Consider the following 142,397-nt stretch of genomic DNA (forward strand, 5'->3'; position numbering starts at 1 on the left):
GTGACGTCGGCGACAGGGGGTGGGGCTGCGGTGACGTCGGCGACAGGGGGTGGGGCTGCGGTGACGTCGGCGACAGGGGGTGGGGCTGCGGTGACGTCGGCGACAGGGGGTGGGGCTGCGGTGACGTCGACGACAGGGGGTGGGGCTGCGGTGACGTCGACGACAGGGGGTGGGGCTGCGGTGACGTCGACGACAGGGGGTGGGGCTGCGGTGACGTCGACGACAGGGGGTGGGGCTGCGGTGACGTCGGCGACAGGGGGTGGGGCTGCGGTGACGTCGGCAACAGGGGGTGGGGCTGCGGTGACGTCGGCGACAGGGGGTGGGGCTGCGGTGACGTCGGCGACAGGGGGTGGGGCTGCGGTGACGTCGGCGACAGGGGGTGGGGCTGCGGTGACGTCGGCGACAGGGGGTGGGGCTGCGGTGACGTCGGCGACAGGGGGTGGGGCTGCGGTGACGTCGGCGACAGGGGGTGGGGCTGCGGTGACGTCGGCGACAGGGGGTGGGGCTGCGGTGACGTCGGCGACAGGGGGTGGGGCTGCGGTGACGTCGGCGACAGGGGGTGGGGCTGCGGTGACGTCGGCGACAGGGGGTGGGGCTGCGGTGACGTCGGCGACAGGGGGTGGGGCTGCGGTGACGTCGGCGACAGGGGGTGGGGCTGCGGTGACGTCGGCGACAGGGGGTGGGGCTGCGGTGACGTCGGCGACAGGGGGTGGGGCTGCGGTGACGTCGACGACAGGGGGTGGGGCTGCGGTGACGTCGACGACAGGGGGTGGGGCTGCGGTGACGTCGACGACAGGGGGTGGGGCTGCGGTGACGTCGACGACAGGGGGTGGGGCTGCGGTGACGTCGGCGACAGGGGGTGGGGCTGCGGTGACGTCGGCGACAGGGGGTGGGGCTGCGGTGACGTCGGCGACAGGGGGTGGGGCTGCGGTGACGTCGGCGACAGGGGGTGGGGCTGCGGTGACGTCGGCGACAGGGGGTGGGGCTGCGGTGACGTCGACGACAGGGGGTGGGGCTGCGGTGACGTCGACGACAGGGGGTGGGGCTGCGGTGACGTCGACGACAGGGGGTGGGGCTGCGGTGACGTCGACGACAGGGGGTGGGGCTGCGGTGACGTCGGCGACAGGGGGTGGGGCTGCGGTGACGTCGGCGACAGGGGGTGGGGCTGCGGTGACGTCGGCGACAGGGGGTGGGGCTGCGGTGACGTCGGCGACAGGGGGTGGGGCTGCGGTGACGTCGGCGACAGGGGGTGGGGCTGCGGTGACGTCGACGACAGGGGGTGGGGCTGCGGTGACGTCGACGACAGGGGGTGGGGCTGCGGTGACGTCGACGACAGGGGGTGGGGCTGCGGTGACGTCGGCGACAGGGGGTGGGGCTGCGGTGACGTCGGCGACAGGGGGTGGGGCTGCGGTGACGTCGGCGACAGGGGGTGGGGCTGCGGTGACGTCGGCGACAGGGGGTGGGGCTGCGGTGACGTCGGCGACAGGGGGTGGGGCTGCGGTGACGTCGACGACAGGGGGTGGGGCTGCGGTGACGTCGACGACAGGGGGTGGGGCTGCGGTGACGTCGACGACAGGGGGTGGGGCTGCGGTGACGTCGACGACAGGGGGTGGGGCTGCGGTGACGTCGACGACAGGGGGTGGGGCTGCGGTGACGTCGACGACAGGGGGTGGGGCTGGTGGGCTAGCTGTCAATCAACCCTGGGGGGTGTGTCGCTGTCAATCAAAATCAGGGGATGTCTGTGTGCGCGCGCGCCGAAAAAATTTTGCTAATTAGCTCATTTGCATAATTAGTGACGTCATGTGCATAATTAGGGGTTAATTGGGGGGTAATTAGTACTCCAGATGGGAGTAGACTGTGGTGATGATTAATAATTATTGGTTGCTACTCCCATCTGGAGTACTAATTGGGGGGGCTATATAGTATATGGGATGTATATACACCCTATATACTATATATAGTATATAAATAAAAAGAATAAAAATAATAAGTCTGGTGCAGCAGTAGGGGTTTTCAGGCGGCCAGGGAGTAAATATTTTTATATTTAAAGTTTTTTTTAATATTTATTCCCTGGCCGCCTGAAAAGCCCTACTGCTGCACCAGAGAGAAAGGAAAAGAGAGAAAAAGACAGAGAGAGAAAAAGACAAAGACAGAGAAACAGAAATAGAGACAGAGAGAAACAGAGACAGAGAGAAACAGAGACAGAGAGAAACAGAGACAGAGAGAAACAGAGACAGAGAGAAACAGAGACAGAGAGAAACAGAGACAGAGAGAAACAGAGACAGAGAGAAACAGAGACAGAGAGAAATAGACAAAGACAGAGAAATAGACAAAGACAGAGAAATAGAGACAGAGAGAAAATGACAGAGACAGAGAGAAATAGAGACAGAGAAAAATAGACAAAGACAGAGAAATAGACAAAGACAGAGAAATAGAGACAGAGAGAAAATGACAGAGACAGAGAGAAATAGAGACAGAGAGAAATAGACAAAGACAGAGAAATAGAGACAGAGAAATAGAGACAGAGAAATAGAGACAGAGAAAAATAGACAAAGACAGAGAAATAGAGACAGAGAGAAAATGACAGAGACAGAGAGAAATAGAGACAGAGAGAAATAGAGACAGAGAGAAATAGAGACAGAGAGAAATAGACAAAGACAGAGAAATAGAGACAGAGAAATAGAGACAGAGAAAAATAGACAAAGACAGAGAAATAGAGACAGAGAAAATGACAGAGACAGAGAGAAATAGACAAAGAGAAATAGACAAAGACAGAGAAATAGACAAAGACAGAGAAATAGAGACAGAGAGAAAATGACAGAGAGAGAGAAATAGAGACAGAGAAAATGACAGAGACAGAGAGAAATAGAGACAGAGAGAAATAGACAAAGACAGAGAAATAGAGACAGAGAGAAAATGACAGAGACAGAGAGAAATAGACAAAGAGAGAAATACACACAGACAAAAAGACAAAGACAGAGAGAAATAGAGATGGAGAGAAAATGACAGAAACAGAGAGAAATAGAGAAAGAGAAAAACACAAAGAGAGAAATTGTCTATTTCTCTCTGTCTTTGTCTAAGACAGAAAAAGACAAAGACAGAGAGAAATAGAGAAATAGACAAAGACAGAGAAATAGAAAGAAACAGAGAAAAACACAGAGAAACAGACAAAGAGAGAGAAATAGACAGAGCCAGAGAGAAATAGACAGAGAGAAATAGAAAGGAAGTGAAATAGAGAGTGAAATAGACACAAAGACATACAAAGAAACAGGGTTAGAGAAAAATAGAAATCAAAAGAGAAAAACAGAGAAACAGCATGAGAGAGAAAGAGTGAAACAGTTAGAGTGAAAGCAAAAGACACACTGAAACAGACTGAAAGCAAAACAGACAGAAAAAGAGAGTTAAAGAGAAAGAGAAACAGAAAAACATCTAGAAATAGAATAACAGAGAAAAATTAACAGTTAAGAGAGAAAGAAGCAGAATTAGACAGAAAAGGAAATAGCATGAAGGTGTAGAGAGGAAAATAGACTTACCTTGAGGTAGGAAATAGAATAAATGACTCTGACACCAAATAAACACAGGAGCCAAATGGGGGAGAGGGGGGCACGGGGTATCTTTATTGGGGGGGCAGGGGGGCATCTTTATTAGGGTATATTCAGCTTTTATTGCATGAATGGGTTTCTTTACACTTTAGTAAACATACAGAAACAACAGATACAAATGCAAATACAGATACAGTCCATAGGCACACCTATAAAATTACAATTTACATACAGAGCAATACATTGAAATACAGCAGCAAATGCCAATACAGAACAATACAAGGCAATACAAGCCAAATGACTATTAACACAATAGAACCATTTTTCAAAATCTGAAACACTCATTATATCTTGTTTTATTGTTACAGGAAACCCAAAACAAAAGCAGCACACATAAAACATAACAATCGTCCACCGCACACACCTCCTTCAGCATGCGCACCGTGCACCCTCTCTCGCCTCTCAATCCCCTACAGTCAGCACACACTCGCAACGCTCCTCGGGAACGTGGTTCCCGGGAGCCCTGAAAAAATCAGCCTGCCTGACGAAAACCCCGGTCCCTAGGCCGTCGGCGCCCAAACTTTGGCGATGAACGTCGCCTCGCAGACCGGCCGGGACCGAGGAAAAAAAAACCCAGCCGGGGGGAAAAAAAAAAAAACCCCCCCGGCTGGGGATTTTTTATTCTAAGTTTAAAATGTGTTGAAAAACCTGGAAGGCAAAAGTCACACACACAAGGTTAGAACCAGTCAACATGCACACAAACCCACCCTCCCTCACCTCTCAATCCCCTACCATCAGCACACACTCGCACCGCTCCTCGGGAACGTGGTTCCCGGGAGCCCTGAAAAAATCAGCCTGCCTGACGAAAACCCCGGTCCCTAGGCCGTCGGCGCCCAAACTTTGGCGATGAACGTCGCCTCGCAGACCGGCCGGGACCGAGGAAAAAAAAACCCAGCCGGGGGGAAAAAAAAAAAAACCCCCCCGGCTGGGGATTTTTTATTCTAAGTTTAAAATGTGTTGAAAAACCTGGAAGGCAAAAGTCACACACACAAGGTTAGAACCAGTCAGCACACACACTCGCACAGGCAAACCCAAGCAGACAGACAACTCTCAGACATACACAGTCACTCTTCAGCTTACCCAGTAGATTCCAGGAGACTCCGTAGCATCAGCAACCACAGAGAGACTAATCCTGCCCAGAGACCTGCAAGACAATGACAGGTGGTCAACAAGTGGTTACCTGACAGCTAGGCATCATCCCCCCTCAGGGACCATACCTTCTCTACCCAAAACTCCACAGAAAAAAGATGAACTGCAAAGCCCTACAACTCTTCTACCTAACTGTGACTGTGCCAGGGCAGGGCAGCTCAAGCATAAGTCATACAGTAGGATACAGCAACATCATGACTTAGAGTGCAATACAAACACAGTCACTTTCAATACAATACAAGCACAGTGACTTTGAGTGCAATACAAGCACAGTGACTTTGAGTGCAATACAAGCACAGTGACTTTGAGTGCAATACAAGCACAGTGACTTTGAGTGCAATACAAGCACAGTGACTTAGAGTGCAATACAAACAGTCACTTGCAACGCAAACAGAGTCACTGGCAGTGCAATGCAAACAGAGTCACTGGCAATACAATACAATACAGAGTCACTTGCAATACAATACAATACAGAGTCACTTGCAATACAATACAGAGTCACTGGCAATGCAATACAATACAGAGTCACTGGCAATGCAATACAATACAGAGTCACTTGCAATACAATACAAACAGAGTCACTTGCAATACAAACAGAGTCACAGGCAATACAATACAGAGTCACAGGCAATACAATACAAACAGAGTAAAATGCAATACAATACAAACAGAGTCACATGCAATACAATACAAACAGAGTCACATGCAATACAATACAAACACAGTCACTGGCAATGCAATACAATACAGAGTCACTGGCAATGCAATACAATACAGAGTCACTGGCAATGCAATACAATACAGAGTCACTGGCAATGCAATACAATACAGAGTCACTGGCAATGCAATACAATACAGAGTCACTGGCAATGCAATACAATACAGAGTCACTGGCAATGCAATACAATACAGAGTCACAGGCAATACAATACAAACAGAGTCACAGGCAATACAATACAAACAGAGTCACAGGCAATACAATACAAACAGAGTCACAGGCAATGCAATACAATAGAGAGTCACTGGCAATGCAATACAATAGAGAGTCACTGGCAATGCAATACAATACAGAGTCACTGGCAATGCAATACAATACAGAGTCACTGGCAATGCAATACAATACAGAGTCACTGGCAATGCAATACAATACAGAGTCACTGGCAATGCAATACAATACAGAGTCACTGGCAATGCAATACAAACAGAGTCACTGGCAATGCAATACAAACAGAGTCACTGGCAATACAAAACAAACATAGTCACTGGCAATACAAAACAAACATAGTCACTTGCAATACAAAACAAACATAGTCACTTGCAAGACAAACATAGTCAGTTCCAAGTCAATACAAACAAAACTGCTCACTAGACTAAGTGCCTAAGCTGTTAAGAGGACGCTCCAGAAGCTCGGGAAGCCAAGTGAAGAAAGCGATGACTGCCGGGTGACCGTGGCGATGCCTCCGGACGAAAGGCAACCTCGTCGGGTGAAAACGTCCGCTAGGCCGCCGAGACTCAAAGACTGCTGACGACGCAAAACACGCTAGAATGCTGAACTGCCCTGCCCGGCAAATGCTCCGGCGAGACCGAGGGGAAACCCTCTCCCATTACTTCAGAGGGACCCATCCCACTAGGGCCCTCTCTTCTAAGCTAATGTGAAATTGCCTCCCACTTCCAAAGTTCTTTCCCCTGCACCCAAACACAAGCCCCAACACTTATCTTTTGGAAGACGAGCGGACAAAATCCATCCTCCAAGGACTTCGGCACTGCCGTATCCAAACTTAGGCTCCGCACCTCCTCTCAATACCTAAGACAACAAAGTACAAACTGTGAAAATTGTGTGACAGGAAACTAATCCCCAGGCTTTCCAAGCACCTCTGCCCCAACTCACCTCAGATACTGATTTGGCTCCACAGTCTACCCAGAGGGTACCTGCAAAAGGAAAAGGTACACATTTAGCATGCTGCTACACACCCCATGCCTATGGATCACCCCTAATGCCTAAAAGCCAACTTACCCGCTTGCCCCTAATCCTTGGCATGTGTAGGACAGTAGCAGCACCTACAAAGACACAAAGAAAACAGCAGGCTGAGTCACTGAGAAAACACAATCACCACAATCTAACAGAACTCAGTAATACATAAAGCTCAAGCTGATACCCACCAAGCCACTGGCATCCAGGACCAGGAAATCTTGCAAGTGAACCACCTAAAATGAAAGTAAATTAAACAGTGGATGTTAGAGTTACACCAGAAATTGAGACCTGAGCAATGACAGCAGCTTCCATCCACCAGTCAATGCTCACCTAGGCAGCTGGTCCTGGACTGCCAAGATCCCGCTTTACCTCCTAAAAATAAAAACAAAAAAACAAGGCTGTAGCAGAGTCACAATGTACATCCCCCTGGCAAAACCAAACTGGGACTGACTTAAACTCACACCCACCTGGCCGCTGCCAGCCTGAGCCACGACAACCTCACAAGCAGACCACCTGAAATAAAACAAAAATCAACAGTGGATGGTTAGTCTTGAGCCAGAAATTCAGACGGGAGCAATAACAACTGCTTCTGTCCACCGGTCGATGCTCACCTGGCGCACTTCTCCTGGACTGCCAATATCCTGCATAAGCTCCTAAAAACAAAGACAAAGGTCAGGGCTGTATCAGAGCCACCATTTACACCTCCCCTGCAAAGACCGACTCAGACTGACCTTCTCGGGGGAACCGATGACACCCATAGGGGCTGCTCTGCCACAGGGTTAATCCATCTGCATCTGAAAGAAAGTTAGGACAAGAGTCAAAGGGCTGCAGGATAACTTGACAGCTCCACACATCTTGGGTCAATCTACAGATCCCACCTAGAAGCCAATGCACCCTGCATTTCAAATTTGTCCTATTACCCCTACACCCAGCTGTGCTGCAGGGCAGAGCAGCTCCGGGCCAAATACACACCCACACCCGTGACACAAGACGCAACAAACAAAGGGACACGACAGGGAAAGAAAACTCTCGATGAGAGGAATGACCCTGAGGACCGAGAGAACTCGGGAGCAGATGACCGAGGTAAGCTGAAAGGAGAGCTGACCGGGCTCAGAGAAACCTGCAGGAAAAAAGATGCTAAGGGGATGAATTATCCCAAGAACCGCAAAGATGGACACTCGAGAATGCTCCGGTCACACTCTGCTACCTAGCTTTGCATTCTTACAAGTCCTAATCCACCGGAATGGATGCTGGTGGTGCTCGGCTGTCAGTACAGCTCAGAACAAGACCTGGAAAGACATTGGACTGGATGCTTCTGAAGAGAGATACGATGCCCATGCCTGCCCGAGCTCCCGAGTCGATGGTCCGAGGGCATCGGCACCTGGCCGAGGAACTGAGAGTCCTAAGAGGCTAAGAGGGATGCCAGGGTTTTTGGTAGGCCCCTTGAAGGGCTAAGGCAAAATACATGAAACAAAGAGTGCGCAACAAACGAGGGACACGACAAGAACCGGGATTGCTCTGCCCTGCACACCTCGCCATGGAGATCAAAAGGGAGACTTTCCCTGTAGGAAGCCTAAGGGGCCGCTTCCTGGACAACCCCAGCTCCAAACCCAACTGAAAAACCACTCCCAGTCGAAAGCCGACCTGGCCCCCCACTTTCGTCCCCTCCGTGGCTCGGAGCCCTCCACTTATCTCTCAGACATCTGGAGATGCAGAGTCCAGGCAGGTGAAAAGGAAGGCTGGCTCTCCCTCAGGGAAATTCCTGCTAACACCAGGCTGCTCTCTCTTAGTCAGCTGCAATAAAGAAAAGCAAACATCACTGTGTGATCTTAGCAGCACAGCGCCCAAACCCCAACAATTCTGCTACTCACCATCTCTTGAGAACGCCCAGGCCCTCAAGCCCGCTGCCTCGGCCGTGCTTGGAGAGGCATGCCATCGTCCTGGGGTAGGCCTGGATTAAGAACACACAAGGGATTTGACAGTGCTGAAACTTGACAGGACCCTCTCTCCTCCCTGCCTCCCCAACTCCTCAGCTGTTATCAAAGCCTACCTGGAAAGCAGCTTCAAACAGAGAAATTGAGGCTTGATCACACAGCCCTGTAATGCTTCTGAACGGCTCACAAAAAAAGGTGCCCAAGTTCATGATCTCATGGCAGAGGGTACTTCAGCAGAAGAAGAGTGGACCACCTAAAACACAATAATAGAAGCTTAGAGGTGCACCAGAAATTGAGATCTGAGCGATTACAGCCACTTCCATCCACCAGTCAATGCTCACCTAGGCAGCTGGTCCTGGACTGCCAAGATCCCGCTTTACCTCCTAAAAATAAAAACAAAAAACAAGGCTGTAACATACTCATAATGTACACCCCCCCGGCAAAACCAAACTGGGACTGACTTAAACTCACACCCACCTGGCCGCTGCCAGCCTGAGCCACAACAACCTCACAAGCAGACCACCTGAAATAAAACAAAAATCAACAGTGGATGGTTAGTCTTGAGCCAGAAATTCAGACGGGAGCAATAACAACTGCTTCTGTCCACCGGTCGATGCTCACCTGGCGCACTTCTCCTGGACTGCCAATATCCTGCATAAGCTCCTAAAAACAAAGACAAAGGTCAGGGCTGTATCAGAGCCACCATTTACACCTCCCCTGCAAAGACCGACTCAGACTGACCTTCTCGGGGGAACCGATGACACCCACAGGGGCTGCTCTGCCACAGGGTTAATCCATCTGCATCTGAAAGAAAGTTAGGACAAGAGTCAAAGGGCTGCAGGATAACTTGACAGCTCCACACATCTTGGGTCAATCTACAGATCCCACCTAGAAGCCAATGCACCCTGCATTTCAAATTTGTCCTATTACCCCTACACCCAGCTGTGCTGCAGGGCAGAGCAGCTCCGGGCCAAATACACACCCACACCCGTGACACAAGACGCAACAAACAAAGGGACACGACAGGGAAAGAAAACTCTCGATGAGAGGAATGACCCTGAGGACCGAGAGAACTCGGGAGCAGATGACCGAGGTAAGCTGAAAGGAGAGCTGACCGGGCTCAGAGAAACCTGCAGGAAAAAAGATGCTAAGGGGATGAATTATCCCAAGAACCGCAAAGATGGACACTCGAGAATGCTCCGGTCACACTCTGCTACCTAGCTTTGCATTCTTACAAGTCCTAATCCACCGGAATGGATGCTGGTGGTGCTCGGCTGTCAGTACAGCTCAGAACAAGACCTGGAAAGACATTGGACTGGATGCTTCTGAAGAGAGATACGATGCCCATGCCTGCCCGAGCTCCCGAGTCGATGGTCCGAGGGCATCGGCACCTGGCCGAGGAACTGAGAGTCCTAAGAGGCTAAGAGGGATGCCAGGGTTTTTGGTAGGCCCCTTGAAGGGCTAAGGCAAAAGACATGAAACAAAGAGTGCGCAACAAACGGGGGACATGACAAGCACCGGGACTGCTCTGCCCTGCACACCTCAGTGGTGAGATCAAAAGGGAGACTTTCCCTGTAGGAAGCCTAAGGGGCCGCTTCTTGGATGGCCCCGTCTCCAAACCCCCGCCCGGTGGAAAGCCAACCCGGCCCCCCGCTTTCATCCCCTCCGTGGCTCGGAGCCCTCCACTTATCTCTCAGACATCTGGAGATGCAGAATCCTGGCAGGTGAAAAGGAAGGCCGCCTCTCCCTCAGGGAAATTCCTGCTAACACCAGGTTGCTCTCTCTTAGTCAGCTGCAATAAAGAAAAGCAAACATCACTGTGTGGTCTTAGCACCGCATCGCCCAAAACCCAACAATTCTGCTACCCACCGCCTCTTGAGAACGCCCGGGTGCTCGGGCCCGCTGCCTCGGCCATGCTTGGAGGGTGATGGCATCGTCAGGGCGTAGGTCTGGATTAAGAGCAGACAAGGGATTTGACATTGCTGATACTTGAGAGGACCCTCGCTCCTCCTCTCCTCCCTGCCTCCCCGACTCCTCGGCCGTTATCAAAGACTACCTGGAAAGCAGCTTCAAACGGAGAAATCGAGGCTTGATCACACAGTCCTGTAATGCTTCTGAAGGGCTCCAAAGAGAGGGACCCGGTCCATCACCACATTGCAGAAGGGACTTCAGCATAATGACAGCAGACTGCCTAAAACAGACAAAAATACAACCTTGGAGTTGCACCAGATATTGAGACCTGAGTGATAACAGCTGCTTCCATCCACCGGACAATGCTCACCTGGGCCACTTCACCTGGACTGCCAATATCCCTCTTTACCTCCTAAAAAAAAAGACAAAAAACAACGCTGTAACACAGTCATCATTTACACTGCCCCGGCAAAGGCAAACTGGGACTGACTTAAGCACACACCCTCTTGGCTGCTGGTATCCACGACCGGGACATTTCACAAGCGGGCCACCTAAAAATAAGAAAACAAACAGCAGATATTAGATTTTCACCAGAAACTGAGACCTGAGCAACAGCAACCGGTTCTGTCCGCAGATCAATGCTCACCTTGCACGCTTCACCTTCACCGCCAACATCCTGCTTTACCTCCTAAAAATAGAGACAAAGAAACAGGCAGTAACAAGGGCACCAATTACATTGCCCCTGCAAAGACAAACTGCAACTGACGTAAGCTGACACCTACCTGGCCGCTGGAATCCACAAACAGGACATCTCAAAACCAGACCACCCGAAAAAAAAAAAAAAAACCCAACAGTGGATGGTTAGAGTTGCACCAGAAATTGACACCGGAGAAATAACAACTGCTTCTGTTCACCGGTCCATGCTCACCTTGCCCGCTTCTTCTGGACTGCCAATATCCTGCATTAGCTCCTAAAAACAAAGACAAAGGTCAGGGCTGTAACAGAGCCACCATTTACACCTCCCCTGCAAAGACCGACTCAGACTGACCTTCTCGGGAGAACCGACTCCACCGATAGGGGCTGGTCTGCCACAGGTTTAATCAGTCTGCATCTGAAAGAAAGTTAGGACAAAACTCAAACGGCGGAAGGATAACTTGACAGCACCAGGCATCTTGTGTCAATCTACAGATAGAACCTAGAAGCCAATAGACCCTGCACTTCAAATTTGTCCTATTACCCCTACACCCAGCTGTGCTACAGGGCAGGGCAGAGCAGCGCTGGGCCAAATACACACCCACACCCGTGACACAAGACGCAACAAACGAGGAGACGGGACAGGGAAAGAAAAAATCTCGAAGAGAGGAATGACCCTGAGGACCGAGAGAACTCGGGAGGAGATGATCGAGGTAAGACGGATGGAGAGCTGACCGGGCTCAGAGAAACCTGCAGGAAAAAAGATGCTAAGGGGATGAATTATCCCAAGAACCTCAAAGATGGACGCTTGAGAATGCTCCGGTCAGAATCCTCTCCCTAGCTTTGCATCCTTACAAGTCCTAATCCACCGGAATGGATCGTGGTGGTGCTTGGCTGTCAGTACAGCTCAGAACAAGACCTGAAAAGACAGTAAACTGGATGCTTCTGAAAATAAATACGATTCCCATGCTGGCCTGAGCTCCCGAGTCGATGGTTTGATGGTATCGGCGCCTGGCCGAGGAACTGAGGGACCGGAGATGCTAAAAATGATGCCGGGATTTTGATGGCCCCTTGAAAAGCCAGAGAAAATGACATGAAATACAAGACACTCAAAAGACACAGAGTGCACAACAGACAACTGACAGGACATGCACCGGGACTGGACTGCCCTGCACCACAGCATTGGGATCAAAATTAATGCTTCCCCTTGACAGCTAACGGGATCGCTGAGTGGGGCTGGACGACGCTGCGCGCCGGACCGCACGATGCGGACGGGGACCGTTCTGCCTTGCGTGCCCCGTAGTTGCTATTGAAGTATAGCCGTTCCCTTCGGCTGTCCTAAGTGGCCCCTTAAGGGACACCCCTGTCCCCACTGGTAGCTGTTAAACCGGACCCATAAATTTCTGACACCCCTGTCGTCCTATCTCGAGGCCGTGGCCCCTGACTTATCTTTGAGATGACCGGTAAGGTGAATCCACGTTGGACTGGAAATAAGTCTGTCTCAGAAGGCCCTCCAATCGCCGATTAGCCTCTTAGCTATGAAAAAGAAAAATGAAAATCGATGCACGAATTTAGCGGCATGTGCGCCGAATCCCGAGGGGGCGGCCGCTCGCCCTCGCCTAAGCGTGCCCGGGTCCTCGAGTCTGTGGCTTTGTCCCGCATCTAAGCCTAGGGCTGTTACAATGTCCGGTACCTGAGTTAGCAGGGGGCAAAACTGTAGGGCAGGTCTGTGAGCAAAACTTAGGTGCTCACATTTACGTATCTTAGGTGCTCTTCTGTGCTATAAGACAGATAAATGCAGCTGCTATTACTTGCAAAAAAGCCTTGGGGGAGGCCCTCAAATGCAGTTCATTCCTCATTTTGCTGCCTTCAAAACCTGCTAACTCTCAACCGGGTACCCTGAACGTAGTCCTCGCCTTACCGATCGGAAGCCTGGATCTCGGTCGTTGCCTCTGACGTGTACAGTGGCCCTTTTGAGGTGACAAATCTTCTGAAAGAATCTGGAAGATCGTGCTGGATGTGACCTATAACTTCAGGAGTACTGCTCCTCCTAAAAGAAAATGAGAACAAACCCAGAAATTACAAAAGCGCCTTTCCTCCCCTGAAGGTGCAAACAAAACCCCTGAACTTAAATACTCCCTGTATTTGATAGCATCTTCTTTGTAGTGTCCTCAAAGCTCCTGTTATTTGTAGGTGCCCAAAAACACCTAACAAAAATAAGCTGATAGAGCCTCTTCGCTGAAATGAGAGGAGAGCTCTTACCCTGGCTGATTCCCAGGAGGGAATGAAGCCCCTTGGCAAAAGCTGGGGTTAATATACCCCTGATTGGGCCCGCCCCTCGTTCCCAGAATGCCCGGGAAAAGGGAGGAGGCAACTCCCACGGGGTATAAAAGCTCTCGAAGGAGCTGCAGCTGTTTGGCTCCTCTGACTCAAATGCAAGGTAAGTACAGGGCTCGACAGAGAAAAAAACTCCTCGGGGTAATAATGCTATTTTTCTGTTTTGGCTGTAATGACTTCAGGCTACAGGGCAAAAATAAAACTTAGTGTTTTAGTAACATGGCAAGATAGTAATTTGGGTAATTTGCTGTTGACGGGGGTAATTATTCCTGGGTGACTGCAATTAGTATTCCACGAGTGACTAAGTAGGATGACAAAGAACAGTAAGATTATGAATGCTGTAAGGCTCATTAGCACCTCTAAGTAAGGATATTCATGTATTAATTACAAAGGAAAACAAAATAAACTCCCAGGTGGTGTTAAGCTTATATATACGCCTGGATAGCTCCCATCTGAGATAGGTGTTACCGGGGTACCCGTTCGAGTGCAACTGAAGTCCAATTTTAAATCCTTAAAATGCTGAAAAAGGCACGGGTTCCTTCAACTTAAAATTAGCATATGGGCAGTTACCTCTGCTTAAACTGTGACGTGGAAAATAAATGGCTTGTGCCCCTTAACTTAATCTCCTAAAATTTTTGGAAAAGAGCAGTTTCCTTCAGTTTAAGTCTCTCCAGGGAGGAGAAAAAAGGGGAGTTTTCCCTAAAATTCAAGCCCTTAAAAAGCAGAGACAGCTAGGCCCCTCTGAACTAGCACCTCCCCGCCGGGGTGTGCCCAGGAAACCCTCTGAAGACAGGGGGCATTGTGGGATGAGGTCGAGAAAGATCCCGCAGATTGTTCGTTCCCCTGCGTGACCCTTCGTCTGCTCTGAAACGCTGGGGTGCTAGGCTTCCGTTCTGTGGAAGAGAACTGTTCTTCTTGTGGCCGGTGGCCGAGATGGAAGTTCTATCCCCAGAATTCCCTATGTCCTAAGTTTGTAAGTATTTAGGAAATTCTTCCCAGACTATAAGCAATTACAAGAAATATTTACTTAGGAATCCTTACTGAATTGTGTTTCTGTTGAGGTCTTCTATGTATCCCTTAAGGAGCCAAGGGGGTTGCCAGGTGACTGATGTCTAATCCTGACCGGCCCGGAGCAAACCGGAGTCCTGCTGCCGGTGGCTGGTCCGCCCTAAATTACAGTAACATATTAATGTAATTTATAAGAACTCCCTTTGCCTATTAAACAAATTTTCCAGGATGATCCAGGGAAGAGATCTGCTCCATCCTTAGTTTGGGAAATGCCAGTTCTCAGATCCATCTAGGCAGAAAACTACTAAAAGTATTTGCTTGTTTTTTACTACATCTAGCTGTATGATGAAAATAGATGAATGGTCATTAGGTAAAAACTTTTCAGAGGGCAAAATATTTCACACAGATCCCATTTTGACAGTATGGCAGTTTTGGGGATTAGGAATCCCATCCATAGAAGACATCAAAGAAATGATACTTTGCAACTTGATATTTAGAAATTGTCTTAGAGATGTTATAACTTAATATTCTAACATTATGAAATAGAATGGTTTTGGCATGTTGAAACTGGGTGATTCTGGTATTCCGGAACCCATCCCGTATTTTGCAATGGAGACTTTGAAACGTACATGTTTAATACTTTGAAACCTGGTGAACACCTATATGAAATCCAGGCAGAGTAATGTTTCTGAATCTAGATGGAGAGAGATGAGGGTTGTAGCAATGTTGCAAGCAGATTGACGGACATCTTATAAAAACAACATGTAACTGCTTTCAAATTAGGGGAGTTACTTTTTTCAATCTAGGGCAGGCAGGATTTTTAGGGTCAGAGGAGAAGTCTCCCTGCAAAAATTACCGATAGAAGAATATTTCACCCAAACCCAATAAACCAAAACTAGGATTCAGGGAGGGTACATACTACCAGTGGACTATAAAAACAGACATCAGGACCCTAAGGGGGTGACTTAACTTTCCCACAAAAGGAACGTCCAGTCAGGTCTAAGGCCTTCTACATGGAACTAGACTTCTAGAAAATAGAATTCTGAATGCATCAGCATTGCACCAAGACCCATGCTACTAGAAGCAGAATGCCAGACTGGCCGTGGAGTGCCAAACACCTCCTAAAAACTGAAATCAGGAATGTGATAGGGTGAGTCCAGCTTGCCACACAAAAGGGCCACTGATGTTGAACAGAGCGCTATGCCCAGGAGTGGACTTATGCCATCTACAAATCTAAACATAGCTACACTTCTCCCAGAGCCAAGGTGCCAGAAGCTGGAACCCTAACTGTCCTTCGAGTGCCAAATGTCTCCTACAACCGAACATTACGAACTTCTAGGAGTGAGTTTCTGTTCCATCAGAAGAGAACCACCGTTCCTGCACAGAACTCTCTGCCACGGAGTGGGCTGCCAAATGATAAAATTAACTTCAGCACAGGACATCTGCCAGATCCAAACTGCCAGAAGCTGGAACCCTTACTGTCCTTGGAGTGCCAAATCTATCCTATGAACTGACATCAGGAACCTGATGGGGAGAGTTTAGGTTCCCACAAAAGACCCACCTTTCCTTCAGAGACCTCTGTGCCCCAGACTGGGCTTCTGCCTCTTAGAATTCTGAACAACACACTTACTCCCAGATCCACGCTGTCAGTACCTGGAAGCCTGGCTCCCCTGAGACGGCCAAATGGCTCCTTAAAACGAACAATCTGAACCAGGGGGTTTGTTTAGTTTCCCCAGAAAAAGGGACACCATTCCTGCACAGAGCTCTGAGCCCAGGAGTGAGCTTCTGCCACTTACAATTCTGAACACTGCTGCACTTCTCCCATGGCCAAGCTGCCAGAATCTGGAGCCCTAACTGTCCTTCGAGTGGCAAATGTCTCCTACCACCTGATATGAGGAACCTGGTGCGGGCAGTTTAGCTTCCCACCGAACAGAGGCACCACGGCTGCACAGACCTCCCTGCCCCGGAGGGGGCTTCTGCCTCCTAAAACTAAGTTAAGCACAGGATATCTGCCAGACCCAAGCTGCCAGATGCTGGAACCCTAACTGTCCTTGGAGGACAAAATGTCTCCTACAACCTGAAATGAAGGACTTGGAGGAGTGAGTTTAGCTTCCCACAGAAGAGAGCCACCGTTGCTGCACAGAACTCTCTGGAGCCAAATTGGGGTTCTGCCTGCTAAACATAAAGTCACCACAGGATACCTGCCAGATCAAAGCTTTCAAAAGTTGGAAATCTAACTGTCCTTGGAGTGCCAAATGTCTCCTACAACCTGACATTACGAACGTGGAGAGGTGAGTTTAGCTTCCCACAGAAAAGAGCCACCATTCCTGCACAGAACTCTCTGCCCCAGACTGGGCTGCTAACTCATAAAATTAAGTTCAGCACAGGACTGCTACCAGATCCAAGCTCCCAGACGCTGGAACCCTTACTGTCCTTGGAGTGCCAAATCTATCCTATAAATTGAAATCAGGAACCTGATGGGGTGAGTCCAGATTCCCACAGAAAAGGGGCGACACTTCCTGCACAGAGCCCTCTGACCCAGAGAGGACTACTGCCTGCTAAAAATAAATCCACACAGGATATCAGCCAAATCCAAGCTCCCAGAGGCTGGAACTCTAACTGTCCTTGGAGTGCCCAATATCTACCACAACCTGACATCAGGAACTTGGAGGGGTGAGTTTAGCTTCCCAGAGAAGAGAGCCACTCTTCCTGCACAGAACTCTCTGCAACAGAGTGGGCTGCTAACTGATACAAATAAGTGCAGTACAAAACTTCTGCCAGATCCAACCTTAGAGAAGCTGGAACCCTTACAGTCCTTGGAGTGTCCAATGTCTCCTACAACCTGACATTAGAAACTTAGGGGGTGAGTATAGCGTCCCACAGAAGAGAGCCACTGTTCCTGCACAGAGCTCTGTGCCCGGGAGTGGGCTTCTGCCACTTAGAATTCTGAACAGTGCACATTACTCCCAGAACTAAGCTGTCAGAACCTGGAACCCTAACTGTCCTTGGAGTGCCCAATGTCTCCTACAGCCTGACATTAGGAACTTAGTCGGTGAGTATAGCTTCCCACAGAAGAGAGCCACTATTCCTACACAGAGCTCTGTGCCCAGGAGTGGGCTTCTGCCACTTAGAATTCTGAACAGTGTACTTACTCCCGCAACCAAGCTGCCATGAAGCTGAAACCCTAGCTGCCCTTAGACTGCCAAACACCCCCTGCAAACTTACATCAGGAACTTGGAGGGGTGAGTTTAGCTTTCCACAGAAAAGACCCACCGTTCCTGCAAAGAACTCTCGGCCACGGAGTGGGCTGCTAACTGAAAAAAAGAAGTTCTGCACAGGACTTCTGCCAGATCCAAGCATCCAAAAGCTGGAACCCTAACTGTCCTGCGAGTGCCCAATGTCTCCTACAACCTGACATTAGGAACTTAGTCGGTGAGTATAGCTTCCCACAGAAGAGAGCCACTGTTCCTGCACAGAGCTCTGTGCCCGGGAGGGGGCTTCTGCCACTTAGAATTCTGAACAGTGTACTCACTCCCACAACCAAGCTGCCAAGAAGCTGAAACCCTAGCTGCCCTTAGACTGCCAAACACCCCCTGCAAACTGACATCAGGAACTTGGAGGGGTGAGTTTAGCTTCCCACAGAAAAGACCCCCCGTTCCTGCACAGAACTATCGGCCACGGAGTGGGCTGCTAACTGATAAAAATAAGTTCAGCACAGGACTTCTGCCAGATCCAAGCATCCAGAAGCTGGAACCCTTACTGGCCTAGGAGTGCCAAATGTCTCCTACAGCCTGACATCAGGAACCTGCTGGGGTGAGTTTAGTTTCCCACAGAAAAGACCCACAGTTCCTGCACAGAGATCTGTGTCCCGGAGTGGGCTTCTGCGACGTAGAATTCTGAACACTGCACATTACTCCCAGAACCAAGCTGTCAGAAGCTGGAACCCTAACTGTCCTTGGAGTGCCCAATGTCTCCTACAGCCTGACATCACGAACCTGCTGGGGTGAGTTTAGCTTCCCACAGAAAAGACCCACCGTTCCTGCACAGAACTCTCCGCCACGGAGTGGGCTGCGAACTGAAAAAAATAAGGTCTGCACAGGACTTCTACCAGATCCAAGCATCCAAAAGCTGGAACCCTAACTGTCCTGCGAGTGCCCAATGTCTCCTACAACCTGACATCAGGAACTTAGTCGGTGAGTTTACCTTTCCACAGAAAAGACCCACCGTTCCTGCACAGAACTCTCGGCCACGGAGTGGGCTGCTATCGGATAAAAATAAGTTCAGCACAGGACATCTCCCAGATCCAAGCATCCAAAAGCTGGAACCCTAACTGTCCTTGGAGTGCCCAATGTCTCCTACAGCCTGACATTAGGAACTTAGTCAGTGAGTATAGCTTCCCACAGAAGAGAGCCTCTGTTCCTGCACAGAGCTCTGTGCCCGGGACTGGGCTTCTGCCACTTAGAATTCTGAACAGTGTACTTACTGCCACAACCAAGCTGCCATGAAGCTGAAACCCTAGCTGCCCTTAGACTGCCAAACACCTCCTGCAAACCGACATCAGGAACTTGGAGGAGTGACTTTAACTTCCCACAGAAGAGATCCACCGTTCCTGCACAGAGCTCTGTGCCCGGGAGTGGGCTTCTGCCACTTAGAATTCTGAACAGTGCACATTACTCCCAGAACCAAGCTCTAAGAAGTTGGAACCCTAACTGTCCTTGGAGTGCCCAATGTCTCCTAAAACCTGCCATTAGGAACTTAGGGGGTGAGTATAGCTTCCCACAGAAGAGAGCCACTGTTCCTGCACAGAGTTCTGTGCCCGGAAGTGGGCTTCTGCCACTTAGAATTCTGAACACTGCTGCACTTCTCCCATAGCCAAGCTCCCAGAAGCTGGAACCCTAACTGTCCTGCGAGTGCCCAATGTCTCCTACAACCTGACATTAGGAACTTCAGGGGGTGAGTTTAGCTTCCCACAGAAGAGACCCACAGTTCCTGCACAGAGCTCTGTGTCCCAGAGTGGGTTTCTGCCACTTAGAATTCTGAACAGTGTATTTACTTCCACAACCAAGCTGCCGTGAAGCTGAAACCCTAGCTGCCCTTAGACTGCCAAACACCCCCTGCAAACTGACATCATGAACTTGGAGGGGTGAATTTAGCTTTCCACAGAAAAGACCCACCGTTCCTGCACAGAACTATCGGCCACGGAGTGGGCTGCGAACTGAAAAAAATAAGTTCTGCACAGGACTTCTACCAGATCCAAGCATCCAAAAGCTGGAACCCTAACTGTCCTGCGAGTGCCCAATGTCTCCTACAACCTGACATTAGGAACTTAGTCGGTGAGTATAGCTTCCCACAGAAGAGAGCCACCGTTCCTGCACAGAGCTCTGTACCCAAGAGTGGGCTTCTGCCACTTATAATTCTGAACAGTGTACTCACTCCCACAACCAAGCTGCCATGAAGCTGAAACCCTAGCTGCCCTTAGACTGCCAAACACCCCCTGCAAACTGACATCAGGAACTTGGAGGGGTGAGTTTAGCTTTCCACAGAAAAGACCCCCCGTTCCTGCACAGAACTCTCGGCCACGGAGTGCGCTGCTAACTGATAAAAATAAGTTCAGCACAGGACTTCTGCCAGATCCAAGCATCCAGAAGCTGGAACCCTAACTGGCCTTGGAGCGCCAAATGTCTCCTACAGCCTGACATCACGAACTTAGTCGGTGAGTATAGCTTCCCACAGAAGAGAGCCACTGTTCCTGCACAGAGCTCTGTGCCCGGGAGTGGGCTTCTGCCACTTAGAATTCTGAACAGTGTACTTACTCCCACAACCAAGCTGCCATGAAGCTGAAACCCTAGCTGCCCTTAGACTGCCAAACACCCCCTGCAAACTGACATCATGAACTTGGAGGGGTGAGTTTTGCTTCCCACAGAAAAGACCCACAGTTCCTGCACAGAACTCTCGGCCACGGAGTGGGCTGCTAACTGATAAAAATAAGTTCAGCACAGGACTTCTGCCAGATCCAATCATCCAGAAGCGGGAACCCTTACTGGCTTTGGAGTGCCAAATGTCTCCTACAGCCTGACATCAGGAACCTGCTGGGGGGAGTTTAGTTTCCCACAGAAGAGACCCACAGTTCCTGCACAGAGTTCTGTGCCCGGGAGTGGGCTTCTGCCACTTAGAATTCTGAACAGTGCACATTACTCCCAGAACCAAGCTGTCAGAAGCTGGAACCCTAACTGTCCTTGGAGTGCCCAATGTCTCCTACAACCTGACATTAGGAACTTAGTCGGTGAGTATACCTTCCCACAGAAGAGAGCCACTGTTCCTGCACAGAGCTCTGTGCCCGGGAGTGGGCTTCTGCCACTTAGAATTCTGAACAGTGTACTTACTCCCACAACCAAGCTGCCATGAAGCTGAAACCCTAGCTGCCCTTAGACTGCCAAACACCCCCTGCAAACTGACATCATGAACTTGGAGGGGTGAATTTAGCTTTCCACAGAAAAGACCCACCGTTCCTGCACAGAACTATCGGCCACGGAGTGGGCTGCGAACTGAAAAAAATAAGTTCTGCACAGGACTTCTACCAGATCCAAGCATCCAAAAGCTGGAACCCTAACTGTCCTGCGAGTGCCCAATGTCTCCTACAACCTGACATTAGGAACTTAGTCGGTGAGTATAGCTTCCCACAGAAGAGAGCCACTGTTCCTGCACAGAGCTCTGTACCCGAGAGTGGGCTTCTGCCACTTATAATTCTGAACAGTGTACTCACTCCCACAACCAAGCTGCCATGAAGCTGAAACCCTAGCTGCCCTTAGACTGCCAAACACCCCCTGCAAACTGACATCAGGAACTTGGAGGGGTGAGTTTAGCTTTCCACAGAAAAGACCCCCCGTTCCTGCACAGAACTCTCGGCCACGGAGTGCGCTGCTAACTGATAAAAATAAGTTCAGCACAGGACTTCTGCCAGATCCAAGCATCCAGAAGCTGGAACCCTAACTGGCCTTGGAGCGCCAAATGTCTCCTACAGCCTGACATCACGAACTTAGTCAGTGAGTATAGCTTCCCACAGAAGAGAGCCACTGTTCCTGCACAGAGCTCTGTGCCCGGGAGTGGGCTTCTGCCACTTAGAATTCTGAACAGTGTACTTACTCCCACAACCAAGCTGCCATGAAGCTGAAACCCTAGCTGCCCTTAGACTGCCAAACACCCCCTGCAAACTGACATCAGGAATTTAGAGGGGTGAGTTTAGCTTTCCACAGAAAAGACCCACCGTTCCTGCACAGAACTCTCGGCCACGGAGTGGGCTGTGAACTGAAAAAAATAAGTTCTGCACAGGACTTCTGCCAGATCCAAGCATCCAAAAGCTGGAACCCTAACTGTCCTGCGACTGCCCAATGTCTCCTACAACCTGACATTAGGAACTTAGTCGGTGAGTATAGCTTCCCACAGAAGAGAGCCACTGTTCCTGCACAGAGATCTGTGCCCCGGAGTGGGCTTCTGCCACTTAGAATTCTGAACAGTGTACTTACTCCCACAACCAAGCTGCCATGAAGCTGAAACCCTAGCTGCCCTTAGACTGCCAAACACCCCCTGCAAACTGACATCAGGAACTTGGAGGGGTGAGTTTAGCTTTCCACAGAAAAGACCCACCGTTCCTGCACAGAACTCTCGGCCACGGAGTGCGCTGCTAACTGATAAAAATAAGTTCAGCACAGGACTTCTGCCAGATCCAAGCACCAGAAGCTGGAACCCTTACTGGCCTTGGAGTGCCAAATGTCCCCTACAGCCTGACATCAGGAACCTGCTGGGGTGAGTTTAGTTTCCCACAGAAAAGACCCACAGTTCCTGCACAGAGCTCGGTGTCCCGGAGTGGGCTTCTGCGACTTAGAATTCTGAACAGTGCACATTACTCCCAGAACCAAGCTGTCAGAAGCTGAAACCCTAACTGTCCTTGGAGTGCCCAATGTCTCCTACAACCTGACATTAGGAACGTAGTCGGTGAGTATAGCTTCCCACAGAAAAGACCCACCGTTCCTTCACAGAACTCTCGGCCACGGAGTGGGCTGCTACCTGATAAAAATAAGTTCAGCACAGGACTTCTGCCAGATCCAAGCATCCAGAAGCTGGAACCCTAACTGGCCTTGGAGCGCCAAATGTCTCCTACAGCCTGACATCACGAACTTAGTCGGTGAGTATAACTTCCCACAGAAGAGAGCCGCTGTTCCTGCACAGAGCTCTGTGCCCGGGAGTGGGCTTCTGCCACTTAGAATTCTGAACAGAGTACTTACTCCCACAACCAAGCTGCCATGAAGCTGAAACCCTAGCTGCCCTTAGACTGCCAAACACCCCCTGCAAACTGACATCAGGAACTTGGAGGGGTGAGTTTTGCTTCCCACAGAAAAGACGCACAGTTCCTGCACAGAACTCTCGGCCACGGAGTGCGCTGCTAACTGATAAAAATAAGTTCAGCACAGGACTTCTGCCAGATCCAAGCATCCAGAAGCTGAAACCCTAGCTGCCCTTAGACTGCCAAACACCCCCTGCAAACTGACATCAGGAACTTGGAGGGGTGAGTTTAGCTTTCCACAGAAAAGACCCACCGTTCCTACACAGAGCTCTGTGCCCCGGAGTGGGCTTCTGCCACTTAGAATTCTTAACAGTGCACATTACTCCCACAACAAAGCATCCAGAAGCTGGAACCCTAACTGTCCTTGGAGTGCCCAATGTCTCCTACAACCTGACATTAGGAACTTAGTCGGTGAGTATAGCTTCCCACAGAAAAGACCCACCGTTCCTGCACAGAACTCTCGGCCACGGAGTGCGCTGCTAACTGATAAAAATAAGTTCAGCACAGGACTTCTGCCAGATCCAAGCATCCAGAAGCTGAAACCCTAACTGGCCTTGGAGCGCCAAATGTCTCCTACAGCCTGACATCAGGAACCTGCTGGGGTGAGTTTTGTTTCCCACAGAAAAGACCCACAGTTCCTGCACAGAGCTCTGTGCCCGGGAGTGGGCTTCTGCCACTTAGAATTCTGAACAGTGCACATTACTCCCAGAACCAAGCTCTAAGAAGTTGGAACGCTAACTGTCCTTGGAGTGCCCAATGTCTCCTAAAACCTGCCATTAGGAACTTAGGGGGTGAGTATAGCTTCCCACAGAAGAGAGCCACTGTTCCTGCACAGAGCTCTGTGCCCGGGAGTGGGCTTCTGCCACTTAGAATTCTGAACACTGCTGCACTTCTCCCATAGCCAAGCTCCCAGAAGCTGGAACCCTAACTGTCCTGCGAGTGCCCAATGTCTCCTACAACCTGACATTAGGAACTTCAGGGGGTGAGTATAGCTTCCCACAGAAGACAGCCACTGTTCCTGCACAGAGCTCTGTGTCCCGGAGTGGATTTCTGCCACTTAGAATTCTGAACAGTGTACTTACTCCCACAACCAAGCTGCCATGAAGCTGAAACCCTAGCTGCCCTTAGACTGCCAAACACCCCCTGCAAACTGACATCATGAACTTGGAGGGGTGAATTTAGCTTTCCACAGAAAAGACCCACCGTTCCTGCACAGAACTCTCGGCCACGGAGTGGGCTGCGAACTGAAAAAAATAAGTTCTGCACAGGACTTCTACCAGATCCAAGCATCCAAAAGCTGGAACCCTAACTGTCCTGCGAGTGCCCAATGTCTCCTACAACCTGACATTAGGAACTTAGTCGGTGAGTATAGCTTCCCACAGAAGAGAGCCACTGTTCCTGCACAGAGCTCTGTACCCGGGAGTGGGCTTCTGCCACTTAGAATTCTGAACAGTGTACTCACTCCCACAACCAAGCTGCCATGAAGCTGAAACCCTAGCTGCCCTTAGACTGCCAAACACCCCCTGCAAACTGACATCAGGAACTTGGAGGGGTGAGTTTAGCTTTCCACAGAAAAGACCCCCCCGTTCCTGCACAGAACTCTCGGCCACGGAGTGCGCTGCTAACTGATAAAAATAAGTTCAGCACAGGACTTCTGCCAGATCCAAGCATCCAGAAGCTGGAACCCTTACTGGCCTTGGAGTGCCAAATGTCTCCTACAGCCTGACATCAGGAACCTGCTGGGGTGAGTTTAGTTTCCCACAGAAAAGACCCACAGTTCCTGCACAGAGCTCGGTGTCCCGGAGTGGGCTTCTGCCACTTAGAATTCTGAACAGTGCACATTACTCCCAGAACCAAGCTGTCAGAAGCTGGAACCCTAACTGTCCTTGGAGTGCCCAATGTCTCCTACAACCTGACATTAGGAACGTAGTCGGTGAGTATAGCTTCCCACAGAAAAGACCCACCGTTCCTTCACAGAACTCTCGGCCACGGAGTGGGCTGCTACCTGATAAAAATAAGTTCAGCACAGGACTTCTGCCAGATCCAAGCATCCAGAAGCTGGAACCCTAACTGGCCTTGGAGCGCCAAATGTCTCCTACAGCCTGACATCAGGAACCTGCTGGGGGGAGTTTAGTTTCCCACAGAAGAGACCCACAGTTCCTGCACAGAGCTCTGTGCCCGGGAGTGGGCTTCTGCCACTTAGAATTCTGAACAGTGCACATTACTCCCAGAACCAAGCTGTCAGAAGCTGGAACCCTAACTGTCCTTGGAGTGCCCAATGTCTCCTACAACCTGACATTAGGAACTTAGGGGGTGAGTATAGCTTCCCACAGAAGAGAGCCACTGTTCCTGCACAGAGCTCTGTGCCCGGGAGTGGGCTTCTGCCACTTAGAATTCTGAACAGTGTACTTACTCCCACAACCAAGCTGCCATGAAGCTGAAACCCTAGCTGCCCTTAGACTGCCAAACACCCCCTGCAAACTGACATCAGGAACTTGGAGGGGTGAGTTTAGCTTTCCACAGAAAAGACCCACCGTTCCTGCACAGAACTCTCGGCCACGGAGTGGGCTGCTAACTGATAAAAATAAGTTCAGCACAGGACTTCTGCCAGATCCAAGCATCCAGAAGCTGGAACCCTAACTGTCCTTGGAGTGCCCAATGTCTCCTACAGCCTGACATTAGGAACTTAGTCGGTGAGTATAGCTTCCCACAGAAGAGAGCCACTGTTCCTGCACAGAGCTCTGTGCCCGGGACTGGGCTTCTGCCACTTAGAATTCTGAACAGTGTACTTACTGCCACAACCAAGCTGCCATGAAGCTGAAACCCTAGCTGCCCTTAGACTGCCAAACACCTCCTGCAAACCGACATCAGGAACTTGGAGGAGTGACTTTAACTTCCCACAGAAGAGATCCACCGTTCCTGCACAGAGCTCTGTGCCCCGAAGTGGACTTCTGCCACTTAGAATTCTGAACAGTGTACTTACTCCCAGAACCAAGCTGCCATGAAGCTGAAACCCTAGCTGCCCTTAGACTGCCAAACACCCCCTGCAAACTGACATCAGGAACTTGGAGGGGTGAGTTTAGCTTTCCACAGAAAAGACCCCCCGTTCCTGCACAGAACTCTCGGCCACGGAGTGCGCTGCTAACTGATAAAAATAAGTTCAGCACAGGACTTCTGCCAGATCCAAGCATCCAGAAGCTGGAACCCTAACTGGCCTTGGAGCGCCAAATGTCTCCTACAGCCTGACATCACGAACTTAGTCGGTGAGTATAGCTTCCCACAGAAGAGAGCCACTGTTCCTGCACAGAGCTCTGTGCCCGGGAGTGGGCTTCTGCCACTTAGAATTCTGAACAGTGTACTTACTCCCACAACCAAGCTGCCATGAAGCTGAAACCCTAGCTGCCCTTAGACTGCCAAACACCCCCTGCAAACTGACATCATGAACTTGGAGGGGTGAGTTTTGCTTCCCACAGAAAAGACCCACAGTTCCTGCACAGAACTCTCGGCCACGGAGTGGGCTGCTAACTGATAAAAATAAGTTCAGCACAGGACTTCTGCCAGATCCAATCATCCAGAAGCTGGAACCCTTACTGGCTTTGGAGTGCCAAATGTCTCCTACAGCCTGACATCAGGAACCTGCTGGGGGGAGTTTAGTTTCCCACAGAAGAGACCCACAGTTCCTGCACAGAGTTCTGTGCCCGGGAGTGGGCTTCTGCCACTTAGAATTCTGAACAGTGCACATTACTCCCAGATCCAAGCATCCAGAAGCTGGAACCCTAACTGGCCTTGGAGTGCCCAATGTCTCCTACAACCTGACATTAGGAACGTAGTCGGTGAGTATAGCTTCCCACAGAAAAGACCCACCGTTCCTTCACAGAACTCTCGGCCACGGAGTGCGCTGCTAACTGATAAAAATAAGTTCAGCACAGGACTTCTGCCAGATCCAAGCATCCAGAAGCTGGAACCCTAACTGGCCTTGGAGCGCCAAATGTCTCCTACAGCCTGACATCACGAACTTAGTCGGTGAGTATAACTTCCCACAGAAGAGAGCCGCTGTTCCTGCACAGAGCTCTGTGCCCGGGAGTGGGCTTCTGCCACTTAGAATTCTGAACAGTGTACTTACTCCCACAACCAAGCTGCCATGAAGCTGAAACCCTAGCTGCCCTTAGACTGCCAAACACCCCCTGCAAACTGACATCAGGAACTTGGAGGGGTGAGTTTAGCTTTCCACAGAAAAGACCCACAGTTCCTACACAGAGCTCTGTGCCCCGGAGTGGGCTTCTGCCACTTAGAATTCTTAACAGTGCACATTACTCCCACAACAAAGCTGTCAGAAGCTGGAACCCTAACTGTCCTTGGAGTGCCCAATGTCTCCTACAACCTGACATTAGGAACTTAGTCGGTGAGTATAGCTTCCCACAGAAAAGACCCACCGTTCCTGCACAGAACTCTCGGCCACGGAGTGCGCTGCTAACTGATAAAAAGAAGTTCAGCACAGGACTTCTGCCAGATCCAAGCATCCAGAAGCTGGAACCCTAACTGGCCTTGGAGCGCCAAATGTCTCCTACAGCCTGACATCAGGAACCTGCTGGGGTGAGTTTTGTTTCCCACAGAAAAGACCCACAGTTCCTGCACAGAGCTCTGTGCCCGGGAGTGGGCTTCTGCCACTTAGAATTCTGAACAGTGCACATTACTCCCAGAACCAAGCTCTAAGAAGTTGGAACGCTAACTGTCCTTGGAGTGCCCAATGTCTCCTAAAACCTGCCATTAGGAACTTAGGGGGTGAGTATAGCTTCCCACAGAAGAGAGCCACTGTTCCTGCACAGAGCTCTGTGCCCGGGAGTGGGCTTCTGCCACTTAGAATTCTGAACACTGCTGCACTTCTCCCATAGCCAAGCTCCCAGAAGCTGGAACCCTAACTGTCCTGCGAGTGCCCAATGTCTCCTACAACCTGACATTAGGAACTTCAGGGGGTGAGTATAGCTTCCCACAGAAGACAGCCACTGTTCCTGCACAGAGCTCTGTGTCCCGGAGTGGATTTCTGCCACTTAGAATTCTGAACAGTGTACTTACTCCCACAACCAAGCTGCCATGAAGCTGAAACCCTAGCTGCCCTTAGACTGCCAAACACCCCCTGCAAACTGACATCATGAACTTGGAGGGGTGAATTTAGCTTTCCACAGAAAAGACCCACCGTTCCTGCACAGAACTCTCGGCCACGGAGTGGGCTGCGAACTGAAAAAAATAAGTTCTGCACAGGACTTCTACCAGATCCAAGCATCCAAAAGCTGGAACCCTAACTGTCCTGCGAGTGCCCAATGTCTCCTACAACCTGACATTAGGAACTTAGTCGGTGAGTATAGCTTCCCACAGAAGAGAGCCACTGTTCCTGCACAGAGCTCTGTACCCGGGAGTGGGCTTCTGCCACTTAGAATTCTGAACAGTGTACTCACTCCCACAACCAAGCTGCCATGAAGCTGAAACCCTAGCTGCCCTTAGACTGCCAAACACCCCCTGCAAACTGACATCAGGAACTTGGAGGGGTGAGTTTAGCTTTCCACAGAAAAGACCCCCCGTTCCTGCACAGAACTCTCGGCCACGGAGTGCGCTGCTAACTGATAAAAATAAGTTCAGCACAGGACTTCTGCCAGATCCAAGCATCCAGAAGCTGGAACCCTTACTGGCCTTGGAGTGCCAAATGTCTCCTACAGCCTGACATCAGGAACCTGCTGGGGTGAGTTTAGTTTCCCACAGAAAAGACCCACAGTTCCTGCACAGAGCTCGGTGTCCCGGAGTGGGCTTCTGCGACTTAGAATTCTGAACAGTGCACATTACTCCCAGAACCAAGCTGTCAGAAGCTGAAACCCTAACTGTCCTTGGAGTGCCCAATGTCTCCTACAACCTGACATTAGGAACGTAGTCGGTGAGTATAGCTTCCCACAGAAAAGACCCACTGTTCCTTCACAGAACTCTCGGCCACGGAGTGGGCTGCTACCTGATAAAAATAAGTTCAGCACAGGACTTCTGCCAGATCCAAGCATCCAGAAGCTGGAACCCTAACTGGCCTTGGAGCGCCAAATGTCTCCTACAGCCTGACATCACGAACTTAGTCGGTGAGTATAGCTTCCCACAGAAGAGAGCCACAGTTCCTGCACAGAGCTCTGTGTCCCGGAGTCGATTTCTGCCACTTAGAATTCTGAACAGTGTACTTACTCCCACAACCAAGCTGCCATGAAGCTGAAACCCTAGCTGCCCTTAGACTGCCAAACACCCCCTGCAAACTGACATCAGGAATTTGGAGGGGTGAGTTTAGCTTTCCACAGAAAAGACCCACCGTTCCTGCACAGAACTCTCGGCCACGGAGTGGGCTGTGAACTGAAAAAAATAAGTTCTGCACAGGACTTCTGCCAGATCCAAGCATCCAAAAGCTGGAACCCTAACTGTCCTGCGAGTGCCCAATGTCTCCTACAACCTGACATTAGGAACTTAGTCGGTGAGTATAGCTTCCCACAGAAGACAGCCACTGTTCCTGCACAGGGCTCTGTGCCCGGGAGTGGGCTTCTGCCACTTAGAATTCTGAACAGTGTACTTACTCCCACAACCAAGCTGCCATGAAGCTGAAACCCTAGCTGCCCTTAGACTGCCAAACACCCCCTGCAAACTGACATCAGGAACTTGGAGGGGTGAGTTTAGCTTTCCACAGAAAAGACCCACCGTTCCTGCACAGAACTCTCGGCCACGGAGTGGGCTGCGAACTGAAAAAAATAAGTTCTGCACAGGACTTCTGCCAGATCCAAGCATCCAGAAGCTGGAACCCTAACTGGCCTTGGAGCGCCAAATGTCTCCTACAGCCTGACATCACGAACTTAGTCGGTGAGTATAGCTTCCCACAGAAGAGAGCCACTGTTCCTGCACAGAGCTCTGTGCCCGGGAGTGGGCTTCTGCCACTTAGAATTCTGAACAGTGTACTTACTGCCACAACCAAGCTGCCATGAAGCTGAAACCCTAGCTGCCCTTAGACTGCCAAACACCCCCTGCAAACTGACATCATGAACTTGGAGGGGTGAGTTTTGCTTCCCACAGAAAAGACCCACAGTTCCTGCACAGAACTCTCGGCCACGGAGTGGGCTGCTAACTGATAAAAATAAGTTCAGCACAGGACTTCTGCCAGATCCAAGCATCCAGAAGCTGGAACCCTAACTGGCCTTGGAGCGCCAAATGTCTCCTACAGCCTGACATCAGGAACCTGCTGGGGGGAGTTTAGTTTCCCACAGAAGAGACCCACAGTTCCTGCACAGAGCTCTGTGCCCGGGAGTGGGCTTCTGCCACTTAGAATTCTGAACAGTGCACATTACTCCCAGAACCAAGCTGTCAGAAGCTGGAACCCTAACTGTCCTTGGAGTGCCCAATGTCTCCTACAACCTGACATTAGGAACTTAGGGGGTGAGTATAGCTTCCCACAGAAGAGAGCCACTGTTCCTGCACAGAGCTCTGTGCCCGGGAGTGGGCTTCTGCCACTTAGAATTCTGAACAGTGTACTTACTGCCACAACCAAGCTGCCATGAAGCTGAAACCCTAGCTGCCCTTAGACTGCCAAACACCTCCTGCAAACCGACATCAGGAACTTGGAGGAGTGACTTTAACTTCCCACAGAAGAGATCCACCGTTCCTGCACAGAGCTCTGTGCCCCGAAGTGGACTTCTGCCACTTAGAATTCTGAACAGTGTACTTACTCCCAGAACCAAGCTGCCATGAAGCTGAAACCCTAGCTGCCCTTAGACTGCCAAACACCCCCTGCAAACTGACATCAGGAACTTGGAGGGGTGAGTTTAGCTTTCCACAGAAAAGACCCCCCGTTCCTGCACAGAACTCTCGGCCACGGAGTGCGCTGCTAACTGATAAAAATAAGTTCAGCACAGGACTTCTGCCAGATCCAAGCATCCAGAAGCTGGAACCCTAACTGGCCTTGGAGCGCCAAATGTCTCCTACAGCCTGACATCACGAACTTAGTCGGTGAGTATAGCTTCCCACAGAAGAGAGCCACTGTTCCTGCACAGAGCTCTGTGCCCGGGAGTGGGCTTCTGCCACTTAGAATTCTGAACAGTGTACTTACTCCCACAACCAAGCTGCCATGAAGCTGAAACCCTAGCTGCCCTTAGACTGCCAAACACCCCCTGCAAACTGACATCAGGAATTTAGAGGGGTGAGTTTAGCTTTCCACAGAGAAGACCCACCGTTCCTGCACAGAACTCTCGGCCACGGAGTGGGCTGTGAACTGAAAAAAATAAGTTCTGCACAGGACTTCTGCCAGATCCAAGCATCCAAAAGCTGGAATCCTAACTGTCCTGCGACTGCCCAATGTCTCCTACAACCTGACATTAGGAACTTAGTCGGTGAGTATAGCTTCCCACAGAAGACAGCCACTGTTCCTGCACAGAGATCTGTGCCCCGGAGTGGGCTTCTGCCACTTAGAATTCTGAACAGTGTACTTACTCCCACAACCAAGCTGCCATGAAGCTGAAACCCTAGCTGCCCTTAGACTGCCAAACACCCCCTGCAAACTGACATCAGGAACTTGGAGGGGTGAGTTTAGCTTTCCACAGAAAAGACCCACCGTTCCTGCACAGAACTCTCGGCCACGGAGTGCGCTGCTAACTGATAAAAATAAGTTCAGCACAGGACTTCTGCCAGATCCAAGCACCAGAAGCTGGAACCCTTACTGGCCTTGGAGTGCCAAATGTCCCCTACAGCCTGACATCAGGAACCTGCTGGGGTGAGTTTAGTTTCCCACAGAAAAGACCCACAGTTCCTGCACAGAGCTCGGTGTCCCGGAGTGGGCTTCTGCGACTTAGAATTCTGAACAGTGCACATTACTCCCAGAACCAAGCTGTCAGAAGCTGAAACCCTAACTGTCCTTGGAGTGCCCAATGTCTCCTACAACCTGACATTAGGAACGTAGTCGGTGAGTATAGCTTCCCACAGAAAAGACCCACCGTTCCTTCACAGAACTCTCGGCCACGGAGTGGGCTGCTACCTGATAAAAATAAGTTCAGCACAGGACTTCTGCCAGATCCAAGCATCCAGAAGCTGGAACCCTAACTGGCCTTGGAGCGCCAAATGTCTCCTACAGCCTGACATCACGAACTTAGTCGGTGAGTATAACTTCCCACAGAAGAGAGCCGCTGTTCCTGCACAGAGCTCTGTGCCCGGGAGTGGGCTTCTGCCACTTAGAATTCTGAACAGAGTACTTACTCCCACAACCAAGCTGCCATGAAGCTGAAACCCTAGCTGCCCTTAGACTGCCAAACACCCCCTGCAAACTGACATCAGGAACTTGGAGGGGTGAGTTTTGCTTCCCACAGAAAAGACGCACAGTTCCTGCACAGAACTCTCGGCCACGGAGTGCGCTGCTAACTGATAAAAATAAGTTCAGCACAGGACTTCTGCCAGATCCAAGCATCCAGAAGCTGAAACCCTAGCTGCCCTTAGACTGCCAAACACCCCCTGCAAACTGACATCAGGAACTTGGAGGGGTGAGTTTAGCTTTCCACAGAAAAGACCCACCGTTCCTACACAGAGCTCTGTGCCCCGGAGTGGGCTTCTGCCACTTAGAATTCTTAACAGTGCACATTACTCCCACAACAAAGCTGTCAGAAGCTGGAACCCTAACTGTCCTTGGAGTGCCCAATGTCTCCTACAACCTGACATTAGGAACTTAGTCGGTGAGTATAGCTTCCCACAGAAAAGACCCACCGTTCCTGCACAGAACTCTCGGCCACGGAGTGCGCTGCTAACTGATAAAAATAAGTTCAGCACAGGACTTCTGCCAGATCCAAGCATCCAGAAGCTGAAACCCTAACTGGCCTTGGAGCGCCAAATGTCTCCTACAGCCTGACATCACGAACTTAGTCGGTGAGTATAGCTTCCCACAGAAGAGAGCCACAGTTCCTGCACAGAGCTCTGTGTCCCGGAGTCGATTTCTGCCACTTAGAATTCTGAACAGTGTACTTACTCCCACAACCAAGCTGCCATGAAGCTGAAACCCTAGCTGCCCTTAGACTGCCAAACACCCCCTGCAAACTGACATCAGGAATTTGGAGGGGTGAGTTTAGCTTTCCACAGAAAAGACCCACCGTTCCTGCACAGAACTCTCGGCCACGGAGTGGGCTGTGAACTGAAAAAAATAAGTTCTGCACAGGACTTCTGCCAGATCCAAGCATCCAAAAGCTGGAACCCTAACTGTCCTGCGAGTGCCCAATGTCTCCTACAACCTGACATTAGGAACTTAGTCGGTGAGTATAGCTTCCCACAGAAGACAGCCACTGTTCCTGCACAGGGCTCTGTGCCCGGGAGTGGGCTTCTGCCACTTAGAATTCTGAACAGTGTACTTACTCCCACAACCAAGCTGCCATGAAGCTGAAACCCTAGCTGCCCTTAGACTGCCAAACACCCCCTGCAAACTGACATCAGGAACTTGGAGGGGTGAGTTTAGCTTTCCACAGAAAAGACCCACCGTTCCTGCACAGAACTCTCGGCCACGGAGTGGGCTGCGAACTGAAAAAAATAAGTTCTGCACAGGACTTCTGCCAGATCCAAGCATCCAGAAGCTGGAACCCTAACTGGCCTTGGAGCGCCAAATGTCTCCTACAGCCTGACATCACGAACTTAGTCGGTGAGTATAGCTTCCCACAGAAGAGAGCCACTGTTCCTGCACAGAGCTCTGTGCCCGGGAGTGGGCTTCTGCCACTTAGAATTCTGAACAGTGCACATTACTCCCAGAACCAAGCTGCCATGAAGCTGAAACCCTAGCTGCCCTTAGACTGCCAAACACCCCCTGCAAACTGACATCATGAACTTGGAGGGGTGAGTTTTGCTTCCCACAGAAAAGACCCACAGTTCCTGCACAGAACTCTCGGCCACGGAGTGGGCTGCTAACTGATAAAAATAAGTTCAGCACAGGACTTCTGCCAGATCCAAGCATCCAGAAGCTGGAACCCTAACTGGCCTTGGAGCGCCAAATGTCTCCTACAGCCTGACATCAGGAACCTGCTGGGGGGAGTTTAGTTTCCCACAGAAGAGACCCACAGTTCCTGCACAGAGCTCTGTGCCCGGGAGTGGGCTTCTGCCACTTAGAATTCTGAACAGTGCACATTACTCCCAGAACCAAGCTGTCAGAAGCTGGAACCCTAACTGTCCTTGGAGTGCCCAATGTCTCCTACAACCTGACATTAGGAACTTAGGGGGTGAGTATAGCTTCCCACAGAAGAGAGCCACTGTTCCTGCACAGAGCTCTGTGCCCGGGAGTGGGCTTCTGCCACTTAGAATTCTGAACAGTGTACTTACTGCCACAACCAAGCTGCCATGAAGCTGAAACCCTAGCTGCCCTTAGACTGCCAAACACCTCCTGCAAACCGACATCAGGAACTTGGAGGAGTGACTTTAACTTCCCACAGAAGAGATCCACCGTTCCTGCACAGAGCTCTGTGCCCCGAAGTGGACTTCTGCCACTTAGAATTCTGAACAGTGTACTTACTCCCAGAACCAAGCTGCCATGAAGCTGAAACCCTAGCTGCCCTTAGACTGCCAAACACCCCCTGCAAACTGACATCAGGAACTTGGAGGGGTGAGTTTAGCTTTCCACAGAAAAGACCCCCCGTTCCTGCACAGAACTCTCGGCCACGGAGTGCGCTGCTAACTGATAAAAATAAGTTCAGCACAGGACTTCTGCCAGATCCAAGCATCCAGAAGCTGGAACCCTAACTGGCCTTGGAGCGCCAAATGTCTCCTACAGCCTGACATCACGAACTTAGTCGGTGAGTATAGCTTCCCACAGAAGAGAGCCACTGTTCCTGCACAGAGCTCTGTGCCCGGGAGTGGGCTTCTGCCACTTAGAATTCTGAACAGTGTACTTACTCCCACAACCAAGCTGCCATGAAGCTGAAACCCTAGCTGCCCTTAGACTGCCAAACACCCCCTGCAAACTGACATCAGGAATTTAGAGGGGTGAGTTTAGCTTTCCACAGAAAAGACCCACCGTTCCTGCACAGAACTCTCGGCCACGGAGTGGGCTGTGAACTGAAAAAAATAAGTTCTGCACAGGACTTCTGCCAGATCCAAGCATCCAAAAGCTGGAACCCTAACTGTCCTGCGACTGCCCAATGTCTCCTACAACCTGACATTAGGAACTTAGTCGGTGAGTATAGCTTCCCACAGAAGAGAGCCACTGTTCCTGCACAGAGATCTGTGCCCCGGAGTGGGCTTCTGCCACTTAGAATTCTGAACAGTGTACTTACTCCCACAACCAAGCTGCCATGAAGCTGAAACCCTAGCTGCCCTTAGACTGCCAAACACCCCCTGCAAACTGACATCAGGAACTTGGAGGGGTGAGTTTAGCTTTCCACAGAAAAGACCCACCGTTCCTGCACAGAACTCTCGGCCACGGAGTGCGCTGCTAACTGATAAAAATAAGTTCAGCACAGGACTTCTGCCAGATCCAAGCACCAGAAGCTGGAACCCTTACTGGCCTTGGAGTGCCAAATGTCCCCTACAGCCTGACATCAGGAACCTGCTGGGGTGAGTTTAGTTTCCCACAGAAAAGACCCACAGTTCCTGCACAGAGCTCGGTGTCCCGGAGTGGGCTTCTGCGACTTAGAATTCTGAACAGTGCACATTACTCCCAGAACCAAGCTGTCAGAAGCTGAAACCCTAACTGTCCTTGGAGTGCCCAATGTCTCCTACAACCTGACATTAGGAACGTAGTCGGTGAGTATAGCTTCCCACAGAAAAGACCCACCGTTCCTTCACAGAACTCTCGGCCACGGAGTGGGCTGCTACCTGATAAAAATAAGTTCAGCACAGGACTTCTGCCAGATCCAAGCATCCAGAAGCTGGAACCCTAACTGGCCTTGGAGCGCCAAATGTCTCCTACAGCCTGACATCACGAACTTAGTCGGTGAGTATAACTTCCCACAGAAGAGAGCCGCTGTTCCTGCACAGAGCTCTGTGCCCGGGAGTGGGCTTCTGCCACTTAGAATTCTGAACAGAGTACTTACTCCCACAACCAAGCTGCCATGAAGCTGAAACCCTAGCTGCCCTTAGACTGCCAAACACCCCCTGCAAACTGACATCAGGAACTTGGAGGGGTGAGTTTTGCTTCCCACAGAAAAGACGCACAGTTCCTGCACAGAACTCTCGGCCACGGAGTGCGCTGCTAACTGATAAAAATAAGTTCAGCACAGGACTTCTGCCAGATCCAAGCATCCAGAAGCTGAAACCCTAGCTGCCCTTAGACTGCCAAACACCCCCTGCAAACTGACATCAGGAACTTGGAGGGGTGAGTTTAGCTTTCCACAGAAAAGACCCACCGTTCCTACACAGAGCTCTGTGCCCCGGAGTGGGCTTCTGCCACTTAGAATTCTTAACAGTGCACATTACTCCCACAACAAAGCTGTCAGAAGCTGGAACCCTAACTGTCCTTGGAGTGCCCAATGTCTCCTACAACCTGACATTAGGAACTTAGTCGGTGAGTATAGCTTCCCACAGAAAAGACCCACCGTTCCTGCACAGAACTCTCGGCCACGGAGTGCGCTGCTAACTGATAAAAATAAGTTCAGCACAGGACTTCTGCCAGATCCAAGCATCCAGAAGCTGAAACCCTAACTGGCCTTGGAGCGCCAAATGTCTCCTACAGCCTGACATCAGGAACCTGCTGGGGTGAGTTTTGTTTCCCACAGAAAAGACCCACAGTTCCTGCACAGAGCTCTGTGCCCGGGAGTGGGCTTCTGCCACTTAGAATTCTGAACAGTGCACATTACTCCCAGAACCAAGCTCTAAGAAGTTGGAACGCTAACTGTCCTTGGAGTGCCCAATGTCTCCTAAAACCTGCCATTAGGAACTTAGGGGGTGAGTATAGCTTCCCACAGAAGAGAGCCACTGTTCCTGCACAGAGCTCTGTGCCCGGGAGTGGGCTTCTGCCACTTAGAATTCTGAACACTGCTGCACTTCTCCCATAGCCAAGCTCCCAGAAGCTGGAACCCTAACTGTCCTGCGAGTGCCCAATGTCTCCTACAACCTGACATTAGGAACTTCAGGGGGTGAGTATAGCTTCCCACAGAAGACAGCCACTGTTCCTGCACAGAGCTCTGTGTCCCGGAGTGGATTTCTGCCACTTAGAATTCTGAACAGTGTACTTACTCCCACAACCAAGCTGCCATGAAGCTGAAACCCTAGCTGCCCTTAGACTGCCAAACACCCCCTGCAAACTGACATCATGAACTTGGAGGGGTGAATTTAGCTTTCCACAGAAAAGACCCACCGTTCCTGCACAGAACTCTCGGCCACGGAGTGGGCTGCGAACTGAAAAAAGTAAGTTCTGCACAGGACTTCTACCAGATCCAAGCATCCAAAAGCTGGAACCCTAACTGTCCTGCGAGTGCCCAATGTCTCCTACAACCTGACATTAGGAACTTAGTCGGTGAGTATAGCTTCCCACAGAAGAGAGCCACTGTTCCTGCACAGAGCTCTGTACCCGGGAGTGGGCTTCTGCCACTTAGAATTCTGAACAGTGTACTCACTCCCACAACCAAGCTGCCATGAAGCTGAAACCCTAGCTGCCCTTAGACTGCCAAACACCCCCTGCAAACTGACATCAGGAACTTGGAGGGGTGAGTTTAGCTTTCCACAGAAAAGACCCCCCGTTCCTGCACAGAACTCTCGGCCACGGAGTGCGCTGCTAACTGATAAAAATAAGTTCAGCACAGGACTTCTGCCAGATCCAAGCATCCAGAAGCTGGAACCCTTACTGGCCTTGGAGTGCCAAATGTCTCCTACAGCCTGACATCAGGAACCTGCTGGGGTGAGTTTAGTTTCCCACAGAAAAGACCCACAGTTCCTGCACAGAGCTCGGTGTCCCGGAGTGGGCTTCTGCGACTTAGAATTCTGAACAGTGCACATTACTCCCAGAACCAAGCTGTCAGAAGCTGAAACCCTAACTGTCCTTGGAGTGCCCAATGTCTCCTACAACCTGACATTAGGAACGTAGTCGGTGAGTATAGCTTCCCACAGAAAAGACCCACCGTTCCTTCACAGAACTCTCGGCCACGGAGTGGGCTGCTACCTGATAAAAATAAGTTCAGCACAGGACTTCTGCCAGATCCAAGCATCCAGAAGCTGGAACCCTAACTGGCCTTGGAGCGCCAAATGTCTCCTACAGCCTGACATCACGAACTTAGTCGGTGAGTATAGCTTCCCACAGAAGAGAGCCACAGTTCCTGCACAGAGCTCTGTGCCCGGGAGTGGGCTTCTGCCACTTAGAATTCTGAACAGTGTACTTACTCCCACAACCAAGCTGCCATGAAGCTGAAACCCTAGCTGCCCTTAGACTGCCAAACACCCCCTGCAAACTGACATCAGGAATTTGGAGGGGTGAGTTTAGCTTTCCACAGAAAAGACCCACCGTTCCTGCACAGAACTCTCGGCCACGGAGTGGGCTGTGAACTGAAAAAAATAAGTTCTGCACAGGACTTCTGCCAGATCCAAGCATCCAAAAGCTGGAACCCTAACTGTCCTGCGAGTGCCCAATGTCTCCTACAACCTGACATTAGGAACTTAGTCGGTGAGTATAGCTTCCCACAGAAGACAGCCACTGTTCCTGCACAGGGCTCTGTGCCCGGGAGTGGGCTTCTGCCACTTAGAATTCTGAACAGTGTACTTACTCCCACAACCAAGCTGCCATGAAGCTGAAACCCTAGCTGCCCTTAGACTGCCAAACACCCCCTGCAAACTGACATCAGGAACTTGGAGGGGTGAGTTTAGCTTTCCACAGAAAAGACCCACCGTTCCTGCACAGAACTCTCGGCCACGGAGTGGGCTGCGAACTGAAAAAAATAAGTTCTGCACAGGACTTCTGCCAGATCCAAGCATCCAGAAGCTGGAACCCTAACTGGCCTTGGAGCGCCAAATGTCTCCTACAGCCTGACATCACGAACTTAGTCGGTGAGTATAGCTTCCCACAGAAGAGAGCCACTGTTCCTGCACAGAGCTCTGTGCCCGGGAGTGGGCTTCTGCCACTTAGAATTCTGAACAGTGTACTTACTGCCACAACCAAGCTGCCATGAAGCTGAAACCCTAGCTGCCCTTAGACTGCCAAACACCCCCTGCAAACTGACATCATGAACTTGGAGGGGTGAGTTTTGCTTCCCACAGAAAAGACCCACAGTTCCTGCACAGAACTCTCGGCCACGGAGTGGGCTGCTAACTGATAAAAATAAGTTCAGCACAGGACTTCTGCCAGATCCAAGCATCCAGAAGCTGGAACCCTAACTGGCCTTGGAGCGCCAAATGTCTCCTACAGCCTGACATCAGGAACCTGCTGGGGGGAGTTTAGTTTCCCACAGAAGAGACCCACAGTTCCTGCACAGAGCTCTGTGCCCGGGAGTGGGCTTCTGCCACTTAGAATTCTGAACAGTGCACATTACTCCCAGAACCAAGCTGTCAGAAGCTGGAACCCTAACTGTCCTTGGAGTGCCCAATGTCTCCTACAACCTGACATTAGGAACTTAGGGGGTGAGTATAGCTTCCCACAGAAGAGAGCCACTGTTCCTGCACAGAGCTCTGTGCCCGGGAGTGGGCTTCTGCCACTTAGAATTCTGAACAGTGTACTTACTGCCACAACCAAGCTGCCATGAAGCTGAAACCCTAGCTGCCCTTAGACTGCCAAACACCTCCTGCAAACCGACATCAGGAACTTGGAGGAGTGACTTTAACTTCCCACAGAAGAGATCCACCGTTCCTGCACAGAGCTCTGTGCCCCGAAGTGGACTTCTGCCACTTAGAATTCTGAACAGTGTACTTACTCCCAGAACCAAGCTGCCATGAAGCTGAAACCCTAGCTGCCCTTAGACTGCCAAACACCCCCTGCAAACTGACATCAGGAACTTGGAGGGGTGAGTTTAGCTTTCCACAGAAAAGACCCCCCGTTCCTGCACAGAACTCTCGGCCACGGAGTGCGCTGCTAACTGATAAAAATAAGTTCAGCACAGGACTTCTGCCAGATCCAAGCATCCAGAAGCTGGAACCCTAACTGGCCTTGGAGCGCCAAATGTCTCCTACAGCCTGACATCACGAACTTAGTCGGTGAGTATAGCTTCCCACAGAAGAGAGCCACTGTTCCTGCACAGAGCTCTGTGCCCGGGAGTGGGCTTCTGCCACTTAGAATTCTGAACAGTGTACTTACTCCCACAACCAAGCTGCCATGAAGCTGAAACCCTAGCTGCCCTTAGACTGCCAAACACCCCCTGCAAACTGACATCAGGAATTTAGAGGGGTGAGTTTAGCTTTCCACAGAAAAGACCCACCGTTCCTGCACAGAACTCTCGGCCACGGAGTGGGCTGTGAACTGAAAAAAATAAGTTCTGCACAGGACTTCTGCCAGATCCAAGCATCCAAAAGCTGGAACCCTAACTGTCCTGCGACTGCCCAATGTCTCCTACAACCTGACATTAGGAACTTAGTCGGTGAGTATAGCTTCCCACAGAAGAGAGCCACTGTTCCTGCACAGAGATCTGTGCCCCGGAGTGGGCTTCTGCCACTTAGAATTCTGAACAGTGTACTTACTCCCACAACCAAGCTGCCATGAAGCTGAAACCCTAGCTGCCCTTAGACTGCCAAACACCCCCTGCAAACTGACATCAGGAACTTGGAGGGGTGAGTTTAGCTTTCCACAGAAAAGACCCACCGTTCCTGCACAGAACTCTCGGCCACGGAGTGCGCTGCTAACTGATAAAAATAAGTTCAGCACAGGACTTCTGCCAGATCCAAGCACCAGAAGCTGGAACCCTTACTGGCCTTGGAGTGCCAAATGTCCCCTACAGCCTGACATCAGGAACCTGCTGGGGTGAGTTTAGTTTCCCACAGAAAAGACCCACAGTTCCTGCACAGAGCTCGGTGTCCCGGAGTGGGCTTCTGCGACTTAGAATTCTGAACAGTGCACATTACTCCCAGAACCAAGCTGTCAGAAGCTGAAACCCTAACTGTCCTTGGAGTGCCCAATGTCTCCTACAACCTGACATTAGGAACGTAGTCGGTGAGTATAGCTTCCCACAGAAAAGACCCACCGTTCCTTCACAGAACTCTCGGCCACGGAGTGGGCTGCTACCTGATAAAAAAAAGTTCAGCACAGGACTTCTGCCAGATCCAAGCATCCAGAAGCTGGAACCCTAACTGGCCTTGGAGCGCCAAATGTCTCCTACAGCCTGACATCACGAACTTAGTCGGTGAGTATAACTTCCCACAGAAGAGAGCCGCTGTTCCTGCACAGAGCTCTGTGCCCGGGAGTGGGCTTCTGCCACTTAGAATTCTGAACAGAGTACTTACTCCCACAACCAAGCTGCCATGAAGCTGAAACCCTAGCTGCCCTTAGACTGCCAAACACCCCCTGCAAACTGACATCAGGAACTTGGAGGGGTGAGTTTTGCTTCCCACAGAAAAGACGCACAGTTCCTGCACAGAACTCTCGGCCACGGAGTGCGCTGCTAACTGATAAAAATAAGTTCAGCACAGGACTTCTGCCAGATCCAAGCATCCAGAAGCTGAAACCCTAGCTGCTTTTAGACTGCCAAACACCCCCTGCAAACTGACATCAGGAACTTGGAGGGGTGAGTTTAGCTTTCCACAGAAAAGACCCACCGTTCCTACACAGAGCTCTGTGCCCCGGAGTGGGCTTCTGCCACTTAGAATTCTTAACAGTGCACATTACTCCCACAACAAAGCTGTCAGAAGCTGGAACCCTAACTGTCCTTGGAGTGCCCAATGTCTCCTACAACCTGACATTAGGAACTTAGTCGGTGAGTATAGCTTCCCACAGAAAAGACCCACCGTTCCTGCACAGAACTCTCGGCCACGGAGTGCGCTGCTAACTGATAAAAATAAGTTCAGCACAGGACTTCTGCCAGATCCAAGCATCCAGAAGCTGAAACCCTAACTGGCCTTGGAGCGCCAAATGTCTCCTACAGCCTGACATCAGGAACCTGCTGGGGTGAGTTTTGTTTCCCACAGAAAAGACCCACAGTTCCTGCACAGAGCTCTGTGCCCGGGAGTGGGCTTCTGCCACTTAGAATTCTGAACAGTGCACATTACTCCCAGAACCAAGCTCTAAGAAGTTGGAACGCTAACTGTCCTTGGAGTGCCCAATGTCTCCTAAAACCTGCCATTAGGAACTTAGGGGGTGAGTATAGCTTCCCACAGAAGAGAGCCACTGTTCCTGCACAGAGCTCTGTGCCCGGGAGTGGGCTTCTGCCACTTAGAATTCTGAACACTGCTGCACTTCTCCCATAGCCAAGCTCCCAGAAGCTGGAACCCTAACTGTCCTGCGAGTGCCCAATGTCTCCTACAACCTGACATTAGGAACTTCAGGGGGTGAGTATAGCTTCCCACAGAAGACAGCCACTGTTCCTGCACAGAGCTCTGTGTCCCGGAGTGGATTTCTGCCACTTAGAATTCTGAACAGTGTACTTACTCCCACAACCAAGCTGCCATGAAGCTGAAACCCTAGCTGCCCTTAGACTGCCAAACACCCCCTGCAAACTGACATCATGAACTTGGAGGGGTGAATTTAGCTTTCCACAGAAAAGACCCACCGTTCCTGCACAGAACTCTCGGCCACGGAGTGGGCTGCGAACTGAAAAAAATAAGTTCTGCACAGGACTTCTACCAGATCCAAGCATCCAAAAGCTGGAACCCTAACTGTCCTGCGAGTGCCCAATGTCTCCTACAACCTGACATTAGGAACTTAGTCGGTGAGTATAGCTTCCCACAGAAGAGAGCCACTGTTCCTGCACAGAGCTCTGTACCCGGGAGTGGGCTTCTGCCACTTAGAATTCTGAACAGTGTACTCACTCCCACAACCAAGCTGCCATGAAGCTGAAACCCTAGCTGCCCTTAGACTGCCAAACACCCCCTGCAAACTGACATCAGGAACTTGGAGGGGTGAGTTTAGCTTTCCACAGAAAAGACCCCCCGTTCCTGCACAGAACTCTCGGCCACGGAGTGCGCTGCTAACTGATAAAAATAAGTTCAGCACAGGACTTCTGCCAGATCCAAGCATCCAGAAGCTGGAACCCTTACTGGCCTTGGAGTGCCAAATGTCTCCTACAGCCTGACATCAGGAACCTGCTGGGGTGAGTTTAGTTTCCCACAGAAAAGACCCACAGTTCCTGCACAGAGCTCGGTGTCCCGGAGTGGGCTTCTGCGACTTAGAATTCTGAACAGTGCACATTACTCCCAGAACCAAGCTGTCAGAAGCTGGAACCCTAACTGTCCTTGGAGTGCCCAATGTCTCCTACAACCTGACATTAGGAACGTAGTCGGTGAGTATAGCTTCCCACAGAAAAGACCCACCGTTCCTTCACAGAACTCTCGGCCACGGAGTGGGCTGCTACCTGATAAAAATAAGTTCAGCACAGGACTTCTGCCAGATCCAAGCATCCAGAAGCTGGAACCCTAACTGGCCTTGGAGCGCCAAATGTCTCCTACAGCCTGACATCACGAACTTAGTCGGTGAGTATAGCTTCCCACAGAAGAGAGCCACAGTTCCTGCACAGAGCTCTGTGCCCGGGAGTGGGCTTCTGCCACTTAGAATTCTGAACAGTGTACTTACTCCCACAACCAAGCTGCCATGAAGCTGAAACCCTAGCTGCCCTTAGACTGCCAAACACCCCCTGCAAACTGACATCAGGAATTTGGAGGGGTGAGTTTAGCTTTCCACAGAAAAGACCCACCGTTCCTGCACAGAACTCTCGGCCACGGAGTGGGCTGTGAACTGAAAAAAATAAGTTCTGCACAGGACTTCTGCCAGATCCAAGCATCCAAAAGCTGGAACCCTAACTGTCCTGCGAGTGCCCAATGTCTCCTACAACCTGACATTAGGAACTTAGTCGGTGAGTATAGCTTCCCACAGAAGACAGCCACTGTTCCTGCACAGGGCTCTGTGCCCGGGAGTGGGCTTCTGCCACTTAGAATTCTGAACAGTGTACTTACTCCCACAACCAAGCTGCCATGAAGCTGAAACCCTAGCTGCCCTTAGACTGCCAAACACCCCCTGCAAACTGACATCAGGAACTTGGAGGGGTGAGTTTAGCTTTCCACAGAAAAGACCCACCGTTCCTGAACAGAACTCTCGGCCACGGAGTGGGCTGCGAACTGAAAAAAATAAGTTCTGCACAGGACTTCTGCCAGATCCAAGCATCCAGAAGCTGGAACCCTAACTGGCCTTGGAGCGCCAAATGTCTCCTACAGCCTGACATCACGAACTTAGTCGGTGAGTATAGCTTCCCACAGAAGAGAGCCACTGTTCCTGCACAGAGCTCTGTGCCCGGGAGTGGGCTTCTGCCACTTAGAATTCTGAACAGTGTACTTACTGCCACAACCAAGCTGCCATGAAGCTGAAACCCTAGCTGCCCTTAGACTGCCAAACACCCCCTGCAAACTGACATCATGAACTTGGAGGGGTGAGTTTTGCTTCCCACAGAAAAGACCCACAGTTCCTGCACAGAACTCTCGGCCACGGAGTGGGCTGCTAACTGATAAAAATAAGTTCAGCACAGGACTTCTGCCAGATCCAAGCATCCAGAAGCTGGAACCCTAACTGGCCTTGGAGCGCCAAATGTCTCCTACAGCCTGACATCAGGAACCTGCTGGGGGGAGTTTAGTTTCCCACAGAAGAGACCCACAGTTCCTGCACAGAGCTCTGTGCCCGGCAGTGGGCTTCTGCCACTTAGAATTCTGAACAGTGCACATTACTCCCAGAACCAAGCTGTCAGAAGCTGGAACCCTAACTGTCCTTGGAGTGCCCAATGTCTCCTACAACCTGACATTAGGAACTTAGGGGGTGAGTATAGCTTCCCACAGAAGAGAGCCACTGTTCCTGCACAGAGCTCTGTGCCCGGGAGTGGGCTTCTGCCACTTAGAATTCTGAACAGTGTACTTACTCCCACAACCAAGCTGCCATGAAGCTGAAACCCTAGCTGCCCTTAGACTGCCAAACACCCCCTGCAAACTGACATCAGGAACTTGGAGGGGTGAGTTTAGCTTTCCACAGAAAAGACCCACCGTTCCTGCACAGAACTCTCGGCCAAGGAGTGGGCTGCTAACTGATAAAAATAAGTTCAGCACAGGACTTCTGCCAGATCCAAGCATCCAGAAGCTGGAACCCTAACTGTCCTTGGAGTGCCCAATGTCTCCTACAGCCTGACATTAGGAACTTAGTCGGTGAGTATAGCTTCCCACAGAAGAGAGCCACTGTTCCTGCACAGAGCTCTGTGCCCGGGACTGGGCTTCTGCCACTTAGAATTCTGAACAGTGCACATTACTCCCAGAACCAAGCTCTAAGAAGTTGGAACGCTAACTGTCCTTGGAGTGCCCAATGTCTCCTAAAACCTGCCATTAGGAACTTAGGGGGTGAGTATAGCTTCCCACAGAAGAGAGCCACTGTTCCTGCACAGAGCTCTGTGCCCGGGAGTGGGCTTCTGCCACTTAGAATTCTGAACACTGCTGCACTTCTCCCATAGCCAAGCTCCCAGAAGCTGGAACCCTAACTGTCCTGCGAGTGCCCAATGTCTCCTACAACCTGACATTAGGAACTTCAGGGGGTGAGTATAGCTTCCCACAGAAGACAGCCACTGTTCCTGCACAGAGCTCTGTGTCCCGGAGTGGATTTCTGCCACTTAGAATTCTGAACAGTGTACTTACTCCCACAACCAAGCTGCCATGAAGCTGAAACCCTAGCTGCCCTTAGACTGCCAAACACCCCCTGCAAACTGACATCATGAACTTGGAGGGGTGAATTTAGCTTTCCACAGAAAAGACCCACCGTTCCTGCACAGAACTCTCGGCCACGGAGTGGGCTGCGAACTGAAAAAAATAAGTTCTGCACAGGACTTCTACCAGATCCAAGCATCCAAAAGCTGGAACCCTAACTGTCCTGCGAGTGCCCAATGTCTCCTACAACCTGACATTAGGAACTTAGTCGGTGAGTATAGCTTCCCACAGAAGAGAGCCACTGTTCCTGCACAGAGCTCTGTACCCGGGAGTGGGCTTCTGCCACTTAGAATTCTGAACAGTGTACTCACTCCCACAACCAAGCTGCCATGAAGCTGAAACCCTAGCTGCCTTTAGACTGCCAAACACCCCCTGCAAACTGACATCAGGAACTTGGAGGGGTGAGTTTAGCTTTCCACAGAAAAGACCCCCCGTTCCTGCACAGAACTCTCGGCCACGGAGTGCGCTGCTAACTGATAAAAATAAGTTCAGCACAGGACTTCTGCCAGATCCAAGCATCCAGAAGCTGGAACCCTTACTGGCCTTGGAGTGCCAAATGTCTCCTACAGCCTGACATCAGGAACCTGCTGGGGTGAGTTTAGTTTCCCACAGAAAAGACCCACAGTTCCTGCACAGAGCTCGGTGTCCCGGAGTGGGCTTCTGCGACTTAGAATTCTGAACAGTGCACATTACTCCCAGAACCAAGCTGTCAGAAGCTGGAACCCTAACTGTCCTTGGAGTGCCCAATGTCTCCTACAACCTGACATTAGGAACGTAGTCGGTGAGTATAGCTTCCCACAGAAAAGACCCACCGTTCCTTCACAGAACTCTCGGCCACGGAGTGGGCTGCTACCTGATAAAAATAAGTTCAGCACAGGACTTCTGCCAGATCCAAGCATCCAGAAGCTGGAACCCTAACTGGCCTTGGAGCGCCAAATGTCTCCTACAGCCTGACATCACGAACTTAGTCGGTGAGTATAGCTTCCCACAGAAGAGAGCCACAGTTCCTGCACAGAGCTCTGTGCCCGGGAGTGGGCTTCTGCCACTTAGAATTCTGAACAGTGTACTTACTCCCACAACCAAGCTGCCATGAAGCTGAAACCCTAGCTGCCCTTAGACTGCCAAACACCCCCTGCAAACTGACATCAGGAATTTGGAGGGGTGAGTTTAGCTTTCCACAGAAAAGACCCACCGTTCCTGCACAGAACTCTCGGCCACGGAGTGGGCTGTGAACTGAAAAAAATAAGTTCTGCACAGGACTTCTGCCAGATCCAAGCATCCAAAAGCTGGAACCCTAACTGTCCTGCGAGTGCCCAATGTCTCCTACAACCTGACATTAGGAACTTAGTCGGTGAGTATAGCTTCCCACAGAAGACAGCCACTGTTCCTGCACAGGGCTCTGTGCCCGGGAGTGGGCTTCTGCCACTTAGAATTCTGAACAGTGTACTTACTCCCACAACCAAGCTGCCATGAAGCTGAAACCCTAGCTGCCCTTAGACTGCCAAACACCCCCTGCAAACTGACATCAGGAACTTGGAGGGGTGAGTTTAGCTTTCCACAGAAAAGACCCACCGTTCCTGAACAGAACTCTCGGCCACGGAGTGGGCTGCGAACTGAAAAAAATAAGTTCTGCACAGGACTTCTGCCAGATCCAAGCATCCAGAAGCTGGAACCCTAACTGGCCTTGGAGCGCCAAATGTCTCCTACAGCCTGACATCACGAACTTAGTCGGTGAGTATAGCTTCCCACAGAAGAGAGCCACTGTTCCTGCACAGAGCTCTGTGCCCGGGAGTGGGCTTCTGCCACTTAGAATTCTGAACAGTGTACTTACTGCCACAACCAAGCTGCCATGAAGCTGAAACCCTAGCTGCCCTTAGACTGCCAAACACCCCCTGCAAACTGACATCATGAACTTGGAGGGGTGAGTTTTGCTTCCCACAGAAAAGACCCACAGTTCCTGCACAGAACTCTCGGCCACGGAGTGGGCTGCTAACTGATAAAAATAAGTTCAGCACAGGACTTCTGCCAGATCCAAGCATCCAGAAGCTGGAACCCTAACTGGCCTTGGAGCGCCAAATGTCTCCTACAGCCTGACATCAGGAACCTGCTGGGGGGAGTTTAGTTTCCCACAGAAGAGACCCACAGTTCCTGCACAGAGCTCTGTGCCCGGCAGTGGGCTTCTGCCACTTAGAATTCTGAACAGTGCACATTACTCCCAGAACCAAGCTGTCAGAAGCTGGAACCCTAACTGTCCTTGGAGTGCCCAATGTCTCCTACAACCTGACATTAGGAACTTAGGGGGTGAGTATAGCTTCCCACAGAAGAGAGCCACTGTTCCTGCACAGAGCTCTGTGCCCGGGAGTGGGCTTCTGCCACTTAGAATTCTGAACAGTGTACTTACTCCCACAACCAAGCTGCCATGAAGCTGAAACCCTAGCTGCCCTTAGACTGCCAAGCACCCCCTGCAAACTGACATCAGGAACTTGGAGGGGTGAGTTTAGCTTTCCACAGAAAAGACCCACCGTTCCTGCACAGAACTCTCGGCCAAGGAGTGGGCTGCTAACTGATAAAAATAAGTTCAGCACAGGACTTCTGCCAGATCCAAGCATCCAGAAGCTGGAACCCTAACTGTCCTTGGAGTGCCCAATGTCTCCTACAGCCTGACATTAGGAACTTAGTCGGTGAGTATAGCTTCCCACAGAAGAGAGCCACTGTTCCTGCACAGAGCTCTGTGCCCGGGACTGGGCTTCTGCCACTTAGAATTCTGAACAGTGCACATTACTCCCAGAACCAAGCTCTAAGAAGTTGGAACGCTAACTGTCCTTGGAGTGCCCAATGTCTCCTAAAACCTGCCATTAGGAACTTAGGGGGTGAGTATAGCTTCCCACAGAAGAGAGCCACTGTTCCTGCACAGAGCTCTGTGCCCGGGAGTGGGCTTCTGCCACTTAGAATTCTGAACACTGCTGCACTTCTCCCATAGCCAAGCTCCCAGAAGCTGGAACCCTAACTGTCCTGCGAGTGCCCAATGTCTCCTACAACCTGACATTAGGAACTTCAGGGGGTGAGTATAGCTTCCCACAGAAGACAGCCACTGTTCCTGCACAGAGCTCTGTGTCCCGGAGTGGATTTCTGCCACTTAGAATTCTGAACAGTGTACTTACTCCCACAACCAAGCTGCCATGAAGCTGAAACCCTAGCTGCCCTTAGACTGCCAAACACCCCCTGCAAACTGACATCATGAACTTGGAGGGGTGAATTTAGCTTTCCACAGAAAAGACCCACCGTTCCTGCACAGAACTCTCGGCCACGGAGTGGGCTGCGAACTGAAAAAAATAAGTTCTGCACAGGACTTCTACCAGATCCAAGCATCCAAAAGCTGGAACCCTAACTGTCCTGCGAGTGCCCAATGTCTCCTACAACCTGACATTAGGAACTTAGTCGGTGAGTATAGCTTCCCACAGAAGAGAGCCACTGTTCCTGCACAGAGCTCTGTACCCGGGAGTGGGCTTCTGCCACTTAGAATTCTGAACAGTGTACTCACTCCCACAACCAAGCTGCCATGAAGCTGAAACCCTAGCTGCCTTTAGACTGCCAAACACCCCCTGCAAACTGACATCAGGAACTTGGAGGGGTGAGTTTAGCTTTCCACAGAAAAGACCCCCCGTTCCTGCACAGAACTCTCGGCCACGGAGTGCGCTGCTAACTGATAAAAATAAGTTCAGCACAGGACTTCTGCCAGATCCAAGCATCCAGAAGCTGGAACCCTTACTGGCCTTGGAGTGCCAAATGTCTCCTACAGCCTGACATCAGGAACCTGCTGGGGTGAGTTTAGTTTCCCACAGAAAAGACCCACAGTTCCTGCACAGAGCTCGGTGTCCCGGAGTGGGCTTCTGCGACTTAGAATTCTGAACAGTGCACATTACTCCCAGAACCAAGCTGTCAGAAGCTGGAACCCTAACTGTCCTTGGAGTGCCCAATGTCTCCTACAACCTGACATTAGGAACGTAGTCGGTGAGTATAGCTTCCCACAGAAAAGACCCACCGTTCCTTCACAGAACTCTCGGCCACGGAGTGGGCTGCTACCTGATAAAAATAAGTTCAGCACAGGACTTCTGCCAGATCCAAGCATCCAGAAGCTGGAACCCTAACTGGCCTTGGAGCGCCAAATGTCTCCTACAGCCTGACATCACGAACTTAGTCGGTGAGTATAGCTTCCCACAGAAGAGAGCCACAGTTCCTGCACAGAGCTCTGTGCCCGGGAGTGGGCTTCTGCCACTTAGAATTCTGAACAGTGTACTTACTCCCACAACCAAGCTGCCATGAAGCTGAAACCCTAGCTGCCCTTAGACTGCCAAACACCCCCTGCAAACTGACATCAGGAATTTGGAGGGGTGAGTTTAGCTTTCCACAGAAAAGACCCACCGTTCCTGCACAGAACTCTCGGCCACGGAGTGGGCTGTGAACTGAAAAAAATAAGTTCTGCACAGGACTTCTGCCAGATCCAAGCATCCAAAAGCTGGAACCCTAACTGTCCTGCGAGTGCCCAATGTCTCCTACAACCTGACATTAGGAACTTAGTCGGTGAGTATAGCTTCCCACAGAAGACAGCCACTGTTCCTGCACAGGGCTCTGTGCCCGGGAGTGGGCTTCTGCCACTTAGAATTCTGAACAGTGTACTTACTCCCACAACCAAGCTGCCATGAAGCTGAAACCCTAGCTGCCCTTAGACTGCCAAACACCCCCTGCAAACTGACATCAGGAACTTGGAGGGGTGAGTTTAGCTTTCCACAGAAAAGACCCACCGTTCCTGAACAGAACTCTCGGCCACGGAGTGGGCTGCGAACTGAAAAAAATAAGTTCTGCACAGGACTTCTGCCAGATCCAAGCATCCAGAAGCTGGAACCCTAACTGGCCTTGGAGCGCCAAATGTCTCCTACAGCCTGACATCACGAACTTAGTCGGTGAGTATAGCTTCCCACAGAAGAGAGCCACTGTTCCTGCACAGAGCTCTGTGCCCGGGAGTGGGCTTCTGCCACTTAGAATTCTGAACAGTGTACTTACTGCCACAACCAAGCTGCCATGAAGCTGAAACCCTAGCTGCCCTTAGACTGCCAAACACCCCCTGCAAACTGACATCATGAACTTGGAGGGGTGAGTTTTGCTTCCCACAGAAAAGACCCACAGTTCCTGCACAGAACTCTCGGCCACGGAGTGGGCTGCTAACTGATAAAAATAAGTTCAGCACAGGACTTCTGCCAGATCCAAGCATCCAGAAGCTGGAACCCTAACTGGCCTTGGAGCGCCAAATGTCTCCTACAGCCTGACATCAGGAACCTGCTGGGGGGAGTTTAGTTTCCCACAGAAGAGACCCACAGTTCCTGCACAGAGCTCTGTGCCCGGCAGTGGGCTTCTGCCACTTAGAATTCTGAACAGTGCACATTACTCCCAGAACCAAGCTGTCAGAAGCTGGAACCCTAACTGTCCTTGGAGTGCCCAATGTCTCCTACAACCTGACATTAGGAACTTAGGGGGTGAGTATAGCTTCCCACAGAAGAGAGCCACTGTTCCTGCACAGAGCTCTGTGCCCGGGAGTGGGCTTCTGCCACTTAGAATTCTGAACAGTGTACTTACTCCCACAACCAAGCTGCCATGAAGCTGAAACCCTAGCTGCCCTTAGACTGCCAAACACCCCCTGCAAACTGACATCAGGAACTTGGAGGGGTGAGTTTAGCTTTCCACAGAAAAGACCCACCGTTCCTGCACAGAACTCTCGGCCACGGAGTGGGCTGCTAACTGATAAAAATAAGTTCAGCACAGGACTTCTGCCAGATCCAAGCATCCAGAAGCTGGAACCCTAACTGTCCTTGGAGTGCCCAATGTCTCCTACAGCCTGACATTAGGAACTTAGTCGGTGAGTATAGCTTCCCACAGAAGAGAGCCACTGTTCCTGCACAGAGCTCTGTGCCCGGGACTGGGCTTCTGCCACTTAGAATTCTGAACAGTGTACTTACTGCCACAACCAAGCTGCCATGAAGCTGAAACCCTAGCTGCCCTTAGACTGCCAAACACCTCCTGCAAACCGACATCAGGAACTTGGAGGAGTGACTTTAACTTCCCACAGAAGAGATCCACCGTTCCTGCACAGAGCTCTGTGCCCCGAAGTGGACTTCTGCCACTTAGAATTCTGAACAGTGTACTTACTCCCAGAACCAAGCTGCCATGAAGCTGAAACCCTAGCTGCCCTTAGACTGCCAAACACCCCCTGCAAACTGACATCAGGAACTTGGAGGGGTGAGTTTAGCTTTCCACAGAAAAGACCCCCCGTTCCTGCACAGAACTCTCGGCCACGGAGTGCGCTGCTAACTGATAAAAATAAGTTCAGCACAGGACTTCTGCCAGATCCAAGCATCCAGAAGCTGGAACCCTAACTGGCCTTGGAGCGCCAAATGTCTCCTACAGCCTGACATCACGAACTTAGTCGGTGAGTATAGCTTCCCACAGAAGAGAGCCACTGTTCCTGCACAGAGCTCTGTGCCCGGGAGTGGGCTTCTGCCACTTAGAATTCTGAACAGTGTACTTACTCCCAGAACCAAGCTGCCATGAAGCTGAAACCCTAGCTGCCCTTAGACTGCCAAACACCCCCTGCAAACTGACATCATGAACTTGGAGGGGTGAGTTTTGCTTCCCACAGAAAAGACCCACAGTTCCTGCACAGAACTCTCGGCCACGGAGTGGGCTGCTAACTGATAAAAATAAGTTCAGCACAGGACTTCTGCCAGATCCAATCATCCAGAAGCTGGAACCCTTACTGGCTTTGGAGTGCCAAATGTCTCCTACAGCCTGACATCAGGAACCTGCTGGGGGGAGTTTAGTTTCCCACAGAAGAGACCCACAGTTCCTGCACAGAGTTCTGTGCCCGGGAGTGGGCTTCTGCCACTTAGAATTCTGAACAGTGCACATTACTCCCAGAACCAAGCTGTCAGAAGCTGGAACCCTAACTGTCCTTGGAGTGCCCAATGTCTCCTACAACCTGCCATTAGGAACTTAGGGGGTGAGTATAGCTTCCCACAGAAGAGAGCCACTGTTCCTGCACAGAGCTCTGTGCCCGGCAGTGGGCTTCTGCCACTTAGAATTCTGAACACTGCTGCACTTCTCCCATAGCCAAGCTCCCAGAAGCTGGAACCCTAACTGTCCTGCGAGTGCCCAATGTCTCCTACAACCTGACATTAGGAACTTCAGGGGGTGAGTATAGCTTCCCACAGAAGACAGCCACTGTTCCTGCACAGAGCTCTGTGTCCCGGAGTGGATTTCTGCCACTTAGAATTCTGAACAGTGTACTTACTCCCACAACCAAGCTGCCATGAAGCTGAAACCCTAGCTGCCCTTAGACTGCCAAACACCCCCTGCAAACTGACATCATGAACTTGGAGGGGTGAATTTAGCTTTCCACAGAAAAGACCCACCGTTCCTGCACAGAACTCTCGGCCACGGAGTGGGCTGCGAACTGAAAAAAATAAGTTCTGCACAGGACTTCTACCAGATCCAAGCATCCAAAAGCTGGAACCCTAACTGTCCTGCGAGTGCCCAATGTCTCCTACAACCTGACATTAGGAACTTAGTCGGTGAGTATAGCTTCCCACAGAAGAGAGCCACTGTTCCTGCACAGAGCTCTGTACCCGGGAGTGGGCTTCTGCCACTTAGAATTCTGAACAGTGTACTCACTCCCACAACCAAGCTGCCATGAAGCTGAAACCCTAGCTGCCCTTAGACTGCCAAACACCCCCTGCAAACTGACATCAGGAACTTGGAGGGGTGAGTTTAGCTTTCCACAGAAAAGACCCCCCGTTCCTGCACAGAACTCTCGGCCACGGAGTGCGCTGCTAACTGATAAAAATAAGTTCAGCACAGGACTTCTGCCAGATCCAAGCATCCAGAAGCTGGAACCCTTACTGGCCTTGGAGTGCCAAATGTCTCCTACAGCCTGACATCAGGAACCTGCTGGGGTGAGTTTAGTTTCCCACAGAAAAGACCCACAGTTCCTGCACAGAGCTCGGTGTCCCGGAGTGGGCTTCTGCGACTTAGAATTCTGAACAGTGCACATTACTCCCAGAACCAAGCTGTCAGAAGCTGAAACCCTAACTGTCCTTGGAGTGCCCAATGTCTCCTACAACCTGACATTAGGAACGTAGTCGGTGAGTATAGCTTCCCACAGAAAAGACCCACCGTTCCTTCACAGAACTCTCGGCCACGGAGTGGGCTGCTACCTGATAAAAATAAGTTCAGCACAGGACTTCTGCCAGATCCAAGCATCCAGAAGCTGGAACCCTAACTGGCCTTGGAGCGCCAAATGTCTCCTACAGCCTGACATCACGAACTTAGTCGGTGAGTATAGCTTCCCACAGAAGAGAGCCACAGTTCCTGCACAGAGCTCTGTGCCCGGGAGTGGGCTTCTGCCACTTAGAATTCTGAACAGTGTACTTACTCCCACAACCAAGCTGCCATGAAGCTGAAACCCTAGCTGCCCTTAGACTGCCAAACACCCCCTGCAAACTGACATCAGGAATTTGGAGGGGTGAGTTTAGCTTTCCACAGAAAAGACCCACCGTTCCTGCACAGAACTCTCGGCCACGGAGTGGGCTGTGAACTGAAAAAAATAAGTTCTGCACAGGACTTCTGCCAGATCCAAGCATCCAAAAGCTGGAACCCTAACTGTCCTGCGAGTGCCCAATGTCTCCTACAACCTGACATTAGGAACTTAGTCGGTGAGTATAGCTTCCCACAGAAGACAGCCACTGTTCCTGCACAGGGCTCTGTGCCCGGGAGTGGGCTTCTGCCACTTAGAATTCTGAACAGTGTACTTACTCCCACAACCAAGCTGCCATGAAGCTGAAACCCTAGCTGCCCTTAGACTGCCAAACACCCCCTGCAAACTGACATCAGGAACTTGGAGGGGTGAGTTTAGCTTTCCACAGAAAAGACCCACCGTTCCTGCACAGAACTCTCGGCCACGGAGTGGGCTGCGAACTGAAAAAAATAAGTTCTGCACAGGACTTCTGCCAGATCCAAGCATCCAGAAGCTGGAACCCTAACTGTCCTGCGAGTGCCCAATGTCTCCTACAACCTGACATTAGGAACTTAGTCGGTGAGTATAGCTTCCCACAGAAGACAGCCACTGTTCCTGCACAGAGCTCTGTGCCCGGGAGTGGGCTTCTGCCACTTAGAATTCTGAACAGTGTACTTACTCCCACAACCAAGCTGCCATGAAGCTGAAACCCTAGCTGCCCTTAGACTGCCAAACACCCCCTGCAAACTGACATCAGGAACTTGGAGGGGTGAGTTTAGCTTTCCACAGAAAAGACCCACCGTTCCTGCACAGAACTCTCGGCCACGGAGTGGGCTGCGAACTGAAAAAAATAAGTTCTGCACAGGACTTCTGCCAGATCCAAGCATCCAGAAGCTGGAACCCTAACTGGCCTTGGAGCGCCAAATGTCTCCTACAGCCTGACATCACGAACTTAGTCGGTGAGTATAGCTTCCCACAGAAGAGAGCCACTGTTCCTGCACAGAGCTCTGTGCCCGGGAGTGGGCTTCTGCCACTTAGAATTCTGAACAGTGTACTTACTGCCACAACCAAGCTGCCATGAAGCTGAAACCCTAGCTGCCCTTAGACTGCCAAACACCCCCTGCAAACTGACATCATGAACTTGGAGGGGTGAGTTTTGCTTCCCACAGAAAAGACCCACAGTTCCTGCACAGAACTCTCGGCCACGGAGTGGGCTGCTAACTGATAAAAATAAGTTCAGCACAGGACTTCTGCCAGATCCAAGCATCCAGAAGCTGGAACCCTAACTGGCCTTGGAGCGCCAAATGTCTCCTACAGCCTGACATCAGGAACCTGCTGGGGGGAGTTTAGTTTCCCACAGAAGAGACCCACAGTTCCTGCACAGAGCTCTGTGCCCGGGAGTGGGCTTCTGCCACTTAGAATTCTGAACAGTGCACATTACTCCCAGAACCAAGCTGTCAGAAGCTGGAACCCTAACTGTCCTTGGAGTGCCCAATGTCTCCTACAACCTGACATTAGGAACTTAGGGGGTGAGTATAGCTTCCCACAGAAGAGAGCCACTGTTCCTGCACAGAGCTCTGTGCCCGGGAGTGGGCTTCTGCCACTTAGAATTCTGAACAGTGTACTTACTGCCACAACCAAGCTGCCATGAAGCTGAAACCCTAGCTGCCCTTAGACTGCCAAACACCTCCTGCAAACCGACATCAGGAACTTGGAGGAGTGACTTTAACTTCCCACAGAAGAGATCCACCGTTCCTGCACAGAGCTCTGTGCCCCGAAGTGGACTTCTGCCACTTAGAATTCTGAACAGTGTACTTACTCCCAGAACCAAGCTGCCATGAAGCTGAAACCCTAGCTGCCCTTAGACTGCCAAACACCCCCTGCAAACTGACATCAGGAACTTGGAGGGGTGAGTTTAGCTTTCCACAGAAAAGACCCCCCGTTCCTGCACAGAACTCTCGGCCACGGAGTGCGCTGCTAACTGATAAAAATAAGTTCAGCACAGGACTTCTGCCAGATCCAAGCATCCAGAAGCTGGAACCCTAACTGTCCTTGGAGCGCCAAATGTCTCCTACAGCCTGACATCACGAACTTAGTCGGTGAGTATAGCTTCCCACAGAAGAGAGCCACTGTTCCTGCACAGAGCTCTGTGCCCGGGAGTGGGCTTCTGCCACTTAGAATTCTGAACAGTGTACTTACTCCCACAACCAAGCTGCCATGAAGCTGAAACCCTAGCTGCCCTTAGACTGCCAAACACCCCCTGCAAACTGACATCAGGAATTTAGAGGGGTGAGTTTAGCTTTCCACAGAAAAGACCCACCGTTCCTGCACAGAACTCTCGGCCACGGAGTGGGCTGTGAACTGAAAAAAATAAGTTCTGCACAGGACTTCTGCCAGATCCAAGCATCCAAAAGCTGGAACCCTAACTGTCCTGCGACTGCCCAATGTCTCCTACAACCTGACATTAGGAACGTAGTCGGTGAGTATAGCTTCCCACAGAAAAGACCCACCGTTCCTTCACAGAACTCTCGGCCACGGAGTGGGCTGCTACCTGATAAAAATAAGTTCAGCACAGGACTTCTGCCAGATCCAACCATCCAGAAGCTGGAATCCTAACTGGCCTTGGAGCGCCAAATGTCTCCTACAGCCTGACATCACGAACTTAGTCGGTGAGTATAACTTCCCACAGAAGAGAGCCGCTGTTCCTGCACAGAGCTCTGTGCCCGGGAGTGGGCTTCTGCCACTTAGAATTCTGAACAGAGTACTTACTCCCACAACCAAGCTGCCATGAAGCTGAAACCCTAGCTGCCCTTAGACTGCCAAACACCCCCTGCAAACTGACATCAGGAACTTGGAGGGGTGAGTTTTGCTTCCCACAGAAAAGACGCACAGTTCCTGCACAGAACTCTCGGCCACGGAGTGCGCTGCTAACTGATAAAAATAAGTTCAGCACAGGACTTCTGCCAGATCCAAGCATCCAGAAGCTGAAACCCTAGCTGCCCTTAGACTGCCAAACACCCCCTGCAAACTGACATCAGGAACTTGGAGGGGTGAGTTTAGCTTTCCACAGAAAAGACCCACCGTTCCTACACAGAGCTCTGTGCCCCGGAGTGGGCTTCTGCCACTTAGAATTCTTAACAGTGCACATTACTCCCACAACAAAGCTGTCAGAAGCTGGAACCCTAACTGTCCTTGGAGTGCCCAATGTCTCCTACAACCTGACATTAGGAACTTAGTCGGTGAGTATAGCTTCCCACAGAAAAGACCCACCGTTCCTGCACAGAACTCTCGGCCACGGAGTGCGCTGCTAACTGATAAAAATAAGTTCAGCACAGGACTTCTGCCAGATCCAAGCATCCAGAAGCTGAAACCCTAACTGGCCTTGGAGCGCCAAATGTCTCCTACAGCCTGACATCAGGAACCTGCTGGGGTGAGTTTTGTTTCCCACAGAAAAGACCCACAGTTCCTGCACAGAGCTCTGTGCCCGGGAGTGGGCTTCTGCCACTTAGAATTCTGAACAGTGCACATTACTCCCAGAACCAAGCTCTAAGAAGTTGGAACGCTAACTGTCCTTGGAGTGCCCAATGTCTCCTAAAACCTGCCATTAGGAACTTAGGGGGTGAGTATAGCTTCCCACAGAAGAGAGCCACTGTTCCTGCACAGAGCTCTGTGCCCGGGAGTGGGCTTCTGCCACTTAGAATTCTGAACACTGCTGCACTTCTCCCATAGCCAAGCTCCCAGAAGCTGGAACCCTAACTGTCCTGCGAGTGCCCAATGTCTCCTACAACCTGACATTAGGAACTTAGTCGGTGAGTATAGCTTCCCACAGAAGAGAGCCACTGTTCCTGTACAGAGCTCTGTACCCGGGAGTGGGCTTCTGCCACTTAGAATTCTGAACAGTGTACTCACTCCCACAACCAAGCTGCCATGAAGCTGAAACCCTAGCTGCCCTTAGACTGCCAAACACCCCCTGCAAACTGACATCAGGAACTTGGAGGGGTGAGTTTAGCTTTCCACAGAAAAGACCCCCCGTTCCTGCACAGAACTCTCGGCCACGGAGTGCGCTGCTAACTGATAAAAATAAGTTCAGCACAGGACTTCTGCCAGATCCAAGCATCCAGAAGCTGGAACCCTTACTGGCCTTGGAGTGCCAAATGTCTCCTACAGCCTGACATCAGGAACCTGCTGGGGTGAGTTTAGTTTCCCACAGAAAAGACCCACAGTTCCTGCACAGAGCTCGGTGTCCCGGAGTGGGCTTCTGCGACTTAGAATTCTGAACAGTGCACATTACTCCCAGAACCAAGCTGTCAGAAGCTGAAACCCTAACTGTCCTTGGAGTGCCCAATGTCTCCTACAACCTGACATTAGGAACGTAGTCGGTGAGTATAGCTTCCCACAGAAAAGACCCACCGTTCCTTCACAGAACTCTCGGCCACGGAGTGGGCTGCTACCTGATAAAAATAAGTTCAGCACAGGACTTCTGCCAGATCCAAGCATCCAGAAGCTGGAACCCTAACTGGCCTTGGAGCGCCAAATGTCTCCTACAGCCTGACATCACGAACTTAGTCGGTGAGTATAGCTTCCCACAGAAGAGAGCCACAGTTCCTGCACAGAGCTCTGTGCCCGGGAGTGGGCTTCTGCCACTTAGAATTCTGAACAGTGTACTCACTCCCACAACCAAGCTGCCATGAAGCTGAAACCCTAGCTGCCCTTAGACTGCCAAACACCCCCTGCAAACTGACATCAGGAATTTGGAGGGGTGAGTTTAGCTTTCCACAGAAAAGACCCACCGTTCCTGCACAGAACTCTCGGCCACGGAGTGGGCTGTGAACTGAAAAAAATAAGTTCTGCACAGGACTTCTGCCAGATCCAAGCATCCAAAAGCTGGAACCCTAACTGTCCTGCGAGTGCCCAATGTCTCCTACAACCTGACATTAGGAACTTAGTCGGTGAGTATAGCTTCCCACAGAAGACAGCCACTGTTCCTGCACAGGGCTCTGTGCCCGGGAGTGGGCTTCTGCCACTTAGAATTCTGAACAGTGTACTTACTCCCACAACCAAGCTGCCATGAAGCTGAAACCCTAGCTGCCCTTAGACTGCCAAACACCCCCTGCAAACTGACATCAGGAACTTGGAGGGGTGAGTTTAGCTTTCCACAGAAAAGACCCACCGTTCCTGCACAGAACTCTCGGCCACGGAGTGGGCTGCGAACTGAAAAAAATAAGTTCTGCACAGGACTTCTGCCAGATCCAAGCATCCAGAAGCTGGAACCCTAACTGGCCTTGGAGCGCCAAATGTCTCCTACAGCCTGACATCACGAACTTAGTCGGTGAGTATAGCTTCCCACAGAAGAGAGCCACTGTTCCTGCACAGAGCTCTGTGCCCGGGACTGGGCTTCTGCCACTTAGAATTCTGAACAGTGTACTTACTGCCACAACCAAGCTGCCATGAAGCTGAAACCCTAGCTGCCCTTAGACTGCCAAACACCCCCTGCAAACTGACATCATGAACTTGGAGGGGTGAGTTTTGCTTCCCACAGAAAAGACCCACAGTTCCTGCACAGAACTCTCGGCCACGGAGTGGGCTGCTAACTGATAAAAATAAGTTCAGCACAGGACTTCTGCCAGATCCAAGCATCCAGAAGCTGGAACCCTAACTGGCCTTGGAGCGCCAAATGTCTCCTACAGCCTGACATCAGGAACCTGCTGGGGGGAGTTTAGTTTCCCACAGAAGAGACCCACAGTTCCTGCACAGAGCTCTGTGCCCGGGAGTGGGCTTCTGCCACTTAGAATTCTGAACAGTGCACATTACTCCCAGAACCAAGCTGTCAGAAGCTGGAACCCTAACTGTCCTTGGAGTGCCCAATGTCTCCTACAACCTGACATTAGGAACTTAGGGGGTGAGTATAGCTTCCCACAGAAGAGAGCCACTGTTCCTGCACAGAGCTCTGTGCCCGGGAGTGGGCTTCTGCCACTTAGAATTCTGAACAGTGTACTTACTGCCACAACCAAGCTGCCATGAAGCTGAAACCCTAGCTGCCCTTAGACTGCCAAACACCTCCTGCAAACCGACATCAGGAACTTGGAGGAGTGACTTTAACTTCCCACAGAAGAGATCCACCGTTCCTGCACAGAGCTCTGTGCCCCGAAGTGGACTTCTGCCACTTAGAATTCTGAACAGTGTACTTACTCCCAGAACCAAGCTGCCATGAAGCTGAAACCCTAGCTGCCCTTAGACTGCCAAACACCCCCTGCAAACTGACATCAGGAACTTGGAGGGGTGAGTTTAGCTTTCCACATAAAAGACCCCCCGTTCCTGCACAGAACTCTCGGCCACGGAGTGCGCTGCTAACTGATAAAAATAAGTTCAGCACAGGACTTCTGCCAGATCCAAGCATCCAGAAGCTGGAACCCTAACTGGCCTTGGAGCGCCCAATGTCTCCTACAGCCTGACATCACGAACTTAGTCGGTGAGTATAGCTTCCCACAGAAGAGAGCCACTGTTCCTGCACAGAGCTCTGTGCCCGGGAGTGGGCTTCTGCCACTTAGAATTCTGAACAGTGTACTTACTCCCACAACCAAGCTGCCATGAAGCTGAAACCCTAGCTGCCCTTAGACTGCCAAACACCCCCTGCAAACTGACATCAGGAATTTAGAGGGGTGAGTTTAGCTTTCCACAGAAAAGACCCACCGTTCCTGCACAGAACTCTCGGCCACGGAGTGGGCTGTGAACTGAAAAAAATAAGTTCTGCACAGGACTTCTGCCAGATCCAAGCATCCAAAAGCTGGAACCCTAACTGTCCTGCGACTGCCCAATGTCTCCTACAACCTGACATTAGGAACTTAGTCGGTGAGTATAGCTTCCCACAGAAGAGAGCCACTGTTCCTGCACAGAGATCTGTGCCCCGGAGTGGGCTTCTGCCACTTAGAATTCTGAACAGTGTACTTACTCCCACAACCAAGCTGCCATGAAGCTGAAACCCTAGCTGCCCTTAGACTGCCAAACACCCCCTGCAAACTGACATCAGGAACTTGGAGGGGTGAGTTTAGCTTTCCACAGAAAAGACCCACCGTTCCTGCACAGAACTCTCGGCCACGGAGTGCGCTGCTAACTGATAAAAATAAGTTCAGCACAGGATTTCTGCCAGATCCAAGCACCAGAAGCTGGAACCCTTACTGGCCTTGAAGTGCCAAATGTCCCCTACAGCCTGACATCAGGAACCTGCTGGGGTGAGTTTAGTTTCCCACAGAAAAGACCCACAGTTCCTGCACAGAGCTCGGTGTCCCGGAGTGGGCTTCTGCGACTTAGAATTCTGAACAGTGCACATTACTCCCAGAACCAAGCTGTCAGAAGCTGAAACCCTAACTGTCCTTGGAGTGCCCAATGTCTCCTACAACCTGACATTAGGAACGTAGTCGGTGAGTATAGCTTCCCACAGAAAAGACCCACCGTTCCTTCACAGAACTCTCGGCCACGGAGTGGGCTGCTACCTGATAAAAATAAGTTCAGCACAGGACTTCTGCCAGATCCAAGCATCCAGAAGCTGGAACCCTAACTGGCCTTGGAGCGCCAAATGTCTCCTACAGCCTGACATCACGAACTTAGTCGGTGAGTATAACTTCCCACAGAAGAGAGCCGCTGTTCCTGCACAGAGCTCTGTGCCCGGGAGTGGGCTTCTGCCACTTAGAATTCTGAACAGAGTACTTACTCCCACAACCAAGCTGCCATGAAGCTGAAACCCTAGCTGCCCTTAGACTGCCAAACACCCCCTGCAAACTGACATCAGGAACTTGGAGGGGTGAGTTTTGCTTCCCACAGAAAAGACGCACAGTTCCTGCACAGAACTCTCGGCCACGGAGTGCGCTGCTAACTGATAAAAATAAGTTCAGCACAGGACTTCTGCCAGATCCAAGCATCCAGAAGCTGAAACCCTAGCTGCCCTTAGACTGCCAAACACCCCCTGCAAACTGACATCAGGAACTTGGAGGGGTGAGTTTAGCTTTCCACAGAAAAGACCCACCGTTCCTACACAGAGCTCTGTGCCCCGGAGTGGGCTTCTGCCACTTAGAATTCTTAACAGTGCACATTACTCCCACAACAAAGCTGTCAGAAGCTGGAACCCTAACTGTCCTTGGAGTGCCCAATGTCTCCTACAACCTGACATTAGGAACTTAGTCGGTGAGTATAGCTTCCCACAGAAAAGACCCACCGTTCCTGCACAGAACTCTCGGCCACGGAGTGCGCTGCTAACTGATAAAAATAAGTTCAGCACAGGACTTCTGCCAGATCCAAGCATCCAGAAGCTGAAACCCTAACTGGCCTTGGAGCGCCAAATGTCTCCTACAGCCTGACATCAGGAACCTGCTGGGGTGAGTTTTGTTTCCCACAGAAAAGACCCACAGTTCCTGCACAGAGCTCTGTGCCCGGGAGTGGGCTTCTGCCACTTAGAATTCTGAACAGTGCACATTACTCCCAGAACCAAGCTCTAAGAAGTTGGAACGCTAACTGTCCTTGGAGTGCCCAATGTCTCCTAAAACCTGACATTAGGAACTTAGGGGGTGAGTATAGCTTCCCACAGAAGAGAGCCACTGTTCCTGCACAGAGCTCTGTGCCCGGGAGTGGGCTTCTGCCACTTAGAATTCTGAACACTGCTGCACTTCTCCCATAGCCAAGCTCCCAGAAGCTGGAACCCTAACTGTCCTGCGAGTGCCCAATGTCTCCTACAACCTGACATTAGGAACTTCAGGGGGTGAGTATAGCTTCCCACAGAAGACAGCCACTGTTCCTGCACAGAGCTCTGTGTCCCGGAGTGGATTTCTGCCACTTAGAATTCTGAACAGTGTACTTACTCCCACAACCAAGCTGCCATGAAGCTGAAACCCTAGCTGCCCTTAGACTGCCAAACACCCCCTGCAAACTGACATCATGAATTTGGAGGGGTGAATTTAGCTTTCCACAGAAAAGACCCACCGTTCCTGCACAGAACTCTCGGCCACGGAGTGGGCTGCGAACTGAAAAAAATAAGTTCTGCACAGGACTTCTACCAGATCCAAGCATCCAAAAGCTGGAACCCTAACTGTCCTGCGAGTGCCCAATGTCTCCTACAACCTGACATTAGGAACTTAGTCGGTGAGTATAGCTTCCCACAGAAGAGAGCCACTGTTCCTGCACAGAGCTCTGTACCCGGGAGTGGGCTTCTGCCACTTAGAATTCTGAACAGTGTACTCACTCCCACAACCAAGCTGCCATGAAGCTGAAACCCTAGCTGCCCTTAGACTGCCAAACACCCCCTGCAAACTGACATCAGGAACTTGGAGGGGTGAGTTTAGCTTTCCACAGAAAAGACCCCCCGTTCCTGCACAGAACTCTCGGCCACGGAGTGCGCTGCTAACTGATAAAAATAAGTTCAGCACAGGACTTCTGCCAGATCCAAGCATCCAGAAGCTGGAACCCTTACTGGCCTTGGAGTGCCAAATGTCTCCTACAGCCTGACATCAGGAACCTGCTGGGGTGAGTTTAGTTTCCCACAGAAAAGACCCACAGTTCCTGCACAGAGCTCGGTGTCCCGGAGTGGGCTTCTGCGACTTAGAATTCTGAACAGTGCACATTACTCCCAGAACCAAGCTGTCAGAAGCTGGAACCCTAACTGTCCTTGGAGTGCCCAATGTCTCCTACAACCTGACATTAGGAACGTAGTCGGTGAGTATAGCTTCCCACAGAAAAGACCCACCGTTCCTTCACAGAACTCTCGGCCACGGAGTGGGCTGCTACCTGATAAAAATAAGTTCAGCACAGGACTTCTGCCAGATCCAAGCATCCAGAAGCTGGAACCCTAACTGGCCTTGGAGCGCCAAATGTCTCCTACAGCCTGACATCACGAACTTAGTCGGTGAGTATAGCTTCCCACAGAAGAGAGCCACAGTTCCTGCACAGAGCTCTGTGCCCGGGAGTGGGCTTCTGCCACTTAGAATTCTGAACAGTGTACTTACTCCCACAACCAAGCTGCCATGAAGCTGAAACCCTAGCTGCCCTTAGACTGCCAAACACCCCCTGCAAACTGACATCAGGAATTTGGAGGGGTGAGTTTAGCTTTCCACAGAAAAGACCCACCGTTCCTGCACAGAACTCTCGGCCACGGAGTGGGCTGTGAACTGAAAAAAATAAGTTCTGCACAGGACTTCTGCCAGATCCAAGCATCCAAAAGCTGGAACCCTAACTGTCCTGCGAGTGCCCAATGTCTCCTACAACCTGACATTAGGAACTTAGTCGGTGAGTATAGCTTCCCACAGAAGACAGCCACTGTTCCTGCACAGGGCTCTGTGCCCGGGAGTGGGCTTCTGCCACTTAGAATTCTGAACAGTGTACTTACTCCCACAACCAAGCTGCCATGAAGCTGAAACCCTAGCTGCCCTTAGACTGCCAAACACCCCCTGCAAACTGACATCAGGAACTTGGAGGGGTGAGTTTAGCTTTCCACAGAAAAGACCCACCGTTCCTGCACAGAACTCTCGGCCACGGAGTGGGCTGCGAACTGAAAAAAATAAGTTCTGCACAGGACTTCTGCCAGATCCAAGCATCCAGAAGCTGGAACCCTAACTGGCCTTGGAGCGCCAAATGTCTCCTACAGCCTGACATCAGGAACCTGCTGGGGGGAGTTTAGTTTCCCACAGAAGAGACCCACAGTTCCTGCACAGAGCTCTGTGCCCGGGAGTGGGCTTCTGCCACTTAGAATTCTGAACAGTGCACATTACTCCCAGAACCAAGCTGTCAGAAGCTGGAACCCTAACTGTCCTTGGAGTGCCCAATGTCTCCTACAACCTGACATTAGGAACTTAGGGGGTGAGTATAGCTTCCCACAGAAGAGAGCCACTGTTCCTGCACAGAGCTCTGTGCCCGGGAGTGGGCTTCTGCCACTTAGAATTCTGAACAGTGTACTTACTGCCACAACCAAGCTGCCATGAAGCTGAAACCCTAGCTGCCCTTAGACTGCCAAACACCTCCTGCAAACCGACATCAGGAACTTGGAGGAGTGACTTTAACTTCCCACAGAAGAGATCCACCGTTCCTGCACAGAGCTCTGTGCCCCGAAGTGGACTTCTGCCACTTAGAATTCTGAACAGTGTACTTACTCCCAGAACCAAGCTGCCATGAAGCTGAAACCCTAGCTGCCCTTAGACTGCCAAACACCCCCTGCAAACTGACATCAGGAACTTGGAGGGGTGAGTTTAGCTTTCCACAGAAAAGACCCCCCGTTCCTGCACAGAACTCTCGGCCACGGAGTGCGCTGCTAACTGATAAAAATAAGTTCAGCACAGGACTTCTGCCAGATCCAAGCATCCAGAAGCTGGAACCCTAACTGGCCTTGGAGCGCCAAATGTCTCCTACAGCCTGACATCACGAACTTAGTCGGTGAGTATAGCTTCCCACAGAAGAGAGCCACTGTTCCTGCACAGAGCTCTGTGCCCGGGAGTGGGCTTCTGCCACTTAGAATTCTGAACAGTGTACTTACTCCCACAACCAAGCTGCCATGAAGCTGAAACCCTAGCTGCCCTTAGACTGCCAAACACCCCCTGCAAACTGACATCATGAACTTGGAGGGGTGAGTTTTGCTTCCCACAGAAAAGACCCACAGTTCCTGCACAGAACTCTCGGCCACGGAGTGGGCTGCTAACTGATAAAAATAAGTTCAGCACAGGACTTCTGCCAGATCCAATCATCCAGAAGCTGGAACCCTTACTGGCTTTGGAGTGCCAAATGTCTCCTACAGCCTGACATCAGGAACCTGCTGGGGGGAGTTTAGTTTCCCACAGAAGAGACCCACAGTTCCTGCACAGAGTTCTGTGCCCGGGAGTGGGCTTCTGCCACTTAGAATTCTGAACAGTGCACATTACTCCCAGAACCAAGCTGTCAGAAGCTGGAACCCTAACTGTCCTTGGAGTGCCCAATGTCTCCTACAACCTGACATTAGGAACTTAGTCGGTGAGTATACCTTCCCACAGAAGAGAGCCACTGTTCCTGCACAGAGCTCTGTGCCCGGGAGTGGGCTTCTGCCACTTAGAATTCTGAACAGTGTACTTACTCCCACAACCAAGCTGCCATGAAGCTGAAACCCTAGCTGCCCTTAGACTGCCAAACACCCCCTGCAAACTGACATCAGGAACTTGGAGGGGTGAGTTTAGCTTTCCACAGAAAAGACCCACCGTTCCTGCACAGAACTCTCGGCCACGGAGTGCGCTGCTAACTGATAAAAATAAGTTCAGCACAGGACTTCTGCCAGATCCAAGCACCAGAAGCTGGAACCCTTACTGGCCTTGGAGTGCCAAATGTCTCCTACAGCCTGACATCAGGAACCTGCTGGGGTGAGTTTAGTTTCCCTCAGAAAAGACCCACAGTTCCTGCACAGAGCTCGGTGTCCCGGAGTGGGCTTCTGCGACTTAGAATTCTGAACAGTGCACATTACTCCCAGAACCAAGCTGTCAGAAGCTGAAACCCTAACTGTCCTTGGAGTGCCCAATGTCTCCTACAACCTGACATTAGGAACGTAGTCGGTGAGTATAGCTTCCCACAGAAAAGACCCACCGTTCCTTCACAGAACTCTCGGCCACGGAGTGGGCTGCTACCTGATAAAAATAAGTTCAGCACAGGACTTCTGCCAGATCCAAGCATCCAGAAGCTGGAACCCTAACTGGCCTTGGAGCGCCAAATGTCTCCTACAGCCTGACATCACGAACTTAGTCGGTGAGTATAACTTCCCACAGAAGAGAGCCGCTGTTCCTGCACAGAGCTCTGTGCCCGGGAGTGGGCTTCTGCCACTTAGAATTCTGAACAGTGTACTTACTCCCACAACCAAGCTGCCATGAAGCTGAAACCCTAGCTGCCCTTAGACTGCCAAACACCCCCTGCAAACTGACATCAGGAACTTGGAGGGGTGAGTTTAGCTTTCCACAGAAAAGACCCACAGTTCCTACACAGAGCTCTGTGCCCCGGAGTGGGCTTCTGCCACTTAGAATTCTTAACAGTGCACATTACTCCCACAACAAAGCTGTCAGAAGCTGGAACCCTAACTGTCCTTGGAGTGCCCAATGTCTCCTACAACCTGACATTAGGAACTTAGTCGGTGAGTATAGCTTCCCACAGAAAAGACCCACCGTTCCTGCACAGAACTCTCGGCCACGGAGTGCGCTGCTAACTGATAAAAATAAGTTCAGCACAGGACTTCTGCCAGATCCAAGCATCCAGAAGCTGGAACCCTAACTGGCCTTGGAGCGCCAAATGTCTCCTACAGCCTGACATCAGGAACCTGCTGGGGTGAGTTTTGTTTCCCACAGAAAAGACCCACAGTTCCTGCACAGAGCTCTGTGCCCGGGAGTGGGCTTCTGCCACTTAGAATTCTGAACAGTGCACATTACTCCCAGAACCAAGCTCTAAGAAGTTGGAATGCTAACTGTCCTTGGAGTGCCCAATGTCTCCTAAAACCTGCCATTAGGAACTTAGGGGGTGAGTATAGCTTCCCACAGAAGAGAGCCACTGTTCCTGCACAGAGCTCTGTGCCCGGGAGTGGGCTTCTGCCACTTAGAATTCTGAACACTGCTGCACTTCTCCCATAGCCAAGCTCCCAGAAGCTGGAACCCTAACTGTCCTGCGAGTGCCCAATGTCTCCTACAACCTGACATTAGGAACTTCAGGGGGTGAGTATAGCTTCCCACAGAAGACAGCCACTGTTCCTGCACAGAGCTCTGTGTCCCGGAGTGGATTTCTGCCACTTAGAATTCTGAACAGTGTACTTACTCCCACAACCAAGCTGCCATGAAGCTGAAACCCTAGCTGCCCTTAGACTGCCAAACACCCCCTGCAAACTGACATCATGAACTTGGAGGGGTGAATTTAGCTTTCCACAGAAAAGACCCACCGTTCCTGCACAGAACTCTTGGCCACGGAGTGGGCTGCGAACTGAAAAAAATAAGTTCTGCACAGGACTTCTACCAGATCCAAGCATCCAAAAGCTGGAACCCTAACTGTCCTGCGAGTGCCCAATGTCTCCTACAACCTGACATTAGGAACTTAGTCGGTGAGTATAGCTTCCCACAGAAGAGAGCCACTGTTCCTGCACAGAGCTCTGTACCCGGGAGTGGGCTTCTGCCACTTAGAATTCTGAACAGTGTACTCACTCCCACAACCAAGCTGCCATGAAGCTGAAACCCTAGCTGCCCTTAGACTGCCAAACACCCCCTGCAAACTGACATCAGGAACTTGGAGGGGTGAGTTTAGCTTTCCACAGAAAAGACCCCCCGTTCCTGCACAGAACTCTCGGCCACGGAGTGCGCTGCTAACTGATAAAAATAAGTTCAGCACAGGACTTCTGCCAGATCCAAGCATCCAGAAGCTGGAACCCTAACTGGCCTTGGAGCGCCAAATGTCTCCTACAGCCTGACATCACGAACTTAGTCGGTGAGTATAGCTTCCCACAGAAGAGAGCCACTGTTCCTGCACAGAGCTCTGTGCCCGGGAGTGGGCTTCTGCCACTTAGAATTCTGAACAGTGTACTTACTCCCACAACCAAGCTGCCATGAAGCTGAAACCCTAGCTGCCCTTAGACTGCCAAACACCCCCTGCAAACTGACATCATGAACTTGGAGGGGTGAGTTTTGCTTCCCACAGAAAAGACCCACAGTTCCTGCACAGAACTCTCGGCCACGGAGTGGGCTGCTAACTGATAAAAATAAGTTCAGCACAGGACTTCTGCCAGATCCAATCATCCAGAAGCTGGAACCCTTACTGGCTTTGGAGTGCCAAATGTCTCCTACAGCCTGACATCAGGAACCTGCTGGGGGGAGTTTAGTTTCCCACAGAAGAGACCCACAGTTCCTGCACAGAGTTCTGTGCCCAGGAGTGGGCTTCTGCCACTTAGAATTCTGAACAGTGCACATTACTCCCAGAACCAAGCTGTCAGAAGCTGGAACCCTAACTGTCCTTGGAGTGCCCAATGTCTCCTACAACCTGACATTAGGAACTTAGTCGGTGAGTATACCTTCCCACAGAAGAGAGCCACTGTTCCTGCACAGAGCTCTGTGCCCGGGAGTGGGCTTCTGCCACTTAGAATTCTGAACAGTGTACTTACTCCCACAACCAAGCTGCCATGAAGCTGAAACCCTAGCTGCCCTTAGACTGCCAAACACCCCCTGCAAACTGACATCAGGAATTTAGAGGGGTGAGTTTAGCTTTCCACAGAAAAGACCCACCGTTCCTGCACAGAACTCTCGGCCACGGAGTGGGCTGTGAACTGAAAAAAATAAGTTCTGCACAGGACTTCTGCCAGATCCAAGCATCCAAAAGCTGGAACCCTAACTGTCCTGCGACTGCCCAATGTCTCCTACAACCTGACATTAGGAACTTAGTCGGTGAGTATAGCTTCCCACAGAAGAGAGCCACTGTTCCTGCACAGAGCTCTGTGTCCCGGAGTGGGCTTCTGCCACTTAGAATTCTGAACAGTGTACTTACTCCCACAACCAAGCTGCCATGAAGCTGAAACCCTAGCTGCCCTTAGACTGCCAAACACCCCCTGCAAACTGACATCAGGAACTTGGAGGGGTGAGTTTAGCTTTCCACAGAAAAGACCCACCGTTCCTGCACAGAACTCTCGGCCACGGAGTGCGCTGCTAACTGATAAAAATAAGTTCAGCACAGGACTTCTGCCAGATCCAAGCACCAGAAGCTGGAACCCTTACTGGCCTTGGAGTGCCAAATGTCCCCTACAGCCTGACATCAGGAACCTGCTGGGGTGAGTTTAGTTTCCCACAGAAAAGACCCACAGTTCCTGCACAGAGCTCGGTGTCCCGGAGTGGGCTTCTGCGACTTAGAATTCTGAACAGTGCACATTACTCCCAGAACCAAGCTGTCAGAAGCTGAAACCCTAACTGTCCTTGGAGTGCCCAATGTCTCCTACAACCTGACATTAGGAACGTAGTCGGTGAGTATAGCTTCCCACAGAAAAGACCCACCGTTCCTTCACAGAACTCTCGGCCACGGAGTGGGCTGCTACCTGATAAAAATAAGTTCAGCACAGGACTTCTGCCAGATCCAAGCATCCAGAAGCTGGAACCCTAACTGGCCTTGGAGCGCCAAATGTCTCCTACAGCCTGACATCACGAACTTAGTCGGTGAGTATAGCTTCCCACAGAAGAGAGCCACTGTTCCTGCACAGAGCTCTGTGCCCGGGAGTGGGCTTCTGCCACTTAGAATTCTGAACAGAGTACTTACTCCCACAACCAACCTGCCATGAAGCTGAAACCCTAGCTGCCCTTAGACTGCCAAACACCCCCTGCAAACTGACATCAGGAACTTGGAGGGGTGAGTTTTGCTTCCCACAGAAAAGACGCACAGTTCCTGCACAGAACTCTCGGCCACGGAGTGCGCTGCTAACTGATAAAAATAAGTTCAGCACAGGACTTCTGCCAGATCCAAGCATCCAGAAGCTGAAACCCTAGCTGCCCTTAGACTGCCAAACACCCCCTGCAAACTGACATCAGGAACTTGGAGGGGTGAGTTTAGCTTTCCACAGAAAAGACCCACCGTTCCTACACAGAGCTCTGTGCCCCGGAGTGGGCTTCTGCCACTTAGAATTCTTAACAGTGCACATTACTCCCACAACAAAGCTGTCAGAAGCTGGAACCCTAACTGTCCTTGGAGTGCCCAATGTCTCCTACAACCTGACATTAGGAACTTAGTCGGTGAGTATAGCTTCCCACAGAAAAGACCCACCGTTCCTGCACAGAACTCTCGGCCACGGAGTGCGCTGCTAACTGATAAAAATAAGTTCAGCACAGGACTTCTGCCAGATCCAAGCATCCAGAAGCTGAAACCCTAACTGGCCTTGGAGCGCCAAATGTCTCCTACAGCCTGACATCAGGAACCTGCTGGGGTGAGTTTTGTTTCCCACAGAAAAGACCCACAGTTCCTGCACAGAGCTCTGTGCCCGGGAGTGGGCTTCTGCCACTTAGAATTCTGAACAGTGCACATTACTCCCAGAACCAAGCTCTAAGAAGTTGGAACGCTAACTGTCCTTGGAGTGCCCAATGTCTCCTAAAACCTGCCATTAGGAACTTCGGGGGTGAGTATAGCTTCCCACAGAAGAGAGCCACTGTTCCTGCACAGAGTTCTGTGCCCGGAAGTGGGCTTCTGCCACTTAGAATTCTGAACACTGCTGCACTTCTCCCATAGCCAAGCTCCCAGAAGCTGAAACCCTAACTGTCCTGCGAGTGCCCAATGTCTCCTACAACCTGACATTAGGAACTTCAGGGGGTGACTTTAGCTTCCCACAGAAGAGACCCACAGCTCCTGCACAGAGCTCTGTGTCCCGGAGTGGGCTTCTGCCACTTAGAATTCTGAACAGTGTACTTACTCCCACAACCAAGCTGCCATGAAGCTGAAACCCTAGCTGCCCTTAGACTGCCAAACACCCCCTGCAAACTGACATCAGGAACTTGGAGGGGTGAGTTTTGCTTCCCACAGAAAAGACGCACAGTTCCTGCACAGAACTCTCGGCCACGGAGTGGGCTGCTACCTGATAAAAATAAGTTCAGCACAGGACTTCTGCCAGATCCAAGCATCCAGAAGCTGGAACCCTAACTGGCCTTGGAGTGCCAAATGTCTCCTACAGCCTGACATCACGAACTTAGTCGGTGAGTATAGCTTCCCACAGAAGAGAGCCGCTGTTCCTGCACAGAGCTCTGTGCCCCGGAGTGGGCTTCTGCCACTTAGAATTCTGAACAGTGCACATTACTCCCACAACAAAGCTGTCATAAGCTGGAACCCTAACTGTCCTTGGAGTGCCCAATGTCTCCTACAACCTGACATTAGGAACTTAGTCGGTGAGTATAGCTTCCCACAGAAAAGACCCACCGTTCCTGCACAGAACTCTCGGCCACGGAGTGCGCTGCTAACTGATAAAAATAAGTTCAGCACAGGACTTCTGCCAGATCCAAGCATCCAGAAGCTGGAACCCTTACTGGCCTTGGAGCGCCAAATGTCTCCTACAGCCTGACATCAGGAACCTGCTGGGGTGAGTTTTGTTTCCCACAGAAAAGACCCACAGTTCCTGCACAGAGCTCTGTGCCCGGGAGTGGGCTTCTGCCACTTAGAATTCTGAACAGTGCACATTACTCCCAGAACCAAGCTGTCAGAAGCTGGAACCCTAACTGTCCTTGGAGTGCCCAATGTCTCCTAAAACCTGCCATTAGGAACTTCGGGGGTGAGTATAGCTTCCCACAGAAGAGAGCCACTGTTCCTGCACAGAGTTCTGTGCCCGGAAGTGGGCTTCTGCCACTTAGAATTCTGAACACTGCTGCACTTCTCCCATAGCCAAGCTCCCAGAAGCTGGAACCCTAACTGTCCTGCGAGTGCCCAATGTCTCCTACGACCTGACATTAGGAACTTAGGGGGGTGAGTTTAGCTTCCCACAGAAGAGACCCACAGTTCCTCCACAGAGCTCTGTGCCCCGGAGTGGGCTTCTGCCACTTAGAATTCTGAACAGTGTACTTACTCCCACAACCAAGCTGCCATGAAGCTGAAACCCTAGCTGCCCTTAGACTGCCAAACACCCCCTGCAAACTGACATCAGGAACTTGGAGGGGTGAGTTTAGCTTTCCACAGAAAAGACCCACCGTTCCTGCACAGAACTCTCGGCCACGGAGTGCGCTGCTAACTGATAAAAATAAGTTCAGCACAGGACTTCTCCTAGATCCAAGCATCCAGAAGCTGGAACCCTTACTGGCCTTGGAGCGCCAAATGTCTCCTACAGCCTGACATCAAGAACCTGCTGGGGGGAGTTTAGTTTCCCACAGAAGAGACCCACAGTTCCTGCACAGAGCTCTGTGCCCGGGAATGGGCTTCTGCCACTTAGAATTCTGAACAGTGCACATTACTCCCACAACAAAGCTGTAAGAAGTTGGAACGCTAACTGTCCTTGGAGTGCCCAATGTCTCCTACAACCTGACATTAGGAACTTAGTCGGTAAGTATAGCTTCCCACAGAAAAGACCCACCGTTCCTGCACAGAACTCTCGGCCACGGAGTGGGCTGTGAACTGAAAAAAATAAGTTCTGCACAGGACTTCTGCCAGATCCAAGCATCCAAAAGCTGGAACCCTAACTGTCCTGCGAGTGCCCAATGTCTCCTACAACCTGACATTAGGAACTTAGTCGGTGAGTATAGCTTCCCACAGAAGACAGCCACTGTTCCTGCACAGGGCTCTGTGCCCGGGAGTGGGCTTCTGCCACTTAGAATTCTGAACAGTGTACTTACTCCCACAACCAAGCTGCCATGAAGCTGAAACCCTAGCTGCCCTTAGACTGCCAAACACCCCCTGCAAACTGACATCAGGAACTTGGAGGGGTGAGTTTTGCTTCCCACAGAAAAGACCCACAGTTCCTGCACAGAACTCTCGGCCACGGAGTGCGCTGCTAACTGATAAAAATAAGTTCAGCACAGGACTTCTGCCAGATCCAAGCATCCAGAAGCTGGAACCCTTACTGGCCTTGGAGTGCCAAATGTCTCCTACAGCCTGACATCAGGAACCTGCTGGGGTGAGTTTTGTTTCCCACAGAAAAGACCCACAGTTCCTGCACAGAGCTCGGTGTCCCGGAGTGGGCTTCTGCGACTTAGAATTCTGAACAGTGCACATTACTCCCAGAACCAAGCTGTCAGAAGCTGGAACCCTAACTGTCCTTGGAGTGCCCAATGTCTCCTACAACCTGACATTAGGAACTTAGTCGGTGAGTATAGCTTCCCACAGAAAAGACCCACCGTTCCTTCACAGAACTCTCGGCCACGGAGTGGGCTGCTACCTGATAAAAATAAGTTCAGCACAGGACTTCTGCCAGATCCAAGCATCCAGAAGCTGGAACCCTAACTGGCCTTGGAGCGCCAAATGTCTCCTACAGCCTGACATCACGAACTTAGTCGGTGAGTATAGCTTCCCACAGAAGAGAGCCACTGTTCCTGCACAGAGTTCTGTGCCCGGAAGTGGGCTTCTGCCACTTAGAATTCTGAACACTGCTGCACTTCTCCCATAGCCAAGCTCCCAGAAGCTGGAACCCTAACTGTCCTGCGAGTGCCCAATGTCTCCTACAACCTGACATTAGGAACTTCAGGGGGTGAGTTTAGCTTCCCACAGAAGAGAGCCACTGTTCCTGCACAGAGCTCTGTACCCGGGAGTGGGCTTCTGCCACTTAGAATTGTGAACAGTGTACTTACTCCCACAACCAAGCTGCCATGAAGCTGAAACCCTAGCTGCCCTTAGACTGCCAAACACCCCCTGCAAACTGACATCATGAACTTGGAGGGGTGAGTTTTGCTTCCCACAGAAAAGACGCACAGTTCCTGCACAGAACTCTCGGCCACGGAGTGGGCTGCTAACTGATAAAAATAAGTTCAGCACAGGACTTCTGCCAGATCCAAGCATCCAGAAGCTAGAACCCTTACTGGCTTTGGAGTGCCAAATGTCTCCTACAGCCTGACATCAGGAACCTGCTGGGGGGAGTTTAGTTTCCCACAGAAGAGACCCACAGTTCCTGCACAGAGCTCTGTGCCCGGGAGTGGGCTTCTGCCACTTAGAATTCTGAACAGTGCACATTACTCCCAGAACCAAGCTGACAGAAGCTGGAACCCTAACTGTCCTTGGAGTGCCCAATGTCTCCGACAACCTGACATTAGGAACTTAGTCGGTGAGTATAGCTTCCCACAGAAGAGAGCCACTGTTCCTGCACAGAGCTCTGTGCCCGGGAGTGGGCTTCTGCCACTTAGAATTCTGAACAGTGTACTTACTCCCACAACCAAGCTGCCGTGAAGCTGAAACCCTAGCTGCCCTTAGACTGCCAAACACCCCCTGCAAACTGACATCAGGAATTTGGAGGGGTGAGTTTAGCTTTCCACAGAAAAGACCCACCGTTCCTGCACAGAACTCTCGGCCACGGAGTGGGCTGTGAACTGAAAAAAATAAGTTCTGCACAGGACTTCTGCCAGATGCAAGCATCCAAAAGCTGGAACCCTAACTGTCCGGCGAGTGCCCAGTGTCTCCTAAAACCTGACATTAGGAACTTAGTCGGTGAGTATAGCTTCCCACAGAAGAGAGCCACTGTTCCTGCACAGAGATCTGTGCCCCGGAGTGGGCTTCTGCCACTTAGAATTCTGAACAGTGTACTTACTCCCACAACCAAGCTGCCATGAAGCTGAAACCCTAGCTGCCCTTAGACTGCCAAACACCCCCTGCAAACTGACATCAGGAATTTGGAGGGGTGAGTTTAGCTTTCCACAGAAAAGACCCACCGTTCCTGCACAGAACTCTCGGCCACGGAGTGGGCTGTGAACTGAAAAAAATAAGTTCTGCACAGGACTTCTGTCAGATCCAAGCATCCAAAAGCTGGAACCCTAACTGTCCTGCGAGTGCCCAATGTCTCCTACAACCTGACATTAGGAACTTAGTCGGTGAGTATAGCTTCCCACAGAAGACAGCCACTGTTCCTGCACAGGGCTCTGTGCCCGGGAGTGGGCTTCTGCCACTTAGAATTCTGAACAGTGTACTTACTCCCACAACCAAGCTGCCATGAAGCTGAAACCCTAGCTGCCCTTAGACTGCCAAACACCCCCTGCAAACTGACATCAGGAACTTGGAGGGGTGAGTTTAGCTTTCCACAGAAAAGACCCACCGTTCCTGCACAGAACTCTCGGCCACGGAGTGCGCTGCTAACTGATAAAAATAAGTTCAGCACAGGACTTCTGCCAGATCCAAGCATCCAGAAGCTGGAACCCTAACTGGCCTTGGAGCGCCAAATGTCTCCTACAGCCTGACATCACGAACTTAGTCGGTGAGTATAGCTTCCCACAGAAGAGAGCCACTGTTCCTGCACAGAGCTCTGTGCCCGGGAGTGGGCTTCTGCCACTTAGAATTCTGAACAGTGTACTTACTCCCACAACCAAGCTGCCATGAAGCTGAAACCCTAGCTGCCCTTAGACTGCCAAACACCCCCTGCAAACTGACATCATGAACTTGGAGGGGTGAGTTTTGCTTCCCACAGAAAAGACCCACCGTTCCTGCACAGAACTCTCGGCCACGGAGTGGGCTGCTAACTGATAAAAATAAGTTCAGCACAGGACTTCTGCCAGATCCAAGCATCCAGGAGCTGGAACCCTAACTGTCCTTGGAGTGCCCAATGTCTCCTAAAACCTGACATTAGGAACTTAGTCGGTGAGTATAGCTTCCCACAGAAGAGAGCCACTGTTCCTGCACAGAGTTCTGTGCCCGGAAGTGGGCTTCTGCCACTTAGAATTCTGAACACTGCTGCACTTCCCCCATAGCCAAGCTCCCAGAAGCTGGAACCCTAACTGTCCTGCGAGTGCCCAATGTCTCCTACAACCTGACATTAGGAACTTCAGGGGGTGAGTTTAGCTTCCCACAGAAGAGACCCACGGCTCCTGCACAGAGCTCTGTGCCCGGGAGTGGGCTTCTGCCACTTAGAATTCTGAACAGTGTACTTACTCCCACAACCAAGCTGCCATGAAGCTGAAACCCTAGCTGCCCTTAGACTGCCAAACACCCCCTGCAAACTGACATCATGAACTTGGAGGGGTGAGTTTAGCTTTCCACAGAAAAGACCCACCGTTCCTGCACAGAACTCTCGGCCACGGAGTGGGCTGCGAACTGAAAAAAATAAGTTCTGCACAGGACTTCTGCCAGATCCAAGCATCCAAAAGCTGGAACCCTAACTGTCCTGCGAGTGCCCAATGTCTCCTACAACCTGACATTAGGAACTTAGTCGGTGAGCATAGCTTCCCACAGAAGAGACCCACAGTTCCTGCACAGAGCTCTGTGTCCCGGAGTGGGCTTCTGCCACTTAGAATTCTGAACAGTGTACTCACCCCCACAACCAAGCTGCCATGAAGCTGAAACCCTAGCTGCCCTTAGACTGCCAAACACCCCCTGCAAACTGACATCAGGAACTTGGAGGGGTGAGTTTAGCTTTCCACAGAAAAGACCCACCGTTCCTGCACAGAACTCTCGGCCACGGAGTGCGCTGCTATCTGATAAAAATAAGTTCAGCACAGGACTTCTGCCAGATCCAAGCATCCAGAAGCTGGAACCCTTACTGGCCTTGGAGCGCCAAATGTCTCCTACAGCCTGACATCAGGAACCTGCTGGGGTGAGTTTAGTTTCCCACAGAAAAGACCCACAGTTCCTGCACAGAGCCCTGTGCCCCAGAGTGGGCTTCTGCCACTTAGAATTCTGAACACTGCACATTACTCCCAGAACCAAGCTGTCAGAAGCTGGAACCCTAACTGTCCTTGCAGTGCCCAATGTCTCCTACAGCCTGACATCAGGAACCTGCTGGGGTGAGTATAGCTTCCCACAGAAGAGAGCCACTGTTCCTGCACAGAGCTCTGTGCCCGGGAGTGGGCTTCTGCCACTTAGAATTCTGAACACTGCTGCACTTCTCCCATAGCCAAGCTCCCAGAAGCTGGAACCCTAACTGTCCTGCGAGTGCCCAATGTCTCCTATAACCTGACATCAGGAACTTCGGGGGGTGAGTTTAGCTTCCCACAGAAGAGAGCCAATGTTCCTGCACAGAACTCTCGGCCACGGAGTGCGCTGCTAACTGATAAAAATAAGTTCAGCACAGGACTTCTGCCAGATCCAAGCATCCAGAAGCTGGAACCCTAACTGGCCTTGGAGCGCCAAATGTCTCCTACAGCCTGACATCACGAACTTAGTCGGTGAGTTTAGCTTCCCACAGAAGAGAGCCACTGTTCCTGCACAGAGCTCTGTGCCCGGGAGTGGGCTTCTGCCACTTAGAATTCTGAACAGTGTACTTACTCCCACAACCAAGCTGCCATGAAGCTGAAACCCTAGCTGCCCTTAGACTGCCAAACACCCCCTGCAAACTGACATCATGAACTTGGAGGGGTGAGTTTGGCTTTCCACAGAAAACACCCACAGTTCCTGCACAGAACTCTCGGCCATGGAGTGGGCTGCTAACTGATAAAAATAAGTTCAGCACAGGACTTCTGCCAGATCCAAGCATCCAGAAGCTGGAACCCTTACTGGCTTTGGAGTGCCAAATGTCTCCTACAGCCTGACATCAGGAACCTGCTGGGGGGAGTTTAGTTTCCCACAGAAGAGACCCACAGTTCCTGCACAGAGCTCTGTGCCCGGGAGTGGGCTTCTGCGACTTAGAATTCTGAACAGTGCACATTACTCCCAGAACCAAGCTGTCAGAAGCTGGAACCCTAACTGTCCTTGGAGTGCCCAGTGTCTCCTACAACCTGACATTAGGAACTTAGTCGGTGAGTATAGCTTCCCACAGAAGAGAGCCACTGTTCCTGCACAGAGATCTGTGCCCCGGAGTGGGCTTCTGCCACTTAGAATTCTGAACAGTGCACATTACTCCCACAACAAAGCTGTCAGAAGCTGGAACCCTAACTGTCCTTGGAGTGCCCAATGTCTCCTAAAACCTGCCATTAGGAACTTAGGGGGTGAGTATAGCTTCCCACAGAAGAGAGCCACTGTTCCTGCACAGAGTTCTCTGCCCGGAAGTGGGCTTCTGCCACTTAGAATTCTGAACACTGCTGCACTTCTCCCATAGCCAAGCTCCCAGAAGCTGGAACCCTAACTGTCCTGCGAGTGCCCAATGTCTCCTACAACCTGACATTAGGAACTTCAGGGGGTGAGTTTAGCTTCCCACAGAAGAGACCCACAGTTCCTGCACAGAGCTCTGTGTCCCGGAGTGGATTTCTGCCACTTAGAATTCTGAACAGTGTACTTACTCCCACAACCAAGCTGCCATGAAGCTGAAACCCTAGCTGCCCTTAGACTGCCAAACACCCCCTGCAAACTGACATCATGAACTTGGAGGGGTGAATTTAGCTTTCCACAGAAAAGACCCACCGTTCCTGCACAGAACTCTCGGCCACGGAGTGGGCTGCGAACTGAAAAAAATAAGTTCTGCACAGGACTTCTACCAGATCCAAGCATCCAAAAGCTGGAACCCTAACTGTCCTGCGAGTGCCCAATGTCTCCTACAACCTGACATTAGGAACTTAGTCGGTGAGTATAGCTTCCCACAGAAGAGAGCCACTGTTCCTGCACAGAGCTCTGTACCCGGGAGTGGGCTTCTGCCACTTAGAATTCTGAACAGTGTACTCACTCCCACAACCAAGCTGCCATGAAGCTGAAACCCTAGCTGCCCTTAGACTGCCAAACACCCCCTGCAAACTGACATCAGGAACTTGGAGGGGTGAGTTTAGCTTTCCACAGAAAAGACCCACCGTACCTGCACAGAACTCTCGGCCACGGAGTGCGCTGCTAACTGATAAAAATAAGTTCAGCACAGGACTTCTGCCAGATCCAAGCATCCAGAAGGTGGAACCCTTACTGGCCTTGGAGTGCCAAATGTCTCCTACAGCCTGACATCAGGAACCTGCTGGGGTGAGTTTAGTTTCCCAGAGAAAAGACCCACAGTTCCTGCACAGAGCTCGGTGTCCCGGAGTGGGCTTCTGCGACTTAGAATTCTGAACAGTGCACATTACTCCCAGAACCAAGCTGTCAGAAGCTGAAACCCTAACTGTCCTTGGAGTGCCCAATGTCTCCTACAACCTGACATTAGGAACGTAGTCGGTGAGTATAGCTTCCCACAGAAAAGACCCACCGTTCCTTCACAGAACTCTCGGCCACGGAGTGGGCTGCTACCTGATAAAAATAAGTTCAGCACAGGACTTCTGCCAGATCCAAGCATCCAGAAGCTGGAACCCTAACTGGCCTTGGAGCGCCAAATGTCTCCTACAGCCTGACATCACGAACTTAGTCGGTGAGTATAGCTTCCCACAGAAGAGAGCCACTGTTCCTGCACAGAGCTCTGTGCCCGGGAGTGGGCTTCTGCCACTTAGAATTCTGAACAGTGTACTTACTCCCACAACCAAGCTGCCATGAAGCTGAAACCCTAGCTGCCCTTAGACTGCCAAACACCCCCTGCAAACTGACATCAGGAACTTGGAGGGGTGAGTTTAGCTTTCCACAGAAAAGACCCACCGTTCCTGCACAGAACTCTCGGCCACGGAGTGGGCTGCTAACTGATAAAAATAAGTTCAGCACAGGACTTCTGCCAGATCCAAGCATCAAGAAGCTGGAACCCTAACTGTCCTTGGAGTGCCCAATGTCTCCTACAGCCTGACATTAGGAACTTAGTCGGTGAGTATAGCTTCCCACAGAAGAGAGCCACTGTTCCTGCACAGAGCTCTGTGCCCGGGACTGGGCTTCTGCCACTTAGAATTCTGAACAGTGTACTTACTGCCACAACCAAGCTGCCATGAAGCTGAAACCCTAGCTGCCCTTAGACTGCCAAACACCTCCTGCAAACTGACATCAGGAACTTGGAGGAGTGACTTTAACTTCCCACAGAAGAGATCCACCGTTCCTGCACAGAGCTCTGTGCCCCGAAGTGGGCTTCTGCCACTTAGAATTCTGAACAGTGTACTTACTCCCACAACCAAGCTGCCATGAAGCTGAAACCCTAGCTGCCCTTAGACTGCCAAACACCCCCTGCAAACTGACATCAGGAACTTGGAGGGGTGAGTTTAGCTTCCCACAGAAGAGAGCCAATGTTCCTGCACAGAACTCTCGGCCACGGAGTGCGCTGCTAACTGATAAAAATAAGTTCAGCACAGGACTTCTGCCAGATCCAAGCATCCAGAAGCTGGAACCCTAACTGGCCTTGGAACGCCAAATGTCTCCTACAGCCTGACATCACGAACTTAGTCGGTGAGTATAACTTCCCACAGAAGAGAGCCACTGTTCCTGCACAGAGCTCTGTGCCCGGGAGTGGGCTTCTGCCACTTAGAATTCTGAACAGTGTACTTACTCCCACAACCAAGCTGCCATGAAGCTGAAACCCTAGCTGCCCTTAGACTGCCAAACACCCCCTGCAAACTGACATCATGAACTTGGAGGGGTGAGTTTTGCTTCCCACAGAAAAGACCCACAGTTCCTGCACAGAACTCTCGGCCACGGAGTGGGCTGCTAACTGATAAAAATAAGTTCTGCACAGGACTTCTGCCAGATCCAAGCATCCAGAAGCTGGAACCCTTACTGGCCTTTGAGCGCCAAATGTCTCCTACAGCCTGACATCAGGAACCTGCTGGGGGGAGTTTAGTTTCCCACAGAAAAGACCCACAGTTCCTGCACAGAGCTCTGTGTCCCGGAGTGGGCTTCTGCCACTTAGAATTCTGAACAGTGCACATTACTCCCAGAACCAAGCTGTCAGAAGCTGGAACCCTAACTGTCCTTGGAGTGCCCAATGTCTCCTACAGCCTGACATTAGGAACTTAGTCGGTAAGTATAGCTTCCCACAGAAGAGAGCCACTGTTCCTGCACAGAGCTCTGTGCCCGGGACTGGGCTTCTGCCACTTAGAATTGTGAACAGTGTACTTACTCCCACAACCAAGCTGCCATGAAGCTGAAACCCTAGCTGCCCTTAGACTGCCAAACACCTCCTGCAAACCGACATCAGGAACTTGGAGGAGTGACTTTAACTTCCGACAGAAGTGATCCACCGTTCCTGCACAGAGCTCTGTGCCCGGGAGTGGGCTTCTGCCACTTAGAATTCTGAACAGTGCACATTACTCCCAGAACCAAGCTGTAAGAAGTTGGAACGCTAACTGTCCTTGGAGTGCCCAATGTCTCCTACAACCTGACATTAGGAACTTAGTCGGTAAGTATAGCTTCCCACAGAAAAGACCCACCGTTCCTGCACAGAACTCTCGGCCACGGAGTGGGCTGCTAACTGATAAAAATAAGTTCAGCACAGGACTTCTGCCAGATCCAAGCATCCAGGAGCTGGAACCCTAACTGTCCTTGGAGTGCCCAATGTCTCCTAAAACCTGACATTAGGAACTTAGTCGGTGAGTATAGCTTCCCACAGAAGAGAGCCACTGTTCCTGCACAGAGTTCTGTGCCCGGAAGTGGGCTTCTGCCACTTAGAATTCTGAACACTGCTGCACTTCCCCCATAGCCAAGCTCCCAGAAGCTGGAACCCTAACTGTCCTGCGAGTGCCCAATGTCTCCTACAACCTGACATTAGGAACTTCAGGGGGTGAGTTTAGCTTCCCACAGAAGAGACCCAGAGCTCCTGCACAGAGCTCTGTGTCCCGGAGTGGGCTTCTGCCACTTAGAATTCTGAACAGTGTACTTACTCCCACAACCAAGCTGCCATGAAGCTGAAACCCTAGCTGCCCTTAGACTGCCAAACACCCCCTGCAAACTGACATCATGAACTTGGAGGGGTGAGTTTAGCTTTCCACAGAAAAGACCCACCGTTCCTGCACAGAACTCTCGGCCACGGAGTGGGCTGCTAACTGATAATAATAAGTTCAGCACAGGACTTCTGCCAGATCCAATCATCCAGAAGCTGGAACTTTTACTAGCCTTGGAGCGCCAAATGTCTCCTACAGCCTGACATCAGGAACCTGCTGGGGGGAGTTTAGTTTCCCACACAAAAGACCCACAGTTCCTGCACAGAGCTCTGTGTCCCAAAGTGGGCTTCTGCCACTTAGAATTCTGAACAGTGCACATTACTCCCAGAACCAAGCTGTCAGAAGCTGGAACCCTAACTGTCATTGGAGTGCCCAATGTCTCCTACAACCTGACATCAGGAACTTAGTCGGTGAGTATAGCTTCCCACAGAAGAGAGCCGCTGTTCCTGCACAGAGCTCTGTGCCCCGGAGTGGGCTTCTGCCACTTAGAATTCTGAACACTGCTGCACTTCTCCCATAGCCAAGCTCCCAGAAGCTGGAGCCCTAACTGTCCTGCGAGTGCCCAATGTCTCCTACGACCTGACATTAGGAACTTAGGCGGGTGAGTTTAGCTTCCCACAGAAGAGAGCCACTGTTCCTGCACAGAGCTCTGTACCCGGGAGTGGACTTCTGCCACTTAGAATTCTGAACAGTGTACTTACTCCCACAACCAAGCTGCCATGAAGCTGAAACCCTAGCTGCCCTTAGACTGCCAAACACCCCCTGCAAACTGACATCAGGAACGTGGAGGGGTGAGTTTAGCTTTCCACAGAAAAGACCCACCGTTCCTGCATAGAACTCTCGGCCACGGAGTGGGCTGCGAACTGATAAAAATAAGTTCAGCACAGGACTTCTGCCAGATCCAAGCATCCAAAAGCTGGAACCCTTACTGTCCTTGGAGCGCCAAATGTCTCCTACAGCCTGACATCAGGAACCTGCTGGGGTGAGTTTAGTTTCCCACAGAAAAGACCCACAGTTCCTGCACAGAGCTCTGTGTCCCGGAGTGGGCTTCTGCCACTTAGAATTCTGAACAGTGCACATTACTCCCAGAACCAAGCTGCCATGAAGCTGGAACCCTAACTGTCCTGCGAGTGCCCAATGTCTCCTACAGCCTGACATTAGGAACTTAGTCGGTGAGTATAGCTTCCCACAGAAGAGAGCCAATGTTCCTGCACAGACCTCTGTGCCCAGGAGTGGGCTTCTGCCACTTAGAATTCTGAACAGTGTACTTACTGCCACAACCAAGCTGCCATGAAGCTGAAACCCTAGCTGCCCTTAGACTGCCAAGCACCCCATGCAAACTGACATCAGGAACTTGGAGGGGTGAGTTTAGTTTCCCACAGAAAAGACCCACAGTTCCTGCACAGAGCTCTGTGCCCGGGAGTGGGCTTCTGCCACTTAGAATTCTGAACAGTGCACATAACTCCCAGAACCAAGCTGTCAGAAGCTGGAACCCTAACTGTCCCTGGAGTGCCCAATGTCTCCTACAACCTGACATTAGGAACTTAGGGGGTGAGTATAGCTTCCCACAGAAGAGAGCCACTGTTCCTGCACAGAGCTCTGTGCCAGGGAGTGGGCTTCTGCCACTTACAATTCTGAACACTGCTGCACTTCTCCCATATCCAAGCTCCCAGAAGCTGGAACGCTAAGTGTCCTGCGAGTGCCCAATGTCTCCTACAACCTGACATTAGGAACTTAGTCGGTGAGAATAGCTTCCCACAGAAGAGAGCCACAGTTCCTGCACAGAGCTCTGTGTCCAGGAGTGGGCTTCTGCCACTTAGAATTCTGAACAGTGTACTTACTCCCACAACCAAGCTGCCATGAAGCTGAAACCCTAGCTGCCCTTAGACTGCCAAACACCCCCTGCAAACTGACATCAGGAACGTGGAGGGGTGAGTTTAGCTTTCCACAGAAAAGACCCACCGTTCCTGCACAGAACTCTCGGCCACAGAGTGGGCTGCGAACTGATAAAAATAAGTTCAGCACAGGACTTCTGCCAGATCCAAGCATCCAGAAGCTGGAACCCTAACTGTCCCTGGAGTGCCCAATGTCTCCTACAACCTGACATTAGGAACTTAGGGGGTGAGTATAGCTTCCCACAGAAGAGAGCCACTGTTCCTGCACAGAGCTCTGTGCCCGGGAGTGGGCTTCTGCCACTTAGAATTCTGAACACTGCTGCACTTCTCCCATAGCCAAGCTCCCAGAAGCTGGAGCCCTAACTGTCCTGCGAGTGCCCAATGTCTCCTACAACCTGACATTAGGAACTTAGTCGGTGAGTATAGCTTCCCACAGAAGAGAGCCGCTGTTCCTGCACAGAGCTCTGTGCCCGGGAGTGGGCTTCTGCCACTTAGAATTCTGAACAGTGTACTTACTCCCACAACCAAGCTGCCATGAAGCTGAAACCCTAGCTGCCCTTAGACTGCCAAACATCCCCTGCAAACTGACATCAGGAACTTGGAGGGGTGAGTTTAGCTTTCCACAGAAAAGACCCACCGTTCCTGCACAGAACTCTCAGCCACGGAGTGCGCTGCTAACTGATAAAAATAAGTTCAGCACAGGACTTCTGCCAGATCCAAGCATCCAGAAGCTGGAACCCTTACTGGCCTTGGAGTGCCAAATGTCTCCTACAGCCTGACATCAGGAACCTGCTGGGGTGAGTTTAGTTTCCCACAGAAAAGACCCACAGTTCCTGCACAGAGCTCTGTGTCCCGGAGTGGGCTTCTGCCACTTAGAATTCTGAACAGTGCACATTACTCCCAGAACCAAGCTCCCAGAAGCTGGAACCCTAACTGTCCTGCGAGTGCCCAATGTCTCCTACAACCTGACATTAGGAACTTCAGGGGGTGAGTTTAGCTACCCACAGAAGAGACCCACAGTTCCTGCACAGAACTCTCGGCAACGGAGTGGGCTGCTAACTGATAATAATAAGTTCAGCACAGGACTTCTGCCAGATCCAATCATCCAGAAGCTGGAACCCTAACTGGCCTTGGAGCGCCAAATGTCTCCTACAACCTGACATTAGGAACTTAGTCGGTGAGTATAGCTTCCCACAGAAAAGACCCACCGTTCCTGCATAGAACTCTCGGCCACGGAGTGGGCTGCTAACTGATAAAAATAAGTTCAGCACAGGACTTCTGCCAGATCCAAGCATCCAGAAGCTGGAACCCTTACTAGCCTTGGAGCGCCAAATGTCTCCTACAGCCTGACATCAGGAACCTGCTGGGGGGAGTTTAGTTTCCCACACAAAAGACCCACAGTTCCTGCACAGAGCTCTGTGTCCCAAAGTGGGCTTCTGCCACTTAGAATTCTGAACAGTGCACATTACTCCCAGAACCAAGCTGTCAGAAGCTGGAACCCTAACTGTCCTTGGAGTGCCCAATGTCTCCTACAACCTGACATCAGGAACTTAGTCGGTGAGTATAGCTTCCCACAGAAGAGAGCCACTGTTCCTGCACAGAGCTCTGTGCCCCGGAGTGGGCTTCTGCCACTTAGAATTCTGAACACTGCTGCACTTCTCCCATAGCCAAGCTCCCAGAAGCTGGAACCCTAACTGTCCTGCGAGTGCCCAATGTCTCCTACGACCTGACATTAGGAACTTAGGGGGGTGAGTTTAGCTTCCCACAGAAGAGAGCCACTGTTCCTGCACAGAGCTCTGTACCCGGGAGTGGGCTTCTGCCACTTAGAATTCTGAACAGTGTACTTACTCCCACAACCAAGCTGCCATGAAGCTGAAACCCTAGCTGCCCTTAGACTGCCAAACACCCCCTGCAAACTGACATCAGGAACGTGGAGGGGTGAGTTTAGCTTTCCACAGAAAAGACCCACCGTTCCTGCATAGAACTCTCGGCCACGGAGTGGGCTGCGAACTGATAAAAATAAGTTCAGCACAGGACTTCTGCCAGATCCAAGCATCCAAAAGCTGGAACCCTTACTGTCCTTGGAGCGCCAAATGTCTCCTACAGCCTGACATCAGGAACCTGCTGGGGTGAGTTTAGTTTCCCACAGAAAAGACCCACAGTTCCTGCACAGAGCTCTGTGTCCCGGAGTGGGCTTCTGCCACTTAGAATTCTGAACAGTGCACATTACTCCCAGAACCAAGCTGCCATGAAGCTGGAACCCTAACTGTCCTGCGAGTGCCCAATGTCTCCTACAGCCTGACATTAGGAACTTAGTCGGTGAGTATAGCTTCCCACAGAAGAGAGCCAATGTTCCTGCACAGACCTCTGTGCCCAGGAGTGGGCTTCTGCCACTTAGAATTCTGAACAGTGTACTTACACCCACAACCAAGCTGCCATGAAGCTGAAACCCTAGCTGCCCTTAGACTGCCAAGCACCCCATGCAAACTGACATCAGGAACTTGGAGGGGTGAGTTTAGTTTCCCACAGAAAAGACCCACCGTTCCTGCACAGAGCTCTGTGCCCGGGAGTGGGCTTCTGCCACTTAGAATTCTGAACAGTGCACATAACTCCCACAACCAAGCTGTCAGAAGCTGGAACCCTAACTGTCCCTGGAGTGCCCAATGTCTCCTACAACCTGACATTAGGAACTTAGGGGGTGAGTATAGCTTCCCACAGAAGAGAGCCACTGTTCCTGCACAGAGCTCTGTGCCCGGGAGTGGGCTTCTGCCACTTACAATTCTGAACACTGCTGCACATCTCCCATATCCAAGCTCCCAGAAGCTGGAACGCTAAGTGTCCTGCGAGTGCCCAATGTCTCCTACAACCTGACATTAGGAACTTAGTCGGTGAGAATAGCTTCCCACAGAAGAGAGCCACAGTTCCTGCACAGAGCTCTGTGTCCAGGAGTGGGCTTCTGCCACTTAGAATTCTGAACAGTGTACTTACTCCCACAACCAAGCTGCCATGAAGCTGAAACCCTAGCTGCCCTTAGACTGCCAAACACCCCCTGCAAACTGACATCAGGAACGTGGAGGGGTGAGTTTAGCTTTCCACAGAAAAGACCCACCGTTCCTGCACAGAACTCTCGGCCACAGAGTGGGCTGCGAACTGATAAAAATAAGTTCAGCACAGGACTTCTGCCAGATCCAAGCATCCAGAAGCTGGAACCCTAACTGTCCCTGGAGTGCCCAATGTCTCCTACAACCTGACATCAGGAACTTAGGGGGTGAGTTTAGCTTCCCACAGAAGAGAGGCACTGTTCCTGCACAGAGCTCTGTGCCCGGGAGTGGGCTTCTGCCACTTAGAATTCTGAACACTGCTGCACTTCTCCCATATCCAAGCTCCCAGAAGCGGGAACCCTTACTGTCCTTGGCGTGCCCAATGTCTCCTACAACCTGACATTAGGAACTTAGTCGGTGAGTATAGCTTCCCACAGAAGAGAGCCGCTGTTCCTGCACAGAGCTCTGTGCCCGGGAGTGGGCTTCTGCCACTTAGAATTCTGAACAGTGTACTTACTCCCACAACCAAGCTGCCATGAAGCTGAAACCCTAGCTGCCCTTAGACTGCCAAACATCCCCTGCAAACTGACATCAGGAACTTGGAGGGGTGAGTTTAGCTTTCCACAGAAAAGACCCACCGTTCCTGCACAGAGCACTCTGCCCCGGAGTGGGCTTCTGCCACTTAGAATTCTGAACACTGCTGCACTTCTCCCATAGCCAAGCTCCAAGAAGCTGGAAACCTAACTGTCCTTGGAGTGCCCAATGTCTCCTACAACCTGACATTAGGAACTTCGGGGGGTGAGTATAGCTTCCCACAGAAGAGAGCCACTGTTCCTGCACAGAGCTCTGTGCCCCGGAGTGGGCTTCTGCCACTTAGAATTCTGAACAGTGCACATTACTCCCAGAACCAAGCTGTCAGAAGTTGGAACGCTAACTGTCCTTGGAGTGCCCAATGTCTCCTACAACCTGACATTAGGAACTTAGTCGGTAAGTATAGCTTCCCACAGAAAAGACCCACCGTTCCTGCACAGAACTCTCGGCCACGGAGTGCGCTGCTAACTGATAAAAATAAGTTCAGCACAGGACTTCTGCCAGATCCAAGCATCCAGAAGCTGGAACCCTTACTGGCCTTGGAGTGCCAAATGTCTCCTACAGCCTGACATCAGGAACCTGCTGGGGTGAGTTTTCTTTCCCACAGAAAAGACCCACAGTTCCTGCACAGAGCTCTGTGCCCGGGAGTAGGCTTCTGCCACTTAGAATTCTGAACAGTGCACATTACTCCCAGAACCAAGCTGTCAGAAGTTGGAACGCTAACTGTCCTTGGAGTGCCCAATGTCTCCTACAACCTGACATTAGGAACTTAGTCGGTAAGTATAGCTTCCCACAGAAAAGACCCACCGTTCCTGCACAGAACTCTCGGCCACGGAGTGGGCTGCTAACTGATAAAAATAAGTTCAGCACAGGACTTCTGCCAAATCCAAGCATCCAGGAGCTGGAACCCTAACTGTCCTTGGAGTGCCCAATGTCTCCTAAAACCTGACATTAGGAACTTAGTCGGTGAGTATAGCTTCCCACAGAAGAGAGCCACTGTTCCTGCACAGAGTTCTGTGCCCGGAAGTGGGCTTCTGCCACTTAGAATTCTGAACACTGCTGCACTTCCCCCATAGCCAAGCTCCCAGAAGCTGGAACCCTAACTGTCCTGCGAGTGCCCAATGTCTCCTACAACCTGACATTAGGAACTTCAGGGGGTGAGTTTAGCTTCCCACAGAAGAGACCCAGAGCTCCTGCACAGAGCTCTGTGTCCCGGAGTGGGCTTCTGCCACTTAGAATTCTGAACAGTGTACTTACTCCCACAACCAAGCTGCCATGAAGCTGAAACCCTAGCTGCCCTTAGACTGCCAAACACCCCCTGCAAACTGACATCAGGAACTTGGAGGGGTGAGTTTAGCTTTCCACAGAAAAGACCCACCGTTCCTGCACAGAACTCTCAGCCACGGAGTGGGCTGCGAACTGAAAAAAATAAGTTCTGCACAGGACTTCTGCCAGATCCAAGCATCCAAAAGCTGGAACCCTAACTGTCCTGCGAGTGCCCAATGTCTCCTACAACCTGACATTAGGAACTTAGTCGGTGAGCATAGCTTCCTACAGAAGAGAGCCACAGTTCCTGCACAGAGCTCTGTACCCGGGAGTGGGCTTCTGCCACTTAGAATTCTGAACAGTGTACTCACTCCCACAACCAAGCTGCCATGAAGCTGAAACCCTAGCTGCCCTTAGACTGCCAAACACCCCCTGCAAACTGACATCAGGAACTTGGAGGGGTGAGTTTAGCTTTCCACAGAAAAGACCCACCGTTCCTGCACAGAACTCTCAGCCACGGAGTGCGCTGCTAACTGATAAAAATAAGTTCAGCACAGGACTTCTGCCAGATCCAAGCATCCAGAAGCTGGAACCCTTACTGGCCTTGGAGTGCCAAATGTCTCCTACAGCCTGACATCAGGAACCTGCTGGGGTGAGTTTAGTTTCCCACAGAAAAGACCCACAGTTCCTGCACAGAGCTCTGTGCCCGGGAGTGGGCTTCTGCCACTTAGAATTCTGAACAGTGCACATTACTCCCAGAACCAAGCTGTCAGAAGCTGGAACCCTAACTGTCCTGCGAGTGCCCAATGTCTCCTACAACCTGACATTAGGAATGTAGTCGGTGAGTATAGCTTTCCACAGAAAAGACCCACCGTTCCTGCACAGAACTCTCGGCCACGGAGTGGGCTGCTAACTGATAAAAATAAGTTCAGCACAGGACTTCTGCCAGATCCAAGCATCCAGAAGCTGGAACCCTAACTGTCCTTGGAGTGCCCAATGTCTCCTACAGCCTGACATTAGGAACTTAGTCGGTGAGTATAGCTTCCCACAGAGGAGAGTCACCGTTCCTGCACAGAGCTCTGTACCCGGGAGTGGGCTTCTGCCACTTAGAATTCTGAACAGTGTACTTACTGCCACAACCAAGCTGCCATGAAGCTGAAACCCTAGCTGCCCTTAGACTGCCAAACACCCCCTGCAAACTGACATCAGGAACTTGGAGGGGTGAGTTTAGCTTTCCACAGAAAAGACCCACCGTTCCTGCACAGAACTCTCGGCCACAGAGTGCGCTGCTAACTGATAAAAATAAGTTCAGCACAGGACTTCTCCTAGATCCAAGCATCCAGAAGCTGGAACCCTTACTGGCCTTGGAGCGCCAAATGTCTCCTACAACCTGACATCAAGAACCTGCTGGGGGGAGTTTAGTTTCCCACAGAAGAGACCCACAGTTCCTGCACAGAGCTCTGTGCCCGGGAGTGGGCTTCTGCCACTTAGAATTCTGAACAGTGCACATTACTCCCAGAACCAAGCTGTAAGAAGTTGGAACGCTAACTGTCCTTGGAGTGCCCAATGTCTCCTACAACCTGACATTAGGAACTTAGTCGGTAAGTATAGCTTCCCACAGAAAAGACCCACCGTTCCTGCACAGAACTCTCGGCCACGGAGTGGGCTGCTAACTGATAAAAATAAGTTCAGCACAGGACTTCTGCCAAATCCAAGCTCCCAGAAGCTGGAACCCTAACTGTCCTTGGAGTGCCCAATGTCTCCTACAACCTGACATTAGGAACTTAGTCGGTGAGCATAGCTTCCCACAGAAGAGAGCCACTGTTCCTGCACAGAGCTCTGTACCCGGGAGTGGGCTTCTGCCACTTAGAATTCTGAACAGTGTACTCACTCCCACAACCAAGCTGCCATGAAGCTGAAACCCTAGCTGCCCTTAGACTGCCAAACACCCCCTGCAAACTGACATCAGGAACTTGGAGGGGTGAGTTTAGCTTTCCACAGAAAAGACCCACAGTTCCTACACAGAGCTCTGTGTCCCGGAGTGGGCTTCTGCCACTTAGAATTCTGAACAGTGCACATTACTCCCAGAACCAAGCTGTCAGAAGCTGGAACCCTAACTGTCCTTGGAGTGCCCAATGTCTCCTAAAACCTGCCATTAGGAACTTAGGGGGTGAGTATACCTTCCCACAGAAGAGAACCACTGTTCCTGCACAGAGTTCTTTGCCCGGAAGTGGGCTTCTGCCACTTAGAATTCTGAACACTGCTGCACTTCCCCCATAGCCAAGCTCCCAGAAGCTGGAACCCTAACTGTCCTGCGAGTGCCCAATGTCTCCTACAACCTGACATTAGGAACTTCGGGGGGTGAGTTTAGCTTCCCACAGAAGAGACCCACAGTTCCTGCACAGAACTCTCGGCAACGGAGTGGGCTGCTAACTGATAATAATAAGTTCAGCACAGGACTTCTGCCAGATCCAATCATCCAGAAGCTGGAACCCTAACTGGCCTTGGAGCGCCAAATGTCTCCTACAACCTGACATTAGGAACTTAGTCGGTGAGTATAGCTTCCCACAGAAAAGACCCACCGTTCCTGCATAGAACTCTCGGCCACGGAGTGGGCTGCTAACTGATAAAAATAAGTTCAGCACAGGACTTCTGCCAGATCCAAGCATCCAGAAGCTGGAACCCTTACTAGCCTTGGAGCGCCAAATGTCTCCTACAGCCTGACATCAGGAACCTGCTGGGGGGAGTTTAGTTTCCCACAGAAAAGACCCACAGTTCCTGCACAGAGCTCTGTGTCCCAAAGTGGGCTTCTGCCACTTAGAATTCTGAACAGTGCACATTACTCCCAGAACCAAGCTGTCAGAAGCTGGAACCCTAACTGTCCTTGGAGTGCCCAATGTCTCCTACAACCTGACATCAGGAACTTAGTCGGTGAGTATAGCTTCCCACAGAAGAGAGCCGCTGTTCCTGCACAGAGCTCTGTGCCCCGGAGTGGGCTTCTGCCACTTAGAATTCTGAACACTGCTGCACTTCTCCCATAGCCAAGCTCCCAGAAGCTGGAACCCTAACTGTCCTGCGAGTGCCCAATGTCTCCTACGACCTGACATTAGGAACTTAGGGGGGTGAGTTTAGCTTCCCACAGAAGAGAGCCACTGTTCCTGCACAGAGCTCTGTACCCGGGAGTGGGCTTCTGCCACTTAGAATTCTGAACAGTGTACTTACACCCACAACCAAGCTGCCATGAAGCTGAAACCCTAGCTGCCCTTAGACTGCCAAGCACCCCATGCAAACTGACATCAGGAACTTGGAGGGGTGAGTTTAGTTTCCCACAGAAAAGACCCACCGTTCCTGCACAGAGCTCTGTGCCCGGGAGTGGGCTTCTGCCACTTAGAATTCTGAACAGTGCACATTACTCCCAGAACCAAGCTGTCAGAAGCTGGAACCCTAACTGTCCCTGGAGTGCCCAATGTCTCCTACAACCTGCCATTAGGAACTTAGGGGGTGAGTATAGCTTCCCACAGAAGAGAGCCACTGTTCCTGCACAGAGCTCTGTGCCCGGGAGTGGGCTTCTGCCACTTACAATTCTGAACACTGCTGCACTTCTCCCATATCCAAGCTCCCAGAAGCTGGAACGCTAAGTGTCCTGCGAGTGCCCAATGTCTCCTACAACCTGACATTAGGAACTTAGTCGGTGAGAATAGCTTCCCACAGAAGAGAGCCACAGTTCCTGCACAGAGCTCTGTGTCCAGGAGTGGGCTTCTGCCACTTAGAATTCTGAACAGTGTACTTACTCCCACAACCAAGCTGCCATGAAGCTGAAACCCTAGCTGCCCTTAGACTGCCAAACACCCCCTGCAAACTGACATCAGGAACGTGGAGGGGTGAGTTTAGCTTTTCACAGAAAAGACCCACCGTTCCTGCACAGAACTCTCGGCCACAGAGTGGGCTGCGAACTGATAAAAATAAGTTCAGCACAGGACTTCTGCCAGATCCAAGCATCCAGAAGCTGGAACCCTAACTGTCCCTGGAGTGCCCAATGTCTCCTACAACCTGACATCAGGAACTTAGGGGGTGAGTTTAGCTTCCCACAGAAGAGAGGCACTGTTCCTGCACAGAGCTCTGTGCCCGGGAGTGGGCTTCTGCCACTTAGAATTCTGAACAGTGCACATTACTCCCACAACAAAGCTGTCAGAAGCTGGAACCCTAACTGTCCTTGGAGTGCCCAATGTCTCCTACAACCTGACATTAGGAACTTAGTCGGTGAGTATAGCTTCCCACAGAAGAGAGCCGCTGTTCCTGCACAGAGCTCTGTGCCCGGGAGTGGGCTTCTGCCACTTAGAATTCTGAACAGTGTACTTACTCCCACAACCAAGCTGCCATGAAGCTGAAACCCTAGCTGCCCTTAGACTGCCAAACATCCCCTGCAAACTGACATCAGGAACTTGGAGGGGTGAGTTTAGCTTTCCACAGAAAAGACCCACCGTTCCTGCATAGAACTCTCGGCCACGGAGTGGGCTGCGAACTGCTAAAAATAAGTTCAGCACAGGACTTCTGCCAGATCCAAGCATCCAAAAGCTGGAACCCTTACTGTCCTTGGAGTGCCAAATGTCTCCTACAGCCTGACATCAGGAACCTGCTGGGGTGAGTTTAGTTTCCCACAGAAAAGACACACAGTTCCTGCACAGAGCTCTGTGTCCCGGAGTGGGCTTCTGCCACTTAGAATTCTGAACAGTGCACATTACTCCCACAACCAAGCGGTCAGAAGCTGGAACCCTAACTGTCCTTGGAGTGCCCAATGTCTCCTACAACCTGACATTAGGAACTTAGTCGGTGAGTATAGCTTCCCACAGAAGAGAGCCACTGTTCCTGCACAGAGCTCTGTGTCCAGGAGTGGGCTTCTGCCACTTAGAATTCTGAACAGTGTACTTACTCCCACAACCAAGCTGCCATGAAGCTGAAACCCTAGCTGCCCTTAGACTGCCAAACACCCCCTGCAAACTGACATCAGGAACGTGGAGGGGTGAGTTTAGCTTTCCACAGAAAAGACCCACCGTTCCTGCACAGAGCACTCTGCCCCGGAGTGGGCTTCTGCCACTTAGAATTCTGAACACTGCTGCACTTCTCCCATATCCAAGCTGTCAGAAGCTGGAACCCTAACTGTCCTGCGAGTGCCAAACGTCTCCTACAACCTGACATTAGGAACTTCGGGGGGTGAGTTTAGCTTCCCACAGAAGAGACCCACAGCTCCTGCACAGAGCTCTGTGCCCGGGAGTGGGTTTCTGCCACTTAGAATTCTGAACAGTGCACATTACTCCCAGAACCAAGCTGTCAGAAGCTGGAACCCTAACTGTCCTTGGAGTGCCCAATGTCTCCTACAACCTGACATTAGGAACTTCGGGGGGTGAGTTTAGCTTCCCACAGAAGAGAGCCACTGTTCCTGCACAGAGCTCTCTGCCCCAGAGTGGGCTGCTACCTGATAAAATTAGGTTCAGCACAGGACATCTGCCAGATCCAAGCTCCCAGAAGCTGGAACCCTAACTGTCCTTGGAGTGCCAAATCCATCCCATAAACTGACATCAGGAGACTTATGGGGGGAGTTAAGTTTCCCACAGAAAAGACCCACTGTTCCTGCACAGAGCTCTGTGTTCGGGAGTGGGCTTCTGCCACTTAGAATTCTGAACAGTGCACATTACTCCCAGAACCAAGCTCCCAGAAGCTGGAAGCCTGGCTCCCCTTGGACTGCCAAATGGCTCCTTAAAACTGACAATCTGAACCAGAGAGGTATATTTACTTTCCCCAGAAAAGCGGCCACCGTTCCTGCACAGAGCTCTGTGCCCCGGAGTGGGCTTCTGCCACTTTCAATTCGGAACACTGCTGCACTTCTCCCATATCCAAGCTCCCAGAGGCTGGAACCCTAACTGTCCTTGGAGTGCCAAATGTCTCCTACGACCTGACATTAGGAACTTAGGGGGTGAGTTTAGCTTCCCACAGAAGAGACCCATTGTTCCTACACAGAGCTCTCTGCCCTGGAGTGGGCTGCTACCTGATAAAATTAAGTTCAGCACAGGACATCTGCCAGATCCAAGCTCCCAGATCCTGGAACCCTAACTGTCCTTGGAGTGCCAAATCCATCCCATAAACTGACATCAGGAGCCTGCTGGGGTTAGTTTAGGTTCCCACAGAAAAGACCCACCGTTCCTGCACAGAGCTCTGTGTTCGGGAGTGGGCTTCTGCCACTTAGAATTCTGAACAGTGCACATTACTCCCAGAACCAAGCTGCCAGAAGCTGAAACCCTAGCTGCCCTTAGACTGCCAAACACCTTCTGCAAACTGACATCAGGAACTTAGTCGGTGAGTATAGCTTCCCACAGAAGACACCCACCGTTCCTGCACAGAGCTCTGTGCCCGGGAGTGGGCTTCTGCCACTTGCAATTCTGAACACTGCTGCACTTTACTCCCAGGTCCAAGCTGTCAGTAGCTGCAACCTTGGCTCCCCTTAGACTGCCAAATGACTGCAACCGAGTTGCACATAGTGAACAGCACAGAAAAAAGAAACAACACGGATGTGAACGTCCAGAAAATCTAACTGTTAAGTAAGAACCATCTGTAAGCATCACTGTTTATTAACTATCGCTACCATTGTCTGTATACAGCTGTATGTTGCTTCTATAAAGACATAAGTGTGTGGAATATATGTGTTCCTAGAGTTAGAATTCAATTTGTTTTGATAAGTTTATGATATGGGGATAAGACATAGAATGCCCTAGAGTGACTTTATGCCGCTTGTATCCCCAGTCGCTTGTTCTGGACCTTTAAGACTGATTTTGAGAGCTAAGCAAGGAAAGAAAATGGTTGCAGTTTGTTTTAAGAAAACGACTTTCACTCCTCTGAATACCCTCTCTCGTATATTCAGCTCAAGCACAGACAGACTGCAGCACAAAGATGTGCTTTGCTCTTGGTTTCAGCTAGTTAGGGCAGAGAAGTTCCCTCGCTATTTGTTTTCCTTTTTCTTAGGACTGTTTAAACCTGCTGCAGACTGAAAAACCCAGAGCAGCGCCGAGAGCTGGCACCTGCAGCCCACGGGGCCTGCACCTGAGCATTTTATCAACACCAGAACAGCTGATAAGAGACCAAAAGAGCTCAGCTACAGCCCACAGCAAAGACTTTCTGAAGTTACCATCTCGCTTCAAAACAACAAAAAGTTTTATTATTTCATATTATTCATTCTTTATGCTTGTGACCACTTTGTTTGTTAAATAAATAGGTTTTCCCACTTTTCTCCAAAGAAGTTCTTTGCAAAAGCAGTTTAAAAGAATGAGACTGTTTAGGTTTACTTTCCAGAAGAAGCCCATTCAAAGGTTTCCTCCCAAATTTACCCTAAACCTCGACAGCAACAAACAAATCAAACTACACAACAAAGAAGTCACAAATAAACTTCAATTAAAAACACCAAAACAAATAATTCCTAACTCAAGAAACCCATAAACCTCAAACCATCAAAACAAAAATACCACTTATAAATACACACAAAACCAAAAAAATCAATGTAACTATAAACAATACCTTTCAAATGATCCATAAGTATAAAACATATACTGCAATCAAACAAGCCAAATAAATTAACCCCTATACTATAATAAACAATAGTCCAATTACAAATATTAGGAAACACAAAAAAATTACCTACATTCCACTACCTCAACCCACCAAAACAAACACTACATACTCACCATGATAAAAGCCACCGCTAAATAAATAACCTCCCCTATACCTCACCCTACAGCCACTTCCACCATTGTAAACCTTAGAAAACATTTCCTTTAAAAATACAATATCTCACCAAAAAAAAATATTTCAACAATAAAACTCAGTTCTAAAACAATCTGATCGACATGTAAACTAAGAAACCTACCATGAAATAAATAGACCGTATCCCTTAGCATACACCATCTACAAACAAAATAAAACTACACAAAAAATTATTGAAAACCACCTTAAAACAACTAAACAGAAAAAAACTTTTAAAAATATTAAAATTGCATCTAACAAAACCTCCACCGGCCAGGCTGGCCCTAGGTAATCTGAATCCCTACATACAATAAACAAAAACAAAACCCCAATCGCACGTATCAGAAGCCTATTTAAAAAAAAAAAAAAAAAAAAAAAAGCTACTTAAATTAATTCTACCTCAAATACAAACAAACCCATCCATACAGTTACCTTCCCTCAAAAACCAAATTACAGGCAATAAATAATACCAAAAAATAACATGAAACACTATGTACCACCAAAGAATGCAATATTGAATAAAAGCACCATATAAGTAATAAAGTAATAAAAGCACCGCATAGAAGTACCACTATTTATTAAAATCCCAGGTGAAGGGGGATTCCCCCAGTTTGAACACAGACAATAAAAGGAGTTTCTTTCCTCAATTTAAACTCTTTTGTCCTCAAAACCCCCTTTTTTTTTTTTCTAGGGACGCCAGGGAAGGATTGGGAAGACAAAATTGAAAGGGAAAAGGAGAAAAGTCCCCCCTACAAATCCACACCGGCTCACCTGCTCCTGCTGCCCGGCACAAAGGTTTGTCCCTCGGCATCTCCTGAAGCAATACTCCATATCCGAGGGTTCCCCCAAACTCTGTAAGACGAGCTCGCCATCATCCCGTAAGACACTCCAGAGAGCCTCGCAGAAGCTGCTCCCTCCGGCAGCTCCACGCTAGACTGAGCTGAGGCTCCCCGCGTAAGCAGCTCGGGCAGGAGCCACCTGCCCCTCATTATCCTTTACAGCTCACGCCTGCGGCTGCTCTGTCCCCTCGTTATCCTAACAGCTCACACGTGCAGCTGCTGCCAGCCCGAGGGTGAGGGCGGGGCAGAGGGAACTTGCTGCAGACATTTCACTGTTTGCACCGACACACTGGGGCACCGGGCTTTGCTTGCTAGGGATAAGCAAAAATTAAAGAGTTGACTTTTCTTGTTGTCATCATCCTTGAAGAAAGGAAAAATATATCAGGACTCGTGTGACTTCTCTGTGAACACAAAGTGCAAGGAACTTGGGAGGGGGAGGTCTTAAAACAACACCGGTTTCCTATAGCAGCAGCTGCTTTTGGTGCACACTGAAGCTTCTCTAGGCTTGTTTCAACGCTCTGCAGCAGTTAAGAGAGTACCACCTATTTAGGGGATACTGTAAAAGCTTTAGCTTTTCTAGAGATTTTCTCACCCCTTAAAACTGTATTTTATATTTCTATTTTTGTTACTTATATTTTTCTATTTTTGTATTTATTTAATTTGTGTTGACTTGTTTATTTTTTAAACTATATGAATTCATTTACCTAACACATCAGAACCACAATGAATTAAAATTAAATTAGCCTCGTTTTCTAAGGGGTAAAGATTTAATTTTTATTTAATAATGTTGGTATGTTTTCTCTGTCATTGTTTTTTCTTGGGGGGCAGTGTTTGTAGGGGCTTTTGTTTTGGTTTTTGTTTTTCTGTTTGCTTTGTTTTGGAGTTCTTTGTTAATAAACAAAGAGGTTCAGAGAGGCACAAAATAAAATGTCAACTTTGTTTTATTGCTACCTCTGAAATACAACTCGACACCAAGTTATTGCTGGTAATACTGTGTATGGGTAGAATGAGACCTGTTAAGGGGTTGAAAGGAAAAAAGTGGCAGCATGGTGCTGAATAGCTCCTGCTTTACCAACATGAATTTGGAAAATTTCCTTGGAAATGTGCCCTACAATGTACAAAAACTCCAATTAGGATGGAAAACTGGAAAAAAAAATATATTCTCTTACTAGAATCAGAGAGAGAAAAAACATCAAATAAAAGGAAGAAATAACATCTAAATCCCAGCTTGCCTGGAAAACAAGCTTAGGCATTTCTAATACTGCAAACTTTTGGAACAGTCATCAAGTTGGTGGAAGTTCATGGAACAACAAATTTAAATCTGCTTCCTCTGCTCTAAGTTTAAAGGGAAGTGGAAATTCAACAGGTCCAGCTACTCCTATCCAAGAATGATCTGTGTTTTGTGGGAGTAACAATGCAAAGAAACTCGAATCTTACTTGTATTTGACATCGGAAACTCTCAGCAGAGTTGGGAAGTTTCAGTGGAACAAAAGCACCACACTTCCTGCAATAACAAAATTGGACTCGGCAAGTCAGGAATTTTATTTACACATCCACGGACGAGGAGGGGGATGACACCAGGAATACACTCCAGCTGAAAGCAAGGATTTATTGGAAAAGGCAGGAAATCAAACTGACAGTCTCTGTCCAGTTATGGCCAGGCAATTATCCAGGAGTCAGAAAGAAAAGTGGGAACCTTGGACTGGGATAAGGCCTTCCAGTGGCTTCACTTCCTACTGGCTCTCTCCTTTTTGCCCACAACCTGCAAGAGGAAAAACAACAGGAATAAAGTCTCAAACAGGATGGCCTTGGTCCAGGCAGACTGAGGTGCAGCTCCCAGGGAGGGAGGCCAGGCTGTGCCTCGGGGAGCTCCGGGAATCTGGGATTGCCCGTGGGATTCAAGGGCTGGAAAAGCACACCCACCTGCCAGGTTCAGTGCTGGGACAGAGCAAGGCCGGGGCTCGGGGGCAGCAGTTAGAGCTGGGACTGCAGGAGAACACCCCAAACCCGGGTTAAACATCCGGCATGACACGCAGCACGCTCCGGGAGAAACTCGGGCGGGAGAAGCCCCGGGATGCTCCACGTTCCTTGCCCTTGGCAGCTGTGCCAGGGCCTCCCTCAGAATGCTGACCTCACCGTGCAGCTCCTACAAAACAGGAGAACTTATGGGAATCGCCCAGAATCCCTGGACTTCCAGTTATTAAGAACCACAGCTGCAGCGAAAGGTGTACAAACTCTACTGCAAACCAGTAGGTCTGAGGAGACACAGGACTTTATTCCAGAGGTGGCATGTTGGTGTTACTACTTTAAGCTCCTGCCGCTAGAACATATTTGTACCATAAATTCATTATTGAGGCAGCTAAATTGAAATTAGATTTTTTACAGTAAAGTCAGCCAAAAAAGAGAGTCTCAAAAATAGGATATAGGCCGCACAGTTATTCAAAAAAAAAGTTCTCATTCATGAGCATAACCTGCCAGCCTCTCATGTTTTCAGTCCTTACCATTTATTTTTACCAAGGTGATGATTAAAACCTTGTCAAAAGCTCAAAAAAAAAAAAAAAAATCCAGGACAAGGCAGGTGTTTTCCCAAGTACCCTCAGTGTGGAGCTGTGTCAGCCACAAGTGTTTGCTCCCTCAGCCCAGCCCGGAGCAGGCTCCAGCTGCTGCCCAGGGGGGTTACCAAGGGACTCACCTGTTTGAAGCTGTAAACGCAGGTGGCCTGCACTGGAGTGCCAATAAATGTGAAATGTGTGACTCTCACCTTGAATAGCGATCGATCTTCTCAGGGGAGCCCCTCACCCAGGATGGGGGGCTCTGCCACGGATTTCATCCCTCTGCATCTGAAACAAAGTCAGGACAACAGTCAGAGTGCTGCAGGATACCTTGACAGCTCCACACATCTTGTGGCAATCTAGGAATACCCTCTACAGTCTAACCACACCCCACATCACAAATTTCAAGCCCCCGGCACTATTACCCTCGTACCCCTACACCCAGACTGAGCAGCAAGGCAGAGCAGCTCCCGGCCAAACACACACCAACACCCGTGACACAGCACAGGACAAACGAGGGGACACAACAGGGACAGAAAACTCTGGGCAAGAAGAATGACCCTGAGGGTCCAGAGAACTTGGAATGAGATGACCGAGGTGAGACGGAAGGTGAGCTGGCCAGGCTCAGAGAACCCTGCAGGAACAAGATGCCATCGGGATGACTTATCCCAAGAAACGCAGAGATGGATGCCCGAGAACCCTACGGTCAGAATCCTCCACCTGTCTTTGCATTCTCACAAGACCTAACCCGCCGGAATGGATCAGGGCGGTGCACGGCTGTCAGTACAGCTCAGAACAAGACCTGAAAAGGCATCGGACTGGATGCTTGTGAAGAGAGATGGATTCTGATGAGTGTCCGAGCAGCTGAGGCAAAGGCACCCGGCTGAGGAGCACAGAGATCAGAAATGCTAAGACTGATGCCAGGGGTTTGGACAGGCCCCTGAAAGGACTAAAGGAAAAGACAAGACACCAAACAGACAGAGTGCACAACAGACAAGTGACACAACACACACCAGGACTGCTCTGCCCTGCACACCTCAGCACTGACATGAAAAATGAGACTTTCCCTTCATGTAGCCTAAGGGGTCACATCTTGGTGCCCCCAACTCCAAATCTGACTTAAAAAACCCCTCCCGGTGATCCCTGCCCTGGCATCCTGCTTTCATCCCCTCTGTGAGCCATCACCCTCCACTTATCTCTCAGGCATCCAGGGAGGCAAATCCCTGCCAGGTCCAAAGAAGGCCGCCTCTGCCTCAGGAAAATTCCTGCTGTCGCTGGGCTCTTGTCTCTTAGTCAGCTACAACAAAGAAAACCAAACATGAATGCGTGATCTTAGCAGCCCATCACCCAAACCCCGACAATTCTGCTACTCACTGTCTTCTAAGCTTGCCTGTGTCCTCGGCCCCGCGCTTCAGCTGCGCTCAGAGGCCAACGCCGGCGTCGCAGGGTCTGCCTGGGTAAAGAGCAGACAAGGTGACGTGGCAGCGCTGGAACTTGAGGGGACCCTCCCTCCTCCTCCTTCTCCTCCCTGACTCACCTCAACTCCTCGGCCGTTATCCAAGCCTACCTGGATGGGGCCTTCACAAGGAGAAGATCAAGGCTCCATCACAGACTCCTGGAATGCTCCCGGAGGGCTCACGGGTGAGGTGACCGCGGGTCTGTCGTCCCGTTGGTGAGAGGGGAGCTCGGCCTCCTGCGAGTGGACTCCCTAAAACACACAATAACGGAGGCTTAGAGTTGCACCAGCGAGTGAGGCTTGAACAATAGCAACGGCTTCTGTCCACCCGTCACTGCTCACCTCGCCCACGTCAGCTTGACTGCTGAGATCCGGCTTCACCACCTAAAAATAAAGACAAAGAACAGAGCTGTAACACAGCCATCATTTACACCTCCCCTGCAAACAGAAACAGGGACTGACCTTCTCAGGGGAGCCCCTCACCCAGGATGGGGGGCTCTGCCACAGATTTCATCTCTCTGCATCTGAAAGAAAGTTCGGACAAAAGTCAGAGTGCTGCAGGATACCTTGACAGCTCCACACATCTTGTGGCAATCTAGGAATACCCTCTACAGGCCTACTACACCCCACATCACAAATTTCAAGCCCCCAGGACTATTACCCTCGTACCCCTACACCCAGACTGAGCAGCAAGGCAGAGCAGCTCCGGGCCAAACACACACCAACACCCGTGACACAGCACAGGACAAACGAGGGGACGCAACAGGGACAGAAAACTCTGGCAAGAAGAACGACCCTGAGGGTCCAGAGAACTCGGAATGAGATGACCGAGGTGAGACGGAAGGTGAGCTGGCCAGGCTCAGAGAACCCTGCAGGAACAAGATGCCATCGGGATGACTTATCCCAAGAAACACAGAGATGGATGCCCGAGAATCCTACGGTCAGAATCCTCCACCTGTCTTTGCATTCTCACAAGACCTAACCCGCCGGAATGGATCAGGGCGGTGCACGGCTGTCAGTACAGCTCAGAACAAGACCTGAAAAGGCATCGGACTGGATGCTTGTGAAGAGAGATGGATTCTGATGAGTGTCCGAGCAGCTGAGACAAAGGCACCTGGCTGAGGAGCACAGAGATCAGAAATGCTAAGACTGATGCCAGGGGTTTTGATAGGCCCCTGAAAGGACTAAAGGAAAAGACAAGACACCAAACAGACAGAGTGCACAACAGACAAGTGACACAACACACACCAGGACTGCTCTGCCCTGCACACCTCAGCACCGACATGAAAAATGAGACTTTCCCTTCATGTAGCCTAAGGGGTCACATCTGGGACATCCCCAGCTCCAAACCCGACTCAAAAAATCCCTCCCAGTGATCCCTGCCCTGGTACCCCACTTTCATCCCCTCCCTAGTTCCGAGCCCTCCACTTATCTCTCAGACGTCTGGGGAGGTGAATCCACGCTGGGCCCCAAAGAGGGCCGCCTCTCCTTCAGGGAAATTCCTCCTGTCACTGGGCTGCTGTCTCCTAGTCAGCTACAATAAAGAAAACCAAATATCAAAGCATAATCTTAGCTGCACATCAGCCAAAACCCAGCAGCTCTGCTACTCACCGTCTCTTAAGCAGGACCGGGTCCTCGGGCCCCGTGCGTGCTTCAGCTGAGCTCGGAGGCCGACGCTCGCAGCGCCAAAGCCTTAGAGGCGTTACTGGCACCGAGCCCACCCACCGTGGCCTCCATTAGGGCTGTGAGCATCCCCGGTTAGAGCAGGACAGGAACGCAGGGTGGACATCCCCGGTGAACCTCAACCCTGTGGACTCTGCCCCACCACTGTCACTTCCTGCCTGGCCCTAGCTTAGGGTTACTGCCTGCACCTCTCAGGACTTCTGGCCTTGTCTTGCGTTAGGATTGCTGCCGGCAGCTGCTCTCAGGGAAACAGTGTTGGCAGCAGCGCTGTGAGGGCTGGTATACCTGTACTCTGACTTGTATCCTAGGCTGTACCCCCGATTTTCACTGTGTGTTCTCTAGACCTCGAGTCCTTTACTTCTCAAGCCCTCCTTCAGCCTCTGTGTGCCACTGTAAACTCCCCCTGCTGAACCCTACTAACCCTACGCCTTGCAACTGGCATTGCTCCTAATCAGGACACTCCTGGGCCAGGAATCCCCTGCTGCAGCCTAACCCTGTGGACTCTAAAAGAAGGCCAATAATGTGAAGCTCCCTAGAACATGGAGATGGGTCAGAACTGCCCCGCCCAGCAAAGGCTCTGGTGATGCTGAGGAGAAACCCTCACCCTTTACTTTTGAAGGGACCACCCCACTAGGGCCTTCTCTTCTAAGGTAACTTTAAATCACCTCCCGGGACTGAAAAGGTTTTTTCCCTTCTCCTGACCACCAGCCCCAACACTTAGCTTTTGGAACACGAGTGGAACGTCCGTCCTCGACAGAAATGAACATGTCGGCACCGCAGACGTCGACGTGTTCTCAGCATCCGCTTTGGGGCTGCCATATCCAGACTTTGTCTCCGCACCTCCTCGCGCTACCTAGGATCACAAAACAGGAAATGTGACTATCCCCCTCCAGAAGAGTAATCCCCAGGGCTCCTCTGCACCGCTGCCCCAGCTCCCCCTCAGATCTTCACTCCGCTCCAGAGGCTGACAGGAGTGGACCCAGCAAAAGGAAAAAGTAAATGCTGAGCACATCGCTCACCTATGGGTCACCCTACCTAAAGGGCAACTCACCGGCTCTCTCTATTCCTTAGCACGCCTGGGACAGCAGTGGCACCTGCAAAGAAACAAAAGAAGCAAAAAATCATGCTGAGTTACTGTGAAACAGCAACCTCCCCAGTCTGACTGAAGCATGCCACAAGTATACCTTAATGCTGCACCCATCTGGCCTCTGGGGCCAGCACATCTGGCAAGGGGACAACCTAAAGTAAAAAAAAAAAAGAACAGTGAATGCTTAGAGTTGCACCAGCAAGTGAGACTTGAACAATAGCAACTGCTTCTGTCCACCAGTCACTGCTCACCTTGCCCACGTCAGCTTGACTGCTGAGATCCAGCTCCACCTCTGGGAATTCCTTGCTGTCACCAGACTGCTGTCTCTTAGTCAGGTACCGTAGAGAAAACCAAATGCTGATGTACAATCTCAGCAGATCTGTTGGCCGGTCAGTGAGGGGGTCTCCCTGTAATACCAGTGGACCACCTAAAACACACAAACAATAATGGAGGCTTACAGCTGCACCAGAAACACCACTACCCTGACCACACAAATACATGAATACTAGAAAAGAAAAAAACAAAAAATAATGCAGCAAAAAAAGCCAACTCTTATTACTATAAGTCCAACTACCAAATATAATAAAAATAACCCCCATGTCCAATCCCCTCAAAAAACCTTCAAAATATATACCTGCAACCCCCTCAATCCTAAAACTAAAAGATCCATTCAACTATAAACAGCATCTCCCAAATTTTCCATAATTATAGAACACACACTAAAACCAAACAAGCTAAATAAATAAATCCCTGTAATACAATAAACAATAATTGAATTATAAATATTAGAAAACCCTAATAAATTAGCTACATCACACTACCCCAAACCCATCAAAACAAATACTACACACTCACCATAATAAAAACCACCACCAAATAAATAAAAACCTCCTTTACATCTCACACTACAGCCAATTACACCATTGTAAACCTTAGAAAACACACCCTCAAAAAACACTGTATCTCACCAAAAACAATTCAACAAAACTCAGTTCAAAAATACTCTGACCGACATGTAAACTACAAAACCTAACACGAAAAAGAAACCATATCTCTCACCATACACCATCTACAAACAAGATAAAGCTACACAATAAATCATTCAAAGCCACTAAACAGAAAAAATAGCCCTACCCAACTTGAATCCCTACATATCACACACAAAACCCCAATACCACGTATCAGAAGTCTAGCAAAAAAAGCTACTTAAATTAATTCTACCTCAAATACAAACAACCCCTCCAACAAAGTTATCCTCACTCAAAAACCAAATTACACATAACATCAAAAATCAGACAAAACACTACACGCCACCCAAGAGCATAATACTTAATAAAAACCACATAGAAATACCACAACTCATTAAAAATCCAGGTGGAAAGTTTTCTTCAGTTTGAATACTGACAACCACAGAAGAAGAGTTTCTTCACTGAATTTGAACTCCTTTTCTCTCCATAACTCCTTTTATTTCCTGGGAGCACCACAGAGAAATTAGTAAGACAAAGCTGCAAAGAAAAAAAAAATCTCCCCTACAAACCCATGCTGGCTTACCTGCTACTGCTGTCCGGCACAAAGAAACCCCCCACACCCACGTGCTCCTGCAGGCGCTGTAAGAAGCTTTCCCACCACCGCAGAAACCACGCTGAGCTCCTCACGGCCCGATGCCAAAGTGAACTCGGGCTCCTCTATTAAACCGCCCCCGGCTAGAACCGGCCCCTCATTATCCTTTACAGCTCACACTTGTGGCGGCTCTGCTGCCCTCCTCATCCTGACGGTCACACCTGGGGCTGCTCTGTCCCCTCACCATCCTGTGACAGCTCTCACCTGCAGCTGCTGCCAGTCCGAGTGTCGGGGCAGGGGAAGAGGGGACTTGTGCTCATCCCCGGAGAATTCGTTGTCCGCACCTGACGCGCTGGGGCACCGGGCTTTCCTTGATAGGGATAACGACCCCTCTTCTCCTGCACGTGCCCAAGGCTGAAACTGGGATTCCACCTCCTAAATTCCGTATGTGTGAGGGTCATAATCCCCAAGGAAATCCCCCCGCAATCGTTACCCTCCATTTACAATTTTTCCTTTGGAATCGTTGCTAACTTGTCTTTCTGTGCAAGGGTTCCAAACGTTCATTGGGAGTTCAGTAGCCGGGTTGGTTTGTTTATAACTTAGCTGACAATCCCAGGCTAAATCCAAACACCCAGAGATACAGGGAAATATGGAGACAGTTTATAAATATTGCCCAACCCTTACCCTGAATTCTTCATCACACATCCTCGGAGCAGATTTACTCCATCCTTTCTTCCCAGCAGCAGCTCTCCAGCACAAATCTCACTTCTCACAACTGTTTCTTCCCACAAACCAAACAGAAATCTACTACGAGGCGAGGCGGGGAGGGGCGAGGCCGGTCTCGGGGCAGAGCCCCCGGGCCCTCAGGGCGGGCCGGGGGGACCGGAGCAGAGCCCGGGCCGGGTTGGAGCCGGAGCCGGTCTGAGGGCGGAGGCCCCGGGCCCTCAGCGCGGGCCGGGGGGCGGGGGCGGTTCCCAGGGCCCGCTGTCCAATCAGCACTGCCGATGCCTCAGCGAGCCCGCCAATCGCGGGGATTCAAAAGGGTGGCGGAAGTAGCTGCTGCTCTATGGGCTCGGTGTGGAACGCCCCGGTGGGGTCCCGGCGCCGTGCACTTGGGACCCGCCCCGCGCCCCTGAAGCCGCGCCCCCGGTACTGCCCGGCCCCGGCTGCCTCCGGGCCCCGCCTCACAGAGCCCCGGCTCCGCCCCGGCTCCGCCCCGAGCCCGCCCCGGCTCCGCCCCTGCTCCACCCCGAGCCCGCCCCGGCTCCGCCCCGAGCCCGCCCCGGCTCCGCCCAGAGCCCGCCCCGGCTCCGCCCCTGCTCCGCCCCGAGCCCGCCCCGGCTCCGCCCCGAGCCCGCCCCGGCTCCGCCCAAAGCCCGCCCCGGCTCTGTCCCGAGCCCGCCCCGGCTCCGCCCCGGCTCCGCCCCGGCTCCGCCCCGAGCCCACCCCGCCTCCGCCCCGAGCCCGCCCCGGCGCCCCGCGCTGCCCGGGATGGGGGCGGGACCATCGCCCGCGGCCCCGCCCCGCCCCTCACAGCTGAGCCGAGCCGAGGTTGCTCGCGGCCCTGCGCGGAGCCAGGCGGGGCCGGGAATGGGACCGGCCGTTCTGGTTCGGGTCCTGTCAGTGTCGGCTGCGGCTCCCGAGCGGTGCGGCCCCCCTCGGCGGGCGGGCTCTGGGTCTCGGGGCCTGAGGACCGGGCTGGCGTTGCGGTCGGGATCGGGACCGGGATCGCTGCGGGCGGCAGGAGCCGCTCCTGCTCCGCCTGCAGCCGGAGCTGCGCTGGAGTCCTGGCGGGGCTCTGGGCACGGGAGGACGGCGGCGGCGATTGCCTCTCATAACCTCTGATATCGACCCCCCCACAGCATCATTGATCCCCACCCGAGTGTCACTGACCCCCCCCAATGTCATTGATGCCACCCCAATATTCCATTGATCTTCCCTCAGCGTCGCTGACCCCCCCCAAAATTCCATTGATCCCCTCCACTTGATCCCGCCCTTTTTCTCCCCTCACGTTTCCCGCCCTTTTTCGTGGGGAACCACCCCTGAGGGGTCCTGTGGAAGGATTCTGGAGGTCCGAGGGGTGAATTTGGGGTTTGGAGGGAGGTTTTGGGGGGTCCCAGGGATGGATTTGGGGGTTTTTGGGGGTCCAAGGGATGGATTTGGGGGTCCCGGGGTGGATCTGGGGTCCTGGGGAGGTTTTGGGGGGTCCCAGGGGTGGATTTGGGGTTCATGGGGAGGGGTTTGGGGGTTTTTTGGGGCCTCAGGGGTGAATTTGGGGTCCGGGGAGAGGTTTTGGGGGTTTTTTGGGGACCCAGGGGTGAATTTGGGGTCTGGGGAGGGATTTTTGGGGGTCCCTCACCTGCAGGGCGTCGCAGGGGTGGCAGGGGGAGGGGGCAGCGGGGGGGGCCCAGCGCCCACCCCCCCTTGGGCTTCAGGAGGGCGTCGATGAGACCGAAACAGCTCGGGGGGGGGGGGTCGAAAACGGGGGGGGGGTCACGGGCTGGAACCCCCCAGTGCCCCCCAAACCACCCCCAGGGCCCCCCCCGACCTCCAGGAGCCCGCAAAACCCTCCTCAGGTTCCTTTGATGCCTCAAATGGGCCGCCCAAACCTCCCGAAGATCCCCCAAAAACACCCAAAGCAGCCCCCAGGACTCCCCCCAGGCCCCCCAAAACCCCCCAAACCCCTCCAGGACAACTCGGGACCCCCAGGATCCCCCCAAAATCCGCCCCCCCCTCCCCCTGAGGCCTCATTTGACCCGCTCCACGTTGCAGACAGGCACCAGCTGATCAAGCCACAAGCACCAGCACCTGCGGGACTGGGATGGACTGGGAGCACTGGGAGGGTGATCAGAGAGAACTGGGATGGACGGGGAGTGGACTGGGATAAACTGGCAGGTGTGTGGGGGTCGATGGTGGGCACAAGGTGCCTTACTGGTCTATACTGGGATGGGTCTATTGGCCCCAGGGGAGGGGGTGTGGCCACACTGGTCCAGACTGGGAGGGGTGTCACCATGGCGCCAGAGGCGGAGTCGAGGATCCGGGCGAGGCAGGGACACCTAGGGGACAGCCAGGGCACCCCAGAGACACCTAAGGGACAGCCAGGGCACCCCCAGGGACACCTAAGGGACAGCCATGGCACCCCCAGTGACACCTAGGGGTCAGCCAGGGCATCCCCAGGGACACCTATGGGACAGCCAGGGGACCCCAGAGACACCTAAGGGACAGCCAGGGCACCCCCAGGGACACCTAAGGGACAGCCATGGCACCCCCAGTGACACCTAGGGGTCAGCCAGGGCATCCCCAGGGACACCTATGGGACAGCCAGGGGACCCCCAGAAACACCCAGGGCACCCCCACGGACACCTAGGGGACAGCCAGGGCACCCCCAGATACAGCCAGGGCCCCCCAGAGGACAGCCAGGGCATCCCAGTGACACCAGAGCACCCCCAGGGACACCTATGGGACAGCCAGGGGACCCCAGAGACACCTAAGGGACAGCCAGGGCACCCCCAGGGACACCTAAGGGACAGCCATGGCACCCCCAGTGACACCTAGGGGTCAGCCAGGGCATCCCCAGGGACACCTATGGGACAGCCAGGGGACCCCCAGAAACACCCAGGGCACCCCCACGGACACCTAGGGGACAGCCAGGGCACCCCCAGATACAGCCAGGGCCCCCCAGAGGACAGCCAGGGCATCCCAGTGACACCAGAGCACCCCCAGGGACACCTATGAGACAGCCAGGGCACCCCAGGGACAGCCAGGGCCCCCACAGGGACACCTATGGGACAGCCAGAGCCCCCGCAGGGACACCCAGGGAACCCCCAGGGACACCTAGGGGACAGCCACGGCCTCCCCAGGGACAGCCAGGGCACCCCCAGGGATACCTAGGGGACAGCCAGGGCACCACCACGGACACCTAAAGGACAGCCAGGGCCCCCACAGGGACAGCCAGGGACCCCCAAGGGACAGAGAAGGCACCCCCAGGGACACGTAGGGTACAGCCAGGGCAACCCCAGGGACAGCCACGGCCACACCAGGGGCAGCCAGGGCCGCCCCAGGGAGAGCCAGAGCATCCCCAGGGCACCGCCACGGACACCAAGGAAACCCCCAGGGACAGATAGAGGACACCCAGGTAACCCCAGGGACACCTAGGGGACAGCAAGGGCACCTCAGGGACAGCCAGGGCACCCCCAGGGACACCTAGGGGATAGCCAGGGCACCCTAGGGACTCCCTGGCCACGCCAGGGACCGCCAGGGCACCCCCAGAGACACCAGGGCTCCCCCAGGGACACCTAGAGGACAGCCAGGGCACCCCCAGGGACACCCAGGGCACCCCAAGGGACACCTAGGAGGCAGCCAGGGCACCCCCAGGGACACCCAGGGCACCCCCAGGGCACCGCCAGGGACATCCAGGGCACCCCCAGGGACATCTAGGGGACAGCAAGGGCCCCCCAGAGACAGCCAGGGCACCCCCTAGGGACACCTAGAGGACACCCAGGGAACCCCCAGGGACACCTAGGGGATACCCTGGGCATGCCCAGGGACACCCAGGGCCACCTAGGGGAATGCCTGGGCACTCCGAGGGCCACCCAGGGCACCCTCAGGGATACCTTAGGGACAGCCAGGGCACCCCCAGGGATACCAGGGCACCCCTAGGGACACCCAGGGAACCCCCAGGGACACCTAGGGCACAGCCAAGGCACCCCCAGGGACACCTTCGGGACAGCCAGGGCACCCGAGGGACACCTAGGGGACAGCAAGGGCACCCTCAGGGACACCTAGGGGACAGCCCGGGGACCCCAATGCACACCTACGGGATAGCCAGGGCATCCCAGGGACAGTCAGGCCCCCCCCAGGGACACCTAGGGGACAGCCAGGGCACCCCCAGGGACAGCGAGTGGACAGCCTGAGCACCCCCAGAAACACATAAGGGACAGCCAGGGCACCCCCAGGGACACCCAGGGCACACCAAGGGACACCTAGGAGGCAGCCAGGGAACCCCCAGGGACACCCAGGGCACCCCGAGGGACACCTAGGGGATAGCCAGGGTGCCCCAGGGACAGCCAGGGCACCCTCAGGGACACTTGGGGACAGCCAGGGCATCCCCAGGGAACTCTGAGGGACAGCCAGGGCACTCCCAGAGACACCTAGGAGACAGCAAGGGCACCCCAGGGACAGCCAGGGCATCCCCAGGGACACCTAAGGGACAGCCAGGGCACCCCCAGGGACACGTAGGGGACAGCCAGGGCAGCCCCAAAGACACTTAGGGGACAGCAAGGGCACCCCAGGGACAGCCAGGGCACCCCGAGGAACACCTAGGGGACAGTCAGGGCAGCCCTGGGACACCTAGGGGACAGCCAGGGCCCCCCAAGGGACAGCCAGGGCACCCCCAGGGAGACCTAAGGGACAGCCAGGGCACCCCAGGGTCAGCCAGGGCCCCCACAGGGACACCTAGGGGACAGCCAGGGCCCCCAATGGGACACCCAGGGAACCCCCAGGGACACCGAGGGGACAGCCACGGCCCCCCCCAGGGACAGCCAGGGAACCCACCAGGGACACCGAGGGGACAGCCAGGGCCCCGACAGGGACACCCAGGGCACCCCCAGGGACACCTAGGGGACACCCAGGGCACCCCCAGGGACACCTAGGGGACAGCCAGGGCACCCCCAGGGACACCTAAAGGACAGCCAGGGCACCCCCAGGGACAGCCAGGGCCCCCCAAGGGACAAACAAGGCACCCCCAGGGACACGTAGGGTACAGCCAGGGCACCCCCAGGGACACCAAGTGGACAGCTACGGCGCCCCAAGGGACAGCCAGCACACCCCCAGGGACACCTAGGGGACAGCCAGGGCACCCCCAGGGACACCTAAGGGACAGCCAGGGCAGCCCTGGGACACCTAGGGGACAGCCAGGGCCCCCCAAGGGACAGCCAGGGCACCCCCAGGGAGACCTAAGGGACAGCCAGGGCACCCCAGGGTCAGCCAGGGCCCCCACAGGGACACCTAGGGGACAGCCAGGGCCCCCGATGGGACACCCAGGGAACCCCCAGGGACACCGAGGGGACAGCCACGGCCCCCCCAGGGACAGCCAGGGCACCCCCAGGGACACCTAGGGGACAGCCAGGGCCCCGACAGGGACACCCAGGGCACCCCCAGGGACACCTAGGGGACAGCCAGGGTACCCCCAGGGACACCTAAAGGACAGCCAGAGCACCCCCAGGGACAGCCAGGGCCCCCCAAGGGACAGACAAGGCACCCCCAGGGACACGTAGGGTACAGCCAGGGCACCCCCAGGGACAGACAAGGCACCCCTACCGACACCTAAGGGACAGCCAGGGCACCCCCAGGGACAGCCAGGGCCCCCCAAGGGACAGACAAGGCACCCCCAGAGACACGTAGGGTACAGCCAGGGCACCCCCAGGGACAGACAAGGCACCCCTACGGACACCTAAGGGACAGCCAGGGCACCCCCAGGGACACCTAGGGGACAGCCAGGGCACCCCAGGGACAGCCAGGGCCCCCCAAGGGACAGCCGGGGCACCCCCAGGGAGACCTAAGGGACAGCCAGGGCACCCCAGTGACTCCAGAGCACCCCCAGTGACACCTATGGAACAGCCAGGGTACCCCAGGGACAGCCAGAGCCCCCACAGGGACACCCAGGGAACCCCCAGGGACAACTAGGGGACAGCCTCGGCCCCCTCAGGGACAGCCAGGGCACCCCCAGGGACACCTAGGGGACAGCCAGAGTACCCCCAGGGACACCTAGGGGACAGCCAGGGCACCCTAGGGATACCTAGGGGACAGCAAGGCACCCCAGGGACAGTCAGGGCCCCCACAGGGACACCCAGGGAACCCCCAGGGTCACCTAGGGGACAGCCACGGCCCCCCCAGGGACAGACAAGGCACCCCCAAGGACAGACAAGGCACACCCAGGGACACCTAGGGGACAGCCAGGGTGTCCCTGGGACAGCCAGGGCCCCCCAAGGGAAAGGCAGGGCACCCCCAGGGAGACCTAAGGGACAGCCAGGGCATCCCCAGGGACACCAGAGCACCCCCAGGGACACTTAGGGGACAGCCAGGGCCCTCCCAGGGACACCAGGGTACCCCCAGGGCCCTCCCAGGGACAGACAAGGCACCCCTAGGGACACCTATGGGACAGCCAGGGACCCCCAGGGACAGCCAGGGCACCCCCAGGGACACCTAGGGGACAGTCAGGGCACCCCAGGGACGCCTTGGGGACAGCAAGGCACCCCAAGGACACCTAGGGGACAGCCAGGGCACCCCAGGGACACCTAGGGGACAGCCAGGGACCCCCAGGGACAGCCAGGGCCCCTCCAGAGGTTGAAGGGGCCCCCCCGCTCCAAACCCAGCACGGATGCCTGCGTTGCGGCCCCCCAAAAACCCATGGCCTCCCCCCGAGCTGATATCGACCCCCCCACAGCATCATTGATCCCCACCCGAGTGTCACTGACCCCCCCAATGTCATTGATGCCACCCCAATATTCCATTGATCCTTCCTCAGCGTCGCTGACCCCCCCCAAAATTCCATTGATCCCCCCCACTTGATCCCGCCCTTTTTCTCCCCTCACGTTTCCCGCCCTTTTTCGTGGGGAACGACCTCTGAGGGGTCCTGTGGAGGGATTCTGGAGGTCCGAGGGGTGAATTTGGGGTTTGGAGGGAGGTTTTGGGGGGTCCCAGGGATGGATTTGGGGGTTTTTGGGGGTCCAAGGGATGGATTCGAGGGTCCCGGGGTAGATCTGGGGTCCTAGGGAGGTTTTGGGGGGTCCCAGGGATGGATTTGGGGTTCATGGGGAGGGGTTTGGGGGTTTTATGGCGCCTCAGGGGTGAATTTGGGGTCCGGGGAGAGGTTTTGGGGGTTTTTTGGGGTCCCAGGGGTGAATTTGGGGACCGGGGAGGGGTTTTTGGGGGTCCCTCACCTGCAGGGCGTCGCGGGGGTGGCAGGGGGAGGGGGCAGCGGGGGGGGCCCAGCGCCCACCCCCCCTTGGGCTTCAGGAGGGCGTCGATGAGGCCGAAACAGCTCGGGGGGGCGGTGGGGGTCAAAAACGGGGGGCGGTCACGGGCTGGAACCCCCCAGTGCCCCCCAAACCACCCCCAGGGCCCCCCCGACCTCCAGGAGCCCGAAAACCCTCCTCAGGTTCCTTTGATGCCTCAAATGGGCCGCCCAAACCTCCCGAAGCCCCCCCAAAAACACCCACAGCAGCCCCTTGAGACTCCCCGCAGACCCCCCAAAACCCCCCAAACCCCTCCAGGACAACTCGGGACCCCCAGGACCCCCCAAAATCCGCCCCCCCCCTCCCCCTGAGGCCTCATTTGACCCGCTCCATGTTGCGGACAGGCACCAGCTGATCAAGCCACAAGCACCAGCACCTGCGGGACTGGGATGGACTGGGAGCACTGGGAGGGTGATCAGAGGGAACTGGGATGGACGGGGAGTGGACTGGGACGAACTGGCAGGCGTGTGGGGGTCCGTGGTGGGCACACGGTGCCTAACTGGTCTGTACTGGGATGGGTCTAATGGCCCCAGGGGAGGGGGTGTGGCCACACTGGTCCAGACTGGGAGGGGTGTCACCATGGCGCCGGAGGCGGAGTCGAGGATACGAGCGAGGCAGGGACACCTAGGGGACAGCCAGGGTACCCCCGGGGACACCTAATGGACAGCCAGGGCACCCCAGGGACACCTAGGGGACATCAAGGGCACCCCAGAGGCAGCCACGGCACCCCACAGATAGCCAGGGCACCCCCAGGGACACCTAAGGAACAGCCAGGGCACCCCCAGGGACACCTAAAGGAAAGCCAGGGCACCCCAGGGACAGCCAGGGCACCCCAGGGACACCTAGGGGACAACCAGGGCACCCACAGGGACACCCAGGGCACCCCAGGGACACCTAGGGGACATCAAGGGCACCCCAGAGGCAGCCACGGCACCCCACAGATAGCCAGGGCACCCCCAGGGACACCTAAGGGACAGCCAGGGCCCCACAGGGACAGCCAGGGCCCCCCAATGGACAGCAAGGGCACCTCCAGGGACACCTAAGGGACAGCCAGGGCACCCCAGGGACAACTACGGGACAGCCAGGGCCCCCACAGGGACAGACAAGGTACCCCTAGGGACACATAAGGGACAGCCAAGGCCCTGACAGGGACACCCAGGGCACCCTCAGGGACACCAGGGCATCCCCAAGGACACCTAGGGGACAGCCAGGGCACCCCAGGGAAAGGCAGGGCACCCCAGGGACACCTAGGGGACAGCCAGGTCACCCGCAGGCACGCCTAGGGGACAGCCAGGGATCCCCAGGGACAGCCAGGGCACCACCAGGGACACCTAGGGGACAGACAGGGCACCCCAGGGGCAGCCAGGGCACCCCCAGGGACCGTTAGGGGACAGCCAGGGTACCCCAAGGGACACCTAAAGGACAGCCAGGGCACCCCAGGAACAGCCAGGGCACCCCCGGGGACACCCAGGGGACCCCAGGGACACCTAGGGGACAGCCAGGGCACTCCCAGGGACACCTAGGGGACAGGCAGGGCAACCTTGGGACAGCCAGGGCTCCCCCAGGGACAACTAGGGGACAGCCAGGGACCCCCAGGGACACCTAGGGGACAGTCAGGGCACCCCCAGGGACACCTCGGGGACAGGCAGGGCACCCCAGGGACACCAGGGCACACCCAGGGACACCTAGGGGACAGCCAAGGCAACCCCAGGGACACCTAGGGGACAGGCAGGGCACCTCAAGGAGAGCCAGGGCACCCCCAGGGACATCTAAGGGACAGCTAGGGCACCCCAGGGACAGCCAGGGCCCCCCCAGGGATAGCCAGGGCATCCCCGGGGACACCTAGGGGACAGCAAGGGCACCCCAGGGACAGCCAGGGCACCTCCAGGGACACCTAGGGGACAGGCAGGTCACCTCCAGGGACACCAAGGGGACAGCCACGGCACCCCAGGGACGCCTAGGGGACAGCCAGGGCACCCCAAGGGACAGCCAGGGCACCCCCAGGGAGACCTAAGGGACAGCCAGGGCATCCCCAGGGACACCAGAGCACCCCCAGGGACACTTAGGGGACAGCCAGGGCCCCCCCAGGGCCCCCCCAGGGACAGACAAGGCACCCCTAGGGACACCTCTGGGACAGCCAGGGCACCCCAGGGACGCCTTGGGGACAGCAAGGTACCCCAAGGACACCTAGGGGACAGCCAGGGCACCCCAGGGAAAGCCAGGGCACCCCAGGGACACCTAGGGGACAGCCAGGGCACCCCCAGGTACAGCCAGGGGACAGCCAGGGCCCCCCCAGAGGTTGAAGGGGCCCCCCCGCTCCAAACCCAGCACGGCCGCCTGCGTTGCGGCCCCCCAAAAACCCATGGCCGCCCCCCGAGCTGATATCGACCCCCCCACAGCATCATTGATCCCCACCCGAGTGTCACTGACCCCCCCCAATGTCATTGATGCCCCCCCAGTATTCCATTGATCCTTCCTCAGCGTCGCTGACCCCCCCCAAAATTCCATTGATCCCCCCCACTTGATCCCGCCCTTTTTCTCCCCTCACGTTTCCCGCCCTTTTTCTCCCCTCACGTTTCCCGCACTTTTTCGTGGGGAACGACCCCTGAGGGGGCCTGTGGAGGGATTCTGGAGGTCCGAGGGGTGAATTTGGGGTTTGAAGGGAGGTTTTGGGGGGTCCCAGGGATGGATTTGGGGGTTTTTGGGGGTCCAAGGGATGGATTTGGGGGTCCCGGGGTGGATCTGGGGTCCTGGGGAGGTTTTGGGGGGTCCCAGGGGTGGATTTGGGGTTCATGGGGAGGGGTTTTTGGGGGTCCCTCACCTGCAGGGCGTCGTGGGGGTGGCAGGGGGAGGGGGCAGCAGGGGGGGCCCAGCGCCCACCCCCCCTTGGGCTTCAGGAGGGCGTCGATGAGACCGAAACAGCTCGGGGGGGGGGGGTCAAAAACGGGGGGGCGTCACGGGCTGGAACCCCCCAGTGCCCCCCAAACCACCCCCAGGGCCCCCCCCGACCTCCAGGAGCCCGCAAAACCCTCCTCAGGTTCCTTTGATGCCGCAAATGGGCCGCCCAAACCTCCCGAAGCCCCCCCAAAAACACCCACAGCAGCCCCTTGAGACTCCCCGCAGACCCCCCAAACCCCTCCAGGACAACTCGGGACCCCCAGGACCCCCCAAAATCCGCCCCTCCCTCCCCCTGAGGCCTCATTTGACCCGCTCCACGTTGCGGACAGGCACCAGATGATCAAGCCACAAGCACCAGCACCTGCGGGACTGGGATGGACTGGGAGCACTGGGAGGGTGATCAGAGAGAACTGGGATGGACGGGGAGTGGACTGGGACGAACTGGCAGGCGTGTGGGGGTCCGTGGTGGGCACACGGTGCCTTACTGGTCTATACTGGGATGGGTCTAATGGCCCCAGGGGAGGGGGTGTGGCCACACTGGTCCAGACTGGGAGGGGTGTCACCGTGGCGCCGGAGGCGGAGTCGAGGATACGAGCGAGGCAGGGACACCTAGGGGACAGCCAGGGCACCCCCAGGGACACCTAAGGGACAGCCAGGGCACCCCCAGGGACGCCTAAGGAACAGCCAGGGCACCCCCAGGGACACCTATAGGAAAGCCTGGGCACCCCAGGGACAGCCAGGGAACCCCAGGGACACCTAGGGGACAGCCAGGGCCCCCCAAGGGACAGCAAGGGCACCTCCAGGGACACCAAAGGGACAGCCAGGGCACCCCAGGGACAACTACGGGAAAGCCAGGGCACCCCTACGGACACCTAAAGGAAAGCCTGGGTACCCCAGGGACAGCCAGGGCACCCCCAGGGACACCTAGGGGACAGCCAGGACACCCCAAGGGACACCCAGGGGACAGGCAGGGCACCCCCAGGGACACCTAGGGGACAGCAAGGCACCCCAGGGACACCCTGGGCACCCCCAGGGACACATAAGGGACAGCCAGGGCACCCCAAGGAGAGCCAGGGCACCCCCAGGGACATCTAAGGGACAGCTAGGGCACCCCCAGGGACACCTAGGGGACAGCCAGAGCACCCCAGGGACACCCAGGGCACCCCCAGGGACACCAAGGGGACAGCCAGGGCACCTCCAGGGACACCTAGGGGCCAGCCAGGGCACCCCCAGGGACACATAGGGGACAGCCAGGGTACCCCCAGGGACCCCTAGGGGCCAGCCAGGGCCCCCCCAGGGACAGACAAGGTACCCCTAGGGGACAGTCAGGGCACCCCCAGGGAGACCTAAAAGACAGCCAGGGCAGCCCTGGGACACCTAGGGGACAGCCAGGGCACCCCCAGGGACACCTAAGAGACAGCCAGGGCACCCCAGGGACAACTAGGGGACAGCCAGGGCACCCCCAGGGACACCTAGGGGACAGCCAGGGCATCCCAGGGACAGTCAGGTCCCCCCAAGGGACACCTAGTGGACAGCCCGTGGACCCCAAGGGACACCTAGGGGACAGCCAGGGCACTCCAGGGACACCTAGGGGACAGCCAGGGCACCCCCAGGGACAGACAAGGTACCCCTAGGGGACAGTCAGGGCACCCCCAGGGACACCTAAGAGACAGCCAGGGCACCCCAGGGACAACTAGGGGACAGCCAGGGCACCCCCAGGGACACCTAGGGGACAGCCAGGGCATCCCAGGGACAGTCAGGTCCCCCCAAGGGACACCTAGTGGACAGCCCGTGGACCCCAAGGGACACCTAGGGGACAGCCAGGGCACTCCAGGGACACCTAGGGGACAGCCAGGGCACTCCCAGGGACACCTAGGGGAAAGCCAGAGCACCAAGAGCTCCAAGTGCTCTCCAAGGCAGGCTCAAAACCCTTACCAACGATTGGCTTTAATAAAGCAACTCACACAAAGTCACCAGCACCACACGGTTGGTCTGTAACGGCTGCAACAAAATATGCCCTCCTGGAAGCAGTTCAGCACTTACTGATCACTTCTTTGTTTTGGCACTTCCCAGCCAGGGCCTGCGGGGCCTCCTGCAGATGCAGGTCTTCGCTGACAAGGCTCCACTTGTGCAGCAGCAGCAGGATTAGGGGCAGGAGCAGGAGCAGCTCCCTGAAATTTTAGAAAATATTAGAAAAATACAGGCAAAAATCTCACCTCTGTCCTCCCCTAAGAACATCCCTAGGACATCATCCCAGTTTTTCCCAGCTAGGAGCTGCAAGGAATTCAGGCAGGGGAATTGACATCAGGGAACAGCTTTGTAAAGTCAAAGGCAGAAAGAGAAGATCCACCAGCAAAGGGCAGGAAAGGGGAAAGGTTTCTGAAAACATTTCTGCAGTCTAATTAATAATTATTTCTGCTTCCCCAGCGAGAAGAACACAAACTCACAGCCATTCAGGCCTGACAGTCCCCTGCAGCCAGAGCTCAGCACACATCCACAGAAGCAAGTCCAGCATCTGAAAGAAAAAAAAAAAAAAAAAAACAACAAAAAAACACAATCAAACCAGTAGGAAAAGGTGATTTCTTTGGCTTCAAAGTTATTTCAAGTTCTTAAAGCCCAACACAGCTGATAGGAGAAACAGAGTCAGGGCTCCTGGCAGACAGAGGGTGTTTTCCCCCCCAGGGGACTGCAGAGGAATTGTCTGGGACTTGGACTGTCCCTCGGGGTGACACCAGTTGCTGTGACTTCTATCATTCCATATGTTTGACTCCCAAAACTTCCCAGCCCAGGGGCTTGAGCTGACAGGGCAGCACAAAGATTGTTCTCTGTGTGGTGCCCAGATTTGGGGTTCACTGTCACCTTTGCTAGTTTAGATGAATTATACCCACGGCCCCGAATTCCCTGCTCAGTTCCCGCTGCAATAACCTCACAGTGCCTCACGGAGCACGGATATTCCCACGCAGAGCTGCTGCTTGAATGCCAGACGTGTCAGGAACCAGCAGAGCTTCCAAGGAAGCTCAGCAGGATGGGGACAGGATAGGTTTCTATTCCATAGATTTGGTTAATTATAACCCTCACCCCCTGGGGGTCACCTGTCAGATTTCCCTGGAATTCAGCCACCCCCTGAGCTCGGGCTCCAGGTGATGTTTCAGAGCAGGAGAAGGCACTGGCCGGCCTGTGCTGAGGCAGCCCCTGTGCCCTCGGGAGGACACAGCTCCCTGCAGGAGCTCAGCTCCTTTCCGAGCCCCAGCAGTGGCCTCTGCAAGTGCCTTTCCCTCAGGCAAGGGACGCCCATCCCTGCCTTCAGCACACCTCCAGTGGGACCCACCTGCAAAAGCTTTCCATCACTGCTGCACTCCGGCTGGCTCCCTGGAAAAGTCCAGACTTCATCCAAACGAAACTCCATCCCACTCAAACCTTTGATTTTGAGGCATCTCCGAGGGCCGTTGCTCCGGATTTAATTTCTGTGAGGGAGGAGCGCCTTGGCTTTAATGCTGCCGACGGGTGATGTCCTCAGGCTGAAAGGGAGGGGATTTGGGGTGGCCAGGACATCCCTGGCAACTGTGTGGGAGCTCCGGGAGGTGGGAATTGCTGTCTGAGCCCCTCTGCAGACAGCCCGAGCCGCCGTTCCCAGGCAATGCCAGCTGTTCCCTGGGGAGCTCTTGGGCTGTGGGTGCCTCTGTCCGGGCTGCAGCATCTCCCCGTGCCCGGCGGGAGCAGCCCCTGGCCGAGGAGCCGCGGCAGCCCCGGGGCCGTGTCCGTGCCAGCCCCGAGCCCGGCCCCGGGCCCTGCGTTTGGCCGCCGCTGCCACGGGCGGGGCCCCGCAGGCACAGCTCCTCCCTGCACATCATCCCAGGGCTGCTGGCCCCGCTGGGGCTGCCGGCCTCCTTCCTCCCTGCGCCTCCGGGCACCCGGGACACCTGCAGGAAACCCCGAGGGACACTGCAGGCGGCACGGGGGGGCACCGAGGCCTCCGGCCAGAAAAGCAGCCCCGGCCTCAGCAGCTGCCATCATTTTGGCCCGGCAACACTCACCTGCAGGAAACGCCCCTGTGCGGGTGGGACCGGCCCTGCCTCTCTGCAGAGCTTTGGCCGTGGAAGAAGGGAAGCCTCAGGACTTGTCCTGCTCCTTTCCGCCCGGAAAGAGACTTTGTGTGAGTACTTTTACGGCAGCTGCTGGGTAAATCCTGGAAAGGACAGGAAATCAGCGTCACTGGAAGAGCTTTGTGCTGTCGTGAGCTGCCAGCCACTTCTGCCCTCGAGCCATTCCAGGGGCTGGTGTGTGAAGCAGCTTTGGCAGAGAAGGCGGCACTGCACTTACCTTAGTGGGGCCAAGCGTTGCCATCCTATGGAGGTCCATCCCCATAATGCAGAGATTGGTTCAGCTGCTTGGAGCAGAGTCCGGGTAATGCCAAGGTGCTGAGTTCGATTCTCAAACGGTCCGTCCGCTTGAGAGTCAGATTTTAGGATCCCTCTCAGCCTCAGTATATCCTGTGACCTGGAAATAAGAGGAAAATTCTCGGCTGAGTTTTAATAAAACAGCTTTTGCCATTGCAGGGTGTGAGCTGCACTCGGCGATTTTCGGCCGCGACGAGCCCCACGAGCCTTCCGCCCTTCCTTGCCGCCATCTTGGTTGCGTCTGAGGCCACTTCCGGTCCCGCCGGCATCTTTTTTGCGGCTCGACATAGGCCCCGGCAGGTGTTTACACAGACGCCTGACTAAATCCACGAATTTAAAAGCAAACGCGGCGCGGCTGAGCACACGGTCGGTGTCCCCACACCTGGAGACGCCGCGGAAAATTGCGCCCGGGCGGCGCCGTAGTCGGGGTTTTTGTGCAGGCATCTGGGTAAACGCCTACAGGGTCCTTATTTTTCCCGCCCTTTTGGCCGCCCTTTTTGGAAGGTCGGGCGCCTCGCGCCTGGGCGCCATTTTGTGAGGGGCGTCGCGTGACTTCCGCTTTTCATTGCCGCCATCTTTGTTGTGGCTGAGGCCACTTCCGTCCCGGTCGCCATGTTCTTTGCGGCTCGGCATAGGCCCCCGGCAGGTGTTTACACAGACGCCTGACTAAATCCACGAATTTAAAAGCAAACGCGGCGCGGCTGAGCACACGACCCGTGTCCCCACACCTGGAGACGCCGCGGAAAATTGCGCCCCGGCGGCGCCGTAGTCGGGGTTTTTGTGCAGGCATCTGGGTAAACGCCTATAGGGTCCTTATTTTTCCCGCCCTTTTGGCCGCCCTTTTTGGAAGGTCGGGCGCCTCGCGCCTGGGCGCCATTTTGTGAGGGGCGTCGCGTGACTTCCGCTTTTCATTGCCGCCATCTTTGTTGTGGCTGAGGCCACTTCCGTCCTGGCCGCCATGTTCTTTGCGGCTCGGCATAGGCCCCCGGCAGGTGTTTACATAGACGCCTGACTAAATCCACGAATTCGAACGCAATCGCGGCGCGACTCAGCACACGGCCCGTGTCGGCACACCTGGAAACGCCGCGGAAAATTGCGTCCCGGCGGCGCCGTAGTCGGGGTTTCGTGCAGGCGTCTGGCTAAACGCCTATACGGTCCTTATTTTTTCCCGCCCTTTTGGCCGCCCATTTTGGAAGGGCAGCCGCCTCCCGCCTCGGCGCCATTTTGTGAGGGGCGTGGCGTGACTTCCGCTTCTGCTTGCCGCCATCTTTGTTGCGGCTGAGGCCACTTCCGTCCCGGCCGCCATGTTCTTTGCGGCTCGGCATAGGCCCCCGGCAGGTGTTTACACAGACGCCTGACTAAATCCACGAATCCGAACGCGGACGCGGCGCGACTGAGCACACGGCCGGTGTCCGCACACCTGGAAACGCCGCGGAAAATTGCGCGCGGGCGGCGCCGTAGTCGGGGTTTTTGTGCAGGCATCTGACTAAACGCCTATAGGGTCCTTATTTTTCCCCGCCCTTTTGGCCGCCTTTTTTAGAAGGTCAGGCGCCTCGCTTCTTGCCGCCATCTTGGTAGTGGAACCCACTAAAATGCCCCCTCGGCTCCTCCCACAAGCGCCTGACTCAATGGACTGCCGCCCGCGGCGCCGCTGCGCCCCCATCCCGTGTCCGCACACCCGCAAACGCCGCGGAAAATCGCGCCCGGACGGCTCCGGGGTCCGGGTGGCGCGCGCAGGCAGCCGGCTGCCACGCGCCCGGGCTCCTTGCCTTTTTCCCTCCCTTTCGGCCCCGAGCTGCGGGCGGGCGGGCGGCAGCGCCGCCCCCGAGCTCACAATGCGGGGCTGCCACGCGCGTCGGGGACGGGCGGGGGGGACAGCTGCACTACCGCTCTTTGCCCACACGGTGGCAGCATTGCCGCACAGATCAGGCGGGACGGGCACGGGGGACAGCTGCACTACCGCTCTTTGCCCACACGGTGGCAGCATTGCCGCACAGATCAGGCGGGACAGGCGGGACGGGACAGCTGCACTACCGCTGTTTGCCCACAGGGTGGCAGCATTGCCGCACAGATCAGGCGGGACGGGCGGGGGGGGGACAGCTGCACTACCGCTCTTTGCCCACAGGGTGGCAGCACTGCCGCACGGCTCCCCATAAATCCTCCCAAAAAATCCCCCCAAAAATCCTCCAAAAAATCCCCCAAATATCCTCCTAAAAATCCCCAAAAACTTCCCCAAAATCCCCCCCAAAATTCCCCAAAATTTCCTCCCAAAAATCCACCACAAAATCCACGAAATCCCCACAAAAATCTCCTCAAAAATCCTCCCAAATATTCCTGCAAAATCCCCCAAATATCCACAAAAAATCCTCTCAAAAATCCCCAAAAATCGCCCCAAAAATCCCCGAAAATATCCTCCCAAAAATCCCCCCCAAAATCCCCCAAAAATCCCCCCCAAAATTCTCCAAACATGCTGCAAAATATCATCCAAAAATTAAAAAAAAATCCTCCCCCAAATTCCCCCTAAATCCCCCAAGAATCCCCCCAAAATCCTCCCTAAAAATCCACAGAAAGATCCTCGAAAAACACCCCCCGGGAATCCCCAAAAATATCCCCAAATTCGCCCCAAAAATCCAATCAAAATCCCCCAAAAATCCTCCCCAAAAAATTCCTAAAAATCCCCCTAAAAATCTCCCCTAAAATTCCCCAAAATTCCCCCCCAAAACACCTCCAAAAATCCCCCCCAAAAATCCTCCAAAAAATCCCGCCAGGTTCCCCCAAAAATCCTCCCAAAAACCTCCCAAAATTACACCAAAAATGCCCCCAAAAATCCCCCCAAAATCCTGCCAAAACTCCCCCAAAAATCCCCGACAAATCCCCCTAAAATCCATAAAAATCCCCCCAAAAATCCCCAAAAAAATCCTCCCAAAATTCCTGCAAAATTCCCCAAATATCCACAAAAAATCATCCCAAAAATTGCCCCTAAAATCATCAAAAAATCTCGCAAAATTCCCCAAAAATCCTCCCAAAAATCCCGCAAAACCCCCCCAACATCTCCCCAAAAAAGCCTCCAAAAATCCACAAATATACCTCCATACTCCCACAAACTCCCCCCAAAAATCCCCAAAGAAATTCCCCTATAATCCAGAAAAATGCCCCCAAATCCTGTCGTTTTCTTCAATCCGTGTTTATTTGGTCACATTTGAAATGATGGTTCAAACCAGACGAATTCCTTCCCCTAACACATCACAAACACAGGTCATTAGAATTCAAGGCGCCTGGTTTCCTAAGGGGTCCAATTCCCATCTCCATTCCAATCCCATTGGCGGATTTTCTCTTTCTCCCTGTCTGCTGTATGTCTGCTGGGGGGGCCGGGGGGTCGTGGGGGCTTTATTTGGGGGGGTTTTTCCGTTCGCTTCCCCTAAGCCCAACCCAAAATTCAACAAAAGCAGCTCTGCCCTCGGCAAGGCAGGAAAGAACCAGCCCCGTGTGTCCAAGGAACAGCAATCAGGCCGGCATTCAGCTTTTAATGGCATTCATGGAACTGAAAACGCAGCGCATTGAACTTGACAAAGAGATGAATCCCGGCAATTAAACAAACACTTGGCAAGTTTTCCTGGGAATTCCCAAAACTCTGTGGACACGGTGCTGAACAATTCCTCATTTACTAACGTGAATTGGGTCCCTTTCCTTGGAAATGTGCCCCACCACGTCCAAAACTTCCAGTTCGGATGGAAAATTGGCACTGGCTAGAAACGTTCCCTTCCTAAAATCAGAGAGAGGAAAACCATCAAATAAAAGGAAGGAATAACACCTACATCCCAGCTTGCCTGAGAGACAAGCTCAGCAATTTCTAACGTGGAAAACTTTCCCGACAGCCAGGAAACCGGTGGGGTTCGTGGAACGACGATTTCAAATCTGCTGCCTCTGCTCTGATTTTCAAGGGAAGGGAGAATTAAAAAGGTCAAGCCACTCCTATCCCATAGGAATGGACCGAATAATCCCTCTATTTTGTGGGAGTAACAATGCAAAGAAACTCCAATCGCACTTGGATTTGACACCGGAAACCCTCAGCAGAGTTGGCAAGTTTCAGTGGAACAAAAGAGCCACAATTCCTGCAATAACCAAAATTCACCTTGAAAAAAGAGGAGGAGGAGGAGGAGGAGGAGGAGGAGGACGAGGAGGAGGAGACCAGGAACACACTCCGGCTGACAGCAAGGATTTCTTGGAAAAGGCAGGAAATCAAAGGGACAGTCTGTGTCCAGTTCTGGCCAGGTAATTACCCAGGAGTCAGAGAGAAAAGTGGGAACCTTGGACTGGGATGAGGCCTTCCAGGGGCTTCACTTCCTACTGGCTCTCTCCTCTTTTTGCCAACTACCTGCAAGAGGAAAAACAACAGGAGTCAAGTTCAAACACGGACAGGATGTGCTGGCTTCAGGCAGACTGCAGTGCACCTCGCAGAAATCACTGAAAGGCATGAAAGGAACCAAGGGAAATTAAAGAAGAGCTGCCACCTCCAAGGGCTCTCCAAGGCAGGCTCAGAACCCTTACCAACGATTGGCTTTAATACAACAACTCACACAGAGTCACCAACACCACACGGACACAGCACCGTTCTTTTGGAGTGGAGTTCTAGAGAAATGCGGAAGAATGGAAAAGCCTTCCTAAACCCGGAAACTCCTTGAAGAGATAGACAGGGCACAGCTGCTGACAGAGCCTTGGGATTCAGGGGGAAAACCCCAAGTTTTCAGTCTTTAGCATCTTCCACTCTGCCATCGTTGACAGCAAACACGGCTTCAGCCTCAGGGAGACGCGGAGAACTCCGAGATTTTGCAGATCCTGCTCTCACCTCTCGCCCCATATTTTTCCTTTCTTCCAAAACGATGACAACAAGAAAAGTCAACTATTGCAGTTTTGCTTGCTTGATGTGTTTTTTGGTTTTACTTACACGTGACTTTCAGATCCCCATCCACACTCAGAATCATTCAAACCTTCGAGCACAGAGCCTCCAGGCACCGCTTATTTCTTCTGAGATTTGATTCAAGAAGACCATTTTTCAGAACCTGACATGAGATTGGCAACTAAGTTCCATTTTACAGCTCTTCCCCTTTTTAAACTGTGTTTCCTCAAAGCTTCCCAATTGTGCTAAGCTTAGAATTCACCCCAAGGAAGACCTGAAAAATGCCTTGCCATTTCCTTTCCTCCTCCCCCAAGCCCCATCAGGCTGGCAGAAGGCATTAGTACTGTTTCCAGAGCAGTTGGCCTCACTTGTACTGTTGGTCTGTAACGGCTGCAACAAAATACGCCCTCCTGGAAGCAGTTCAGCACTTACTGATCACTTCTTTGTTTTGGCACTTCCCAGCCAGGGCCTGCGGGGCCTCCTGCAGATGCAGGTCTTCGCTGACAAGGCTCCACTTGTGCAGCAGCAGCAGGAGCAGGAGCAGCAGGAGCAGCAGCAGGAGCAGCAGGAGCAGCAGCAGGATCAGCAGGATCAGCAGGAGCAGCAGGAGCAGCAGGAGCAGCAGGAGCAGCAGGAGCAGCAGCAGGAGCAGCAGGAGCAGCAGCAGGAGCAGGAGCAGGAGCAGCAGCAGGAGCAGCAGCAGGATCAGCAGGAGCAGCAGGAGCAGCAGGAGCAGCAGGAGCAGCAGGAGCAGCAGGAGCAGCAGGAGCAGCAGGAGCAGCAGCTCCCTGCTGGAGAGGACGCTGTCGTTCACCTCATCCCCCTAAAAGCCTCAGCAGCAACAGCACGGTGTTCCTGCACAGAGCTGAGGGGGCCGAAGAACTCGGTCAGCCTGGCCAGATCTACGTTAGTCCTGCCAAGAGGAAACACAAGTGCCACGTGTTTTCCTGCGTGCTAATTAATGAGTACAGTTTCTAAGCCTTACTGTGGCAAGGGCCAGAAATGAAGGACCTAGGACTTGACAGCAGCTGTGCATCACACTTTACTTTCTTTCCCCATGTCTTCAAACACCTAAATCCTCCTGTCAGAGAAATCTCGTCCAAATTCACTACTCGACATGCAAACTGAAGGCGAAAAAAGCCATTCATCAACCAGAGACAAAGAAATCCTCCTGGCCTTAATAAAGGTCAAACTGGACAGAGGATGAAATGCAAACTGACCAAAACAAAAAACAAAACAAAGACTTACCCAATATGTTTGATGAAGGGGGCCAAAACATACAGAAACTCATTTACAAGCTGAATAGGGAGGAGGGATTGATTCTTGTTTTGTCTCTTCTCCTGGGATTGATTCTTGTTTTGTCTCTTTTCTTAGCCACAGAGTACGGAGTAAGGAAGTCATCTGACTGATCCCCTTGCTTTTCAGAAACCTGAGAAACAAAACAAAACAAAACGAAATTAACAAGCCCAACGAAACCAACCAACCAACAAGAAAACAAAACAGAGAACCACTTTGGGAAGGCAGATCCTCGCCGGCAGCTGGTCCATCACCTACACAGGGGACCCTATTCCAGGGCACTTTTGGGGCACCTGCCTGAGCCTGTCAGGGCGCTCTGCGCAGAAGAGATTTCTGCCGGATGCAAACGTACCTGAGGGAGAGGCAAGGGGGGAGGAATGTTCTAGACAACTCAAAGCCATTGCTGTGCCACTTCCCGTGCGGCAGGTCCCGTGACAGGACGGGATCTGAGGCTGTTTGAAACTCAAAAGGTAGAGACACCGATTCCAGGTGCCAGTTGGCTTTCTCAGTTTTTCCAGCAAGTGTTTTCCAAACCACGAAGCCCCCCCAGCATCATCCCCCTCCTATCACAACCTGAAAGCATCTCGATTCTGTTTTCGAAACCCCAAGGGACACCTCAGAGTTCAGCGAGTTCTGCCCGTCCGGCCCTCGGTGCCCCCGGCTCCCGGCCTGTCGCCCTTGTTTTCATACTCACTCACACAGTTATTCTACCGTGGGCAGCAAAATTGTTCCCGTTTCTCCTGTACTTCTCTGCTCACCTTTGCTCTCAGCTGTGCAGGACCCACGGGAGGAGGCCGTGATCCCGGATCAGCTCACAGGCAGCTCTGCTGGCACGGGCAGCGCTTTGGAATATCTCCAGAATACCGCTCTGAAACAGAAAATAGGACCTGTTCTTCTACGGTCAAGATCGAACGATCGAACTCAGAATTAGCAATCGGACCGGCATCTGATCAGCTTCAAGGTGACACGAACACCAGCTGCTCTCAGCGACTCCAGGGAAGGAAAGACGCTCTCCGTTCAAAGCTACTCTCACGAGGAGTCTTCAGGCAGTGAGAGGATTTTGTCCTTTTGTCCAAGGCTTCGATACCCGAACCGCTCAGGGCGGACGCTGCCGAAGCCGAGAGCTCCCGGCACGTGAGCTTCCCTCCCGCTGAAGCGCAGTTCAGGTAACAAACGTGCTGCCTGTGGATGGAGACCCCCGAAAGAGAAAAGGCCCTGACAGCAGGCACAAAGGCACGGTGCCCACGTGAGGCTCCGTGATGGCAGCAACCTCTTCCAGTTTCAGGGGACAAGGCTGCGACCGGTTTGGACACAAGCAATTATCTCCCCCTCCACACGGACACAAAATCAACAAGGAACAGGTTTTCAAGAAGGCAAAGGCAGAGTCAGCTGCTCCTTTTTGCTTTGGCCTTGAGATCTCAAAGCCATGCAGACTTCTGTACTTTGGGGTTTTTTGGTGCTTTCTTTCCAAATTCTTACCTGGGAGCGAGCCCTCATCACACAAGAGACTGTTGAAAAGGAGAGAATGACCTGGAAAATCCTCTGGCAGTCATAAAGCCCACAGCAACGTTTGCCACGAAGCCCTTCCCCAGGACATCTGAGGATCCACTCGCAGGCTCTGCTTTGTACTGGAAGGCACAGAAATACCATCATCAGACATTTAGACGTTGCCAAAGAATACCTGCTCCTAAGAGCACAAAACTCTGGTTCCCTGGGAGTGCCAGCTCAGGCCTGACCACAGCTTCTTCTGGACCTGTCCATTTCCATTCCTATCGAATTTCATCCCTAACATCCATCAGGAACAGTCAGGCTGCAGCCCAAACATGCAGTGCAAATGGAATCGTAGAGGTTGCCGTTCCCAAGACACTTCAGTGCGACTCTAACATTACTAATCGAAACTCAGAGATGAATGTCAGCTCGCTGGGGCAGAACATTCTGTTTGTCGTGCTCGCAGAGCAATACGCAGCGCAAGTCGTTGCGCCTTAGCACTAAAAACCAACGCAGTCCCCACAGACATGGCAGTTCTAACCCCAAGAGGAAACAAAAGAAAGATGCCTCTAATTAACCACCCACGGGAGAATGAGAGTTCATTGTATTTTTATGGCTTTTTTCTATACATTTCTCAAGAATTCCTGGATCGAGAAAGCGGGACTCTTACCTCCAAATCAATACTGAAGAAAAGCTGGAAAAAACTGGTACTTTCCTCAGGTCCGAGTACTGATGTGACGGAAGGAATCTGTCTCCCTTGAGGTACATGTGCTCCTCTGTGAAGAGAAAAAGGTGGGGCATCGTGGAGGAGGACAACCTTCCCAATCCACAAGCACGGACAATAATGAATGGAAGCTGTACTGTGCAGTGTTCCAAGCTGGGAGAACAGCGCAGGAACTGCAGAAGGCCTTTGCTCTGAGGCTCAGCGTGTTGCTGGCCACCCCTCCCCTTCTCTTCCCCAGAATGAAAAGCTCAGTCAAGAGTGTCTGAGCACAAAGCAGGTGGGGAGATCACCATTCCCCAGGGCTCTGCTTTTCACCCCAGCAGTGACACACGCAGGAAGTTCCAGTACCTGGCTTCAGGATCTGCTGTGCCACACGAGCAGGGTCAGGGAGAAGGTGAACCTGAGGTGTGGCCGCCTGATTCCATTCTGCACTGCATCCCAGAGACACAGCAACTGCAAGAGCCCAGGGAGAAAAGCCTGAACTACAGCCCAGATGAACACAACAGGAGCATGGATACATGAACCAGCTTCTGGGACATTTCATAGGCCAGGCAGGTCAAATATCAGTTCTCTCAGGATTTCCGTTCCTACAAGCAAAATTCCCAAGAATTTCTAAAACACATTTCCCACTTTCTCTGTCCATGGATTGTAACAGGTGGCAACACAAAGCAGTAGAGGAGAAACAAGGGAGAGAGGATGGAAATCTTCTTTTAGCTGTCTCACCACGTGCATGCAGGTGGATGAGCGAGGCAACACCTCTCCCAGACACGTCCATGAGCTACAAGCTCTCACCTGCCAAACTGGCAACCGAGCTGAGCCTTACCTGGCTCATCTCTCGAAAGCAAGCCCCTTCCAGATGGGGTCATAAGGAAGCCAGCCGCTCTCATGTTGGAATCATGGCTGCTTAGGGCAGCTACTGTAAGACCCAGGGCGAGGAAACGGCCTCCGGTGATCCCAGGGCAAATCAGGCCAAATATTGGGAAGTCTGATGGTGGGAGGGCTGTCCAGCCCTGGCACAGCTGCCCAGGGCAGTGGTGGAGGCCCCGTCTCTGGAGGGATCAAAAGCTGTGCGGACGTGGCACCTGGGGACATGGGACAGGGTGGCACCGGGGGAATGGTTGGCACTGCCATCTCAGAGGGCTCCTCCGACCTGAAGGTTGCCTGGCAAGCCCAGGATGCCAGGAGCCAGCAGCCATTTCTCTTGGATTTCCTGCCTACAGGCATTTTAAGCCTGCTTGGCTTCACAGGTGGTTTTATGCCAAGGGCATTGCCATCATTTCTGATCTTAATTCAAGGTTTGGAAAGCTGATTTTTATGAGAACTGGTCCATTTCTTTTGATAAGCCTTAACTTGAGAGTTTCTCTGCGCACCAAAATCAGGGGGTGAACCCAACGTGGCCCCTAAGGGCCGTGAGATCCCAGCTATCCAAGGCCCAATTCTCTTGGGATTGGTTTCTTGAACCTTTTCAGGGTTCATTTAGCGAACTTAAGGGTTTGGTATAATTTCATGATGAAAACAACCAGAAACCTGTGAAAAAGAAACTGAACGAAAGCCGGCTAAAAGCATCCCCTGCTGATGGCTCATTAAAACAACTCGTTCAAAAGGAGGCAGGATTGATTCAATCCTCACCAACCCACCTGGCTAAGGTCAGAGTTCTCTGCCCACCGAGGACACAGCATGCAGCAGGGACCTTTCTCCCGCTCTCCAGCACAGGCTGCCTCCCTCCACGGGCAGGGAACTGCAGCCACTCAGGGAACACCGACTTAGTCCTGGGCTGGCAACAGGAGAGGCACAAGGAATATTGTGAAGTCATTCCGATCTCAGCACTGTCCACGCCTGGGAGAAAGTGCTTCCCACACCATTCTTGGAATTGTCTTGTCTGTCCCTTCCAGCTTCGGAAGGTTTTCTGTGGGAGCTGGGATTCTCGGTGCGCTTCAGGAGCCGCAGGTGCCTAAAGCATTCCCCGGGGAACGTGCAGCTTCCCTTGTGCCTTTCAGTTCTTTATCCCAAACAGTCTCCCCAGTGCTCTACAACCCAGAAAGAAAAAAGCCAAAAGAAGGAAAACCAATTCATTCTGACACGACGGAGGCTTGCTTATACCAACACACTTCCAGGCAAAAAACCATTTCTGCCACTCTAACAAATCGACTTGATCTACTGCCTCAACTCGACGGTAAACTATTTAAACATTGCTTTGAAGGTAAACTATTTAAACATTGTTTCAAGAATTCCAGGCTTGGAAATCTCAGCCAGTGCTCAGCTTGGCTACTTCAAGGACATCCCCACCCAGGGGACCCAGCGCTCCGGGTCCCAAACACCACATTCGCCACAAAGCCCATGAAAACCTTGCACGCACAGACGGCACAAGGTTGCTGCGCGTCCTCTCCGGCGGCGGCAGCGGCTCCCGGGGACGTGACCAGCAGAGCCCGCTCCCAGCTGGCTCAGCCCGGACTCGGTGCAGCCCTCAGCCAGAGCTGCGGGGAGCTGACACCGTCCCCGGGAAGCCCTGCCCGGACAACCGGGGCGTCCTCCCCGCCGCCCCCGCCGAAAGCCCCGCGCTTACCTCCGCCGCGCTGAGCTTTGAGTCAGAGAGCAGCCGCCTCCTGCTGCCGGCTGCGGGACGGGCACGGCTCGGGCCGGCTCGGCCGACTTCTTCTGCCCTAAGGCTTTTGTATTTCCCTCCATTTCCCCGGGCCGGAGGGCCGCGGGGGTGGCGTGTGGGCGCGGCGGAGAGCGGCGGGAACGTGCGGAGCGAGACGGGCGGCCGGCACGGCGGGCGCGGCGGGACCTCGGCAGAGAGAGGCGCCGCCGCCGCTGCCTGCCGGCGCGGGCCCGGCTCCCGCCCGCCCGCCCGCGGCGCCGCCGTCGAGCCCACAGCCCGTGGCCGCGCACCCGGACACGCCGCGGAAAATCGCGGCCGGGCGGCGCCGTGGTCAGGGCAGGGCGAAGGCAGCCGGGCAGGCGCCCCCGCCCACCCCGTCCTTGCCGTTTTCCCGCTCTTTTTGCCGCCGTCTTTGGAAGGTCAAGCGCGTCGCGCCGAGCCGCCAGCTTGGGAGGGGAAGGACGCGACTTCCGCCCTTCCTCGCCGCCATGTTGGTTGAGGGTGAAGCCACTTCCGGTCAGTCCGCCATCTTTCGTGTTGGCACTGGTCAGGCCCCCCGCGCCGGCTGCTCACCCAGTCACCTGAGTGAATAAAAAACCCGAACCCGCCCGCGGCGCCGCTGCGCCCCCATCCCGCGTCCGCACACCCGCAAACGCCGCGGAAAATCGCGCCCGGACGGCTCCGGGGTCCGGGTGGCGCGCGCAGGCAGCCGGCTGCCACGCGCCCGGGCTCCTTGCCTTTTTCCCTCCCTTTTGGCCCCGAGCTGCGGGCGGGCGGGCGGCAGCGCCGCCCCCGAGCTCACAATGCGGGGCTTCCACGCGTGTCGGGGACGGGCGGGGGGGACAGCTGCACTACCGCTCTTTGCCCACAGGGTGGCAGCATTGCCACACAGATCAGGCGGGACGGGCGGAGGGGGACAGCTGCACTACCGCTGTATGCCCACAGGGTGGCAGCACTGCCGCGCGGCGGCGCGGAGCGGAGGCATAAACGAACGTGCCCAGGAATGCCCTGGCGAACAGCCTCCGGAATAAATGGCCCAAAAGACCCCCGAGCACACCTGCGAGAGCCCTGCCAGCAACCAGACCGAAACAAAAAAGCCTTTCGTTCAGGCTCTATTCCAAAAATCCCCCCGAATCCCCCCAAATTTACACAAATATCCCCCAAAATTCCCCCTAAAATCCCCCCAAACTCCCCCAAATACCAACAATTCCCCCCCAACTCCCCCCGATTCCCCCCCAAAAATCCTCCCAAAAATCCCCCAAAATCCCCCCAACATTGCCCCAAAATCCACCCAAAATTCCCCAGAAATGCCCCAAAATCCCCCCCCAAAATTCCTGCAAATTTCCCCAAATATCCTCCAAACATCCTCCTAAAAATCCCCCCAAAAATGCCACCAAAACTTCCCCAAATACGCCTTCCAAAATCCACAAAAAATCCCGCAAAAATCTCCCAAAATCCCCCCCCCAAACTCCCCTAAGTTCCTCCCCGAAATCCCCTAAAAATCCACAAAAAATCCCAAAAAAATCCCCGAAAAACTCCTCACAAAAATCCCAAAAAAATCCTCACAAAAATCCCGCCAAAAATCCAATCAAACCCCCACAAAATCCCCCCAAAATCCTGAAAAAATATATCCGAAAATCGCCCCCAAAATCCAGTCAAAATCCCCCCCAAAATCCCGACAAAAATCCCCACATAAAACCCCAAACACTCCCCAAAAATATCCCCAAAAATCGCCCAAAAAATCCCATCAAAATCCCCTTAAAACTCCACGGAAAAATCCCCGAAAAAATCGCCCCCAAATAACCCCAAATTTCCCCTGAAAATCCCCCCCCAAATGCCCCCATAATCGCCCTAATAATTACATAAAAATACACCCCAAATATCCTCCAAAACCCCCAAAAAGTCCCCGCAAAAATCCGCCCAAAAATCTCCCAAAATTATTAAAAAATCCACAAAAAATCTCGCAAAATCCCCCCAAAAATCCTCCAAAAAATTCCCCAAAATTCCCCCCAAAACAGCCCTCAAAATCCCCCCAAAAATCCTCTCAAAAATCCCTCAAAATTTCCTCCCAAAAATCCACCCCAAAATCCACGAAATCCCCATAAAGGTCCTCCCAAAAATACCCAAAAATCGCCCCAAAAATTCTCCCCAAAATTCCCCCAAAATCAAAAAAAAATCCCTCCAAAAATCCACGAAAATGTCCTCCCAAAAATCCCCTCCAAAATCCCCAAAAAATCCCCCCCGAAATTCCCCAAACATGCCGCAAAATATCCTCCAAAAATCAAAAAAAATCCCCTCCAAAATTCCCCCTGAATCCCCCAAAAATCCCCCCAAAATCCTCCCCAAAAATCCACGGGAAAATCCCCGAAAAACACCCCCCCGGAACCGCCAAAAATATCCTCAAATTCGCCCCAAAAATCCAATCAAAACCCCCCAAAAATCCTCCCAAAAAATTCCTGAAAATCCCCCTCAAAATCTCCCCCCAAATTCCCCAAAATTCCCCCAAAACACCTCTAAAAATCCTCCCAAAAATCCCCGAAAAAATCCCCCCCCCAAAATCCCCCCAAAAATCCATTCAAATTCCCCCCAAAAATCCCCCCAAATATGCCCCCAAAATCCCCCCAAAAATCATCAAAAAATCCACAAAAAATCTCGCAAAATACCCCCAAATGTCGTTCAAAAAATCCCCCAAAATCCCCAAAAATATCCCCAAAAATCGCCCCAAAAAACCCACCAAAAATCCTTTCAAATTCCCCAAAAAAATCCCCCCAAGTATGTCCCCAAAATCCCGCCAAATCCCCCCAAAAATTCCTGCAAAATTCCCCACATATCCTCCAAAAAATCCCCCCAAAATAATAAAAAAATCCACAAAAAATCTCGCAAAATCCCCCCAAAAAATCGTCCCAAAATTTCCCCAAAATCCCCAAAAATCGCCCCAAAAATCGCTCTGAAAATTCATCCAAATATACCCCCCAAATCCCCCCCAAAATTCCCCCAAAAAATCCACCCCAAAATCCACGAAATCCCCACAAAAAATCCGCCCAAAAATCCTCCCAAAAAATCCCTAAAAATCTCCCTAAAAATCTCCCCCAAAATTCCCCAAAATTCCCCAAAAACACCTCTAAAAATCCTCCCATAAATCCCCGAAAAAATCCCCCCCCAAATTTTCACCAAAAATCCCCCCAAATTCCCCCAACTCCCCCTAATTATGGCCCCAAAATCCCCCAAAAATCCCCCCAAATCCCCCCAAATATTCCTGAAAAATTCCCCAAATATCCTCCAAAAAATCCCCCCAAAATCATCAAAAAATCCACAAAAAATCTCGCAAAATCTCCCCCAAATATCCCCCAAAAAATCCCCCCAAAATATCCCCCAAAATATCCCCCTAAATCGCCCCAAAAATCCCTCTAAAAATTGATCCAAAAATACCCCCAAAATCCCCCCCCAAATTCCCCCCAAAAATCCCATCAAAAAACCCGCAAAATCCAACCCAAAATCCCCCAAAACATCCCCAAAAATCGCCCCAAAAATCCAATCCAAATCCCCCCAAAATCCTCCTAAAAAATCCCCCCAAAAATCCTCCCAAAAATCCACAAAATCCCCGCAAAAATCCAATCAAAAACCCCCCAAAAATCCTCCCAAAATCCCCCCAAAATCAGCAAAAAAACCACAAAAAATCCCGCAAAATCCCCCAAAAATCCTCCAAACATTTCCCCAAAATTCCCCATAAATCCCAAAAGAATCCCCCTCAAAATTCCCCCCCCAAACACCTCCAAAAATCCCCCCTAAAACTCCCCAAAATCTCCCCAAATCCCCCAAATATTCCACAAAAATGCCCCCAAAAAACCCGCAAAAATCCCTCCCAAAAATACCCGAAAAACTCCCCCTAAAGTCCATGAAATTCCCCCCAACAATCCCGCCAAAATGCCCCCCAAAATTTATTCAAACATCTCCCAAAATCCCCCAAAAATTCCTGCAAAATCCCCCAGATATCCTCCAAAAATCCTCCCAAAAATCCCCAAAAAATCTCCCCAAAAACACCTCTAAAATTCCCCGAAAATTCCCCAAAATCTCCCCAAATCCCCCAATATTCCACAAAAATCCCCCCCAAAATCCCGCAAAACCCCATCAAAAATCTCCCCGAAAAATCCATCCAAAATTCCACAATTGTACCTCCACAACCCCACAACATCTCCCCAAAAATCCACCCAAATCCCCCCAACCCCCCCGAAAAATCCCCCTAAAATCCATAAAGATCTCCCCAAAATGCCACCAAAATGCCCCCAAAATTCCCTAAAAATCCCCCAAAATCCCCCCAAGTCCTCCCCAAAATTCCCCATAAATCCCCCAAAATCCTCCAAAAAATCCCCCAAATCTCCTCCAAAAATCCTCCCAAAAATATCCCCGAAAATCGCCCCAAAAATCCTCACAAATATTCTTCAAAATCCCCCCCCAAATTCCCCAAAATTTCCTCCCAGAAATCCACCCCAAAATCCACGAAATCCCCACAAAAATCATCCCAAAAATGCCCCCAAAAATTCCTGCAAAATTCCCCAAATATCCACAAAAAATCCTCCCAAAAATCCCCCAAAATCGCCCCAAAAATGCTCCCAAAAATTCCCCCAAAATAAAAAAAAAATCCCTCCAAAAATCCCCGAAAATATCCTCCCAAAAATCCCCTCAAACATCCCCAAAAAATCCCCCCCAAAATTCCCCAAACATGCCGCAAAATATCCTCCAAAAATAAAAAAAAAATCCCCTCCAAAATTCCCCCTGAATCCCCCAAAAATCCCCCAAAATCCTCCCCAAAATCCACGGGAAAATCCCCGAAAAACACCCCCCCGGAACCGCCAAAAACATCCTCAAATTCGCCCCAAAAATCCAATCAAAACCCCCCAAAAATCCTCCCAAAAAATTCCTGAAAATCCCCCTCAAAATCTCCCCCCAAATTCCCCAAAATTCCCCCAAAACACCTCTAAAAATCCTCCCAAAAATCCCCGAAAAAATCCCCCCCCCAAAATCCCCCCAAAAATCCATTCAAATTCCCCCCAAAAATCCCCCCAAATATGCCCCCAAAATCCCCCCAAAAATCATCAAAAAATCCACAAAAAATCTCGCAAAATACCCCCAAATGTCGTTCAAAAAATCCCCCAAAATCCCCAAAAATATCCCCAAAAATCGCCCCAAAAAACCCACCAAAAATCCTTTCAAATTCCCCAAAAAAATCCCCCCAAGTATGTCCCCAAAATCCCGCCAAATCCCCCCAAAAATTCCTGCAAAATTCCCCACATATCCTCCAAAAAATCCCCCCAAAATAATAAAAAAATCCACAAAAAATCTCGCAAAATCCCCCCAAAAAATCGTCCCAAAATTTCCCCAAAATCCCCAAAAATATCCCCAAAAATCGCCCCAAAAATCGCTCTGAAAATTCATCCAAATATACCCCCCAAATCCCCCCCAAAATTCCCCCAAAAAATCCACCCCAAAATCCACGAAATCCCCACAAAAAATCCGCCCAAAAATCCTCCCAAAAAATCCCTAAAAATCTCCCTAAAAATCTCCCCCAAAATTCCCCAAAATTCCCCAAAAACACCTCTAAAAATCCTCCCATAAATCCCCGAAAAAATCCCCCCCCAAATTTTCACCAAAAATCCCCCCAAATTCCCCCAACTCCCCCTAATTATGGCCCCAAAATCCCCCCAAAAATCCCCCCAAATCCCCCCAAATATTCCTGAAAAATTCCCCAAATATCCTCCAAAAAATCCCCCCAAAATCATCAAAAAATCCACAAAAAATCTCGCAAAATCTCCCCCAAATATCCCCCAAAAAATCCCCCCAAAATATCCCCCAAAATATCCCCCTAAATCGCCCCAAAAATCCCTCTAAAAATTGATCCAAAAATACCCCCAAAATCCCCCCCCAAATTCCCCCAAAAATCCCATCAAAAAACCCGCAAAATCCAACCAAAAATCCCCCAAAACATCCCAAAAATCGCCCCAAAAATCCAATCCAAATCCCCCCAAAATCCTCCTAAAAAATCCCCAAAATCCCCCCCAAAAATCCCCCCAAAAATCCTCCCAAAAATCCACAAAATCCCCGCAAAAATCCAATCAAAAACCCCCCAAAAATCCTCCCAAAATCCCCCCAAAATCAGCAAAAAAACCACAAAAAATCCCGCAAAATCCCCCAAAAATCCTCCAAACATTTCCCCAAAATTCCCCATAAATCCCAAAAGAATCCCCCTCAAAATTCCCCCCCCAAACACCTCCAAAAATCCCCCCTAAAACTCCCCAAAATCTCCCCAAATCCCCCAAATATTCCACAAAAATGCCCCCAAAAAACCCGCAAAAATCCCTCCCAAAAATACCCGAAAAACTCCCCCTAAAGTCCATGAAATTCCCCCCAACAATCCCGCCAAAATGCCCCCCAAAATTTATTCAAACATCTCCCAAAATCCCCCAAAAATTCCTGCAAAATCCCCCAGATATCCTCCAAAAATCCTCCCAAAAATCCCCAAAAAATCTCCCCAAAAACACCTCTAAAATTCCCCGAAAATTCCCCAAAATCTCCCCAAATCCCCCCAATATTCCACAAAAATCCCCCCCAAAATCCCGCAAAACCCATCAAAAATCTCCCCGAAAAATCCATCCAAAATTCCACAATTGTACCTCCACAACCCCACAACATCTCCCCAAAAATCCACCCAAATCCCCCCAACCCCCCCGAAAAATCCCCCTAAAATCCATAAAGATCTCCCCAAAATGCCACCAAAATGCCCCCAAAATTCCCTAAAAATCCCCCAAAATCCCCCCAAGTCCTCCCCAAAATTCCCCATAAATCCCCCAAAATCCTCCAAAAAATCCCCCAAATCTCCTCCAAAAATCCTCCCAAAAATATCCCCGAAAATCGCCCCAAAAATCCTCCCAAATATTCTTCAAAATCCCCCCCCAAATTCCCCAAAATTTCCTCCCAGAAATCCACCCCAAAATCCACGAAATCCCCACAAAAATCATCCCAAAAATGCCCCAAAAATTCCTGCAAAATTCCCCAAATATCCACAAAAAATCCTCCCAAAAATCCCCCAAAATCGCCCCAAAAATGCTCCCAAAAATTCCCCCAAAATAAAAAAAAAATCCCTCCAAAAATCCCCGAAAATATCCTCCCAAAAATCCCCTCAAACATCCCCAAAAAATCCCCCCCAAAATTCCCCAAACATGCCGCAAAATATCCTCCAAAAATAAAAAAAAAATCCCCCCCAAAATTCCCCCTGAATCCCCCAAAAATCCCCCCAAAATCCTCCCCAAAAATCCACGGGAAAATCCCCGAAAAACACCCCCCCGGAATCCCCAAAAATATCCTCAAATTCGCCCCAAAACTCCAATCAAAATCCTCCAAAAATCCTCCCCAAAAATTCCTAAAAATCCTCCCAAAAATCCCCCCCCAAAAATCCCCCCAAAAATCCATTCAAAATCCCCCAAAAAATCCCCCCAAATCCCCCCAAAAATTACTGCAAAATTCCCCAAATATCCTCCAAAAAACTCCCCCAAAATCATCAAAAAATCCACAAAAAATATCGCAAAATCCCCCCGAAAATCCTCCAAGAAATCCCCCCAAATCCCCAAGAATATCCCCAAAAATCCTCCCCAAAACTCCACGGAAAGTTCTCCGAAAAACTTCCTCCCGGAATCCCCAAAAATATCCCCAAATTCGCCCCAAAAATCCAATCAATATCCCCCAAAAATCCTCCCAAAAAATTCCTAAAAATCCCCCTCAAAATTCCCCCCCAAAACACCTCCAAAAATTACAGCAAAAATCCCCCCCTAAAATCCCGCCAGATTCCCCAAAAAATCCTCCCAAACCCCCCCCCAAAATTACACCAAAAATGCCCCCGAAATTCCCCCCAAAATCCCCCAAAAAAGTCCTGCAAAATCCCCCAGATACCCTCCAAAAATCCTCTTAAAAATCCTCAAAAAATCTCCCCAAAAACGCCTCTAAAATCCCCCCCAAATTCCCCAAAATCTCCCCAAATCCCCCCAAAATTCCACAAAAATCCCCGCAAAAGTCCAGCAAAACCCCACCAAAATCTCCCCGAAAAATCCATCCAAAATTCCACAAATGTACCTCCACAATCCCACAAAACCCCCCCAATAATCCCCCAAAATTCCCCCAAAAAACCCGAAAAATCCCCCTAAAAGCCATAAAGACCCCCCCAAAATGCCACTAAAATACCCCAAAAAATGCCCCCCAAAATCCCAAAGAACTCCCAGATTTTTTAGGGACCTCTGCACACCCTCTGACTCATTCCATCCCCGAAAAATCCCCCTAAAATCCATAAAAATCCCCCCCAAAATGCCACTAAAATACCCCAAAAAATGCCCCCCAAAATCCCAAAGAACTCCCAGATTTTTTAGGGACCTCTGCACACCCTCTGACTCATTCCCAGACGCTGAAATCCAAAAGAAAGTTCAAAGCCTCCAAAGAAAATTCAAGAGCGCCACCGAAAAAATCCAACCCATTGCCCCGAGCTCCCCAAGGATTGTTTCCATCCCCGCGCTCCCCCCGGGCGCTCCTCTGCGCCCCCAGGTGAGGTGAGTTCGCTGCGGAGCCCTCCCGAGGCGCCGAGCGCCGCCTCCACCCGCAGCAGGAGCCCAGGTCCCGCTTCTTTCCCCCCAAGGCGGCTCCTCGCCTTTCGCCCTCCCTTTGGCCCCGAGCTGCGGGCGGGCGGGCGGGCGGGCGGCAGCGCCGGCCCCGAGCTCACGGCCCGGGGGACAGCTGCGCTACCGCTCTTTGCCAAAGGGTGGCAGCACTGCCGCGCGGCGGCGCGGAGCGGAGCCATAAACGAACGTGCCCAGGAATGCCCTGGCGAACAGCCTCCGGAATAAACGGCCCAAAAGACCCCGAGCACACCTGCGAGAGCCCTGCCAGCAACCAGACCGAAACAAAACAGCCTCTCGTTCAGGCTCTGTTCCAAAAATCCTCCCAAATCCCCCCCAAATTCCACAAATCTCCCCCAAAATTCCCCCTAAAATCCCCCAAAACTCCCCCAAAATCCCAACAATTCCCCCCCAAATCCCCCCGATTCCCCCCCAAAAATCCTCCCAAAAATCCCTCCAAATCCCCCCAACATTCCCCCAAAATCCCCCCCAAACTTCCCAAACCCTCCCCAAATCCCCCAAATATTCTGCAAAAATCCCCCCAAAAATCCCCAAAAAATCTCCCCGAAAAGTCCACCCAAAATCAACAAATGTACCTCCACAATCCCCCAAATCCCCCCCAAAATCCCTCCCAAAATCCCCGAAAAACTCCCCCGAAAGTCCATAAAATTCCCCCCCAAAATCCCGCCAAAATGCCCCCAAAATTCTTTCAAACATCCCCCAAAATCCCCCAAAAATTCCTGCAAAATCCCCCAAATGTCCTCCAAAAATCCTCCCAAAAATCCCCAGAAATCGCCCCAAAAATTCTTCCCAAAATTCCCCCAAAATCCAAAAAAATCCCTCCAAAAATCCCCGAAAATATCCTCCCAAAAATCCTCCCAAAAATTCCTGCAAAATCCCCCAAATATCCTCCAAAAAATCCCCCCAAAATAATCAAAAAAATCCACAAAAAATATCGCAAAATCCCCCCAAAAATCCACCAAATATCCTCCAAAAATCCTCCTAAAAATCCCCCAAAAAATCTCCCCAAAAACGCCTCTAAAATCCGCCCAAA

The 142,397-nt window shown here is 52.4% G+C and overlaps 9 long non-coding RNA genes across 16 annotated transcripts; all 9 read right to left on the reverse strand.

Annotated features, from left to right (window-relative positions):
* Window positions 1–6,021: 6,021 nt before the first annotated feature.
* Window positions 6,022–7,027, reverse strand: LOC136304762 (uncharacterized). The gene is made up of 4 exons (XR_010724803.1): window positions 6,912–7,027; window positions 6,766–6,809; window positions 6,640–6,680; window positions 6,022–6,555 (listed from the first exon to the last, which is right to left on the reverse strand). It is a non-coding gene; the product is annotated as an uncharacterized lncRNA (long non-coding RNA).
* A 3,284-nt stretch (window positions 7,028–10,311) lies between these two features.
* Window positions 10,312–10,799, reverse strand: LOC136304763 (uncharacterized). The gene is made up of 3 exons (XR_010724804.1): window positions 10,714–10,799; window positions 10,527–10,606; window positions 10,312–10,449 (listed from the first exon to the last, which is right to left on the reverse strand). It is a non-coding gene; the product is annotated as an uncharacterized lncRNA (long non-coding RNA).
* A 20-nt stretch (window positions 10,800–10,819) lies between these two features.
* Window positions 10,820–11,396, reverse strand: LOC136304764 (uncharacterized). Of its 2 annotated transcripts, XR_010724806.1 has the most exons (5): window positions 11,351–11,396; window positions 11,215–11,256; window positions 11,071–11,119; window positions 10,939–10,980; window positions 10,820–10,848 (listed from the first exon to the last, which is right to left on the reverse strand). It is a non-coding gene; the product is annotated as an uncharacterized lncRNA (long non-coding RNA). The 2 variants fall into 2 exon arrangements; XR_010724805.1 differs by having other exon boundaries at window positions 10,835–10,980.
* Window positions 11,397–11,758: 362 nt separating this feature from the next.
* LOC136304756 (uncharacterized) lies at window positions 11,759–98,198 on the reverse strand. 2 transcript variants are annotated; one of them, XR_010724793.1, is made up of 3 exons: window positions 97,967–98,198; window positions 13,183–13,311; window positions 11,759–12,797 (listed from the first exon to the last, which is right to left on the reverse strand). It is a non-coding gene; the product is annotated as an uncharacterized lncRNA (long non-coding RNA). The 2 variants fall into 2 exon arrangements; XR_010724792.1 differs by lacking the exon at window positions 97,967–98,198 and adding an exon at window positions 13,524–13,535.
* Window positions 98,199–99,552: 1,354 nt separating this feature from the next.
* Window positions 99,553–102,806, reverse strand: LOC136304761 (uncharacterized). Its single transcript, XR_010724802.1, has 7 exons — window positions 102,505–102,806; window positions 102,385–102,426; window positions 102,124–102,294; window positions 101,961–102,039; window positions 100,796–101,883; window positions 99,958–100,180; window positions 99,553–99,796 (listed from the first exon to the last, which is right to left on the reverse strand). It is a non-coding gene; the product is annotated as an uncharacterized lncRNA (long non-coding RNA).
* A 67-nt stretch (window positions 102,807–102,873) lies between these two features.
* LOC136304758 (uncharacterized) lies at window positions 102,874–107,308 on the reverse strand. Of its 5 annotated transcripts, none has more exons than XR_010724797.1 (6): window positions 107,057–107,308; window positions 106,364–106,807; window positions 105,064–106,283; window positions 104,910–104,964; window positions 104,777–104,819; window positions 102,874–104,578 (listed from the first exon to the last, which is right to left on the reverse strand). It is a non-coding gene; the product is annotated as an uncharacterized lncRNA (long non-coding RNA). The 5 variants fall into 5 exon arrangements; XR_010724800.1 differs by lacking the exon at window positions 107,057–107,308 and having other exon boundaries at window positions 105,064–105,239; window positions 106,166–106,283; window positions 106,364–107,013; XR_010724798.1 differs by lacking the exon at window positions 107,057–107,308 and having other exon boundaries at window positions 106,637–107,016.
* An 11,958-nt stretch (window positions 107,309–119,266) lies between these two features.
* On the reverse strand, window positions 119,267–120,952 carry LOC136304765 (uncharacterized). The gene is made up of 3 exons (XR_010724807.1): window positions 120,614–120,952; window positions 119,733–119,800; window positions 119,267–119,456 (listed from the first exon to the last, which is right to left on the reverse strand). It is a non-coding gene; the product is annotated as an uncharacterized lncRNA (long non-coding RNA).
* A 3,870-nt stretch (window positions 120,953–124,822) lies between these two features.
* Window positions 124,823–127,052, reverse strand: LOC136304760 (uncharacterized). The gene is made up of 3 exons (XR_010724801.1): window positions 127,012–127,052; window positions 125,963–126,742; window positions 124,823–125,445 (listed from the first exon to the last, which is right to left on the reverse strand). It is a non-coding gene; the product is annotated as an uncharacterized lncRNA (long non-coding RNA).
* A 321-nt stretch (window positions 127,053–127,373) lies between these two features.
* On the reverse strand, window positions 127,374–130,512 carry LOC136304757 (uncharacterized). Of its 2 annotated transcripts, XR_010724795.1 has the most exons (6): window positions 130,436–130,512; window positions 130,034–130,139; window positions 129,355–129,503; window positions 128,634–128,743; window positions 127,828–128,008; window positions 127,374–127,492 (listed from the first exon to the last, which is right to left on the reverse strand). It is a non-coding gene; the product is annotated as an uncharacterized lncRNA (long non-coding RNA). The 2 variants fall into 2 exon arrangements; XR_010724794.1 differs by having other exon boundaries at window positions 127,374–128,008.
* Between the last annotated feature and the right edge of the window lie 11,885 nt (window positions 130,513–142,397).

The sequence above is a fragment of the Chamaea fasciata genome, unplaced genomic scaffold (genome assembly GCF_029207755.1).
Source record: "Chamaea fasciata isolate MVZ Bird 193981 ecotype frontalis unplaced genomic scaffold, bChaFas1.0.hap1 SCAF_164, whole genome shotgun sequence".
Classification (NCBI taxonomy): Eukaryota; Metazoa; Chordata; class Aves; order Passeriformes; family Sylviidae; genus Chamaea; species Chamaea fasciata.